The 144179-nt window shown below is 37.5% G+C and overlaps 2 protein-coding genes and 1 long non-coding RNA gene across 4 annotated transcripts; 1 reads left to right on the top strand and 2 right to left on the bottom strand.

Annotated features, from left to right (window-relative positions):
• Positions 1-26623: 26623 nt before the first annotated feature.
• On the top strand, positions 26624-78001 carry LOC101171026 (VPS10 domain-containing receptor SorCS3). The gene is made up of 27 exons (XM_004077342.4): positions 26624-27499; positions 43871-43938; positions 46730-46829; positions 46984-47142; positions 47289-47362; positions 48211-48275; positions 50121-50239; positions 53053-53142; positions 53368-53547; positions 54000-54146; positions 56369-56471; positions 57543-57619; positions 57713-57804; positions 58574-58681; positions 59485-59602; positions 59757-59890; positions 60374-60487; positions 63956-64127; positions 64809-64995; positions 65270-65403; positions 65744-65867; positions 66182-66294; positions 66565-66702; positions 68117-68216; positions 71124-71229; positions 71319-71479; positions 75323-78001. Exons 1-27 carry the CDS (start codon positions 26822-26824, stop codon positions 75385-75387), a joined length of 3726 nt encoding a protein of 1241 aa, XP_004077390.2. The 5' UTR covers positions 26624-26821; the 3' UTR covers positions 75388-78001.
• Positions 78002-79589: 1588 nt separating this feature from the next.
• Positions 79590-143717, bottom strand: LOC101170785 (VPS10 domain-containing receptor SorCS1). The gene is made up of 27 exons (XM_023963117.1): positions 142888-143717; positions 116439-116506; positions 114649-114748; positions 114295-114453; positions 112864-112937; positions 105148-105212; positions 104041-104159; positions 103615-103704; positions 103132-103311; positions 101463-101609; positions 100340-100442; positions 100013-100089; positions 99119-99210; positions 98895-99002; positions 98623-98740; positions 97443-97576; positions 96554-96667; positions 95882-96053; positions 93494-93680; positions 92888-93021; positions 92691-92814; positions 89229-89341; positions 87517-87651; positions 85151-85250; positions 84907-85015; positions 83840-83994; positions 79590-81462 (listed from the first exon to the last, which is right to left on the bottom strand). The coding sequence occupies exons 1-27, from the start codon at positions 143572-143574 to the stop codon at positions 81404-81406; spliced, it is 3723 nt and encodes a 1240-aa protein (XP_023818885.1). The 5' UTR covers positions 143575-143717; the 3' UTR covers positions 79590-81403.
• LOC111948743 lies at positions 130077-132727 on the bottom strand. 2 transcript variants are annotated; one of them, XR_002874698.1, is made up of 3 exons: positions 132132-132727; positions 130948-131458; positions 130077-130627 (listed from the first exon to the last, which is right to left on the bottom strand). It is a non-coding gene; the product is annotated as an uncharacterized LOC111948743 (long non-coding RNA). The 2 variants fall into 2 exon arrangements; XR_002874697.1 differs by lacking the exon at positions 132132-132727 and having other exon boundaries at positions 130948-131964.
• Positions 143718-144179: the final 462 nt, after the last annotated feature.

The following is a 144179-nucleotide window of genomic DNA, read 5'->3' as shown; positions in this document are numbered from 1 at the left end:
GACGGAAAAGAAAACAAGGGAAGAAGCGAGAGGGATGTTAGAAAAATTAGCTTTTTTTGATGGAAACTACGCTGTGCGGGCCTCAAGCTCCGTTCTTCAAGATCTCAGTTATGAGGAGGGGAATGGGGGATGGGTTTGCTCTGCACCAACTGCACCAACCACCACTCAGAGGCAAATTTCTGATGAACTCTGCAGAAACTATGTCTTATGTTTCTGATTTTTGCTAAAATTCAGAGTTAAAATACAACACTTTTAAAATACTTCCATAGATAGTCGAAGTGGGGCTTTAAACTTTTCAGTATTGATTAAGATGAAGTAAAGGCTTTAGCCAAGAAATGTAAGTTTGGCAAATGCATACACTTTATTGGAAAATGCATATTTTTCAGAAAAATTAAACAATAACATAAAAATGAATCATAAACTCTCTTTGATTTTGAAATCCTCTTTTCAGCAATAAAACAGGTGCTCATTTTTGCTCATACATTATACTCACATGTTTTTAGTGCTGGCTTCTTTTTCCATCATAATCTTTTTTATTTTTCTCAAAATAGAAATAAAAAAGTACGCTGTTGTCATAATTAAACTGTCACCTTACCCATTATTTTTCAACACAAAGAAATGATCTGGTCTCTAATTAGACTTTAGCTCATCATTTATTGGAATACCTTGTTGAGAACATTTAAAAAAGGTAGTTGATGCTTTTGAGCTGTCAAAAAAATATCTATGAATTTTTGTTTAAAGAAATCTCATATTACCATGTAGATGCTGTTGGAAACACTACAGGTGCTAAAGCATAGTCATTCCGGCATTATATCAATAACTGTCGTCATATTTTGAATTTTAAATTCGTTGTCGGTGCAGAAAACACAAAACTTCCTTTTTCCATCTGTATATCACCCACGTCAACAAAAGAATCTTTCAAGTTACTCTTCAGCAAAATAACCTTGTAATGCAAGCCGGGAATTGAATTTAGTTTTTCTGATGCTCTTCCACAACAGGCAGCTGTCTCTGCAAGACTGTGATTCAAAGCCTCTCTCCCAAAACTATTAGTTTTATATTTTAAACATAAAATCCATCTTGAATGTATAAGATGTTTACATTTTATGAAGACTACCTACCTAAAAATATGGAGTCTTTAGTGGAAAAGCTGCATGTTTCTGTCTTTAGAATTACTCTTAAGTAGAACTCTGCAGCCCGTGATAGTGTAGGACAGCTATTTTAATTTGCTTATGTATATGGAGTTCCTCTGCAGCTGTGCAGGGCTTGATGAAGGTGCTATCATCCTCAATGAAAGGTATAATTATCACTACAACATATACATAAGGCTTCTATTAGATTAAGACTCAGTTTAATAGTCCTCCTGGAAGAGTAGGAGGGGGGGCTTAATGTAATTGGAAACAAGATGACATGTGGAGGGTCCGAGAAAACGCAACAGATTTACACCGGTGAGTCTTGCTTCATTTTTTTTTCTCTTCCCTTCCTGTTGAAGCTTTATTTGACCAGCCTAATCGCTCTTGTCCTGTGATCTTGTGAGTGTGTCCCATAAATGGGGTGGTGTTTTCTTTTTATTTGTCCCATCCATAATACATGGGGTATCTCAATCCTGCTAGCGTGTGCAAGAAACTGGCGGGAGAGGGAGATATAAAGGGGAGAGGTAGGTAGATTCCTAATGGTGTGATGCATAAAAGCTAAGAACAAAGTGGCAGAAACACCATACACATAAGCCAAGAAGAGACAGAGGGGCCAAGCACTGCGGTCTCCTGGTTGAGAAATAGTGATCTGAGAGCTCGGAGCCTAGAAAGGCTTTAGGCAGAGTTCAGTCTGCCCTTGTTCAAAAAGTATTTAGACTCATCTGCCAAAGTATTGCCTCATACTCACCTGACTGCAAGGTCACGCAAAACTACATTATAATTCAGTTCTCAGGAGGGCCCAAATTGCTCTCCACTGTAACCTTTATCTTTCTTTATTCGACAACAGGGTCCTCTGCCCGGCGGAATTCAGAACATACCACCAGTATTTCCATACATTCAATCACTCTCACTGCACATCCTTGAGGTGGGGGTCATTAAAAAGCCTGGTACAATGTGTCTGATGAAAATATACTGCAAGAAGAATACGTTGTACCACAATCAGCCACCTCAGCCCTTGGCATCTGTATTTAACTGGGATTTATAGATTGCACTCTTTGAATGTAATAAGTGGTGTGGCTCATAAATCAGGGTTGCAAATGTGCACCAAGGCTTGCCCATGTTTATACATCTATTAAAGTACAAGAGGCTAAATCAAAAAGTACATTCATTCATGTAGGAATTTTCACATTTTGTCCAAAGGTAGTGTACATTAAATTCTTTATCATTATTATTTCTTTCTTGAAACTTATTTTGTCAATGAAGATTCTCATCTAATTTGGAAAAATTGTGGAAGTCACTGCAGTAAAATTGCTTAAAAATAGTCGACTTTGGCCTGTAATTTTTTGCATGATGCTCATCATATACATATATAAAATTTTATGTACAACACCCCACCGACACAAATGTTTATGTGAAGGCGAAAAAAAAAAATGCAATGGAAATGACTAATATTTATTCGTAGCACATTGTCAGTTTAGCAGTGTGTGCACTGTTAGTTGTCAAGTCAAACTTCTCAGTCAAGAGTTTCCAGATTATTAAAAACAAATCCATTCAGGGTCCCTGAGGCTGCCTGAGTAAGTGCCCTGCGGTCGACTGTTTAGCTGCCTGCTTTTTTGCTCATCTGCACTCATATATATGCAATACCACATTAATATTTCAGCCTTTAACCCACAGCTAGACAGTATTAGTGGAACATGAATGTCGTCTGTTTCAGAGAGATTATTAAAGGAAATAAAAATTTCCCTTCAAATGACTCACAGCAAATAGACAAAATCCCATACTAATGTTTTCGAGGCTTTCCCCCTCTGAGGATTTAAATTTTTATTTTAGATGTGTGTCTTGCAGAAAGGGCTTTACATACAGGCTGCTGCCCAGAAAGCATGTCTCTGTCTGGTATCCTTCTGGTGAAATGAAGCATAGCCAAGACGAACAGGTGCCTGTTTCGAGATTATTTTGTATAATAAAACTATTAAGCAATAAACCAAAAACAAGTTTCAGCAGTTTACTTAAAGACCTACTCCAATGAAAATCATAGTTTTTTTGTTTTTAACATGCAATTGTTTTTATTACAGAGAACATGTATGAAGAAAATTAAGCTTTTAAATCATTTCTAAGAATTTATTTTTTTCAAATCATTGTGAATCAGGAGCAGACAAAAAATGCCGTTCGAAAAAGCTTGTAGGTGTGACGTAGGACCTACAACAGCAAGCCACAAAGTTCGTGCTCCACTCCATTCTGATTCATCCACTTGCAGACAATTAGATTCACATACATTTTCATTCCCTCGTCTGAGTTGGCATCTGGCTCCAAACGGTAATGTTAGGGTTTGAGGGTCTGTAAGCCAGTGAAAGAGAGTGTAAATAAAGGGAAGATTGGAAATGACGGCCAAATGTCTATTGAACTCCTGTTGCTCTGCAGAAACTATGTCCTAAAAAATGACATGGGTTTTTTGATTAGGGCTAAACATGGCATTATAATGATAAAAGGCCATTTGGAACACTTTGAAAATTGATCAAAAGGGACTTTGAAGTAAAGTGTGTACATTTTTAGAAACTATGAATATTTATAAGAATTCTCAATAAAGGGTACTTTTTTGGCTATTTTGTTTCCATCAAATTTTGGATTTATCAAAATGTTGAGTATATCTTTTTAACTTTTATGAAAGGATTGCTGGAGGAAGTTAAAAAAGGTTTTTTCTAATGTTTGTCTTTAAGAAATATAAGGATTCCTGATCAGGTTTTTTTCAGGTGAATCAGCAATTACAGATGCCACGTGTTATTTGAAAAGTTTTCCAGCAGTTTTTCAGTCGCCATAAACTTAATCTCTAGACTTCCTGAATGACAGCATTGCAAAAACTGTGGAAAAAGGAAAAATGAGAGTGACTGAACTGGAATAGAAGTGTCGTGGAGAGAAGATGAATTCCTGTGCTCTCAGTGGAAAGCTGTCATAACAGTCCTCAGCAGCTGTTCCGGGAGCATCTAGGAGTTGCTGGAAATGTGTCACACACACACACCTCCAATCCGCTGTACAGGCCCAGGCAGGAGTCCCACCTAACTGTGCCACATTTCCATCTTATTCTGGTGAAAGCCACCCAACAGAGAGGTAGAGAAGCAGCGACGAGCCAGGGCACAGGAGGAAGATCCTATAATTTAGTCTCAGAAGAAAGGTTTAAGCTTCCATCCGACAAGGAACGGAGAGCCCAGCATGAAGCGCTGCAGCTTCGTGTTACTCTCTCTCATCGCTCACTTCTATCAGACTAAATCCATCAGGTCTGCTTTGATGAATGAACACTTAAAATGTATGAATGTACTGTACACCCTGCTCGCCTCCATTCTCGCCATGTAAATCCCATGTGGTGTAACTGGTTTTACTCTCAGTATAGTAAAGAAATACATAACATCACTTAACAACAAGGAGCAGTTGGGGATTGAGAAAGAAAAAAATCATGTCATACTTGATAAAACACAGTCTTTGAGTCAGCAGGGGGGAGAACAAACTTTATGCATTATGAGCGGCCGGCAAACTCCAAGACTGGGTCCTGGATCCCCATCTAAATGGCTTAGCATTACCTTTTTTTTCCTCTTCTTTGTGATTAACAAAAATGCTCTTTGTTGCAAGAAAGAAGAATATTTGGCATCTTTGGGTTTTTGAGGACAGATCCACTCCAATGAAAATTATGTTTTAGGTGTTTTAAACACATCCTTGTGGCATTTTTCTCATGATGAAGTACGTGTATAAAGAAAATTAAGCTTAAAATGCCGATGATGATTGGAGTTGGACTTTCAGGACAAAGATGCGGTCACAAAGCTCATGAGGACAAGAGACGTAACCAAAAGTGTTGAAGTCCAGCTTCTATGGTCCAGTCTATTAGAGTATGTAAATGCACATGAATTTTTAATTATTTTGGGCCTCAAAGGAGGATTAGCAATATTAAAGCATGACATACTAGAGGTCGGGACTATCATAGGTCATAATGTTTCAACAACCATGTTGGGTGAACACAGTGAATGGCCCCAAAAGACAAGTCTGAGATCTAATAACCACCAATCCGAGCACTCATGGATGAGTTCACTGTAACCACAGGGTCTGATTGAGGCAGATGGAAGCTGAAGCTGGAAAATTGATGGTGGAAGAGGTTTGGATTGGTGCTGCTAAAGTATTAATTCAACCCCTCTATGTCTTTGACAAGACCTGGGTAAAAGAAACAGTAGAATCTAGTGCACGTAAAATGCTGCTGGGGTAAAAAGCAACTTTACATTGTTATAGACTACAAATTAAGCTGATTTCCGAGCATATTCCTTTTGCCATTTGAAGATACAAAATCTTTTGAGGTCAGTAAACAGACTGTACCTTGATTTGGGCATTTTTAGCACCATCAAAATAGAACAAGAGAAATAACAAAAATGAAAAATAAGAGGTGAATTTGCTGCTCACCTGTTGCAGCTGAAAGCAGACATGGGGAAGCAGCTAATGTTTCTCATTATAACGATCAGACCACGTAACATCCTTGAAATGAAGAAATAAACATAAATCATCACCCTGTCCCCTTTGTGCCATAACAGACATGTAAAACATAAAGCACAGACCAGAAACCAAGCTGTCACCTAATGTGTTTAAAACTAGAGGTATACGGACTCCCCGCAGGATATCTCACTCTTCTGGGTATACACAGCACTGCCCGTAGGGAACAAAAAAACATGAGCTGCAGGGAAGCTTCCAATAATTTAATAAGTTTTTGTCCACCTGTCTCTTCTTCTGCATTTAGATTATACTGAAATCTCAATTTTGAACCCATTTACACTTGCGCTTTAGCTGGTTGGATTCTTTCCACAATTGTAGCTTTTAAACTTTGTACGCAATTAATGTAATTCCAGTGGATTCTGTCCCAGAGAAAAGCAGCTGATTCACACTGATCGCGTAAACAGTCGAGGAGTTCCGATGTGGTAAAGAGCTCTGACAACATCTCCAGTGTTGAAGGGTTAAACTTAAAACAGCATATCAAATTCGTCATTTAGATTTAGCCAATTATATATAAAAAGATGTTAATGGTAAATCTCTGTTTTGTAAAAATATGTCAAATATTTCTATTTTCATTGCCAAAATAATTGTGTAACTTTTAAGGATACATTAATTTTCAACAAGCTAAAAAACAGCATGAAATTGTGTTTATCTTAGCTTTAAGTCCAGCTTTGAGGTTAAGAAAACTCTTTTTGTTTGCATAAAAACATCTGTTGCAGAATGGACAAACACTATCAGATTTTGTTACAGCCATGTCTATGTTCAGATTTAAACTAACTAACTGTCTAGGTGACATCCAGAAATTCAGCCACATGTTGATTGTCAACACAGTTTTGTTTCAGGTCGTGGTCTGGATTTTGGCCCTTGCTGAAAACATCTGAGTAAATATAGCACTAAAATATACTTTTGAAGAACGGGTACACATCTATTGCTATACGTGAAAAAATAAAATTCCACAAGGTTGCTGTCTGAGAAATTTCTATCAAGTCTGTGTTAAACTGAGTGTAGTGAATGGAACTTTATTTATGAGGCTTTATTGTTATGACCAGTCACCATAGTGATTTGAGAGATTTAAAAAAAAAAAAGGACTTTGATGAGTGAAACTTAGGCTTTTTATACAGTCTTAAGAATTTGTATTCCCTGGAAGAATACTCGATTGTAACCTGAATTTACGTTTAAACTATGGTCCTGTTTTGGTGAATTTGCAAAATGATGGCAATATTTCAACGGTATATTTCAAATTTTTACAGAAGACATAAATGGTATATCAGGCAAAAACCCACATCAGTTTTTGATGGTGGATGTGTTTGACTTCTGCCCCAAAAGCAGGATTGTGGGACTCATTCTACTTGAAGTTGAGGGCAATAAAGTTGGAAAAAAATAGCTGTTTTTACAATATCCATTTTTGTTATCACCTTAAAAGGGTGATAATGGATTGTTTTTGATGTTAAAGTGATGCTGGGCAGTCAGGGTAGCTTAGGCAACCAAGAGAACTGTTTTGCTCCAGGCATATGAAAGGTGGTGTTTCTTTATTATCACATAAATACAGACCAGAGATGTTTTTGACCACGTAAAAACCCAGGATAAAAACTGGGAATAAGAAACTCTTCAATCTGTTTAAAAATGATCCTTTCAAGAACCTTGGAAGGGAGTTATAACCGCACAAAAATAGTACTTTCAAATCTAAACACGGATACAACGTTTTCTCATGAGTACACTAAAAGGATCATTTGGTTTGCTAGGAATTTTTAATTCATTTGTGGATTTTTTGGGTTATGCCGACATAAGCCAGGGGGTTAAACTCTACGAAAAAATGTTAAATCTATCACATACAGACAAGGTTTTGATTGCTTTTTGCTTCTTGGAATTACGAATACTATTAATATACAGATTTAACTCAGAAAAGAATACAATGAAACAGGGTTTTCGACAAGAGAATTTACATTTATGAATGTGAAATTTGGCCAAAATGAGCAAGAGATTTAAAAGTAAACCAGAGTCCTTTTGTTTATTTTTTTGATATCAGACATCTTTGATACAAGACATCTTTCCAGAATTAAACAAAACAAGAATCCATTTTAAATGGAAAAATGAATGAATTAATTGAAATGAGATCCTTAATGAAATCACACATCTTCTGCCAAAACACTTTAACTTTAGGACAATACCAGAAGAGATGGATGACTGTTTCAGGGGAATTGGAGCAAAAACTACAGAGTGTATCAATGTTTAATCTAAATCTATTTTGAATAAACATTTTAGCTGGGTAAATTCTGTAAGCACTTAATAAATGGCTTGTGTAACATCACCCCCTATTTGGTCACGCTTTAGATTGGGCGCTGCAAAACACTCAATAAACTGTTCATAAGAACACTGTTAATATATTTATTAATCTCATAAAAGCAATTTATAAATAGCTTGTGAATAGGATTAACAAATTCTAATAAATGTCTTTATAAGCAGCTTAATACCACATTACCCATGCTTGTTAATGTCCTATAAGTAGTTAATTAAGGAATATGTTAATGTATTTGTAAACATCTTAATTAAACTGGTAAGTCAGTTACAAATGCTAATTAATGTACTTATAAGCAGCTTACTAAAACATTACTAGTGCTTGTTAATGTCTTACAAGTAGTTTATTAAGGACTCTTATTACAAAGTGTTACCAATGTGCTTAGCAATATGTGGTGTGGATTTATGGAATGGGTTGGATGAGAGTTTAAAACAAAGCAAAAGCTTACATGTATTAAACAAAACTTACAAGATTTTACTGCTGGAACTTGGTTGGATATGAACAATGAGCACAAATGAGCAAATGTCTCTTTTTCATAGGTGTTGGGCCACACAGAGTGTAAATGGAAGGCTTTGAGAATGAATCACTATAAATGGATATATGTACAATATAAGGTGTTGTAAAAAGAGGTGGAAAGATACAAGATTTTTCTTCTACACACTCCTTTTTGAGCACATTAATGTTTTTATTTTTCTATCTATAACTCTTGTTTTTTTTTTTTTTTGTTCATTTGTATTTGGAAAAAAAAGACACATTCACTTTACTAGGCTTTTGGCTTTAGAAAATGTATAAACCTGGTTGGGCCATACATATTTTTTCAGTCAATATTTCTTACAGAAAACACTTTTTTTCCATTCTTAAAGGGACTAAACCCCAAAGTGGTATTTTGATCTATTCACGCATTTTCTTCCAAAAACTTGCGCTCAGAGCACCGCCTCTCCCAACCCACGTAAGCGAGCGGCTTCTCACGAGCTGAGGTAGACAAGCGGTAACAGCTACTCCAGGAAGAGTCTGTGTTGCCATCACCGCTCCTAGGCTGACACACACACCCACTTTTTCCACAAAGCTAGCGATGATCAGCAAAAACGCTGTCCTTTTATATGCACAATATGCATATCCATCTTTGCAAAAGTTTGTTTGTTTTCATGGGCGAGACGCAGACACACTACACACTACTGAGGCCGGCTCTAGGTTGAGTCATGAAAAGGAGCGAAAGCCGGGGCCTCTGTGATCGAGTCGTCTCATTTCCTGGTATAAAAATAAGTTGAGAAAATAACTACTTTAATAAAAAGTTTCTTCTTTTTTGTGCCAAAGGTAATACGTTATCATATAAGTGGACATTGTTTCTGAACAATAGCATGATATAGGCCCTTTAAAAACTCTTCAAACATGACATTGATTGTCATTTAGCTGAAAAAACAATTTTAAAATGTGAAACCTGGAACTGCCAGCTAAATCTAAGAAATATTTATGTGGTTTGCCAGATTGTTCCCTTTCACTGCAACACTTAAATTGAATCGATTTCTAATATTCTCTCTTCAGTGTCCTCATGCCTGTGGTTGACTGTTGCATTTTGGATACTTATTTCATCATGCAATATGTCTTTAACTCAAAATGTGGTTAAATATCAAATAAACCACTAGTGAATTAAAATCTGACTTTGACTTTTCAGCTCGACATCCACCAACAAAGCTTTGTGCTTTGTGGTCCAGATCCATCCTCCATGCATTTCCTTTTTCATAACATAAATGACAGCAAAAATGATAAAACATTTTTTTTTATATCAGCAAAAGCAAATAGTAAATAACACAATTCTTTTTGCCTGCTATAAATTCCAGAAACAATTAGCATATTTCAACAGCATCCGCCAGCTCTCTGGAAAGACTTTCATGAGACTTTGGACTCTGGCCTAAGGGATCAGTGCTTTCTGTATTTAATCAAGTGCAGTATGAGAGTGGTATGGCAGAGCTGCTGGATGATGAAATTTGATGCCAGTCAGTGAGCCAGTTCACCTTAAGGGTGATGAATGGGGTCAAGGCCAAGGTATGCTAGTGGCAAGTCAAGTTCTTCCATATCCAACTTCCTCACTTCAGGCTTGGCGTCAGGCTAGGTAGCTCTGGAAACTAAAGTATAATGCACACTAAACTTTCTTTCATTGCAGGCTTTTGCTCTGTTGCGCCATTAAAAGGAACACAGTGCAGTTGGTCTAAATTGCTCCAGAAGAAACAAAATATGTATCCACCAAACATTTATCCATGCACTTTTATCAGGAAAATGAAACAATGAAAGCCATACTTTGGAACTCCAACATTTTTATTCCCTAATATCTGCCATATTGATGCATATCAATGCACAACGCAGGGTCAGTCTTTGTTTAAAAGGACTTTACCCTTGGAAAAAACAAAACAAACCTTTTGTTGCAAATGTTTTTGGAATTTTCCAATGGAGCCTAAGCTTTTAGGGCTCTTAACTTTGTCCAATAAATCCTGTTGCCTGTTTTGATGCAAAAGGATTCTCAACTTTCATGTAATGAATCTTAATGCAACCTTCAGACTTTGACAGAGACTTTTTAGAGGGACCGATGGTGGTCGTTGTTAACCGGGGGCCACAACAATCGAGTATGAAAGTTCTGTTCGTGACACAATTTGACTTTAGCTTCTCAAATGCCTTTCCTGAAACAATCTTTTTTGTTTACCTGGATATGAAACCACTGGATTGTGAACCATTTTGTTTGGATTTTATAGACATGTGCAAGTTCATGGTGAAAACAGCTAATAAAAATAATAATAAATGAGACAATAAAGTAGTGAGTTAATTGCACATAAAGAATGGTTTTAAGCAATTTTATAATAAGACCGGATTCAAAAACACAATGCATGCTAAAGACCTGTGGGCTGTACATTTAGCATTAATTAATGTTTATGAGCTTTTATCTACAATCGATGTTGAAGAACGCAAGAGATCCAGTACTGAGTTTGGCTACCATGCTGTCATTTGTTGCCTAATAAAGGTCAAAAGAGGAAAAAAAAAAACAAAGCTCTTTTTAAACTTGTTTTCTTTGTTAAAGTGGCAACAGATTTTTTTAAACCTACAGTTCAGTTAATCATTCAAAGTGATGGTGAAGAATTATTTGATTGTATGCTCAAAAATGTATTTTAAATTTATGAAAACTATTTTTTAGCACTCTATTTTCACGCAGTGTGTTGATTTTGATAGCTCCATGTATCTATATTGTTAGGAAATGAAAACCGGTAAATAAATAAAAAATGCGGTTGCTCGTTTTTTAAACAGGTTTGCACTGTTGTGTTACAATGATAATAACAAGCTGGACCAGGTCAAAGTGAACACACTGACTTAAACATGAATATTTTGGGTCTATTTCTTTTTTCTTATTTTATTTTCATTTTTTCTGCCTTGCATATTTTACCAGCTGTTTTTGAACGTATATCTAGTTCTCTCTCTTTGCACAATGTAGGCCAGAACATGTTACCCAAAGTGGCTTTCACAGATCGAAACCAAAATAATTTTTCACATCACGCCATAGCGAGCAGAGTAGGTTTCTGATTAACAGCTGTGATCGAACTCAGGCCCCTCTTTCTAAGCCATTTCCCCTTGGCTGTCCAAAAATAAAAAATAAAAAACAACCACATTGGATTTCGTGCTGTCTCAGACATCAAAAGCGGTGAGATGGGAAAGAAACGAGTGAGAGGAAGTGCAAGTGGAGACACATAGACAGAGAGACAGGATGGGGTGTGAGGTATGGAGGCTAAGATTTGAAAGAAAGACACCAAAACAGACAGATAGACAAAAAGCAGTAATGTGTGCACGATTGTGTGCTTGTAGGAAAAGGGGCTGTTGGTGGTAAGCAATTGCCAGCCAATAGATCCCTGAAAATGTATAGAGGCAGGGAGCGCATCACCTTTGGCTGAGTTCAGAAGTGCTAATTTAAAAAATTTTGAAAAGTTGCAGAAGGGTTTAAGAGCTATCGACTTTCTTTTTCAGCCTTTGAGGGAAGCCTAAAGGAAAGCCACTGAAGGTCCGAGCTTGACCGGCTCATGTGTAAATGTGGGACAAAATCCATAATGGGGAAGACACTTCTTTTCCCTGCCTTTTCCCTCTTGTCAGCATGAAATATAATAGGACAGTAAACTGATACAGCCATTACTTGTTTATGATACTGGAGATGGAAAGATGCGAAAAGAGCCTTTCATTTCTGTCTTTCATTTTTTTAAGCATTTCTTTATTCCAAACACGTACTGGACCCTTTTAATTTGTGATGTTGCATCGCTATAAATCTACCTCAACATCTTGCTAGTTCTAACAAGAAAGGGAGAAGGGGGATTTGAATGAATTTAAAATGGATTTTTTTTCGCTAGTCTCTAATCTAATCTGCTTCTGTTTTCTCGTTTGTCATTCAATCATGCTAGAATAAAGCTCACTTGGAAACCTCTCTATTCTATGGAGGTACATTTAACTTCCACAGTATAGCTTAAAATCTTGAGAATTTATAAGGACAAATATCTATCTGTAACAGGCTTAGGCAACCTTTTAATCCAAAAATTTGATTTGTCTGAATATTTAATGCTCCACACCTCTGCTGCAGCGTTCACACTAAGACAGAGCATCCCTATTCTCTAAGAAATTTGTATCTAATGAGCACAGTTCCTGCTCACTGAATTCTTCTCACTTTCACTTTTCGACATCTTGTGATGCAATTAATCTTCTGCAATTAAGCTTCAGTTTGAATAAAAGCCTTTATTAAAAAAACGCAGATATGCATTTGCTGGAAAGAGCTGGTTTCTAGCATTCAAAATGTTTTCCACATGAACATCTTTTAATCTATTTTAGGTCTAAACGTTCATCCATGCAAGTCTAATTGGTGATGTGAATCGTATTGCTGGTATTTTCTTTCTACAAAAGCAGATCAGATACTTTCAAAGTGGGTCAAGTAATTTTTGTTGATAGCAGATGGTGTTTGCTCTCCAGTGGCAATAAACAAACGTGTTCGGTGGGAACGAACAGACCGGCTAATTGGGTGATTATATTTGTGTGTGATCATTTCTGTTGGTGTAAGGTGACATAGTCTAGTGGAAAAAAAGTGTAACAATCATACCTTTGCACACTGAAGGTCATTCAATGGTAGTTACAATGGAATTTATCGCTTCTTAGAAATAAATTTGTTCTTTTTCAGTATGTTTTTTTTTTTCCAAACAGTGTCTTATATCGCTGAAATATAATGTCCGGTCAACATTATCCAGTATACATATTGAACTAATAATGATATCAAGTCCTCATCCTCTGGCTTCTTAATCAGGACCACTGGGAGGCTCTGATTGCCACACCTTTGTCCAGCGCCAATTGAATGTCTCCAGTTAAACCCAATCACAAAGTCACATTGGTGCCTTAAAGTATTCATCTCCCAGAGATGTGTGAGAACAGGCTATGAGCTACCTGTTTGCTTAAGTCTGATGCATCCACTTGTAGACAACTATGCATTTTTGTCTTTGTTTTTCCTCATCTGAGCTAGGATCTCGCTCAAAACCATGCAGCTGGATGGTTCCAATATTGCTTGCCCGTTTTGTTGCACCGGTAATTCAATTCATTCAATTTTATTTGTATAGCCCAAAATCACAACAACAATCATCTCGATGGGCTTCGAAAATGTTCGTAATGTTAGATTGGGGTTGTGAGGGGCAGTACGCAGAGAGTATAAACAAAGAGCTAATAGGAAATGGGTGCAGGCTTACTCAATGCCAACAGTCAAACTATGCAGAAATAGATTCATAGAAAAAGACACAGGTTTTTTGATTTTGCCTAAAAATAGCATAATCATAATTACAAGTCTTTTGATATGAAAATATATCAAGATGTGATTGGAGTGGGACTTTAAGTCAAAAAGAGGACATTTTGTTGCAAATTTCCCTTTTTGAGAAGAGCTGGAGCATTAAAATCATGGTGTAGAATCAGAACACCAGAATAGGTAAATAAAAATGACTAGGTAAATAAAAATGACTAGGTAAATAAAAATGACGTGAATCAAAACAACTCTTCACACCTTTCTCCATTTTCTAAGTAGCACTCGAGCTGCCAGTTCATTGAACCCATTGAAAGGTGGAAGTAGATCCCTGGCAGCTTAGTTGTCCTTGATGCTTTTCAACTTGATGAAATATATAAATAGGGCACACTTGTTCCAATAACTGACAACAGCTAATGACCTGAATTCAGTTGTGAATCCTCCACATATTGGCCTTTGGCTGGTCGAGAGAGACATCATCCAAGCTCATGGGTGGTTATGATCGGGTCAGAAACTCGCCATAATGAAGCCAGACGGATAAACAATCTAGCACAAAACTGCATAGTGTAAGGTGCTGGCAGGGAAAGCATACATGGAGCGCCACAACCAAATGGCTTGTCCCAAATTGAACACCCTGAGACTGTACGCTAGCTGCAAGAAAGGAAGCCGAAGACTAGTGAGTTCGAGGATGAAACATCCAATATCTATGAATACATCTAGCACAAGCCCCCAACCAATAATGTACTCAGTAAATGCCTTAAGGCCCGTACACACCGGGACGAATATTCGCCAGGCGTTATTCGCCAGCGTTTTTCGTCACGTTTTTTGTGTTCACACCCAGGCGATTTTCGCTGACGATGAGTGGAGTGAACATGCAATTTCATTCCCTGACATTAGATGGCGCTTAATGTAAAACAGAAATACTCCTGTACACAAGGTGGCGCTGCGCAACTTTACGCTTCTTAAAGTCGCTTTTCACTCAGAAGAAGAGAGCAAGTATTTACGCGCTTGTCAGAATCAAACAAAGAAAACATGAATATTTCAAGCACCAGTTGCTCCAACTGGTGCTTGGTTCGGGGATATTTTAGAATGTCCGTCATTATTGCTTCGCGGCAGTGTAGACGCTACTTGGCGTCTATCTTCTTCGCTGGTATGTGTGCTCAGCAAGGCAGTTTTGTGTTTGAGCGCCCCCAAGTTGTGTTTTACTGTAACTTCAGAAGCTCCAGACACGTGAGCAAAAGCGCCGTTCTCATTGGTCGAGTAGATTTCGACGCGACGCGTCGAAAAAAAAAAACGAACCCGAGGCGTTTTTTTTTTTCGACGCTTTAACGCCTGGCGTTTTTTCGCGTCGGTGTGCACACTCTCATTGGTGCCCTTTGTTTAGTCACGAGGCGTTAAACGTCGGCGAAAATCGCCGGCGAAATTCGTCCCGGTGTGAACAGGCCTTAAGGCAATCAAGAGATGGTGCTGGAGAAGAGATCATCATGAAAGGCCCTGAATGGGTTGAGCCACTGAACCAAAACTGAAGTGGCTGATATCAAAAGTCGTATCAATAACTAGAAAGAGCAACTGAAATGGTTGAAATGAAAAAGATTCTATTAATCATTATCAAGGGCTGGCCTACAGGACAGCACAGAACAGGGGTGGGCAATTCCAGGCCTCGAGGGCCGGTGTGTCTGCATGATTTCCAGATAGTCTTGCCCTACTCATGGCTGATTACCTGGTTCAGGTGTGTCCAGCCAATAATCTTGCCCTACTCATGGCTGATTACCTGGTTCAGGTGTGTCCAGCCAATTAGAACATGCCAGAGCAGGGTATGCTGGAAAACATGCAGGAATGCGGCCCTCAGTGCCCACCTCTGGCACAGAATCATTCATCCTGGCAGTATAAGACCAGGCCAAGAACATCAGAGCAATTGGGGTTCAGATCTACCACTCCAGAAAAGACCCAAGGTGTAGACTTTGCAAAGAGATACCTGAGAAAGCTGCAGAGTGTGAGATCCTGGCAGGGAAAGCATACATGGAGCACCACAATCAAGTGGCTGACTGAGTATACAGGAAAACTTGTGGAATATGGACTGGAAACCCCCAGGTTAAAGTGGGAAATTACTCCCAATCATGGTAAAAGATGAGAGGGCAAAGATCCTGTAGGACATTAAGAGATAAACTGACAGAATGCTAAAGACAAACTTACCAGATATTGCAGTGGTGGAAAAAGAACAGAGAAAGGCTGTTGTGTTGGATGTGTCACTACCATGTAATGGCAACATCAGGAGGAAGGAATGGAAGAAATTAAAGAAATGCCAGGGACTAAGGGAAGAACTGGAGAAGACTTGGAAAGTGAAGGGGAGAGTGGTCCACATGGCAATCAGAGCATTCAGAGCAAAAACCCCAAACTGGAAAGGTGGCTGCAGCAGATCTGTGGAAAAAAACCTTTGACAATCTCACAGTAGAAAAGTGCAGTGTTATGAACAGCAAAGATACTGCACAGGAACCCCAAACTCCATGGCATCTGGATGAAGAATCAAGCTTGGAAAATGGGCGAAAAACCACCAGTGGATAACAAGAGGAGATACATACCGACATCCTCTCATGTTTAATGCTTTCACTCAGAGGCCACTTTATTAGGCACACCTGTCCAACTGCTTGTTAACGGCAAGTTAAATCTATACCACCAAAGATTAAGGCAGTTATGAAGGCAAATAAGGGTCCAACCCGGTACTAGCAAGTTGGATCTAACCAAGCGGCCAGTGTATATAAAGAAAGAGCATTTGACTTAATCATACTTTTAATACATTCCCTCAAATTGTCTATAATGCCAGTCATAATTTACAACAATTTAAAAAGTTCACAAGTTTCATAAACATTTTTATGAACGTTAAATAGTGAACGATAAAATTATAAGTCTGTTTGTTCATCCATGTGCATGCCTGTGTGATCAAGCACATCAAAGACATGAGTCAGTCTGATCAAGTTTTAGAGTGTTTGCAATTTTTCTTTCAAAACAAGCCCTGATTTATGAATGTGTGCTCAGGTCTGTTCAGCAGCAGCTTTTCCTTCTGAAATAATCTAGCCACATCATCTCAGAGAGGATGAAGAAATGTGTCTCTGAAGTATTCAGTAAATATAAACTACACATTCGCAGCTTAGCTGTGTGTTGTTTTGTCTCTTTTTCCCCTCTATAGCATTGAAGTGACATACAAGTCTGTTCAAGGACAAATAATTCAGATATTAATTGACTACTTTTTGGGAGTATTTTTTATTTTTTATTTCAGTAATAGCAATCACTTGAACCTTTTATTAAAGAGAAATAACAAAATTACATAAAAAAATGTTGTCCCTGTCAGGTAGTACAGAAGTACCACCTAGAAGTTTATCATACGGCTTACCTAAACCTGTTTTCCTTTTTTTATTTGGGACTGAAACTTACCCTTTGAGTTTAAACGCAATGAATTATGAAAAAGTCTTTTAACTGAAAAACAGTATAAAAGTAGTTTGAATAGTAAAAAAAAGAAATGAACAGGTAGATCACATGTGTCAAACTCAAGGCCCGCGGGCAAAATGTGGCCCGCCATGTTATTTTTTGTGGCCCGCGAGTAGGGCTGTGACGATGACCTCATCACCGCATCACGCACTTTTTTATTTTATTTTAAGTTCAGCATATGATGCGTGATTGGAACTATAATAAACACATTAAACGCATTCATCTTTGCTGATAATTTACTTTTTCTGCTAGTCCTGTGTTCAGACTTTCCTTCTTTCTTTCAGACTGTTCTCTCCTTCTCTCCCACCGCGCCTGTCACTGTCTGTTGTAGGCGCGCGCTCTCACTGTCTCTGCTGCACTGGCACGCGGCTCCCTTTACACACACAGGCGTGCGTTTTCAGAAGCACACATCTTCATTCTACAACAGAAGTCTCCTTCTCGCGAGGAAATACAACAAATTTACTGCATTCTAATTATTCATTTCAATTACAAGCTGCGTGCATTCTTAAGTGTGTGACACGGCTCTGGTGGACATTCCTGCTATCAGCATGCCAATTGCACGCTCCCTAAAAACTTGTGACATCTGTGTCATTGTGCTGTGTGATACAACTGAAGATTTCCGAGTGGCCTTTTCTTGTGGCCAGTCAAAGGCATACCTGTACAATATGTATGCTGTCTAATCAGCATCTTGATATGGCACACCTGCAAGGTGGGATGGATTGTCTTGGCAAAGAAGAAGTGCTCAATCTATCACAGATTTAGAAAGATTTGTGAGCAACATTTCAGAGAACTGGTTATTTTGTGTATATGGAAAATGTTTCACATCTTTGAGTTCATACCATGAAAAATGGGAGCAGTAACAAAAGTGTTGCGTTTATATTTTTGGTCAGTGTACTTTAGTCAATTTTTAAATAAACTGAAATGTCTACTCCTGTATTTCTGAAAACATTATAATTTGGCTTGAAACTGATTTTTCACTGCAGTTTTTTTTTGTCTTGTGCTGATGATGACAAAAGAATCGTTGCCATAGTTTTTAGACCTATTTTGCTTTCTCTATTTATAGTAATGACAGCCAGTGTCTCCACCGAGCTCTTTTTGTTTTCAGAGCTAACAAGACAACTATGTATAAGTCTGCATCAAGCTAAAACCCTAATTTAGCATATAAAAGTGGGGTTTATCAGGACCACTGATTGTTTATTTTGATCCATAACATGCCTTTCATTCTTGATGTTAGTTCGCCGCACTCATGTTAGCTGACCAATTCTACCAGGAGGGATGAGGATGATTGACTCACTTTCTTCTTCAGAAATCTCTTTTATTTCCATTTCAACCTTAGACTTGGATGTTTGTTTTTGTTTTTTCAGCTGCCTTTAGAATGAATGAAATATAATGAACAGATTTATGTTGTGGGGTGGACAATGTCAAACTTTATTGTGTTGAGTTCCAGGCTTCCCTGGCCAAACATGGCTCAATTACTAACACAGTCATCATCATGCAGAAATTTAATCCATTTTTTTTTAGGGGGCACAGAAATTATTTTAGCTCCAACTCCGCTCCTCCCCAAAAACAGACCCAATGATCCATTGATACCTTATAACACAGTCATCCAGTTGGATTTCTTTGTGATTTTTATAAAAAAAGAAAAGCAATAGCTTTCCATTGTTTAACTGCCTCATAAAGTCTCCAGCTGTTATTATTACTGTGGATGAAGACAGTATCTCCAGCTGTGTTCCCTCACCACACTAACGTGGGCTCATGGGGTTTTGGGGGTGAAAAAAAAAATTCCTCCATCATAAACAAGTTTCTGTCACAGATACCTTCCAACGCTGTAAACCCCTCCAGACCAATAATTTAATTGTTCCCTGTTCCTGTGTCTGCCTTGAGGACTACATGTAATAAGTTACCCGTGTCAGCATTTAAAGTAAGGGATGGGGGAAAAATATTGATGCAGCGATATATTGTTTCTTTTACCTTGAGAAGAGTATTGAGATACAGCCACTAAATATCTATGTTTTGCAACAAAGACAAAGTGGTTAAGCCATATTTTTCTGCTCCAAGACCCATTGCAGCATGCTTTTGGCTTGGGTGATGAAAGCATCCATGATACAGAAAGTTACTGATTCAGATTTAAGTCCAAACTCTAAAATAGTTTTGTTCGTGTGTTTATTTTCTTCTCATTATCTTTGAATTATTTATGTTTTTTTGAAAGCAATACATTGTGAAAATTAGGCCGTTGTTGCAATGTTATATTGCAACAATATTGGTCTTATGGTTCAGGCATCCCATATCGTGTAGATGAGATTCAACTTCTGGTACAAGGACTTTATTCCCAGAGAAATGAAAATAAGCTTGACAATGAAGTAAACATTTGGCAATAAACTTTAAACAATATCATTTACACAAAGTAGTCATAAAGGTCATAAAATTCAATAGGTAATGGCTAAACAACACTACACTAAACTAAACTAAACAGATGTAATTAAACCGGGCATCTCTGCCCTTAGACCCTCCTTTTCGCTAAGGAAAAACTCCTACAAAAACAGATTCTGGAAAAAAGAGAAGAAACCTCAGGGATGTCCACATGAAAGCCGGATCCTCTCCAAGTACAGACAGACGCTTAGAGAAGAATTTGCTAATCTAACCCTACAACTACATGTTTAAAAAGTGCTGCAGATGAGCTTCATCCAGATGGAGTTGAGGGACTGCTGGGGGCGCGAGGCGAGACAGAGACAAGGTCCACTGCTAAGGCATGGACAAGCCAACTGGAATCCTGTCCAAAAAGGAATGTTTTAAGCCTAACTTTGAACGTAGAAACTGTGTCTACCTCTCTTACATGAGCTGGGAGCTTCTTCCATAAAACAGGGGCTTGGTGACTAAAGGCTCTACCTCCAACTGTACTTTTACAAATTCTAGGAACTACAAGCAGTCCTGCATTTTGTGAGTGAAGTGTTCTGTTTGGTTGGTAAGGCACTATAAGGTATTTAATATAGGATGGGTTCATACCATTTAAGGCCTTATAGGTTAGCAGGAGAATTTTTAACTTGATTTTAGATTCAACTGGGAACCATTGAAGTGAAGCTAACACAGGAGTAATGTGTTCGGCTCTGCTAGATCCTGCTGCATTTTGAACAAGCTTAAGACTTTTTATGGAACTTTTATGGCACGCTGCTAGCAAAGAGTTACAGTAATCCAGCCTGGATGTGACAAATACATGGATGAGTTTTTCAGCATCACTTTTAGATGAGATATCTCGGATCTTAGCTATATTGTGCAGGTGACAAAATGCATATTATAAGCCTGTGATTTCAGCATAGGATTATATTTTGTCTTTTAATTCTGAAACTTTTTCTTGTAGCTTCTTAGTCTATATGTTTAAAAATGCATTTTTGCAGATGAGTGTAAGGTTCTATGAAACATAAACTGAAACTGACCCAGTGCGTTTGGAACTTTTTGGGAGGGAACAACACCTGTATGGGAAGTAGAGGAAAATACGTGTTTCCATACTTACACCCTACCTCCTCTGTTCATCCCAAAGAAAGACGAAAAGAGAAAATAAATCACAAATGAGGAAAATCACATTTTCAATGACAGGGTCAGTATGTTAGGATGGCAAACTGCTTCAAACTAGTCTTCCCACTGTGATTTTAAAATGCTTTCTTTTCATCTGGACGACACAGGTACAAAATAAGTGTTTTGCCATCTGCAATATAAGAAAATCTCTCCTTTTAATGGCTTTGGCATGGCCCAGTTGGGAGTGTACCTTGCTGTTCATCTCTGTGCAAGTGCGAGCTGTCTGGTTGATGGCCATAATGGTTCCTCTTGCTGCATGTGCGTCCGCTCCACCGGGATCACTGAAGTGTTGGAACTAACAAGCCAGGAATGCAGACAGCGGATGCACAAATGGGATTTCGTCCTGAAAGCTTTAGAGTTTGCTCTCTGTCCTTGGTGGAAGCAGGGAAGAGGGCAATGCACTTTGCAGAGTCTGTCTGAGTTATGAGCCATCAGAAACGAGATGATTACATCTGATAATCTTGCTAATGATCTACACTGGGGAAGAGGGCACATAAAATTGAATGAGCTACACCAGTGTACATGGTTTCCAGGCTTGTCCTCTCATTTTTCTTTTTCCTTTATTCACCTCAACCAGAGCTCATTTCTGCTGAATTTAAGATGTTTTCTGTCCAGGAGAATTGGCAATTTTCTCTGATATGGCTTAAGCATACACAAGCCTCCCTCCTCAGCTACTTCTTCATTTAAACCCAAATGCGCAATTTCTCCTTTTTTCTCCTAAAAAACGGACACACACACTTTGAGATGTAAACAACAAAGTGGCACAGAGCTCCTAGCCCAAGGTTAGCACAGATTAAAAGATGTGTCATTGATGTAAAAGGCTCCACCTTCCTCCTCAGTCTGTCAAACACATTTGGGAACAACCCACTTCATTTTAGCAGCATAATGGATAAACAGTGTGATGAGTCCAATTACCTCCTCATTGCAGAGGCATTCTGGCGGGAGTGAGAGTTAGCTGTCTGGCACGCTGCAGAGCCGCAACAGTAGCACCTGCTACCCAGAGCCCTCACTTGTAAGAAACTCAATTTGTTTGTACAACCATGCTGGAAAAACAGTGGCTATAAAGCAGGGTTTCTAGGGAGGACAACACTGCTGCCTTCCTCTGATTGCTGTTTTTACTTTACTTTTTTGTGATTATCAGCAAGACCAAAAGGTGCCTGTCTCAGCAACAAACTCAGTGACAGTAACTCTGGTGGGATGTGTTTTGGAAAAAACGTGAATTATCTCATTCCCCTACCACAGTGCTAAGCTTTACAAGTTGGGAGTTTACACACAAGAAAATATGTGAGATCTGAGTCTTTAAAATATATTTAGATAGGTTTAGTTCATTTTGGTTTAGGGTACTTAAGGTTTTATTCAGTTTGATTTTCTTTAATTATTCTGACTGCCAGAATGACCTTTTTGTTTAATATGCGTCTGTGTTTTGATTCATTTTAGGTAACATTTAATTCTACTGAGTTCCTACCCACCAGCTTCTTAGTTTCATTAATAAAAAAACACATGAAAAATAAGTAGTTTTACATGCATCAGAGAATTTATTCAATTGTCTGACAAACAAGAAGGAAATACCACAGGTCTGTCAAATGGCAAAGCACTTTGAAGTTGTCCAGATTAAATTGTAGGTCATAAGACAAACTGATTGAACGTAGACAGCTTTTCCTTCTTAATTTTATTTTTATTTCGTGATAGTGTAAAAGCAAAAGTGTTTTTTGAAAAAAGGGCTTCATTTTATTGCTCACTCTGCAGCTGTGAGCACAGGTCCTAAATTTAAGTTAAAAAATAGCTTTGATGAAACATGTCACTACATATACATTAAACAAATCTTAGATGTTACATTTTGGTCAATTCGTATGATCTAGTTTTTTGTGCTTGATCCAGAGCACAGAATTTACTTCTATTTCAGGCAATCGTGGTTCAGAGGTAGAAGGGTCAACCTCTGATTGGAAGATCCCAGGTTTGTTCTCCGCCCTCATGCAGAAGTGTTCCTGGACAGGACACTGAACCACATATTGCTCCTTATGACTATAGGTTGCTGCTAGTGTTCAGCAGTGGAGCCGTCAGTGTGTAGCGTGAAAGAGGTCAAATTCGATGAGGAATTTGACTTTGTCTCACATGGGCACCATAAAAATATGTAGCGTGAAAGGGATGAATATGACAATTCTATTCCAAACTTGGTTGAAAATTAAAACAGAAAATGTAATAAAATTGTCGCTCGGCGACCTTCATAATAAAATAAGAAATATTAATCATCAATTATCAGCTTTTACCTATAATCAAAAAAGTAATTATCAATTTATCAGTCTCTTTAAACCTTGACTTGTGTGCCAAGTCTTAAACCTCAAGGGAGAAACAGGTTCAAGCAATCCATCATGAGTTGGGGTCCTTTTACGACCAGGTGTGGTTCCAATGTTTTATTGAATCTGGACATGCAAATATCAGGGGCGGAATATGTCCTGCCTCTGAGTGTGCCTCTTGATTACTGGATTAAAGAAGGTAGTAGTTTTCCTATAAAATAAAGTTTTAATCAAACCTGTGTGTGTCTGTTACAAAATCTATATGAGACAAAAATAAAATGATTCATACTTCACATAATAGAACATCAAATTCTACAAGTGTTAATAGTTAAAACAGGAATATTTCATTGGTTTTGTTCTCAAAGGAGACGAGACACTTTCTTCTGTGAAGACAAAAATTGGTTACACACAATTCAAGTTTACACCTAGCCATTTGCTCTTGAAGCTGTGAAGAGATGTTTTGCATGTTAGATAAACGTAAACAAAAATTCTGTGTCTTCTAAATGTAATAGGTTACTTAACGCTCACAAAAAGTGCTTGCAGCCTTCTGTCGTAAATTCCGGCAGACACTTGCCGATCTGCTTGGCCAAAAAGGAAGGGTTGCTTTGAAGGTGTCATGCAGAGATGAACCAGAATTGGAAATGCGTATTAGCACAAATTCTTGTCCAGGGTGGCCAAAAGTTTAGAATTTTAAATCCAGTTTGGAGTAGTAATTTTCGCAGTTATATTGTCACATGGTGCCTGTATTTCTGGAGAGGAACTCCGTTATCTTTGGATGGGGTATTCCACAGAGAGATGAATCAACCCAGAAGGTCAACTTAGGTCACCAAAGCCTACCAAGAGGCCTTCATGCTGCAATTGTGTGAATATGTGTGTGCGTGGGTGAATGGGACTCTGGCTGCAAAGCGCCATACAAATTTATTGTCCTATTAAGAGAAGATTGGTGGAGAATTATTAGGCAGTTTTACCTACTAACCTAAGCTTGGAAAGAAGGGGCTTAAGAATATATTCAGAGGTTGGTGTTAAAAGTGCCACTCCATTCATCTTTTAAACTACTGTAAAAGCGTTCCCAGTTACTTATGATTTTGCTGTTTTTAGCCAAAACCCAAAAAACCTGTTGTTTTCCAGGACATAGTTTCTGCAGAGCAGCAGTAGTTCATCAGAAAATTGCCTCCAAGCCCACTTCACTTGCTGCATCACAAATCATCATGAGAGAAATGCTATAAAAACACATTGAAAACAAAGTGTTTTTAACATCAAGAAGAGTCAGGACACATTATTTGGCTACACCAAATGAACTGAACTAAGAAATTGTTAAAGCCTTATTGATTCTTAAGGTACTAATTATCATTAATATTTTAGTCTCAGATGAAAAAATTGACTGTATTTGAGAACTGGACTGAGTGTGACATCACTCATAGAAAGTGCCTTGATTCTGATTTCAAAGAAATGAAGTCAATTTAGTTGCTTTTTTTTGCAATACAGACATTACTCTGTTGGAACCAGAAGTCGTCAGTAAGCAATGATTGGTCCAAGTTGGTCTGAGCCAACATTCCTATGGTCACCACTCTCACCAATCAGGAGTGAGCTTTTTGGAAATCCACACCCCTACCACTTGAATTCTGGTTCAGGAGAATCAATGAAATATTTCAAAAATTCCACGTTAGACTGCATACTTTTAGTGAGGCATCTGATTGATCAGTTTATAACTTAAAAATCTTTCAGCACGAGATAAATGTATAATGAGAAAAAATAGGATTGTTAAGAACCTAAGGACAAAAATAGGTAGCAGAGCAAGTACGGTTATTCTGACAAAAACAACAACCGAGTAATAGCTTTTTATTTCTCAATGGAAGTTTATGGGTCACTCGGTCCAGTTCTCATTTACAGTCAACGGGTGAAACTCAATTACCGGTAGTTCTCTCAGATAGTTCCAGAACTTTGAGTTGATGTCAAATAAAGGGTTTCCCTTTTTTTACAGTCTAGGGTTGGTCATTGGGAAATAGAAACCATCATCTAGTGGTGCTTTGAGGTATCTTTTGCATCTTTTGTTACTTCAGTGTTGGGTTTAAATTTGGGAACAGATTGTGATGGCTTGGATATATTGTGAATTTAAGTCAGTTTTTTAATTCCATCATGGTTTCCATCCTCGTCAGGTATCTTCTTTCCCTTTCGGCTTATTCCCATCAGGGGTCGCCACAGCGAATCAACCACTCTTTCGAGGATGAGTTGCATGGTTAACTTGGCAATATTTCACGCTGGATGCCCTTCCTAACGCAACCCTCTCAAGTACTCATCAGGTATAATGTCCACAAATGGGCTGATAGGTGTAAAAAAAAAAAATTTCAAACAAACGAACATCCCAAAGAATGTGTTTATCGTTTTAAGTGACCAAAACGCAAACCTATTCTATTTTTGACCAAGGCGAGTGTGACTGTGTGCGCACACCAGTGAGTGTATTCTTGTATGTGTCTCTGAGTGTAAATTAGGCCATGATATGTATACATAATGAATGCTATGCTTTAATATACCTGCACAAAGAACATGAGGATCTAGATTAAAAAATAATTTCATTCTGTATTGTGTGTCTAATTGTACTTAGTGTCTCAATGATTAAAACAACATGCCATTAAAAATGTAATATAAAAAACTATGCAGAAAAATAACTAAGATTAAGAGGGTGGAGTTATTTGTATGCAGGGGAGTTGATGTGTCCCTACCCACCTCACCCCTGTCAACCACTGTTGATTTATTCCTATTTGCTCAGTTTGAAGCCAAATTTGCAAAACTGAGCACTAAACCAAAATGGTCAAATAAATTAATAAAGATAATCATTTTAATCGAATTAAGTTTTATATTATCAATATTTTATGTGGAACTTAAATACATTCATCCATGGCAACCACCAAACAGTAAAATATGATCATACACGTCCATGCTTAATCTATGGCTGTAATATTACCACAAACCACAATAATATCTATTATTATTATTATTATTATTATTATTATTATTATTATTATCATAAGGGAGAACAATCTGAAAAACAAGTAAAAGGATGACTTAGAAAATAATGTTCTTTTTTCTTCTTCTTTCGTCTGGTTTGTCCAGCCTGCAGGTGCGCTGTGACCTAAAAGAACATTCAGCAGATCATGCACATCTGCAGAACCGCACCTTTACAGGCGCAGTCTTGAACGTGAGTCTTTTTCAAGAGCCAAATTGAAATTATAGGGAAAAAAGCAGATCTGCTCTTGTGTTTTCCTTTTGTCTTTTAAAATGTAAAATGTCTTGGATGTTGTCATCATGACAACATTTGCATGACAGTCAAAGCTTGAAAAACACTTTAAATTACTTCAGTAATGCTCTGATCTGTTTTCAACTTTAACAGGTTTGCGCAAAGAGATACATTTGTTACAAAGTAGAAACTTCCCTTCTGCTGCAGAGGAATCATCTCGATTATGGTGTAATGTTGAGGTGATTTCAGAGCTTTAATGCGCTCCTCCCTTCTTTCAGACTATCTCGTGAGGTCTAACAGTTTCTGCAGTTGCTCCTCGCTGGCGCGCTCGCCTGATGCGCAGCGCCTCCCCAACTTGCCCTCACTTTGACGAAATCATCTTTAGAGGTCTGCTGGATGCCTTCTTGCTCGTAAAGATGAGCATTTGAATATTTCAGAAGTTGAACAGCTCTACGTGTGCTTTATTTTCCCTCCGTGTGTGGACTGTCAGATTAGCGCACAATGGTTTTTGGGTCCTTGTGGAGCTTTTTGCTTTTGTCTTGCATGTTTCTCTTTCACCCGAAGATCGGAGCTCAAGGGGAGATAAGTTCTACTAAGTCGCTCGACCGATTTTATCGTTTGGAGGTAACGCCGGGGGACGCACCTGTGACCAAAAACCCAGCTGGGATCAAAGTGAAACAAAAAGTCGATGAAAGGTCTGAAGTTTTCAGCAGTTTGGAAGCGGAACCAGCCGCTGTCTCTAAAAGCAATGAAAATCAGGTGGAGAATAAAACACTGAGTGGAAATATCACTCAATATCGCAGCTCGCCAAATTATGAAAGCGCCCCAACAATACCTCTGGAAAAGTATTCCAACATTTCTATGGATCCACCGGCGGCTAATAAAACGACCCAACACACATTTTCCGATAAAGAAAGGAAGATTAAAAGGAGTGTTGGTGCGTCATACACCGAAAACATGGACAGGAGTGTATGTGGAGGAGCGCAGAGAAGAGAGGGGTTCTTGGAAACGGTCCAAGGTGCGTCCAACTCCAGAGCCGAGTGCGGTCGCACTAGGCAGGAAGCCAGAGGGTTAAACCCGAGGCAAAGTGAGCCCTACTTGGACACTTCTACTTTTGTTTTGTCGGGGGACGCGGCACACAACCAAGCGATGGTGCACTGGTCCGGACACAACAGCAGCGTGAGTTTGTTTCTTAAAACAAAACACACTTTATCAAAAGGTTATAAAAGACAAATGATTCTCACACATTTTAACTTAGTCCCAAGTATTGAACTTTTTATAAATAATCTGTTGAAGTTTTAACGCGTTTTTCCAAACATCCATCTTTTTACGCACGGCTTCAGAGCGCAGGGAAAAAATTACGTCCTGCAAAAAATGACCCTAAAGACTTCTCACAAATAATACCCTTTTAACCAAACAAATAATTTGCTTCCTTGCACGTGTTTCATGTGAATGCATGCACGGCAAAGGCTGAGCACCTATGCGTATTTGGCACCTGTTTATGATGGAATGATGATTGTGCGCCACCAGAGGCTTTCAATAAGCTATTTGTCACATAAACTTTCAAATCACAGACTATCTCGCGGGTAATTCTAATAAGACATGGAGCAGTTGGGGGTGGGGGGTATTTGGGGGTATGGAGGGTTCAGGCATTTTACCAGCAATCACAACACATTAATTATTTATGAAATCATCAAACAAGGTCTCCCTGGAATGTGTAGTCACTAAAATAAAAATAAAAAAAGACTTCTAAAAGGTTTCTAATCATCACTGATGAAAGCTTGTCTTTTAAAACTTACCTGTCTAAATATCTGGGTGAATAGCACCCTGTTGCTCAGTGTTTGATGTTAAATTGATTTTAAGCTGTGCACTTCAAGAGCTACTCTCCAAAAAATAGCACAACTTTAAGAAAAGGTTGATAAAACACAGTAACCGTACACACAAATGTAGACAGCACGGCTGCTCATTGTGAATGCACACCGGTTTACCATCACAAAGAGAATTCCAAGGAGAGTTTATCTTTCCCTATGCAGTATGCCGTCTGTTTGCAAAGACAAGTATTTATCGGACACAAAGATCTTCAAACTACAAACAGCCTTGTACAAAAGAAATGATCTGCTCTGCATTTTTTTACTTCAGGTGATTTGCTTCACCTTAATTTGCTGAGCAGAGATAGAAACAATCACTTGGGACTACATCTAAAGATGTTTTCCCCCAGTAAAACTGCAAGTATAGATAGACTGAGATTCAAAATGTTAGAGGTGCCACTGAGATTCTGTCATCTTGATGGGTCATTGAAGACAGGCCAGATATGCCCCTCATAAAATGTGATTTGTGGGATGCACAGTGAAATATGTGGTCGCTTTATTATGTTTTCACCATTGATGGTCTTTTTCTATTGCAGGACGTTGCTCACCGTTCATCTATGACGGGCTTGTCACTGCAGCTAGTCAGGATTTGAGATTTATGCAGTCGGAACTTGGTTCTGTGGTCTTGAAAGTGCGAGAGAAACTGCAGAGTTTAAATTAATAGGATTTTATGACTGAATGTTAGAGCTCAGGCCATATTAGATGTAAATGACTGATAATAAATTCAATCTTAAAGGGACATTTGAAGGAAAATGACTTCATTCCTGTGCTCTAAGGTAGTTCTATCAAATTTTCACTTCAATACTTTCTCTGTGATTTGGCCGAGATGTCAAATCCCTCAGGGAATAAAATGAGAAAGATGTCTAAGGTGGTGGTGAGAGCTGCAGCGGTGGATCTTCAGAAGTTTAGATTTGATCAAGAATTTCAGTGTACGAATCCCCAAATCTGTCCACAAGTCTATCTTGCGGTTTCTGGGATTGTCTCAGAACATCAAAGCCTGGAGTCAGAGCCCCCCACACTCCCTGACTTTAGGAGAAGCATCATTGATTGGATCGACCACGGGAATAAAACATATACCTCGCAAATTCCTTTTTAAATTCATACTCCTTAACTGCAAGTAGTATTGATTAGCTGTGCATACTTCTTGCTGCTTAAATCTGTCCTGAATTTAAATGGGGATGGAGATATGATTTGTAAAGATGCACGATTCAAATCTGCTGGGGGAAAAAAAAGTAAAACTGATTAAAAATATCTATAAGAGAGAGTGGTCACACAAGTGCTTGATGATATGATGATAATCTTTGTAAAAACCCAAAGCAGTGCATCCTACCCTCGTGGGATTCCCATCCCCCTTGAAGGCAGGAATCTTCGTCTGCATGCCAGCTGGTGATTAGGGAGTTATTGGCAGCCAAATGATTTGGTGCTCCTCATTGACCATTTTTGCAAGCTTCTCTCAGACAGCTAACCAAACCAGGGCACTGTTGTGAAGCCAAATGAGTGTCTGTACTGACTGCATGCATGCGGCATGCCTTGTGCTTCGGCTATACATTGATGTAAATAATTTTCTTGTTCCAGAAAAGGCAGAATCTCAGAACAAAGACTGTCAGAAAACTGCAGCCAGGCATTTAAGAATCCAGCTGTTCACTTTATGTCCTGAATATATTTTTATTATTGTGACTGGTTGAGAGTCAGACGGGCCTCCTGGGTCGTGTTGTAGACACACTTAGTCGGAATGAGGCTGTTACTGTTACACATAATCTCATTGGCATAAATAGACAATAAAAAAGAGGAAATGACCTGGCCCTGGGGGACACCTGTTTTCAAACTGCTTCATTAGATAGACAACCATTCCATTTAACATGCTAGAGCCAGTTGCAAGGAAAAGTCTTGAACTGTAAAATCAGATAGAAGATTTCCAAATCAAAAAGGTTTCTGACCACTTTTTAATCTGCTATAGGAAGAAATTTCCTTTAAAAAAAAAATCAGAACAGCACACCATTTGATCCTTTTTTTAAATGTTGCCATTGAAATTCACAGTAAGATCTCTCAAATTAAAAAGTTTCAATATTTTTAGACAGGCTTGTGCATTTTATTCATGAACCTTTTGATTTCCAGCCCCCCTGCTTGAAAGATAAAAGGGTTTTGATGCATGCTATGCTAGTCGATTATCAGAAAAGTTAATGCTCTCACAAAAGAGTAAAAATTATCCCCCCTCTGTGACACATTTTGCATTCACTGAAGCCACTGAGATTTCCTTTAAAAAAAAGAAATTTATGTTTTTTTTTAAGGTTTCTGATTATGTCTTATTTCTTCCCCCACCAAAACTAAATAAGAATTCTGAAGTTTCAGCAGTGGAGCAAAACCAAATCAAAAGCCTTTTCTCTCCCAGCCTCTTTCGCCCTCAACCTGTTTGTCCCTGGGGGTGTCAGCACTACACACCTGTTCATTAATCCTGCCTGCCTCCAGCCATCAGAGCTGCACTGTCCGCTGATGCGATTGTGGGATGCTGATGTAAATTGTAGGTCTGCGTTTCGTACGACCCTCAGGAGCCTCAGTCACTCTTTGTGACCGCAGCTCAGGCTGATGTGTCTTTTGCTGAGCTTAGAACCATTTTGTAGCTGGAGCTGTTATGATGGGTATTGTCTAAGCAGTTATGCTCCAAACTTGGGCAGCATTGCTGGCACAGGATGTTTTGGTTCACTGAAATGTGCTATTGTCTCGTATATTTAGTGCAAGCATCATCTGTCTGGTAAAGAGTAAGAATTCATAAAGTTGTTTTTTTACACACTTGCACTTATAAACTTAATCAACAGGAATAAAACAAGGTGTCGTAGAAAGCAATAGTTTGGTCCTACATCCACTTTCACCTGAAAGAATACAGCTTGACTCCACCAGTGAAGTCTTTCTGATTTCTTCATCCCTTTACCTTATAATTTCTTTCCTCCCGTGGCACCCAGGATGGAAGCTTCAACCTCTCTCTAGAAATAATTCAGTGAAATTCCAGTTTTTACTCCTCAGATGACATGCATGTGTGGCTTTTTTTCCATGAATCATTTGTGCTTGGGGACCATAATGCATCACATCAACATATGCTCTCAGCACTTCCTCTGTACTCAGAATTTATCTTAGCAGCACAAAGTGCATTTTAAGCAGCAAATAGAGGGCTGCCATGAGTCTCTCATTCAAACACATTGACATCACAGGAATTTATTCCTTTTTAATTGATCTTTGTTTTTTATAGTTAGATTTCTTTTTACACTTTTGAGTAATCAAAACACAAAAAAGCCTCAGAATAATGATTGACAGTTTTGCATGTGATTAATTAGTTTTATTACCTGTCGCTGGGAGGTAGATGCAGCATCCCTGCGATTGTCTTTTGGAAACAAATTTATGCAGTTTTTTTTATTTGATTGGAAATAAATCAAGTATTTAAATTCTCTTTGAGAGATTTCTTAATTAATCATCATAAAGTTTCACTTTAAAGACCCACTCAGATGAATATTATGTTTTTGGTGTTTTTAACATGTTCTTATGGCATTTTTCTGGTTCTAGAGGGCATATATAAAGAAAATTGAGCTTAAAATGGTATTTCTGAATTTTTTATTTCATTTTATTTAAATCATTGTGAATCAGGAGCAGACAAATTAAAAAACAAATTAAAAGTTTAAATAACAATGGCAAGCTACAGCTCCTTTCTCCGCTTCTTTCTTTTTTAGATGCATCCACTTGTAGACAAATGGATCCGTGCGTCTTCATATTCTTCGTACTCCAATATTACTCGCTGTTTTTGTTGCACTGCTATTATTTGTTTGGGGCTGTGAGGGGCTGTAAGCTAGAAGGAGAGCATGTAAACAGATTGATGATGGGAAATGGAGGTAGGGTTACACTGCACCATTGGTCCTGCCCAAAACTCAGAGGCTAATTTCTAATGACCTACTGCCTCTCTGCCAAAACTTTGTTCTAGAAAAGAACCCTTTTTTTTTCTTCTAAAATGCTATAATGATAATTAAAAGACCAAATGTGAATGCTTTAACAATGGATCGAAATTATTATTGATTTTTTTTCTTTTCCCCAATCAGGTCATCGTGCGACCCCTTTTTTGGTAATATCATGTGTTGTGAACCACTGGACCTTGAAGCAGCGTAATGCCTGAAGCAATACAGCAGGTTCTGTCATGTTTAAAGATGACAGGATTTCTCAGGTGGCAGTCAGCTTAAATAATTGTTTGACTTGGCACTTTATGGTGACAGGAATGTATTAGTTGCAGGGGGAAAATTGCTTTTCCTATCTTGTGAGTTACAAAAGACCCAACCCGTAGCACCACACGCTCTATGCAATCAATGGAGATGATGGAAAACGTCCAAACACAGAATGGCACATTTAGAAAACAGAGTACTCAGTCACTGGGCATTCTGGAACAAATTCTTTCAAATGACTGGTTGCTTTCTCATTGAGTAATCATTTATTGTTAAAACCAGGGGCAATGTGAATTAGAAAACAAGGGGGGAGTGAATTTTTTGGAAGAGGTTGTGACAAAATCCAGTTCTCCAAACATTTTTTATATGCCGCCTTTATCCTGTTCAAGGTTGTGGACGGGGGACTGGGGACACATTTCCATCTGTCTTTCGATGTGGGGGGGGGGGGGGGGGGCAGTGTCTATTTGTCAGTCGATCACACAAAAAAGAAAAAAAAAACACTTTATGATCAATCACCACACAAAAGTAAAACATGTTTTTGGAGAACATGTAGAACTGAATAGCTTCAGATTTTCCAAACATCTGCAAAGCCGTTGCAGACACAAACCACAAAGGTACAATATTTTTGTTTTAATGATTAAATTGAAACACAAAGTGCCAATCTGAAGAATGGCAGAAATGCTTTTCCACACATTCATAGAGCAGTGGCAAAAAGCCTTTCAATTCAGATTTAATGCTTCTGTTTTCTGCTTAACACTTTGGTCTACTGGCTTCTCCTGTTATGTTGGGATTTACACACAAGTTTGGGTCCTCGAGGAAATTTCCACTTTCAATCTTATTAACTTCATTTTTCCAAGATTGTAGTTGAATGCAAAGAGTTTTTTTCCAAATCAACCCAAAATGTGTGAAATAGTCACTTTTATACACTTTTTGTTAAACAGGTTTATCTTTTACATTTGACTATAAACTGACTTGTAAACTGACTCCTTTATCAACATATATGCACATTTTTCTGAAACTTATAACATTGAAAAAGTCAGTTTCCTGCCCCCAGGTGTTCTAGTTAATGCCGGAATTTTACTTAAAGCCAAACCAATTACATTTGATTTTCTTTCAAAAAAGCATATAACATAATGATTGTATTGTTACATTTTGTTTAAATGTCCAAAAAAGGTTTAGAATCAAAATAGAAACCAATAAACACATTTGTGTCTGTTACTTAGATACAGAGTACAGGTAATAAGTGGCATTAAGCATTTCTTTAGAACAGAGAGTGAAAATATTTAATGGACAGTCCATGATTCCACTTTAGGTCTCTGTATGAGCTTATTTGACTGTTTATTTGTGCTTAATTATGTTGCCACAGGATTTAGTGCTGGCATGAGCTCATAATTCATATTCTTTTGGAACAAACAAAAAGCCGGTGGCCCTGTTTTGGAGATTATTGCTTCTATGAATAACCTAACACTCATTTTCAAAATAAGCTTCTCTTCCTTTTTTTCTCCAAATTAAAAAAAAAGTGTTTTTTTAATACATCGCTCTTTTAAAAAAAAAAAAAGATGAAATTATAAATAGTATTGAACTACATTTATATTTCTATTGTCCCCCCCCATACATGGTAATTAACAGCTTTTCTTTCTTTATGCAAGTGGAGCGTAGCGTAAAGAGTGATTCTCTTCTGTGGCTGTTGAACAAATGGCCCAGTGAGTAAAATAACAACTGTAGATGATGTGAATATTTTAGTTGAAAAATAAAAGTAAACCAAAGGTGTTTTTATTTTAAAAGAAACTTGTTGACACAATGATTTAGTTTACTTAGTGTTGAATTTTTGTCTTTATGGCAACTTTTCAAGGTTCAAATAAGTCTCAGTTAAAGAAAAAAAACATTGAGTTAGATTTATCGTAAAATAATCAGATATAAGATTTCATAAACAACATTTGGGGTCAATGTCATAAAATATAAATGTTTTTTTTTTTTTGGTTTCCTATCAATCTTGATTAACAAATTTGTCGAGACGACAAAATACATTTTATTGTAAATGTGTGCAGTAAATCATGAGCATTTTTTGTTTGGTTTTAGCACGACATGGATTGAATTTCAAGCTCTATTTTTGGACTGAAGTTCAATATGAAACAAGACAAATCAAATGTTGCCATCACTGCGCTTATACTCACAAGCTTTATATAATGATCCAAACTGAAACTAGAATCCTGAAAACCTGTATTTGAAAAAGTCTGTTAGAGTGAGTATCAATGTTTATCACAAACGTACAGACAAAAATTATAAAATAAAAGGGAAACTAAATTTTAAACAAACTAAGCTGCAATCCAACTTGTCCTTTTCCTGCCTTTTAAATTGTAAACCTCACTTTGTTGTTCCCTCACAGCACTGGATCACATAAAAAAGCACTTTAAATTTCTGTGGTCGGTCCATTAAACTTTTTAGTTTTTATTTATTTATTTTTGTACTTTTTAGCCAAATCCTTCTTTCAAAGGGAAGCAGACTAATCACAGTTTTTTTTTTTTTCCACTAAGGGCAAACAGCAATTTATTATCTATTGTTGGAAGGAAAGAAAAAAGCTCGACATGCTCACAAAATCTCCCAACAATTGAGCGGCATTTGGAGTGAAACCCTTTTATATTCAACCCATTTCATAAATTTCCCTCCGATAATGGACTCAATTGATTGGTGAAGCTTCTCAGGCTTGAAGCGTTTGAGCTATACGAACAAAGCTTAGGAGTTGGGTGGATGAGCAAACATACGGACAGCAGACTAATGCACAAGGGGCATCTTGCTGGGATTAACTTGATGAAAGCAGCAGCCCTCGGAGTATGTTTTCACCAACAAAAGTACAAACAATCAATTTAGTCCGTGGATAAGATGAGGACAGAGCAAATCCTGTCTGCGATCGTGGCATTTCTCTTAAAAGACATTTGTTTCTCTGTTAAGTGCTCTGCCTTGGACACGTCCTCGCTCTGCAGCAATCAAGATGTGCTTTTCCCTCCTCCACCCACCTGCAGAGTCTCTGAATTTTGCTTCCAAGACTCAAAGAAATGCAGACAAATTTGAAAATGATATGTTTTTCATTTCTTTGCAGCCATTTAAATGATGTTGTTTCATCAAAGTCTTTACGTACGGAGAAACTCGAGCGAGGGGAAAAAAAGATAATCGAATCAACTCAGATTGTTAGAATTTAATCCTGTTCAATTTAGGAAGAAATGTTTTAAATGCATTTGAAAACTGTCTATGGAAAAAAAAAGAAAATTGCACTGAGAAGATGCACATACAATCACATACAGCCAAAGAGACTTCCTGCAGAAGCAGGCTCAGTGAGGGCAGCTATCTACTGCGACCAGTTGTTGTCAGGGAAGAGTAGAAAGAGATGACAGAAAACACATTCATCCACACACACTTGTACAGCATCTCTCTATCGAGCCGTGTATTGACATCGATTGATTTGGTACAATCTAACCTAACCTTGACCTACCCTAACTCTTACCTTAACCAGCAGTCAAGAAAATGCATTTTGCCAACTAGATCTATCGGTCCTCGGAAGAACAGCAGTTATGCCGAAGCTTCGTTCACACCGCCCTTTGCGGACATTCAAGTGGCTCCCAATCACTCACTCCCACTCCCAATCAAAAGTATATATGAGCTTCCTCATTCAAGACTCTGGTATTCACACGTCGCAACTCAATTTTCTATCACGTTTTTAAGCTCTGCCTTAAAAAACACGTGACCCTTGAAGTTGGAGATGAACCCTTTTTACCCCAGAGATGTCGCCGATGACACTTAAATAACACTTACATTTTGACAAATGCCTCAACTGTTCACGCAATCAATGTGAATCAGCTGATTCTGATGCAACGAAAAGCGGCTTTACGCCGTTATGCAACACATTACAACGTAAAGAGTTGCATATCGACGCAAAGCCACTTTTCTCCACGACTCAATCAGCTGATTTACGTCAATTGCGTAAACACTTCACTACTTTAAAGTGTTGCATTTCCATGCAGGGCTGCTTTTCTCCGCTACATAATCCACTGATTTTAAATTAAATTGTGTTGTTAAAAGTTTAAAGCTATTTGATGAGATAGTTTGATCAGATCAACACTGTACTTTTGAATTATAAGGGGGGGTTTTGAGACGTATTACCAATTACTAAAGGCTATGCTTGTTTTTTTTTAATTTTATTTTATTTTTATTTTTTTTTCAGAAATCTGAAAAAAAATTAGAATTTTTGCAACACTTTAGATCAGTTACAGATTTCTTAGACAGCTTTAAAGCAAGGAATCCAGGCTTATACGGATTTCTCGTTATTCTCTCAAAGAAGATGCTCCTAAATTAGAGATGATAGCACAAACAGTGTTGTTAACTTGATCTGTCTGCTTCATGTTAAAGGTCAATTTAGGCTGCCTTTTGGGGTTTGTGGTAAAAGAGGCAAATTAGGTTAGTCCACAAGTGCTGAGCTGTCCTTTCACTTAATGCAGAGCAATCAAAGTAGGAGTTGTGCCTAAGAGATGCTATTTTTTTTTTCAATCTCACACAAAACTTTTCAATTATGAAGCTGCTCAATCACAAACATGGGACTCTTCAATTCAAAATTAACATTTCTTACTTATTTTTTTAAATCAAAATTTCCATTTTTTTTGTTGGAGTAGGATGTATTTGATTGGCAATTAAATCCTGCACTGCAGAGCACAAGATGAAAAAATCAATAAAATATGCAACATCAGCTAATATATTAAGCATTTTTCTGCAGACAGTTTTATGCCTATTATCGTTATTCCTATAGAATGGACTTTCTGCAAGTTCATTATAGAATTTGATTAACTTGACGAGATTGAACAAGTCCATTGTGATAAATTATGGGTTTTGTGGGTTTACCTTTTTAAAAACGTAAAATTATTAAGCAAAAAAATGAACATAAAATCCCAGCTGGGAGCCTTTGGCAATCACTGGATCCAAAGACTCCTCATAGGGATTTGGTGATTGGTGACATTTGCATAATTATGAACCTCTGTATCTGTATCTACAAAAAAATGTGAAACATTTATCAACCAGCTTTTGGTACCTGCAATCGTTCTCTACATAATAGCATTATTGGAAAGACTTGGCTTATCACTTTATGGTCCTTTACATTTTTACATCAACTATTTACTTCTTACTTGAAGGACACATCGCTTTTAAATGACCTTCCAGCTCAATGTGACTCCATTTTATCAATGACTTAAAACATGTCATTGGCTTGAGTTACCAGAATCATTACAACCACTCCTGTATCAGCCATTAACTAAGACATTTGTTTAGAGCAAAAAATTTGCAGTACAGAAAGTAATCTGAGGGCAATTATTTAGACATAAAAGTTGATAGATGAGAATAACCTGGCTGTTTTTCCTGATCAAAGCTTCTTTCTGGCAATATCCTGACTGAGTCCACAGTGCTATTAGTGTGAATGAAACCTTAATATGTCTACAGTAGCAGTTTCTTCTCTTAACAAATTCATCCACCAGCATTCACCACTTGGTTAGTTAGTTAGTAGGTTAGTTTACTTGTCCTGTTCAGCAGCTTTACAAAATGAGCTGAGGGTCTATTGTGTTGGACAGACTGTTAACAATAGGGGATTGTGTAGCTTCGGGCACACTACGTGTATATTTGTATAAACTCCTTTTGTATTTAAGGCTACATTTAAATTTTACTCTATTTGTGTGTATAATTTTTTTGAATGGATAGAAGACAGGGAGAGTGGGATGTTAAAGATGGAGGGTAATGGTACAAGAAAGGAAAAAGGGGGTAAATTAGTTGAAACAAATAAGATGGTGTAGATTTGCAAACAAAAAGAGGCAACAAGTTGCTAGAGGTTTATCATTTTTGCTTTCACAGATTGTACCCTTTTTTGTCAGCATAAAGCTCTACGATTGACATTATACAAATTAAAAATGCCACATAAATACCATTTCTTTCACATAAATCCTAAGCTTTGTTCTATAAATTGGTCTAATTATATTACTATTATCATTATTTTTCTGGCTCTGTTACACTGTGTTTCAAAAAACTATTGACCCTAGAAAAGGATGAAATTAAAGGGTTTTTAGCATTTGTTTGTTGCCATTGTTGCTCCTATGTGACCATCAAGACACGGCAATGTCAAAAAACTTTACACAGGAAGCATTCAAAGTTTGTTTAAAAGGGAGATTTCATACAGTTGTCTGATTTAAATGTCTGGGGATTGTCAGAGTTCATTCGAAAAATTGTTTCACGTCATTCATAATTAATCAACAATTAATCAGAGCAGTGCAGCATTAAACCATGCATTACTGACAACCATCATAAGAATGGTTGGGCGGTGGCAGTTTAGCTCAGGCGGTAGAGCAGGTCATCCAACAACCAAAGGGTCTGTAGATCAACCCCCAGCCAGCCCCCAACCCCCAAGTGCCGCCAGCCCGCAGCCCACCTCACCCCCCAGGGGATGGGCCAAAACGTGGAGAAGAATTTCTCCATTGTGGGATAAATAAAGTATCTATTATCTATTTAAGAAACTAATACCCAAAAGTTACATTGTTTGAAAAAATGAGCATCAGGCGGTATTATTATTACAAGACGACTCACATCATTCACACTGACACCAACATGGGTGGTCCCTTGGAAATTAATTTAGCTGCTACAGTTGTCGCCTTTAGTTATGTTCAAAAACAACTCTGGATCTACATAAAAAGTGGCCGCACTTGTCACGTTTTTATTGTTTTTGCTTGATGTTTTTTAACGTTGGAACAGGAACAGAGCGGAAATATAATGTTTAAATGTAGATTCCCTTTTGTTGTCTCAACTACCTAATTAGACAGAAACAATATTTGGGGGTTGCCATTTTAATGATGGTTCACTGAGGGATGAGTAAGCAACAGGTTTTATTTGAAGCTTGCTTGGAAAAAGCCCCATATTGCTGTGCTGATGTGCAGAAAGATCTGTTTCCTTTGATTAATGGCCGTAATGCAGCACACTGCAGAGATGATACGTGGCTGAATCGCAAGCTTTGTTAAAAGTCTTGTGCCAACTGATGCGGTGAAGCACTATAGCAGTTTTATATTTGAGTACTTATCTTTTCTATGAATTGATTGATGTAGAATTAGGAAATGCATGATTTAGTTCAACAGCCAGGCTGCAAACGCCGCATGCCTCATGGGACCACTGTGTGCAACTCTGAGTGCACAAGAGACATTTGCTTTGAGCTGAAACAGTATATCACAGTGATGTTATGGCGGTAACACCTTCGTTGCCATGGAGGTTGTCCTGTCAGCTATCTGAGAAAGTCAAACCCTTGGCATGCCCAAACAGCACCGGCTGCTGTAACCGTTTTAAGGTCTTAAAGAAATCTCTGTAACAGACAAAGACAGCCTCTGCTTAAGTGGAAGAAAAAAAGCAAAAGAGAGATTGAAAGAATGAACGAATGACCAACAAGAGGAAAAAAAGAAAGCAAAGAAACTGAATGTTGAAATAAAAGGATGACTAAACCCAAGTCCTAAGAGGGTGAGAACCAATCTGAAAAATGATTGGTTGACTTTCCTGAGGCAAAGCTCTCTTTGCTCACATCAATAAAACATAAACATGAATAAATGCACTGCTTTTGCCCTTGCAGAGTTCTAACTTAATTTCATGTATGCAAGTGAGTGATGATATGCATGGAGAATTGTGTTTACCTTGAAGGCTCAAAATAATTCTGGAAGCCATTTTGTGTTTGTTTGTTGGGAGAATTTACATAAAAGCAATCCTGAAACATAAACTCTTAGAATTTTGTGGTAAATGCAGCTTTGTTTGCTGGGTCTGTGTTAAAGAAGTCACAGCAAACCGTGCTCAGGTCCTGTGCGGAGCAAGTTTGCACAGTTTCTATGTTGACCTGTCACAGGTGCAGAACGTATCAAGGATGCATCAATCTTTAGAGATGCACTTTTGATAATTACACTTTTAAACCTATTTTGATCCTTGAGGTGGATCATCTCTGACTCAATTTGGTGGGTCAGCTTTGTTGATGAGCCAAATTTGGAACTTGTTGACAGCAGTTGCCTTGTTGTTGACGATTGCCCCCTCTGGTGGGGGAAGCCTGAAAGCTAATTATCAGAATTGTTACATCTATACGGTCTTGTTGAAAGATATTGGTGAATGATTAAATAGGATATGGGAATTCCAAAAAGAAAGATTAGGTTTGCACTGCCTCCCATGGAGTAAAAAGATGAGTGTTTTCTTAAAATTACATCTTTATTGAGTATTAACAAACATTTCATATATTAGTGGAAAATTATATGATGTAAAACTGAGCCCGATTCACTTTGTTAGGGTTTTATTATAAAAGATTCCAGGCAACCTTTTGTATGTTTGGTCTAACTTGTTATTAAGGAAAAGGTTTAATTTCTTTTTTTAAACTTTATTTTTTTGACCTAAATTCTACCAAAAGTGTCAAAACCATCACAGTGCTGCTAATCTGTACAGTTTATTCCATGTAATCCATGCTGCCTGTTTGCCAGCACTTCATTTTTTTTAATTTTTCCGGCAGTTCAATGGCTCCATTTTTAAGAATTACAGGTCTACCAGGCAATCAGTGGTGAAAAGAGAAGAAACAGAACAGTTGATAGGGATCAAACAGGTTAACCTTTATTTGCTGAACAGAGCTTTAAACATTTCTTCCTGTTTATTACTGCAGAAGTCAGCAGAGAGCATGTTTACTGCCGTTTGATGACACTGAACAATCAAGGAGGATCCACTGCAGACTTTTCATCTGTTTTTTGTTTAATATTTGACCTTATATTAATGGGAAATATACATTGTCACAACAAAACATCACAGCTAAAACAGCTGCTTTGTCGGCTGTCCTGGATGTAGCCCTGTAGAAAGTTTTCATTCAATACATTGCTTTGATAGCAAACAACATAATAGCCTGTTGGTTGAGGCAATTTTGGACATTTTGAGATGCTTGTTGGGATTGTCACAAGAGCAGGCAGACTGCTGGTTCCAACTGCAGCAGTTTTATTAGTTTAGCTAAAAGTCCACAGAGCTAAATCAGAGTCAGGCAGGCAGGGGTCAATAACAGGCATGAGATCATCAGAGGAGAGACGGGGTAGTCAAGATCCAGGAAAGAGTCGGGGCAGGCAAACAGATTTAGAAACAGGGTAAAAAAACACAAGCTCAGATTCAAATACAACACTAAGTAATAAAGGGAGAGTGTCACAAATGTTGCGTGGTTACACAAAAAAATTGGTGCAGTGCTTAAGTAGACTGTTATTGATTGAGTGAATGAGAGTCAGGTGTGTGACATCCAGGAAGTGCACACTGAGGTTGCTGGGAGATGAAGTGCATTCAGTACTCTGGAGATGGCTCCCACTGGGTGACCAGAGAGGGAGACAGATGAGTTCTGACTTCTGACAGGCATGTTTGGGCTTTTAGTGGTGTGTTTACAGGTTTTCACGAGTTTGCAGCCACCTCCACCAACACTTCTGGAATATTTTAAATACTCTTTTGACCATAGCTAAGTTTTAGTTCTACAGCAGTGTTTCAAGTATATTCAGAATCTGTGGAGTTTTATCTTTCAAATTGTTTCTTATCTCAGGGTTAATTTGTGCAAAGAAGCTCTGAATATTAATATGAATGCATGTATTATTTCAACATGTATGTTTAGGTATTGGAAGGATTGCTTGGGGTTTAACTGATATTACATGTGGCCAGCAGGGGTTTTTACAGCCTGTTAGCTGAGTTTGTCCCTGTCATTTTAGAACGTTGGATTGTAGGATTGGTCCCTAAAAAGCCAGTATTATACTCTCCAAAAGTAATTATGTCAAAAAAATGCCCCATTGGTGGAGTCATCATGAAGAAAAGATTGAGAGAACACTTTGTAGTAGTTAAAGCTGAAGCACAAATTGGATTTTTTTCTCATCTGGTATTAAGTAAAAGTGTGGTATACATAAGAAAAAAAAAACATAAAAATGTTAAGGCTAAGCAATTTACTAAAATTCTGCTTTCTTCTCTCTGTCATTTTGATGAAGAGGATGTTAGAAACATTAAAATATTTGTTTTAATAGGTTTGATTAAAAAAAATGTAGGCAACGAGAAGGCTTTAAAATGACTATTTGTATTTTTTGCCACTATTATGCCTCTATTTTATTTTTCTTTGATGTTTATTAGATTATTGTAATGGCGCTCAATTTTATTAAGAGTTTCTGACGTGATTAAATCTAACTTAATATGCAGTCTAAAAGCTGAGCATCTGTTTATTTCACACAGTGATTAAGTCAAAACTGCTTTAGATCTTATTCCAGTAGCTATGAAAAAACAGCTTTTTGTTTCAATCTATTTTTGATTTATTTGACCTTTTGGTATTTATAATAATCCATGACATGGAGCTGTTGTTGTTTGCAAAAAGAGAATTGAGAAGACAAATAATCAACACCTTTGACAGGACTTGTTTTTTACTTGCATTTATTTTTCAAAGCAAGCAATTAGGCCCAACATCACAGCCATTTAAGTAAGTCTGTACTCCAAATTGATTCAGACTCCAGCGTTGGACCTTGCAGACATGGTGCATTTAGTTATGCAAATGCTTATCTCTCTGTTTGATTGGTTAATTAACCTGTAATGCAGATTGTCCCAGCCATGCAGTGGCCGTGTGATGGCTAAATTGTGGGTCAATTGGGTTTTTAACATTTTCAAAGCAGACTCTGTGGCTTGTCTGTGTTCCGCTCAGTGTTTTGTGGGTTTAACACGGTTTAATAAGTCTTTCCATGGGTCCCGTAAGGTTAATGCGTTTAAACTCACTGTAATTGAGCTTTCGGCCTATCTTTCAGGGTTTTATTCAAAAGAGAGAGAGAAAAAATCATCATATTATGTCATGTTTTAGTCCCTGGATCATTATTATCCATCATCAGTTCTCTTCCCTTCACACTATGTCCCAAAGTCTCTAACCCATCATTCCTTCTATCCTGAATTATGAGAATTCCTATGGGAAGTCATTTATATTGCCATTGGAGTGGCAATAATGCGTTTGCACACCATTTCACTCCGCACTCCTTGCTTTGGCGTGCTTTTATAGGCCACTTTTTCTCAGCTTCCGCAGAAACCAATGGCAAAGGATTCAGCAGAGGGCATTCCAAAAATGTTTTTCAGAGGACAAATCAGACCAGAATGAAAAAAAAATATTATATAAGCATATATATATATAAGCAGCAATCAACTTTATAGCTTTTGTTCTTGTTCATTGATCAGAGAAGTCCAGATTTAGCTGTCATGTAAGTGTCAAATCCAAATAGAAAAGATGACAATTTTTCTACCTTTATACTGACATATTCTGAAAACTTTAAGATGACTTGTCCTTGTTAATTACGGAAGAAACAGCAACTGGGAAGCATTTGACCCACATTATTAGGTGTACACAGAAAATATGAACTGTTGAGCTGTTAGCCTAAAAAGTCCTCTAATTTAATCAGGTGTATCTGTTGCCTCCGCAGGTAATTCTGATCTTGACTAAGCTATACAACTTCAACTTTGGGGCTGTTACTGAGAGCTCACTCTGGAGGTAAGTTACCTGCCTCAATCTTTGCTATTTTTCCTTTTCAATCTTAATATAAAGGTTAGGGCATCAGGCTTAAAAAACAACAATAATATATTCATTGCAGCGCTGTATACTGTAAGTGTGATTTATGGTGTTCTCTCCTGTTGGGATATGAACAATCAAGTTTCAGCACAAGCCACTATGAAGTATGTTTTAATAAAGGATATGGAAGTAGCACAGATTGAAGCATCCTCCTTTTTGCTTCCTGCAGCTCCATAAATAACACAAGTAACACTGTAGCTACCTTTTTAAAAAGGCTCTACGTACTGTCCATCATCACCAAAGAAACTTTTTGAAAGGCTGCCTCTAAAAGATGAGCCGGATGTCTGATCTGTGCACCGTTTTTTTGTGGGCCTGCTGTACTTCTCTTCTGACCTAGAACGTTTCTGATGGAGTCCCTGATTGATTGTCATCTGTAACCTTTTGATTCAGGAGCAATTGACATGCTATCGTGACAATATTGCCAAAGTAATTTTATGCTGTATGTACTGAGGGTTGAGCTACAGTGCTTTGTCAGGTCATAAATAAAAAACGGAATTCATTAAGGATTATACCACAGAGCCCAATCCAGAGTCTATCATACCTACTCTCACCTTACCAAAAGCCTGCAGAGAACTCATTTCGTTTTGAAATACATGTAAAAAAAGAGACCATCAGTCCACCAAGCATAGAATTTCGAATTAATATCTGTTTCTCCAGAGGCACCTCCAGGATTTACACCTGACTTGACTCACTTTAAAATTCAATATTGTGTACAGGAGATATTCCATCATCATGGTGTCTCCTTAACAATAGCCTACAAGTAAATTAGAGTACCACAAAGACTTACGTTGGGTATTAGAAAAACAGTGAGCCCAATGTTATGAATGGAAAGGCAGGTAAAGGATTTTGTGATAAGATGATGAATGTATACAATTGCTAGCTTTTGTTGTGGAAAAATGCGGAGAACAGATCAGTTGGTGATGAAGACATAACATCTAAACTCTCCGTGTTTTGTGATGAAGCTTCACTCTGTAATGGCATCAATTAAAGAGGCCGTCTTCCACCTGCGCCGCCCAAGACAGTTATGCCATTTGAGAGGAGCACTTAAGCTCAAATACTGATGTGTTTAGGGGTAAGTCTGTGAAAAACAATGTCAACGGCAAAAAGGGACAATTCAAATTAATGCGCAGACAATGATAGCAGACTGTGAATCCAATTAGGCTGTGAAATTACATTTGGCAGAACTGTGAGCGCCGATTGGCTGTCTGTCCCAAGAAGCAACACCAAGACTAGAATGACAAACTCATCGGTCCTCGTCAGGTAAAGCAAAAATAAAAAATAGAGGGACATTAAATTCTTCATCATTCTAAATACTATTATTATTTTTTACACACTTATGTCTATTTTTAAGACTCTCCAACAGCTGTTGTTTTCTATCAAAGTTTCTTAAATTTGATTTAGAAAAAACAAAAACTGAGAACAAAATCATGTAAAAACTGTAAAGACTGATTTTATTTTTAAGATTAGTAAAGTTAAAATTCACTTTTTTTTAAATTATGCCCAACTTTATGAAACACATTTTAAACAACATTTTTTAGCAGGAGTAAGTTGAACAAGGATTCCATTTATATCATAATTTGTGGTTGTTGAAACGATTCAAAGTCAATATTGGTTTATTTTGAATGATCCGATTCCCTTACCTAAAATGGATCCAAGACATCTTTAGCCTAAACTTCAACCAGTGTGACTTGGAGATAAATACCTTGTAACTTTACCATACAGGTAAAGTTGGCCAGATTCCTTGTTTTTCTCCCAAGATAATCAAGTGTAAATTAAACATGTGTACATACATATTTAATATGTACACATGTACATATTAATACATGTGTACAAGTATTAATATGTCCTTTTTTGATGTTATATTAAATAGATTATTTCTGAATGTCATTTTTGCTTCCACAGATAAATGAAATTTCCCCATTGTGGGATTAATAAAGTCATCTATCCATCTATCTATCTACAAACAAACCAGTAAACGAGAATTAATGGCAACTCCATTCACGTTTTTAGTTTCATAAAGTTCAACCCACCGTTGTTTTTCCTCATAAAAATAATCAGAGCATTATTCAAACATTCTACTACACCGTATGGTCACATGTCTTTGTTCTAAGTGTTTCTACATATGAAACTGTAATGTTGGCTTGATCCTTTTTTTGCTGCCATCATATGTGTTGTCTGCTATGATGGGACTTGGTCAAGTATACATTATAGTAAAATGTCTCAATCCAAGTAGTATTGATTTAATCGATTTATTTCATTTTAAAATGATTTTACAATGATATAGGTCAATTTGATAAACAACTTGCCTCAGATAAATTGATCTGATTAGCTTGTAAGAATTTAAATTAATATATCAATTAAATCGATTAATCGTTACACCCCTATTATTTGGCAAAACTGAACGAGAACATGTTCACAGTTTGTGTGCTGTGTCAAAGTATAAAACTGAAGACTAATAATTAGAGTGTAAGCCTCTTATGTTCAGGCTTTACCTGTTTCCTGCAACAAAATGTTCATATGAAAGTGGCCATGCTTTCCTAAGCTAATACATTTTTTAAAGGGTTTCTTTAAATCTTCCTTGTAAAAAAAAAGCTAAAAATGCATATACGTTTCTTAATATTCATACAGTTTTTGTCTTATCTCTTAAGACAAAAGCTGGAAGGCAATTACAAAACCTCTTTTGACATGAGTTATGTTGTTTGTTTGTGTTCAGGTCTACTGATTATGGCAGCACCTACACCAAACTCAATGACAAAGTGGTTTCAAGAACAGTATTAAGCTACCTGTACGTGTGCCCTACCAACAAAAGGAAGGTCAGCTTCTCCCTGCAGCTTTTATCTCTCGTCTGCTCTCCTTCAAGCTCAGTCCTGCCATCAAATTACTGTTTTTAAAATTGCCACACAAGCATACGTCTTTACTCTCCTCTCTCTTTTTTCTCTAATGCTGCATCTCCTCTCTGTACTTTAGATAATGATGCTTAGCGACCCAGAGGTAGAGAGCGCTGTTCTCATCAGTTCAGATGAAGGGGCTAGCTTTGAGAAGTATCCCATTAACTTCCACATCCTGAGCCTCCTCTTCCACCCCACAAATGAGAACTGGATACTGGCTTACAGTCATGAAAACAAGGTAGCTTCCACAGTCAACCTTTGCATGGAAACAATGGGATAAATTATGCCAAACTCATTTGCATTTTCTTTATTTTGTTTTCACCCCAGTTCCTTAATAACATCTCCTCCCTTAAAACCTGCCTTGCCTTTAATTTTCTCCTCCAGCTCTACAGTTCCATGGATTTTGGGAGGAAATGGCAGCTCGTTCACGACAACGTGATGCCCGGCAGATTCTACTGGTATAACAAAGTGGACCTTGCTCGTGAACTATTTTGTTCGATAATTGACAGTAATTTGCATAATGATGATGTTCATAAATTCAGTAACCTCTTGTCAAAAGGAGATCTCCCCTATGGCATTCAGGCGCAAAACCCATTACACCCACCTCACGTAGACCGGGAACAACATTGTGTTTCTTCTTCTGCAACACAACATGCTGTTATTGTTTGTCACTCTCATTTAGTAATCTCAACTACACGGACGCGAGGCAATGCATATTGATGTGGGCCCAGTTACCTTGCTTCTTTGTATGATCCATGTCCAGCAAAGAGTTTTTGTTTTTGTTTTTGTTTTTTTAAGCTAGAGTAGAAAGGACATCGGTTTGGAGGACGTCCCCTCCACATGTGTGAACAGTCAGATGTTTCAGAAATTAGAGGAGCTCAGCAGGCACAGCAGCACCGGAAACAATGCATTATTTCTGTTCTTGAGAACCTCCTCATGCTTGTTAAATATCAGAAAGTCATTTTTTCAAAATACCTCTGCAGATGCCTACCATTTCATAACAAACACGCATTTGCTACGGTAGGTATTTATGGGAACATAAGATGTTTCTTTCACCTCCCCTCCCTTGTTGTTGCCTTTGTTGATACCTTGGTGAATTGGGATTAATTGCCGCTGGTGGCAGAGATTCTACACTGATAAAAAGCACATTGTTATGGGTTTCTAAGAATAAGGGTGTCCCTCTACACCTGCTATACTCAGATTAGCCTTCCCCTTCTTTTCTTCTAATTCTCATTTATCCTTTTCTTATCCACTGACCCTGTTTCTCCCCCGCTCTATCTTCTTCCTCTCCTCTCATTCTTTTAAGGGCGGTAATGGGGCTGGACAGAGAATCAGATGTGGTCCACATTGAGGCGCTCATCGAAAAAGGCCGTGAGTGCTGAACTCCCGTTGTCTGCTGAAGCAAGACCCACAGGACCCCCGTGCCTCTCATCTAGAGCGAGGTCACGGGCAAGATTACAGCTGTTCTGCTGCTCAAACCGCTCCCCAAAGTCAAGTAAAGCTGAATAGGTGTCTCCTGGCAAAAACTGAGAGCTTTAGTGGGCTGATGGATGTTTTTTCTTCTTAATCTATCCCCTGTGCTCTATAGGCAAACCTCAGCTAGCCCATTTTAAACGGTGTCAGAAATTCTGTCAAACCAATTACGGGAGCTTCTTGCATGTGGAAAAAAAAAAGAATACTTGTCTTGAGGGGAGAAGAATAGATCAGAATTAGCTTACAAACACTTGTCATCTAATAACATTGCCAGCATTTTGTTATTTATATCTTACTTGAAGAAACTGAACTGCACATGTGACAGCAGGTATTTTGACACCTGTAATTTTCATGTACATGTCTTCTAGTGTTTTCAGAAGTAATTACAACTTACAGACTTTTGTGCCATAAATTAAATTAACTGACTTTCCTAAAGAAGTCTACACACATGCTAAAATTCTTAACTAAAAGCTAAATCCTTCCCACCATGAGATTTGTGAAAGGAAGAAAATAAATATCTGAATCTACAAAATGGTGTCACGGCTAATAAAAGTTAAGTTTATGTTGACAAAATCAACTTGACAAAATTCACTATCAATGAATTGTTGCATAACATACCTGAAGGCATGCAGGTGTTTCAAAAACTTCCAAACTTATCAAAGATTGCCAAATAAAACTTTTGGAAGCTTTTACATTGAGATACTAATTTTTGGGGGGAAAATTTTCATAATAGTTACACATCTAATGTGCTTAGTGCGTACTTGTTTTACCTAATCAAGCTAATTTAAAAAAAAGTAACACTAACATCTTTTTTTGTTTACATAGTAACTTTAAAAAACCCAGAATAAAGCTTTTTATTTAATTTATTAAACCAAACGATGTCTTTTTGGGACAAGAAAAACTGATTTAATAATGAGCTGTATAAAGAAGACAGATTTATTTCCCATTAAGTAAAAAAAAAAAAAAAAAAACTACTATAGCTCCAATAAGAGAACACTAACCAATCACAGGTGACTTTCCATGCTGCCACCAGGACTGCTGTTATGTTTGTTTATTCTTTTTTTCTTTAAGGCGTTTAGCTGGAGCTCTGGTAAACAGGCAGTTTTGTTCTGCCCTTTTTTTCCCCAGCAGTTCTTGCAATAGATTTAGAACCAATTACCGCTGACCTTGATGAGCTTCACTACCTGGAAACATCCTCAGCATTTTATGATAATCAAACCGTGTTCTTTGTAGACTTCAAATATTCCATTTTTAATAAAAGCACTTTTGTTTAAACCTCTTGCCTTTAAGCATTAAGGTTTTTTTCTTAAGAGGTAAAGTCAACTAAACCAACAAAAGGTATGATGAATTAGTCTCTAATTGGTTTCATACTGTATGGTTTTACTTTCTGTTTTAAAATCATCTTTGTTTTGTATTTGACATGTAAATTGTGCACACAGCACTGACTGGGGGTTCGTTTAGTTTCATAGGTATTTAATAACAATCTTTTAACATCAGGTCTGTCCGTGATTTTTCCAGAAGATCGTGTGTTGTATCTTAAAGATACATATTTTCCACTATGAGTTTGCTGGCAACTTTGACTGTGTATGAGAACTGAACTGAGTGACCCCTAAGCATTTGCACAAGTCTTAAAATCAAATTGGAATCCATCATTTTGACTGAACTTTAAATGTTGAAGTGCACAGCAGCTCTAATTTGGTCAAAATGTTAATGTCTAAAATTTGTTGCTTCTTTTCTTTGCAGGCGCTCAGTACGTCAAATGCAGAGCCCAGAGATGCTCAGAGGGCAGTAGACAGTATCTCTTCCCTGGATATGTAGACACCAACTCACTAGTCGTACAGGACGAATACGTTTTTACACAGGTTTGCACAAAAGCAGATTACTTTTATTGATGAAAGTTACCAGTTGCCCTTGTCTTTTTTTATTTAAAGGCTGCCGTCTGAACTTTGATATTATTATTGTCATTTCTTTATTTATTTTGGCTTATTTATATGTTGCTCTCATGTGCACCCAGTTTGTGCTTTTCCATCAAAGCAACATAATGGCTTTTCCCAAAGCACCTGTTCCCCCGCCGCTCAACGTATGTTTTGATTATGTTTTGTCTCGTTCACGTCAAGGCAAGCTCAGTGTTTGAGTTTTCACACCTGACAACTGTGTTTGTTAGCTGTGAGCACGTGGAACTCGGAATAGACAGCTCGGTGTCCTTATTCCAATTCACCCTGACTTTGACTTAAATTAGACAGCCGCACTCAGGGTCATCATTAGAGATTTAATTTTAAAATGTTCTCCACTGTCATTGATTTCTGTCCACTGCTGTGTTGTTTTCTGTCTTTTAGTCGGCATTTCATCATCCTCATTCAATTCCAGCTAAGTTTTGAAGAATTCATGATGGTTTTTTTCTTGGCGGCTGCACCTTTTTATTTTCAAACCCCCCCAGATGTTTCCTTTTCATTTTTAATCTGCTCATTCGCTGTTCTATTTTTTTTTCCTTTTTAAAGTGTGCAAAATATTTCTTTCAACAATGCAATTATGACCCACTTTATCTTTCAACACATGTAATCTAGTTTTATTGCAATGGTTATTATTTAAGAGTAAAGAATGTGCAAGGAAATGGAAAAAAAAATCTCCACAGCTGAAGTTGTGATTCAATAAAGCTTTCAAACTGCATTTAGCTGCAATTTATTCATCTCACTCGAGATTGAATGTCAAGGCGGAGGCAGACATGAGAAAGATGGTGGTGAATATAACTGGACACAGAGAGGGCGTCTACTGCTACAGCTGCGGTGGCACAGATGACTTTCTTGTGACTTTCATTGCTGGGGGCAGTTGGATTTAACTTGACAAAGAGTAATGAGGTTATCGATTGGGCTACAACGAAATAAGCAGTCTTCAACACCTCCAAAGTCTCATGGGAGAGAAAGAACAGCCAAGTGCAACATCCTCAAAAATGTGGCCTGGGAAAATGCAGCTCATTGATTTTCGATAGATTATTCCATTAGAGCCCTAATGTAGTGTGTTGGGGGACAAACACCATCTTTCTAGTTGATTAGAAAATAAGTAATCAAGTACTGTTGCCCCGCCTGTAAGTGGAGAGGATAGTTGTAGTGCATTAAGATCTTCAGCATGCACTATGGATAAATCCAGCATCATTTTCAATGCCTCTTAGCCTTCTGAATAATTGAGGTAATATTAATATCTGTAGTGCCTCCGATTCTATTCGGCCTTCAACACTGTGGGAAGAAAAGTGCAATTACAGGCCTTTTATCAAGTCAACCACACATTGTTTATTAATTTCCCCTTCTTCGGGAGATGTTTAAGCTACATGAACTCATTTGATAACAGACTCCTATTTGAGATGAAAGCTGTTTCTCATCCATTCTTGTTCAAATATTTAAAATCTTCAACACATTTCAGAAAAGGTCCAACATTTCAGACAATTATTGCTGCCAAGTAATATTCTCAAATTTGCATCGCAGTGTGTAATCTACCCTCTGACATATAGCCAGAGATATTAAAATTGCAACCTATAGTAGCTGGGAAATGAGATGGTTCTGTGAGCTTATTTGATACAAATTTGCAAATTAAGTACACTGTGACGGTTAAAAAATAAAAAAATAAAGTATACAAGCAATTTTTGGGCATTCCTACGGAAAAATGATTTTGAGAAATTGGGTTTGCTGCAAGAAACAAACTCCAGTCGGAATCAAACTGGAATAATTGCGATAGGAGCATGCAGTGCACCCAGTTAAATTAACCACCGGAAGGAGATATGCACTCACAGTAATATCGTGCAGGTCCATCTCTGTTGAGGAACTGATTGTGTTTCCGTGCAGTTGTACGAGTATCCTTCAAACTGTTTGGTTTGCAACTGGGTGTTTGAGCTGAAAGTTTTCCAGACAAATCTGTGGTGCAAAACAAGCTAAGTTTTCTGTTCAACCAAAAACCCAGACAACAAAGTGACAGCAATTCAATGAAATCGATATATTTCTCTAAGATGGGCTTTTGTAAAAATACTTTTGAGTAGTTAATGTCTTGCCAGCCAAAGGAAGCTTTTCATCTCATTTGTTTTGCAAAATGACACAGGGTTTTTAAATTGACCAGACCAATTAAGAATTCAGCAGGAGGAGCTTTATTTTCTGTTGGGCCTTCCTAATGACTGTTTACTGTCCATTTCAACTTTTCTATGAAGAGGGCAGAAAGAAACCTGATGTGTCCACCACAGACACAGTGGGTTTGTGAATAGTGATAGGAGCAAGTTCACTGCTACTGTACCTCCGCAGTTTTAGACTGTTCTGACCTCACATCTCTATGCAGACTACTACTGGTCTGTTGTTTCATCTGCAAACCTACATTGCTCTCCAAAATTATGCATACCCCTGGGGTTGGAATAATTTCAGGTCAGGAGTTTGACTGATCAGTTACTTGAGATGCCATCGTTAACACAAAAAGAGAATAGAAGTGGGGATGGCAGTAATTGTATTGATTTGGAGAAAAACCTTTTGAAGAGCCAAAAAAAACATTAAACTACAATCTTTAGACACTGTTAGACATTTAAAATTAAGTTTAAGTCAGAAACTCAAAGTGACTAATATTTAGACATGTGCTGAAAGTCTGTGCATTTATATGTAATTATTAGGAGAGTGATATTTGTTAAATTTACATGTTCTTTACAAAGGTGACCAAGTCTGGACGGCCCAGATACTTTGCTTCCTTCATGAGGGAATCCTTCAAGGAGATGAAATTACCAAAATATTGCCTTCCAAAGGTAAGCGACAAAGTCATAAATGTGTATTATCTTATAAAGTAGATTTTTGCTTTTATTTGGAGCCACTTTTAATGTTAGAGAGGACAGTGCGCACCACTCATCTGTGCAGAAATGTTTGATGCACACACAATAACAAGGCCTTTCTCTTATGTTCTTGTGTTTGCCTCTTTTGCACCTGTCACTTTGTCTAAGTTTTTTTTTTTTTTATTTTCCTCACAACCACAGGACATGCATATCATCAGCACAGATGAGAAGCAGGTATTTGCAGCTGTCCAGGAGTGGAATCAGAACAACACCTACAGCCTGTATATCTCAGACTCCCCTGGGGTCTACTTTATCCTTTCATTAGAGAATCTGAGAACCAACAGAGGACCTGCCGGTAACCTACTGGTCGACTTTTATAAGGTTTGTTGTCAGTTTTTCTCAAGGACTTTGTTATCTATGCCCCACTTAGACATTGTGTGTGATTACAACAACAGGGGGTCTATTTGAGCAGCAGCAATCCAATTTTTTTACATGTATTTTTTTCTGTTAAGACAATTAAATGCATTCTGTTTTTACCTTATGTGAGTTTAAATCAGTTTTCGTTTCCAGGAGCAATTGACATTTAAAACAATCTTTTTCAATTTAAGTTGCTAATTTTTGCTATTTAAAATTATGTCTCATTTGGGAATAGGGTTGACATTTCTTGTGTAAAATTAGGAATATATATATATATATATATATATATATATATATATATATATATATATATATATATATATATATATATATATATATATATATATATGATTAATCTTTTTTGTATTGTTGCCTGACTTGGTCAAATTTATTTCTGTCACTGTCGTCCTTTGTAGATTGAGGGGATAAATGGCATGTATCTTGCCAACAAATTGGTGGATAATCACATCAAAACCTTTATCACATACAACAAGGGACAAACCTGGGCGCTGCTGCCAGCTCCTGCCACCGACATAGCTGGAAATAACCTTCGCTGCTTTCTGGTAAGGTTTAGTATTTCTTAGAACTTTGCTGCTTTTCAAAATAAAGTATAAGTTAATTGTTAAAAATATTTTTAAAAAATTGTCATTTAGTAAATTAAATAAATCCTATTAACCTCAGCTCGAGCAAGGTTCATGTTACATTAAGCCATATACTGTGTGAACAGTTCCTTAATAAAAAAGAACATGTAAAGTAGTTAAGTACACCTTATTTTTCAGGAACTTGGTTAATGATTTGTTGCAAGAAACTATAATACTTATTTGTTTTGCGTGATTGTTTTGAGGTTTTCTTGAGTGGAAAACTTTAATTGTAACTACGCAGTTGCAACTCATTTGTGTTTGCATAAATGTTATACGGTTGACCTACTTATTTAAAACCAACTCAGCAAGTAACCACAAAGTATGTGCCATGGAAGTGAAATATTGTTTAAATTTATGACAGAAAATTTCAAGAATGCATTATTTTTTTTTTCATTTTATTCAATGCTTGATTTCAAAAGTTAGATAGCTAGCCAATATTGGCACAAGGTTTAGTTTTTGATTCCTCAATTTTGCATAAAGTAAATGAGTTATATTTTTCTAATTACAGCAACTAATCAGTTAACACATTTGTTTCTTTGTTTTTTATTTGCACATTAATTGTGTAAAACAACCTAAACTAATCAACTAATCACAGAAATCAACATAAACAGACAGTATTTAAACACACTTTAATCATGGTTACTATAAAATAAATCATCTAAGTAATAGATTAGCCAGATGCGTATATTTTAGTCTGTAATTCTATGCCCTACACAAAAATCTGAATACATATGTTATCTATTCAGTGAGAAAAGTGTAAACCCAGATACTCAGCTTGAATTAATTTCTAAGAATAAACATTTCAAAATAACAGCACACTAACTCTCACATTGAGTTTGCAGTTGCTGAGTTCTTGAAGACTTCAACAGTTTTGTACCTCGGCATAAATAAACTTTTCTCCCTGGAAACATGACAACAGGTCTAATGGTCTGATATCTAGTCATGTTGGTGTCTGAACTTGGACAGCTTGCAGCCATGCTGTTGTAAATTTGCCTGTATGTTTGGGGTCATTGTGCTGCATTACTCAGTTGCTGTCAAGCTATCGCTGTTAGTCAGACAGTTTTAAATCCGACTTGCCAGTACTTACATGGAGTTCATGGCTGTTTTTATGCCTGCAGTGTGCACAAGTTTCCCAAAGTAAGGCCCAAAATGTCATCACTCCATCCTAACAGCACTTACTCTATGGTGTTTATGTTAATACATTTACATGTAATTATTTAAATCCACAAAGTAGGACAAGAATGAATAATTAGAGAAAATTGTGTTGCAAAAAATATGATTGCAAATTATACTGCTAAAATAATATTATTGCTTCATGATTGTGTGTAGTTCAAAGGTTTTTCCTTAATTTTTATCTGCTTCATTTGCACCATGACACCTTCACCATTATTGACTATCAGTAATTCTGCCTTGTTAGCCACCTAAGTGACTGAAGAGATGCCTAACGGGACACTAATGTTATCAGCATAAGGCACAGAGTATCATCACGTAGAGTTTGCGGGGTCCTGACTTTCTATTAACCTCTGTGATTTCAATTTACTACCTGTAGTCACGCTGCACTAATGAATGTTAGATTATTGTGAATTATATTATCTGGCTAAGTTTTTATTTGGCGGAACGACAGAACATAAGTCAGTCCTTTTGTCCTTCACTGCCACCAAATGTTAATTCTTCAGTTAATAGTAGGTTATGTCTTTCAGCTTGTTGACCACTTTGCTCTTGTGTGCTTCTTAACGCCCCTTTCCCCTCTGACTAGAGCCCAACCTCTGTTATTTGAAAAGCTGTATTGATATTTTCAGTTGGCTTCGGTCAGAAAGATGAGTGAAACGATTTGAATCAATTTTGCCCAGTTTTATCAGTGCATCTTGGGGAATTTTAATTACATGCCTTGTTTTCTTTGGAATTTAAACAATGAAAATGCCCTCCAATGTCCTCTCACTCATTTTCCTCCTTTCTCTTTTTTCCAAAAGAGGAAGACGAGGGGAGCTGGATATCTTTGTTTTATAAAACGTTCTCGGAACATGTTGGCTGCACTTTTTTTTCTATTTCTTTGAATGGAACGCTAATTGCAATCGCAGCTGTTAAGATCTCAAGATAGTGCCTGTTGTTTCAATCTCTGGTGTGCTGTATTGTGCTGTTCGCAGCCGTTCTGTTCGCTGCATCTTCATCTGGAGATGTCAGAGAATCCCTACACATCTGGACCCATTACCAGCAAAAAGTCGGTACCAGGAATTATTATTGCCACAGGTACGATAACTGTAAAGGTTTGGATTGGAGTGAGTTACACTAGATCAGGGGTCTGTAACTTGAGGCTCCAGAGCCCAGTGTGGCTCTTGGCCCCTCCTTTGGGGCTCTCTGGTTGAAGAAAAATAAGATTTTTTGTATTCTAAAAGGTGAAATATTTTTTCGACCTTTTTTGGCACATCGAATGAAACAAAACAGTCAAATAAGTCAAAAGTATTGAACCTATTCACAAACAGTTGTGGCACGTATCACTCTGCCAGGAGCCTGACTACAGTACCCATAATACTCCAACAATCTGTCAAGCCATCCAGTTTAGTAGTTTACCAAAGTCAAACATTTTGACAGATTTTTGAGTGCCGTGTACCACACATCAAATTGAGGTCAGTAAGCACATCCAAAATCCATACTTATGGCGTGCCGGACTATAGGGCAGTCTAACTGTCTTTTTTACTAACCTACATACTTTAAGTGTGCCAAGAGGTCAAAAAATGCAGTAAAGGTCGAAAAGGATAAAAAAATATCACAGCTTACATCACACTACCTTCTACTACATTTGCTGCATTGAGACAATCCAATGTGGTGCAGTTTTTTTTATTTTGAAAGGAAATCATTTGAACCTCTTTCAAAGTTATAAACTATTTCGTATTAAACAACAATTATCTTTATGATTATGCTTTATTTATGCAAAAAACAAAAAAAGTTTATATTTATTATAATAATAACAAAGACAGAAATACAAAATCTGTCTCGTATTTTTCTATAGGGTGAAGTTATAGTACGTAAGAAATTGACCTGAAAGGCTCTTTAAGTATTGAATGTTGCAGACCCCTGCACTAGATCTTCAGGCTTACTTTTTGAACACAAAATAAACTGCTTTCTTCCTTTAACACACAATGACATGAAATCATTGATGGTTAATGATTAGGTTCCAATACGGATGACATTTCTCTACAGGCAAAAAATGGGATCACCAATAAAATCTCATCAGCTGATAGCGCTTGTGCAGGTGTTTTTCTGTAGGTCTATGATGTGTAAACGTGCAATGACCATATTTATTCACAATTTTGCATTTAGGGAATATTGGAACAGAACTCTCCTCCACCAACCTTGGGATGTTTATAACATCTGATGCAGGAAATAGCTGGAGACAGGTGAAAGCTGTCTACTCCCGGTGCATTTTAAACAGAAGATTCCAAACATTTTTCTTTAATCAGACAAGTCCCCATGATTTTTTTTCCGTGCAGATTTTTGATGAAGAGTACAATGTTTGGTTTCTTGACAATGGAGGGGCTTTGCTGGCAGTGCTACATGCTGCGACGCCGATTCGCCACGTTTGGTGAGTACAGTTCGTCATCAAAAGAGAGCACGCTGGAGACAGAAACTGTAGGAGTTGTAGTGGAAAATTACCTGGGTTTAATTTCGTTCTGGGTGTGGGAAATGCTAGGTGGTGCTGAATATGATTACATTTAATGTTTTGAAATGTAGATGGACCAAGTTTGTGTGACTATTGTATCGGCAGCACCACTTCAGAACTGTCATTTCCAACAGGACTGAGTGTGTTACAGCTTTGTACTCTGAGTTGGATATGAAGGTTTGAGTGCTTTTATGGAAATGAGAAGTCGAGCAGGATGGAAATATTAGACACAGAATGCCCTCATAAGTCCCCTTATATTGTGGGAGCTTTGTAACACTATCTGCTTTGATGTCCCAGCATTCTACACCCCTGTCAAAAGTGATTAAGCTCTATATAAGGTAATTTGAAACCCCCCAGATCTAATTCTAATGTTGGAACCTGCTACATTCCTCTTTTTTTGATGTTTTGTCACCTTCAAAAAAAATGTTACTGGACCGAGGTGCATTTATTTTAAAGTTCATCGTGGTGTCAGGAGCATTTTTCTGTAAAGAAAATATTTCAACTTGCTTCATTTTTTAAACACCACCACAGTTAAATAACTTGAAATTTTTTATCAGATGGGTTTTTTAACCTTTTTGCCTTTGCTTCAGCTGTGTGTTACAATGTTCAAGGTTTTGTGACCTCTAAAAACAATAATGTATTAAAAACAGGCAGTTAGTAGATAACTGCAGCTGTTGTCCTTCTTCTACAGGATCAGTCTAGATGAAGGTAAAAAATGGGATCGCCACAGTTTCTCTTTGGCACCTCTGTATGTGGACGGAGTTTTAATGGAGCCGGAGTCTGGCAATCATATTATAACGTAAGTAGACGCACATGGGGACAGTCAAAGTGGATATCAGGCTTCTGGAATAGGCATTTCTGTGGACGTAACCACAGACATCCAACATTTCTTGTCCCCGCTGACAAGAAATGCTATCCTTTGTCTCAAAATAAACTGATCAGCGTCAATATGAAAGCTTTTCTAATATTGAGTTGATACTTGATATGATGAATGATGAATTGTTGCTGCATTAGAATTCTGGAGACATCCTGCACTATGCTACGTTCAGACTGGGCATGTGTCACGCAACAAGCAGGGAGAGGCTTCTTCCTTTTCTACTGTTTACTAGCGCATGTTCACCACCTACAGTGGGAAGAGGCTTAAAATGTTGAAGTGCCGCAACATCCTGCTCCAGGATTTGTCTTTCACAGCTCTATTTCAATATATGAAAGACTTGGTGCCACATAATTCTGGCCAGGCAAAAACCACAATTATTAATTTCTCCTCTTCAATCAATTTTCAAAAGGTTGTCACTTCCGAGAAATGAAAAGGGGTGCTATAAGTGCTTTTGCGTAGAGCCAGAAACAGTCACAGAAACTTGCATAGCAACACATAAACCTGAAAGTTCTTAACGCAGAAGCCCATCATGAGAGCTAAGAGAAAGCCTAACGTCTTAGATTATTGATGTTCTTTTAACATATGCAATTGTATTTATTTTTATGAAATTACAATTACCACACCGCTGCCCTTTTATTAAAAAGAACAAACAAACACTAAATGTAATAAAAACTTAATGATTGAAATTAGGTAAAAAAAACTTTTATTTGGGTATTTTCTTTCAGATTCTTTGGACACTTTGGCCAGCACTCAGAGTGGCAGCTCATCAAGATAGACTATAAAGGCCTCTTTAATAGGAAATGCATGGATGGAGATTATCAGACTTGGTACCTGCACAACAAGGTAATAGAATCTGAAACACAACAGATGTGTTAGCAGATTCAAAATTCCAAACTTATTGCTTGTAGTACATACAGATATGATTAATGTTGCTTATTTCCAAATTGTCTGGCAAGAATTTGAGGAAAAAAAAGTGAACTATTATTTTTCTCCACAGGACGAGCTGTGCGTGATGGGCGAGAAGCAGATTTACATGAAGCGCCGGCCGGGGAACCGCTGCATGCTGACCCAAGACTATTCCAGGATCTATTCCTCCGAGCCGTGTCTCTGCACAGCCTTTGATTTTGAATGGTAATGTCTTCTTTTCTCATTGTTCACAGCTGGGACAATCATGTAACTCAGACTTTCATCTCCAGATTTGTGCATAATTGAAGCAGCTCGTCTGCATTCATAATGAAAAACTGAAGTATCAGTTTGCAAAAGTTTTGTACATGTTAATATAGATTGTAGGCTGGATATTTACTGCAGTGCAACGGCAATTAAAATCTCTAAACCCTGGCTGGGAGTTTCATCATGCTACTGTGATTTGCATAAAATCAAGTGACTTATTAGAATTCAATTAATAATGAATTGTTAAATGGGTTTTAAATATCTTTTATACATCAATCTTGAATTCTCTTTCATCCTGATTGTCTGACAATCAAGTTTCCATTATGGTGTTGAAACATTCCATGAAGCTCCAACAGCAGAGCCTTGCTGCACTACAAAAGATTATCTGGAGTAGCAGTGTTTATCATTTCATGAAGTGCTTCTTTTTTTTTTGTCTTTCCTAAGTGATTACGGCTGGGAACGTCAGGCCGATGGGAAGTGCTCTCCTGCTTTTTGGTTTAATCCGAAAGGTGCGGCTAAAAGCTGCAGCACCAGCCAAACCTTCCTTAACAGCACTGGGTAAGTGGGCCCCAATGTTCAGTCCATTATACAACAGTATTATCCCAGTCCGCTTTTTTTCTGATGTGCTTTTTTACATAAAAACAAAATAAATTGTTGACTTATTTTGGTTCAAACTAAAAGATAGAAACCCACAACCATTGGTTATTTGCAATTCCTTTTAAAATGGATGGAAAGATAATTTGCAAAACATTTGCCATGTAAGTTGACTTTCATGCCTAAAGACAGATTCTGTTAGTTAAAAGTATATTTTATTTCACCAAAATCTGATGACTTTAACCACTTAAGAGCTGAGCTAATATTTAAGATAATTCTCTACACACGCCCCACGCCCCAGTTCAAGTCCCACTCCAATCATTTTTTATTTACTTTAAAAATGTTTCCAGTGTTCTTTTAATAAGGATTATGTTGTTTTTGGGCAAAATAAATTTTAAAAAACTGTCATTTTCTATGACATAGTATCTGCAGAGGGGCAGTAGTTCATTAAAACATTTGTCTCCGATTGTGGTCGGGATTCTTTGCGCGAAGTAAATCTCCTCTCATTTGCCATGGTCGCTTTGTTGACACTCTCCCGGTGCAACAAAAATAGTGAGCAATATGAGCTATCCAGCCGTACAGTTTTGAGCTATATACCAGCTCAGATGAAGACATTCATGGATTTAGTACTCCACAAGAGGACGCATCGGAATGGAGCGAAGCAAAGAGATTGTGGCCCACCAACTGTAGCACCATCGGCATTGCTATAAGCTTTTTACAACAGCATCTTTTTCGACTGCTTCTGATTCACAATGATTTAATGAAGAAATACTCAAAAATGTTATTTTAGGCTCAATTTTCTATTGATTTCTTTATGTATGTCCTCCATGTCTCCTCCGTGAACCGCCAGCTTAACGTGGTGAAGGGGTTTGAGAGCTTGAGTGATCTCAGGAGCTAAGCTGTCTGGGGCTCTTGCCCCTAGGGTCTACCATGGTAGACAGGTTCTGAGTGACAAGCCAGATAACAAGCAGTTCAGAACCCCCTTTCTGAGAGTTACATCTAAAGATTCTGCAACGTCGCCCAGATTGGTGTCACTGGGGCCCCACTCTGGAGCCAGGCCAGGGGTTAGGGCTCACAGGCGAGTGCCTGGTGACCGGGGCTCCTCCCACAGGCCGCGGCCGCTCCGGCCCGAAGAAACGGCGTGGGACTGTGGGCCCAAACCCCTGGAACTTGGCTTTTGGGACATGGAATGTCACCTCATTGGGAGGGAGGAGCCTGGGCTTGTGCAAGAGGTTGAGAGGTACCGGCTAAATATAGTTGGGCTCACCGCCACGCACAGTCTGCACTCATAATTTCCCCTCGTGAGAGGTTGGACTTTACCATTCTGGAGTTGCTCATGGTGAGTGGCGGCGGGCTGGTGTGGGCTCACCCGTGAGGCCTGAGTTCGGCCACCAAGTGCCCAGGGGAAGACCCAGGAAATGCTGGAGAGACTACTATCTCTCGGATGGATGGATGGATGGATGGATGGATGGATGGATGGATGGATGGATGGATGGATGGATGGATGGATGGATGGATGGATGGATAGGCGGATGTTAAAACACCAAAAACACAATTTTCATTGGAATGAGTCTTTAAGCAGAATTAACTACTGTAGTTCAATAAGACAAAATGTCATGTGGAGACATGTGGACACCAGGGGCCTCATTTATAAACGTTGCGTACGCACAAAAGAAGGCGTACGCCACTCTCTACGCAATAGTTGAGATTTATAAAAAGCAAACTTGACGGGAAAATGTGCGGTCCTTCACGCAAGCTCTGACCCAGGCGTACGCACAAAAACGGGTGAAATGAGAAACGGCGACACCGTCGGCAGATGGAAGAAACACGTGAAAGTGAAAATGACAATACTGCCTCTCAGAAATAACATGAAGACTTCACAAAGCAAGTCTTACAATTAACAGCTACACGAACACCCGTTGGACCGATCAGCAGTGAAAAACAAAAAAAATCAAACGAAAATTGCAACAGAAATTCAAATGAACACTTATTTGCAAAAAGAAAAGTGAAATATGTTCTGCAATATTGGCATGTTGTGCAATTTATCCTCATAAATAATATAGTTAACAGAACGAAATAATGCACATGTCCGTCTGGCGGAGCAGATATAGGTGCAGACAGACAGATGGATAGATAGAGAGAGATGCATTAATTGTCCACTGGGGAAAGTTGTTTCATAGTAAAACATTTCTTCATAACGTACGGAATTATGGTATTCATGCATATGCCTTTGGTTTGTTTTATTTTTGATAAAACAATGTATGGCGTATGTCTCGACCATTCAGAAAGCAACAAGAAATGACATTTGCCCTGAACAATTTCCCATTTCCACGTCGATTATTCCCGACATCTGTAGCTTGTCAGATGCAATTAAATAGATGGAAATAAAATGCCCCATCACAATGCGTAATGACGCACAAAGGCTGATCTTGCGCTCTTAGAAGATGTGGCAAATGGAAGAATTCGGAGAGAACGCATCTTTAGACAGCAAGGAGACTTGTTGGCAAACGAGGACGAGTGGCTTATGAGCCGGTTCCGACTTCCTCTGCGGGCTTTTGGGGGTGTGTCACCCGGTGCATCTGGCGAGTCGGTGTCCCCCTGCGCCTCAGTCACCACTCCACTTAAAAGGGATTCCCCAATTATTGCCGCCAGTCTCTCATCAGGAGGGGTCAGCTCCGGTGTCCCCCCCCCCCCCACACACACCCGTGGCAGACACGGGTGTTTGTGTGTGTGTGTGGGGGGGGGGGGGGGGGGGGGGGGGGGGTTCAGCGCTAGACGTTTTTTTGCCTTGACTTTGATGTCCGACATTTTCTTTTTTATTTCGGCCACAGTCCGGGGTTGTGAGGCTGCAGCATTTTCGGCGTCTGCCACCGTTTGCCATCACGTGCCTTTTTGGCATTAGTAATGCCCACACTGTGCCCTCCAAACAACACTTTTCTCCTCTTTTCCACCTCGCCAACGATAACTTCTACTTCACATTGAGTGAAGTTACGTTTTTCTGATTTTCTCTCCGTGTTTGCCATGGTTTCGCAATCAATGAATATTCATTTGTGGGCGTTTCACGGACTATTTATGGGCAACTATGGGCGTGTCATGAGGCCGCAAAAGCTGCGCAGCATTTAGAATTGGTTGTGATTTATTAAGGGAAAGATGCGTAGGATGTGCGTGCGCACGGTTTTATAACTCCGAATATTTCTGTGCGTACGCACGTCCTATGTTTCATCCGTACGCCACTTCTGACGCAAATCCTACGCAAAGTTTTATAAATGAGGCCCCAGGTCTTCAGAGATTTAAGCATTTTTCTAACACTAGAAAAATGATAAACACATGAAAAATAATGACACAGCCGGACAACTCTCTCAAAATGTTTTTACATGGATTACATCCCAGAAACACAACAAACTCAATGGTTTTTTTCCTTAATGCTAACAGGTATCGAAAGGTTTTATCCAACAACTGTAAGGAGGTCGAAAGGAACGTGTACTCCCCCAAAAGGGAGGCTTGTCATCCCAGAGCCCCTCGAGGCCTTCGCCTGACCACCAGTCACGGAGAGCTGAGCGCCACCGCCGGAAGCAATGTTACTTATATGATCAGCTTGGACGAAGTGAGTAAACATTCACTTCAGAAGAGACATGATGGGAATCCTCAACAGAATAATTTATAATTAAAAATTTCTTTTTGATGTTTTTACATAGTTACATTGCAACAGCTCCCCAAAAAGAGCTGAAGAAAATGCAATTATGCTATATGGTATGAGTAGTTTATTAGAGAAAAAGCTAAGTGCTCAACAGCTGTATTTCTATGCTGCATATGTTTTTCATGTTTAACAGATGCTGCCATTTTGCTACAATGTAGCTAAAGAAACACACACTACAGATAAATTACTTTGTCTAGTGTAATGATATTTTAATTTTATTATCCAGCCTCAGATGTATAATAGCTTCTGCATAGAAACCAAACATATTTTTGAAAGTTTTTGTCCCCAGAGTTATTTAATTCTCAAAGTTTTTGTTCAACCTCTAGATGGTTTATGAACTACTTTTTCTAAAATTTGAACATCTGACGATCTTTCCAATCTCTGTGGTGCTTTTCTTTTTTTCTTTGTTTTATATCTGTCGTCTTCCATCCATATTGACCTGTAGAACAATTGTGGCACAGCTTCAGGGAGGCCTCAGCTCAGGCACTTAGGCGGGCGACTGGGCTGCATCCAGCTGAATGTGGCCTAAATGATACGTGCTGATCAAAGCAGTGATGACAGATGCCGTGTCATTCCATCTGTCCGCAGGGAGAGTCGCTGAGCACCAGCATCCAGCTCGACTTCGGAGACGGCATCAAGATCACATACTCTAACCTGAGCAGGACCAGTGATGGCATCAAGCACATCTACAGAACGACTGGGATTTACCGAGTGACAGCTTCGGCAGAAAACAGCCAGGGATCTGACAGCAGCGTGCTGTTTTTGCACATCACCAGTATGTGAATAAGTAACATCATTACTCATTCCTGCGGCAATGCATAGAGCATGAGGCTCCTCTTTTTCATGGATAGTCATGTCTCCTTTCGCTGTTGACTTTTATGTCAGTCGTGGTTGCATCATTTTGAAGCATTTCAGCCTTGGAAAATGCAAAAGCACGCACCTGGAGCTACAGTACTTGTACACTAGCTGTAAAACACAATAATGCCTTCCTGCATGCATTAATTTGATGTACAAATGGATATGTGTTGGTGTTTGTGTTACTGCCTCAGGTCCAGTGGAGCGTATATATCTCTCCGCTCCTATTGTGACCATCAGGGGGAAGGCAGCTAATCTCACTGCAGTGGCTTGGCCAAGCCACTCCAGAACTCTGACCTTCTTCTGGTGGTTCGACAACAGCTCCGAGGTGAGAAGTTTATCCCCCGCCTGCCACAGTTTCACACATTTTCCATCCGGTCCAGTTTTATTTCCCACTCTCCCAGTTCACTCCCGATGCTGCTGATTACATTGTAAGAGTTAACTTTGCAGATTTTTCTCAAATCATGCAAAATCTGATTGCACATGGATGCCCTTTATCTTACTGGCAGATCCAGCTGGGATGGTTTGTGAAATTTATCATGTTAATTGTCTTCTCTGCAGTAAGTCTCCTCATTATACAGTGAGTCAGGGACTGACTGTATGTAGTATTCAATATTATGCAGCTTTTTGTGTGCAGTTCCTTTGTTTTTTTTCCTTTTGAAATCCAGCCCATTATAACCTTGGAGGGAAGCATCTCGCACACGTTTCACAGAGTGGGAAAAAACAAGGTCACTCTCCAGGTTGCTTGTGGAAGCACAGTAATGCAAGACTCGAAAGTCATAACTGTTAGAGGTGAGTTGTGGGAGGAAGCTTCAAAGTATTTTATAAAAAGATACACAAATGTGCAATATGGTATCTGAAGAAAATGCTTGGGGCGTTTTGGTCGGCGCTGTAACCAGTGTCTTGTTAACGTAGATCCTGCTTAATGAATAAAACGTCACGGTTTCCCGAACATGAAACCTGGTGCACCAATTAACTTCAAGGCGCATGAAGCCAAATGAAAAAGGACAAAACTGCACATCAGATTAATCAACAACTAAACCAGAAGTAGCATTCATATTTAACAGACATCACTTCAGATTTTCTCTTCTTGTTTTGTTTTGCAGAGTTCTTCAGGTCCCTGCTGTTGTCGTTTTCTCCAACTCTTGACGAGCACAACCCTGACATATCTGAGTGGAGGGAGGACATAGGCCGTGTGGTGCGGACAGCTCTGTCACAGGTACAGCAAATCCCAAAAGCCAAACCAAGACTAGACTTTGCTTTTAGGTTCGTTACTATTTTATATCTGTATACGGTAATAAAGCAGTGATGATCCTTCATCCTCCTTATGTATTTGTAGAGACAGTCACTGTGGATTTCAAATTAAGTTGATGTCAAAACGGTTAGCTTTGGGACCGCATTTCACTTTGTGAACTGGGAGTTGATTTGACAAAACTTGAACCTCAATAATGAACTTACATCTGCTTGTTGTCTGCTTGTTTGGTCACAGCAAGTGTCTGGAGTGCCCGAAGATCAGCTGCTGGTGTCATTGTACCCAGGGCTTCCAACAACTGCAGAGCTCTTTATTCTGCCATATGAGCACACGTACAGTGAGCACAAGAGAAGCAGCGAGGAAGACCTGCAGACAGTAAGAGCCACAGAATGCAACTTTTGACTTATTCAAAAACCGTTTTAGGGCCACCAAAGTTGGACTACATTTAAAATGTTTACATCTTAAAAGAACAAAGCCCTGTACATGAAATTCACAAAAAAAAGATCCCCCAAATATCAGTAATTTATGTCCACATATTAGTATTTTATTAGCATTTTGTGGGAACAAGTTAGTATTTTCTGCACACAATATTAGTAGACTACCTTGTGTGCACACATAACCATTTTGTGACCATGATTAATAATTTTGTGCACAGAAATAAGTATATCATGGTCACAGCCTACATGTGGGAAACTTTCTCAAATTTCTTTGCAAATAGAATATATTTAAAGCAGTTCATCACTTTCTAAGAAACTTCAAATTACAATGACTACCGGTAGTAAGAATTTTTTGGTTACTTTTAGCCATGGACTGACGTGACAGTTTTAAAAGGTTCAGCCAACACCTATACAGACAAGATTTCTGCACAGTGAGAAGGATAGTTGCCGGGGGGGGGGGGGGGGGTCAATCCAGCAGTGATGAACTGTGGGAGCTATGCATTCATTAATTACAGCTGTCTTCAGTGAAAATTTGCAAAAAACTACCCTTTGAAAAATTAGGTGGGTATTTGGAGTAAACCTCAGTCTTCCATCATTTTGGGTTCACCTCAGATCTCCTTACTCCTCGGCTGTCTTGGCAGGCATTAAACCTCTGCTGCAAAATTTAGCTACTGGAGTTTTTAGTTTGTAGTAACTAAGATAGTTCAAGCTTGTAAACATAGCCTGATCTGTAAATTATAAAAGTTTGATCCAAAGTTCAGCTCATTCATCTTTGAAATTTTTTGTAAATAAAACCGAGACTAAAGCAGAGCAGTTAGTTGGCTGTATGTTCGAGACAAAGCCAAATGGCATAGGTGGCTCATCTGAAACTGAAGTCATCACAGTAGGTGTATAGTGTATGGTGTTATAGGTGGAGGTTTACTCCAGTGTCACCTTAATTTCACTGGAAATTCTTCTAAATGCTTTGTCAGACCTTGAACCTAGGATCAACCCATAATAGTCCTTTTTGACATGTTTCAGGTGCCTTGATGTCACTCTGATTAATGTTAAACTTTCTTTAGCTGGTAGCATAAGGCAACAATGGTTTCACCATCTAATATGACTTTGTTTAATCTATTTTCTTTTTATTTAGTGCAGATAAAATTGATTGTTTTCATTTTTTTAGCCTATTTTAATTTCATGTATCATGCAAAAGATTGGAATTTGCTTTAATTCTACTTAAAAAAAGGACAAAGCATAAACAAGGTTATATCAGTTAAATAAATATATTTTTTCTTCTCCTTTTTTCCCTTTTGTTGGCATTTTCCACATAAATATATTGTAAATATTCTCTTTATTTCCATCCTAAACAGATATCAGATATTTTTGTTTCTGCTTTGAACCAAGGCCTGGTCCAGTTTGAGCTGAAACCTGATGTTCACATTATTATTTACATGACTCAGCAAACCCTGGGTAAGTTTTTTCGGGCCTTTTAAGTCCCTTTTTCTGTGCATGAAATCCTACATTTGTAACACTTTTGAAGGTGCATAAATCACAACAGACCCAAGGTTCAATTTATGCCAATTTATTATGGTGTAGATGCATTTTTGCAGTATTTTCGGCTTGCAAGGGCAGAAAGAATCAGTCTCACATAAATTCTTTTGACACAAAGTATTAACCAGTGCTGAAAAAGAAGAAAGAAAGTACAGTAAATCCCAGGGATTAAATATTGTTCACAGCGTGCCAATATTATACCTGAGGGGACAGTAGCTCTGTTTGAAATCAGCCGATCAATGATGTGATTGACAAAGAATGCATTTGGTATGCACAGGAAATTGGCAGGGTCACTCGGTCATTAGCATATCGCAAAAACGTGTCGATCAAGCCTGCGTGCCTTTACCCTTTTCATCCACCAATGAATCTGTCTTCATTTGTGTCTGCATACAAAGGTCTGGGTTGCTTTTAAAATGATCTAGAAAGGTCATACACTTCATGGGCTTCTGTCTGAAGGAGAGAAAGATGGGTGGCAAGGGGAAGTACTTTGAATATTGCATCTCAGCATTTGAAAAGCCAGGCCTATGCATAAGCTGCTACCTTATGACAGACCCCAGGGGGAAACAGTAGGCCTCCTAAAGGTTCTCTTTAATGCCCTGAGGGGATAACTTGCAAAGAGGTGCACTTTAGCCTGCAGCTGCAGTTGATGCCTGACATGGTATAATAATGGTAATCTCTTTGTAAAAAAACAGCAAACTGTCATATAAAAAAGAAAATGCTACTTACTTTTCTTTAACTTTTTATCAAATCAAAATTTTTTTTAAATCAAATTTGATTACACTTGTTAACTCTTACAGTTAAGGAAACAAAAAAAATTGCTTTGTGGATGTCAAATTGAAAAATCAACTAGTTAATTGAATGGTCAACGTTTAAAAGTGTTCATTTTTTCAAAATAATAATAATGATAATAATTGCTCAGTTATTTCACAGTCCTTACAATTTGAAATTAATGTGAAATTTTTTTACATAAGTCATAAACCATAAACTGTATAAACCATTAAAAAAACAAAAAACATTTTGATTATTATCAGCTGAGTGGCCTTAGAGTACTGGCCGTCCGCCCTGAGACTGGACGGTCATGCGTTCAAATCCTGGGCCAAGTCATACCAAAGACTCTAAAATGGGACCCAATGTCTCCCTCCACGACACTCAGCATTAAGGGGTTGGATTTGGGGGTTAAACTACCACAAGCGAGCTGTGTCTGCAGCACACCTCTCCCCCAGGGAATGGGTCAAATATGGAGAGCAAATTTCACAAACCTAGGAGCGTGACAACTAATGTAATAATTGACAGCCCATTTTAGGTAACCTTGTATTATTTCAACTGTTGACTTTAATCAAAGTTAGTGAACAGCCAGAAACCAGCAGCAACACATGTTAAATCAATGTGCTTAACCCTTAGAACCGGAGAAGTTGCCAGCAACGCTGAGATGACACACGCTCTTTGACATAGCATAACTCCTCAACTGTTTATGCGATCAGCGTGAATCAGAGGATTCAGGCGTGGAGAACATCAGCTTTGCACCAATATGCAACGCATAAATGCAACATATTACTGATGAAAATTGTTTTGAAATTCAGCTGCCAGTCTTATTTTTAATCAGTCAAAAGAAAATGACACTCCACCTATCAGATCTCTGCAGTGGCTTCCTGCAGCTGTCCAAACAGATGTAAAGCCCTGACGCTGGCCTTCAGACAGGCCTTTCCCACCACTGAAGAGCTACTGATGGGTCAGTGCAGCTGTCAGTCAAATTGCTTAACTGGTTCAGCTCCAGGGCTTCTAGAGAACCTGTGTGTGTTCGGACATGTGCAGAGCCAATTTTGATAACTTCCAACTGTGTGTATGAAAAAAATGTATATGCATATAAAATCCTTTGACTAGGTAGCCTGTCAGTCTTATACACATGCAGTGGTTCTTCACTCTATAGCACAGCAAGAATTTGAGGTGTGTATAGGTACCAGGATTGAGAAACCTTAAGGCGGTGAAAGAAAAAAGCTCAGTGCTTAGAAAAACTGGATAAGCACCAAAGCCAGATCTGTCAAAGAAGCCAAGAGTGGTCAACTCAACAACTTAATCCACAGCCCTTATCCACAGCTACCCTTCCAGCCCCTAGCACTCCGACAAGGAAAGACGACTGGTGGTGCCTGCAGTGAGAGAGGAGATTCTGTAAATGATTACATGTAAAATCTCCATTGCATGATTACTGACACAATACTTAATGATTATTAGCACATACTTGTCCATCTTAGCAATCATTTGTATACTTTTACATTCATAAATCGTTTCTTTCTAAAAAGAAAACTACTTGCCTAATGAGACACAAAGTTTTTACTAATCTGTTTCTTATTGCCTTGGCAACTTTTTATGTGCAACAACTTTCTGAAGCAGCATTAGTTTTATAAAGAAGTTCTCCTTTACAAAGTTGGAAATAATAAAGAAAGCATTAGAACTTGCAACCGACCAATTTACAGATGACTGCTAACTCCCTAAGGTGTTTCATACGAGTTTGATTGATCTAATAACCGTTACTGATGAATCGTTGTCTAAAGAAACTCTTGAATAACTGGCCCCTCTTGCTACACCTTTTGTGCACCTTGTTGTGAAACGTTACAAAGGAAACCTATTGTTTGGGTGCAATAGGTGCATATTAGTCATCAACCACCCTGTTTTAAAAACCATCACTGTTCATAGAAAAATGACACACACACAAAAAAAACAGAAAAAACAGAAAAAATCTCCCAAATTGAAAAATATTAGTTGTCCTAGTTGGAAGAAAACTGTACAGCAAATGGCTCACACATTAATCAAAATGTCCTTGTGTTTCAGCACCTCTTGTGCATTCAAACTCCATCCACAGTGGGTCGGCCATGTTGATGTTGCTCACTGTGGTGTTTGTCGGTTTAGCTGCATTTTTTATCTACAAGTTTAAAAGGTTTGTCCACTCAGATAAGAAAGAAAATTATACATAGCTCACCTGTGAATAAAGACATTTATCATCCCGACTTGTGCTGCCCTGTTCAGGAAAATCCCTTGGATCCATGTACAGACTGAGGACACCCATGAGAAGGAGCCAGAGGTCATAAGCACAGTGGGCCAGAGTGACGCCAAGTCCAAGGTCAAGCTCAGTGAGTTCCCCTCTCAGAAGGAGCTAATGGAGAAAGAGCTGGAGAGCAGGAGCAGAGGTAAACACCTATAGATCACCACAATTAGCACCACTCAAGTCTTACTGTAACAGAGAAAAATATGTAGGCAGCTTCCGGTGTCTGAAAGAGCATTTTAAGGACTAAAAGAAAACATTTTTGCTGTTTTAAAAAAATAAAAAATAAAGATTATAAGGTTTTTTTATGATTTTTGTTTCTTATTCCAGGTAGATTTAAAAAGCTGATCTGCAATTTATGAAATGTTTTTTTTTTTTACTTTCAAAGAAAAACATATAGAATGCATAAGACAAAAAATTTAAACCACAACACAATTAACGTGTTTATTCTTATGAAAATGTTTTAGGATCTCAAAAACCTCACTCAGAAAATGTGTAATAACAGAATTTTGCTTTCTTCTGAACACACTCTATTAATACCTATGAACTCTGATCCGTTTATCCATTAAAACAGGATTTATAGGATGACTGTCACTGAAAGAGACTGATACAGATTAAAATTTAATTGCTCTAAAAATACATCACTTAGTGTGTGAGTACATACTTATTGCATTTGCTGCACGCGGAGGCAGTAGGCTTGCTTCAGCTTTGCATAAATGGTTGATACGAGAGTATTGTACTCCGTGTTGAAGTGCAGCGCACGTCCGCGGAGCTAAAAAGTATTTATCACTGCAGCGCGTCCTGTTGCCCACCAAGAGCCCCACTGCCGCATCTGCATACAACTTAGATATCTTCATGACAAGTTAATGTGTTGATGTTTCTGCTGACATCCACCGTGATGCCTTCGAAATGAGAGCTGTTCCGTCTCGGCTCCCAGAGTGGACCATTTGACAAAAGTAGCATTGCAGTGCTTCTGACATAGACTTGTGGGCTGCAGGCCTTTTTTCTGGTCACTCAGCACTTTGGCTGTTCTTCATTTCTCAGCTGTTTCTACCTTTCCAAGTCCTTGCTGATCTGAAACAAATTAACTGCCTTTTGGTTTCTTTAGAAAGTGTTTATTTATTAAAGAGCAGAGCTGCTTGAGACCTTTTGATCTTCGGTTCACTCAGTTAATTTCCAACTTTCGGCTTGGTTTTGTTTTCATATGGCTTTGCTACGTGGCTATATCTATTTAAAACCATTGCAGTGTTTATGCATGTAATTGAATGTTTGGAAATTTGCTTTAATCTTTATGTGCAGTTGTCCAAATCAAAACACATCAGTTCAAGTAAAGCGGAATTGGACAAAGATGAAAAATGAGGTCCACGTGTAGTTACAGATCTGTCTCTTGATTAATGTTGAAGCCAAATGGTTAAAGGCGCATTTGAAAAACTGAGATTTAACATGTATTTCTCAGTTTAGTGGAGATTCCAAAGTGTGGGTGATGCATCAAACCTGGACACAAAATTTCAACATGTGTTGCCCAATCCATAGACTGTAGAAAACGTAGTTAATCTGTAGATTCACCCTTTCTATGAAAAAGATATATCTATTTAATCTCCATCATGTGCTTTGAATTCATTTTAAAAATCTTAGAAAGATCATATATCCTGAATGTTTAAGGAATGAGAATTAGTTTTAATGTTCAATTATTACATTATTACATGTCAGATTATATTGCATACTTTCTCCACGATTGACTATTGCCATTAAAAATATTTTTGGGTTTTACACTCACAGGATGGTTTGTCTAGGGTTTTAGGGGACAGTAACATAAGACATGCCAATGCACTGGTTTTAAAGGGCTTTTATTACCAAAGGAAATGAAAAATGACAAAAATGTGTTTATAAAAATATACAATGGGTGATTCTGACCAATAGTGCATCCTACATAAATTAATTGATTGGCATCTATAGGGTACCCTGTTAAAAACCTCCCACCCACAGGTCTCAAAGACATTAACACAACTAATGCCTTAGTCATATAAAGGGGGAAACCCGTGTTGCTGGTTTTTGGGTTGTCCAGCCCGTGAAGGGTCGCAGATCTCGCTGAAAGAGAGCATATGTAGGTTTAGCAGTTCGCTCCAGGCTCTGCGGCCACCTCAAGGGACGTCATGAAAATGGAACCAACCATCACCACACATGTGGTAACTGTTTCGTTAAGTATTTGAAAGGATATGATAATGTAAGATACGACACATAGGATGTACATGTGATGCTGTGGTATGGTCCCCTAGCTCCATACTCCAGTCAATAGTGAGGTGGGCTCACTGGCTCCTTACTGACTTTGTGTAAATGCTGCATGGGGTTTGGCAGGTGATGCGCAAGTGCCATAGAGTGCCCGTATGCCCACACAAACTGCACTTTCTAATTTCCTCATTTCTTATATTCAGGCTGCAAGCAAAGAGTGTACTTATAACTTGAGCAGCACTAACAAGCCCCTTGTGCAGAGTGCAGGTTTCAGGGGGGTGAAAAAATGAAAAATAAAGTGTATGAGACGTTCCTGCGTCTCACCTACTTCACCCTTACGTGTTGTTTAGGTGTTCACTACAACCAGTCGCCAACAGCATGCCCATAGGAAAAATGTGCATAAATATTTGTGTACTACGGGCCTACTGAACAGTTAATGAACTTCTGCATGCCCAGAGGCACCAGAATTGGCAGATTTGCTAACTCTTCACCCGCAGACAGCCCGTATCCACCCGTAATAGCAGTTGTGAGTAAGGCATTAAGAGGATCATGAGGACAAACACTCAGTGTCTCTCCAGGAGTGTTATAGATCTCCTGTTGATAGGCTGTGAAGTCTGATTGGTCAATTTGCAGGGCCTCAGCAGGTGTCCTTACCTCTAAAAAAATATGCAGATGGGAAACAAACACAAAAAACAAAACAAATATGGATGTGACTTGGACATTTTCATAATTATTTAACAAACTACTCCAAAGAGTCTATGTTTCTCTAATCAGGATCTTTAAAACTGCCATAATGAAATGTAAACATTGGATAGTGCTGCTCTGTGAGTAGAAACTACAACCAGAAAGGGTTGAAGAAAATGCAAACACAAAATGCAAAAATGAGCTGCAATTATCCTGTGTGGCGAAACAACAGTCTAATTTATCATAATTAAATGTGTTGGGTAACAGGAGACTGTAAAATTAAACAGACAAAAAGCAACAAACCCAAATGAAAAGACTTCAAACTATGTGCAGAGTAAATGAGGCACAACAGAATAATGTTCCATTGGGCTAGACCCACTTAGATTATTGTTAATAGTATTCCAACTTTGATGACACATCATCTTTGTTATACAGTTTCCAAAATGCGCATGAAATAAAAACAGAAACTCATTTTACTCCTACTCATCTTACAAAGTTTGTGAGGGGAGTCAAGGTGAAGGACTTTTCTGTTTTGCAGCTTTTGAATTCTGTCTGTTAGAAAATCAGGGTCTGAAGAGTTTTGGAAGTTATTCATTTGTCATGTTTTGAATCTTAGTTTTTTTAAATCTATTGATTAATTTACATTCTTTACAAACCATAATTTGTGTAATGGCTCACACGGTCCACGTGATGTATATGGTGATGTGGGAAATGCAATTTCAATCTCATAAATTATTACCTCCAGAGTAAATCTCAGCTGACAACTGGAGCTTGACCTTAATTAATTTACTCCTTCGTTATATCTCACACAGGTCAAATTTGAATTGTGCTGTATTATGAAAATGATTGAATTTGAGTTAAAGGCCTAGACCCAGGAAAGATATGTTCATTAATAATGGCTTCCTTCTTATGCTTAGACCTGCTTGGATATTGTCCTTTTGGTTCGGACAGATATCTTCTCAGACAATGGTCACATGTGCATGACCAATAAGTGTTTGTCCAATGTACATGTATGTCAAAACAGCTGAATGGTTCTTGCAGTACTGCATTTTATCATTTGTTTTCATAATTTCAGGGGGATTTGGAAGAAATATGGAGAGAATTGTCACCAGAGAATTCCCAAACTGTACTAACGTGTAACACAAATGGATTCTGGAGGAAAAGTACAACTTGTTGTCTTTCACTTGTGATGTCATCATTTACTTTGGCTTTATTTATTTATTTGTATGTTTTATGCAAACTGATGTTCTTGTTAAACGTAAAGAGTTCCGCTCACAGGTGGCAGAGTGGGCAGTGTGACAGCATCTGGGATTAACAATCCTCCACTTCGATGCGGGGTCACACATGGTTATAAATACTTTCATAGTTTGTACATTTTTTCTAACATTTTGATTATTTACACATCAGTGTAACACAGAAAGTATGGAAATTTGTGTCTGGTAGATCATTTCTTTGCTGTGTCAATGCTTCTTTGCAATTAATCTTTTGCTTTTGTGGAACCTGGTTATAAGATTAAATGGTCCCATATTTGAGTAGAACATGCAGATTAGCAGCAGATTAATTAAAATGCACCCAATTAAATGTTTAAAATCAGATCCCACAAGTGTTCATTGGGGATTCAAGATTGCTGTTACATCTTTTCTTCTTGTCAAATCCCAAATTCTGGAGGTAGTCTCTGAGAAGATATCCTCTGTGGTGTGGTATTTGTCATCCAAATAATAGGTTCATGCCAAAAGAGATTCTGGGGTCAAATTTGCAACCCGCTGCCACTCTTGACGCGCGTAAAAATTTGCTGCTTGACACTAAAATGTGTTCATGAAATTGAAGCTCCTAAAGTGTGTGGGAGGAGCTACTGAGAAGGAGATTTTAGCCATACATACACAATACATGGAAGATACTGAGAGATCAAGCGGATTTATTTTGGAGAGCTCTACAAAAGGATCGGCAAACACGTCCCCGTGTCTGGTTTCCTGGGATCATTCAGAGACGCTCACGGTACGGTGAGCTTCACTGCGTTTGAATTTCATCGATACTTCTGCCTCTCTGTGACCCAATTTCACGACTTGCTTGCTTAAGTTCGAGCCTGGAAAAAATATATTTTTATTAATGTCTCGTTGCGAACAAGAAAAATATAAAGTTCAGGTGGAGTCCAAAAGCCACATGGAGGAGAATCTGATTGTTCTCCTCCATGTGGCTTTTGGACTCCACCCGCTGATCGCGTCATCAACCCATTACGGGTCAAAGCTTAGTCCTTAGGGGTTGACGCAACATGAATTCTTCACCGAAGTTTAGATATTTGAGTCTAGAAACATTCGAAACGCGCTGCTGCTAGACCGGCGCCCTGCACCTGATGCTCAAAAACGCCCTGCAGGACCTCTGATCACATCTGTACATTGACTTCACATTGAAGCTGGACACCCCTGATGCACAAATTCAAGTTGGTGCGAGTTAGTTTTAGAAAATAGAGTTCAGTCGCACACGGTAGCAATATGGGAATGTCGCTGGTTGAAGAACCTCATCCAGATTTCTTTCTACCTTTAATGATGACAAAGTCTCACTTTTTGAATGAGTGAGCGCCACACCACACCATCATACTGCTTCAATCCATGCATTGTACTTTGTTGTTGCAGCAATCAGATTAGCATTCTTTGCTTCTTTTTCACATTTTGACCTTATATTAAGACTACCATTGGCAGATTCTTAACTTGTCGCTGAACAATAATAGTCTAAATAGTGGAGGACAGTCATGGCAGGCCTCCTTGAGAATTGAGAATGGATTCCAGTTTGTCCTATATTGTGTTGGCATTTTTTTTCTCGGCCCCGACTGTAATTTTGGCACCTGACTGGCAGCACCTGGAGGTACAAGAAACTCACAACAGGAGTCAATAGCATTAGGAAAATAAGATGTTTTGCATATGCAGAAAAGATTTGGCAAATTATTCATGGACGCAACCCACATCTCCAGCTGCTCATCTCACAAATGTGTGTTCCTTACACGTGTCACCCTGTGAAAAAAAAAAAAAAAAGCCTTTCTAACAGAGATTTATTGACATAATGCTTTGCAACAACAAAAGAAAATAATCTACCAATCACACATTTTCCTGTTTTTGAGCTAAATGTATGCATTACTATGTCACAATAAAAGTACAGCAAACTGTACTTTAAAAATGAATGACTGTATGTTTGAATGTCAGTTAATGTAATATGAAAAAATAACACAAATGATCTTAGATTATTTAATACTTAAAATGAGTAGACCTGATTCTAGTTGGTTTAAAGTTCCAATAATTGATTATAACGACTTTCCACTGTACATGACATGTTGAGAATGGTTCTCCTGTTTTCATGTCCTGTCATCGTACGAGTTAAGGCCGTGAAGTCTCTCAAATACTTTTGTTTCATTCGTTGGTTTTTTTAACTGCCCTTTTTTTTAAATTTACATTTGAACAGATGTGAAAAAGAAGACCCATCCAGGCCTGCCTCCATGACAGGACACAATTGTAGATTTTTTGTCCCATTACCTTGAATATTTTTACTGCTTCAATAAAATAAGGTTTTTATGTTGTAAATATAGAATACATGTGTACAAATGTTAGAATCTGACAGCTGTGAATGCTTGAAGACACACACAGTATATATATCATATTGTGGTTTAAATGTCTGGAGGTTTTCATAGCTCTTTCTTAAACAACAAAAGTCTGGCCTTATTGGCAATAATGTTGCCAAATTGTAAATAAAATACGATACAACTGTTCCATTTGCCTCCATTATAAAGTCTGGCGGTTGTGTATTTTCATGACTCAAAAGTTGTATGTCAAATTTGTGCACCAATCTTTTTCTTTATTTTGAATTTATTTCACAAAGCATGCCCAAATTACTTGTGGTCGAAAACTATATTGCGGTGGCTGACTTTGGTATATGTACATATAAATAAACAATTCTATATATATTATGGTGGTTCAAAAGTTACACATACATTACTAAACACCATGTCTAATGGTCTACTTGTGCAGATTTGTGCATGATATGATCAACAATGTTGTTCGTTTGGTCAGTTATATAAAACAAATAATAGGATCATCTTGTTTAAAATCACATTTCTTACTGTAACCAATTCCCATATTGGAATTGTTCCAAATAAATGTATTTTTTTATATAATTATGTTTTTTGTTCTCTCTCTCTGTGATGTTTGGGGGGAATGTGAGAATATGTGGCCTGAAATTTACTGGCTTTGGGTTCGAGACGCTGTATTCTTCTAGCAATCTTATCTGATCAGTCTTTACCTTGTGGGAGCCAGTATATCAGCCTCAGCGTGTCACTGTTAATGATCTCACAGAGGCACTGAAGTCAGCTTTAATGGTCAAAGGTGAAATAACAGCAACGTGAGGATTCCCATCTGGCATTCAAACTGAGCTTGATTTTAGCTGCTGAGGCTCCACCGCAAAGATGATTTCTCTTTAATGGGAACAATTACTGATGTTTTGAATGACTGTTGAGAACTACGGCTATTTTTTGACTTTTTTTTCTCGTCTTATTGACTATGAATTGGCCATTTAAGTTGACAAAATCTGAAAGCAGGGGAGGGAAAACAATAGCAGGTTTTCTGCTTTGCATTTTGTTTCCAACCTTTGTATCATTCTCCAGTCTCCATCAATCCAGCAACTATTACCGCCCTGAGAGTCTTGTTCCTGCTCCTGCTCCAGCTCTCAGTCTGAATTAACACCAAGGTCTTTCTGCAGCCGCCCTGGGATGTTCGGCGTCACACAATCAAATTGAACGGTGACAATCACTAATGGATGATTCTCTGCAGCCAGACAGTGTAATGCAGCACTCAATGAAAGGAAACATACTCATCAATTTCACACTGTGGCTAACACAATATTGCTGTGGGTTATTGTTGTGGGACAATTTTTCATTCAAGGTGCTACCCAGACCGGGAAAATCTTCTTTGTTGATTGTGTGTGTGTGTGTGTGTTTGCGTTGATTTCCTGGAGAGGGGATAATTAATTTGTTGCGCAGTGGGAAAGCTGAGGAACCGGTCCATTAGAATCACTCCAGGCGACTGTGTGCTTTTCTTGGTCCTCCCTGCTCAGTCCTATTGTATCAGACAAATGGATGGAGTAAAACTTTGAGCATGCTAAGCAGCACTTATGAAAAGGCAAATCACCCAAAAAAAGTGCATTTTAGTTCAAAACAACCACTTCAACGGATGCAAAGTCACTTGAAGTGAAGTGTGCTAATTGAGCATAATTAGAGCTCAATTGCATGGTTTAAGATAAAAAAAAAAATCTGTCCATGCTCCTAGGACTCAATTTAAAAACCAGCTACAATGAATAACTGCTGTTTTTTTTTTCTTTATTCTGCAACCATGGTAACTTCAGCAAGATCGAATGAAAAACACAGAAACAATTCACCGGATAATCACGTCACTTGATATGAAAAAGTTGGTCAGCTTCTCAAGAAACAAAAAAAATTACTCCACATTTTTTAACACTTTTTTTTTCCCCTTCGGAAACAAGTTTCAAGGAGCTCGAAAGAGAAAATGAAACCCCATGCAACTTTGAATATAACTGTATTAACAGGAAAATTAATGGAACCTAAAGATATGGAACCAGCACAAAATAACATAAGTGAAAGAAAAGAAAAAATTCTTATGTTGAGAGTTCATCCTAGTTTATTTATGCTTCTGGCTCAATCAGAAGATTGCGAGGAAGAAGTATGGAGAAGCCTGTAGCCGATTTGTCTTACTGACATATGATGCTGCCAACACTTAAAAAGAAAAGTCTGATGAAGAAGAACCTCAGTACTTATTCCGAAGAGACAGCAGCTGACCGAAGCTGTGTGCGTAGGCTGAGCTGTGCTGACAGGAGATACGTCTTCTCTATCTCAGTGTCCCTCGCAGCGGAGGAGATGAACAAATCTGCAGCCTTTTGTCCGCTGAGTCCTTAGGGGCAAACCTCGAACAGACCGAGTGCTCCTCTGCATCTGTGGAAGCTTGGGAAACTGCTTTTTAAGGTTGGTGTCGTGTTGGTGGGTAAACAATGTGGTATAAACCGAGACAAAAAGAAACTTAGTTTAAAGGCTCCAAAACTTTCAGAGATCAAAGACAGGGGGAAATAGTTTATGAAATTGTGTCAAGGAGTCTTTTTGTATAAACAAACCTTGACTCAACTAATTAAAACTCCACATTTGGCACTGCACACCGTTTTTGCATTATGATAAACATCTCCTGTGCTGCAGGATTTACTTGAAATTATTCAGTAAATTAAAATTTTGTCTTTGCTGAAATCAAAGTATGGACACAATTGGCAACAGGCATTAGTTTGCCACCAAAAAAAAAAGCAAATAACATTCACATATAGGAGTCTTGTTGCAATAATAAACTATATGAATGATTTAGATCAGCCAGAGCCAGATTTCTGTTTCTTCACTTTTCCTAAACTGACTTATTTGTGTCTCCTATACAAGAGGGACAGCTCAGATTCTCATCTTCTGTGCATACCTATCTGTAATAATCTTCTGTTATTTTTTTTTTTTTGCGTTGACACATAACATTTCGAGCTGCAGAGACAAGCTTGATGGAATACACAGATCTGGGACAGGGAGTCCTCCATCATCTCCTGGATATTGCGAGCCTTCATCTGATGAGAATTTGGTGATAAGATGTACTGATTGCAAAGAGCTTAATGAATTTGCTTCTCTCACTGTCTTACGCCGATAAGCTAGCTTTGCACAGTTGTGGAAAGTAAACTTCACAAACACAAGTCAAAAATGGGAATTTGTTTTTTCCATACATTATGACACGTCCCTCGCCTCCTCGCGCATGATGTGTTCCTGTTTGAGCAAACGTAGCTGTAACCAGCTGAGACAAATAACTTTACTTCTTCCATTATGGATGTACATTATTTACATAAAAAGATCAATGTCCTTGCAAAAATACAAGTATTTCAGTCAAAAAGTGTTCCTTTTCAAGAGGCAAGTATAAATCTGTACAGTCTCCTTGGAGGGATTTAGGCAGCACAGTGTGAACTGGTCCATCCATGCATGGGTAGCAAAACACTTGAGACCATTCATTGTGACCGCGCTCTCGTAGCTTACTGGAAGTAACTGCCAAAGAAGATGTATTGCTTTCGAGTCGGTCATAGACTCCCAACATTAAAACACATGGGGCGCCTCGTCAGAGAGCTTGATGTCTGTGTGAGATGGCAGGTAGCCTGTCGAGGGAGAAGGGAGGATAGGGAAGAGACAGAGAAGGAATTTTATGTATCTGAATTAGGGGGATTTTTTTTTTTTTTTTTTTGGCTGGCAAACACATTTATCTTGGATGGGTTGATTGTTTACTGTAGGTATGAGGAGAGATAAATCAACTGCAGCTACGTAGATGAAAATGCTTTCACCGCTCTGTTGCTTTCCTGGGGCACTAATTATTTTATTGGATCAAATATTTCACCTGGACGCTCTCATCCCTTTAGCTGGCACTTGTGCTTCGTTTACCTGTGTACTCTAATATCATGCAATGACAAAGTAAAGATAGTGCCTTCATAAATATATGCCAGAATAATAATAACTGCTTCTTGGCATCTTTGTATGGAGAAGGCAGGGAAAAAAAGAAGAAGCATTAGCAATTAACAAGATGTGGATATCTCCTCTTTGTCACAGAGCTTTTACTTTGAAATGCAGTTTGTCACGGTAGTGACAGCTTATAATTTACTGAAATATTGCTTACGAAAATCATACTGCAGTACTGGGTGGAAAATCTCAGTTTCATGTGAGACTGAGGTTTTAAGATGAGTGTTTTTTTATTTTGATCAGTTAGAATTGGACTGTCTTTATCCCGGTTTTTATTTTTGTTGAACATAGATAGGACTTTTACCTTTTACTTTAACCCAACCAAACCTGAAAATAAGGTTCTATGTTTTTTTTCTTCTTCGGCTTAAATTTGAGCAGTGACTCCAGCATAATAAACCTTTACTGTTAGGAAGGAAAACCTTTGAAGAGTCTAGATTTTTATTTTTTTTTGTAAACCTTTTTGCACACTTTTTCACTCTTATTTTCTCATGACAAATGTAAAAAAAAAAGTATACAGTAGCATAATTCTGCAGTCAGTCAATCTATAAAACAAGAAAACAAGACCATGATTATGCCAATGTTGAGAACACAGAAAAGTAGTCGCGATTTATTTACAATAGTCAACAGTCATGGTGAAAAAAAGAAATACTAGATAAACTTTTTGCCTGCTATTAATTTTTCAAATGAAAAGTGAAATAGGTTGTTTGGTCAAAAAAGCTAAATTGTAACTACATTTATTTGTGTCTACATTTTGATGTGACAAAAGCTGAAATTTAAAATAATAATTTTTTAACAAAAAATATTTTACAAAATAAACAAATTATCATGCTCTCTGTGGCACTTTCCTGTCCAAAAGATTGACTTAACAAAAAGATCCTGTATGATCACATCGATTTTTTCTTAACTATCATTTAGAAATGTCTGAGAGATCAAAAATCTTTTTCTAACTGCAATAATACTTCAAACCTTATGACTAAATGTTTTGTTTAACCAAAAAAATAGTTTAAAAGGTTCACAACATGCAGCATGTCGGATTGCAATATGCTGTGTTAAAAAGGACAGCTAAATTAACATGGGTTGTGCAAGGTGAGCATTTACTCCAAGGTACCCAGAACAAAGTAATTTAAGTACTTTGAACCGTGTTTTGGATTTCTTTTAATACATTTTGTCTGAATAATAAACTAAAAAATCAAAGCTTTTTGGGGTTTCTGCTTTAACCCCTATTACTTGTGAATGAAAGTAATTCAGCATCTATATATATGTGTATATATATATATATATATAATTGTTTTTTTTTTTGTTTTTCCATCCCAGCATGACTGTGACTGAGTGCAGACTGTAAGGAGGTATTTATACAAAGGTCAGTCTAATGCTGAATTTGGGGAAATACTGTGTAATCAAAACATTTTATAAGAATATTTGATTTCAAGTTTGTGATTTTTCTATTGGTTTAATCCAGAATGATAGATTTTTAATACAAACCTCCTGAAACGGGTTAATTTCTTGAAATGCAGAAAAGAGAAGAGATTCTTTTTCAAAATCTAGTTATTTTATCATTTTAAAATCCACTCAGGAGCATTGAGGTTTGCTTAAAGTACACCATCACTATGACTGCCTTGGGAAGAGTGGTAGAATAAACCACTGAGAGATGATCTTCACTGACCTACATGAGCTGATTGATCAAGAATCTGTTTGGCTCTCACCTTCATAGCAGAGCTAGCAGATGCACTTTAACATCGGTTTTGCAGCCTTGACAGCTTTGTTACAGAACTAAGTGTAAATTGGTGTAAGTTCCCTCCATGTTTGCTTTGCTTTTATTGACTTGTTCACTTGACCTTAAGAAAAAGCCTGCACATGACATAAATTCATCCTGCATCACACTTAGCCTTAAGATCAAAGCTAAGTTTTATGGAAGGAAGGATTTTTTTGTGGGGTGACTCGCATTTTGCCCAATTTTCTACAATCTATCAACCTTCTCTCCAATCCAGAAATGGGTCTGAGGAGAAAGTGACCCTTCCATACCTCTGCTTTTAGAGTCCAGCTGTACATCCACATGAACCAGGGAGGTCATTTTGTCCTCCTCGGGGTCTGGAACTGCTAAAGAGGTCACTGCAGGGATCACCTCTTGCTCTTTATCCGGCTGCTCTGTGGCGTATGTGTTCATGCCTGGAAACTTCCTGCAGGTAAGGTAGAGTAGGGTTTTAAAAAACATAGAAAAAGGCAATAGATAATGGAAATCTGCCTTCAGGTTTAAGAACTAATGCTTCCATAAAACATGTGTCACCCACCAACTGTTGGAGATGGGGGAGGATTGCCTAAAAGCTGGAAACTAGGGCATTTTGCAGTCTACTGGGCAAGGCTCTCTCCCTTTCATATTGTTCACCTCACTTTTCATTAAATTTTTCATCTCCTCAAATGCACCCCAATTCTGCTTAACTTTTCACATTTCTAATTTCAGAGCTTCCCCCCTGTGAGTTGGAGTTGCAGCTGGTGTGTTGGGGGGGGGGGCTTAAACTCAAAGTTGATTTTTCACATTTAGCAATTATGATCCCAAGGGATGGAGTTAACTTTTTACATTATAAGCATTATAACCAAATCGGCCCCCCTCACCATGATTGGCATGGGATTACCTGCGGTAGGGGGGTTGCTATTTACTGTATGTCCCTCACTGTATAATGTATGTTGTCTCAGGACTTATCTCCTCAACCTTTGCTGCCATTCTGCAGAGTATGGCTCACCTTGAATGGCTTTGTTTAGCATTTGTGAAAGGTCAACCTCTCACATTGTCAGATGGATGAATATTGATAACTGCAGGAGTCTGACACACATTCAGAGCTCTGGGAGAATTGATTAGACTGTCATTCCCTGTAATATTCTGCAGATTGAGACAGAGGAAGCGTCTCATCCCCTCGGCTGTTGTTGTGGATCAGACATCTGTAACTTTGGAGTAAGGGATTTTGGAAACTTTCAGGGATTGCAGCAGCAAAAGCGTCCAATTACGAAGCTTAAGCAGGGAAGTGGAAACAACTGACTGCAGACAGTACACACAGAATCATAGATGATCAAAGACACCTGCAATATGGACTTACCTTTTAAATTTATATACCAAAAAGACTGCCAGGATTGCCAGAACCACCGACACTAGCATGATGACTGCAATACCACTGTGCAGACTGTCACCACTGTCCACAAGAGGAGCTTCAAAAGAGGAAAAAAATGCAAAACAACATCTATTTATCAGATTATCATTTGCATAATTCATTTCATGTTTACTGGCAAAAGTTTCAACTTCTAAAACTAGAAGTGAACGGCCTCATCAGCAGCTGGACTCACCTGGAGACAGCCAGGTGGCATAGACATTAACTTGCACCCCCGGTTTGAGCGTGAACTGGATCAGGTCTTGGTTCAAAGCACTCAGCAGAACCTGAGAAAGCTAAAAGTGGGGGTGACACAGCAGAGACGGCTCTGTAATGCTGCAGCTGTACAGCCAGGTTCCACTATCATCAATATTTCACCCGCAGTCATTTTATCCAACGGACTGAATTATGGATCAGAATTTGTCCCTCCTTCTAAAGAGGGGCAAATGTTGATATGACACTTGAAAAAGCTGCACCTGCAGCAGAGAAACCCCGCAGGCTTTGGTGGAAACACGTTCAGGTAAAAGGGCGTTCCGCTTGTAAGGCTGCTGTGACATTTAAGGAAAGAATAATCCTTTTCTCTGACGCACACTGGGAATTTTGCCTCTATATTCCACCAGTACACGTATTCTAAAGAGGAAAACCAATTACCCGTTTAAAAAGTTCAATGAGGCAACATTATAGGAAATCAAAGTATGTTTTAATATCATAAAGTTGCTGTTTTAATTTTTTCCCCCCCAAAGCCCTTAAAGTTGCTCAGCCTCTCACACCTTGATGAAGCAGTCATTTAACAAGGGACCAAAATGCCTTCCCGGTGCCCATTTGAGTCCTTAGCCATGCCTCACTAATTCCATCTCGCTCTTTCTAAAATCTTTCCACTGGTTAAAATTAGACTGCTCTACACAGCATGAATAATTACTTTTTGTTCTAGTGGCATATCAGGGTCAGTAAATCTATTACACATTTTAATAAGCCGCTGCACACATACACTCAGCACGCATCCACATGTGTACGTGTGGGTACACGCTCACTTAATGCTTCCGCACTGCAAGTCATTCACTGGAGATGAGAACAGTGAACTGAAGATTTATTACCCTATTGTCTGTGAGGTTCTGCCAGGTAATCAGACAGGCTTTAGATAAATACATCGCTTTAATTCCCAATCCCAGCAGCCTGCCCCAGTTTGTCTCCCTTCTCGATGGAACCAATTATATGATGCATCAATGTAATTAAATACCTATTAACTTAGTTCAAGGCTGACTGTGAGCCAGCAAAATCATCTTTACTTGCAATGAATTGGAGATATTGTTTTGGTTGTAAAAAATAAATAAATTATAAATAATTAAAAATTATTTTCAGCTACAATTGATCATTTTGATATATTTAACTGATGATAAATCCAGAATTTTCATATGGTGGGGTTTATTTTTGGTGATAAAACGAAATGTGGCTGAGGCTGTAATTATTTAAAATTAAGTTATTATTTATTATTGAAAAAGTTAATGTTCATCTAATTTCTATAAAGCAGCTGAAAGTTTATTGACCTCTCAAGACACTTTGGTTGCAGTACAATTCATTAAATAGTGCGACATTGCCCCCTAGTGACTCTAAGGGGTATTTTTTCATTGATTAAAAATTTATTTGTCTTTAGCTGAGAAGGACATTTTATGATGAAAATGTATATTTAGCACTTTATCTTTATTTTAATAAGTTAGATCAAAGTTAATCTGGGAAAAAGTGTACATTTTGATTAATAAAGCTATGTATAAGAAAAAAATGGGTTTCAACATTTATATATCGCTGTGTGATTGGATCATTCAAAAAATAGGAATGAGGTGCAGATTCTTAAAGAAACTGCAGGTCTTTGGAGGTAATTAGAAATATAAGTTAACAACAGAATTCTGTTTGAAATATGATGCAAAATCCTCCCAAAAAACCCCCACCTTTCTCCATTTCTCTGTGTGATTGCCTAACGGACCACAACAGTGTCTGCATGTATTACCCCAATTACCTCTAAAGAACACAGTTCTCATTAAGGCTGACCTTTTCTGAGGCATAACAGTGTCTTTCTTGCCCACAATCCAAAATTATGTATATTTTTTTTCCTCCTCTCTGCAATAAAAACACAAATGGAGACTAGAAACTTAGCTGCCTTCAGTGATCCATCACAATGAGCACCACGTCCATATTTAGTTTAGACAAAGCTAACTTCCCTGTTTTTGGTCACATATTCTCTACATCAAGCTGCACACAAAATGAGTTAGAATAATAATATAACTGTCAAGCATTTTATTGTGATCAATTACCTAACTGAAACGTGTTTATATTCACTTGAGACAAATAATGAATTATGGTTTTATGATAGAAGAAATAAAATAAAACAAAAAACAAGTATTGACTTATTTGCTAAATAAATAAGCCATGTGAATCATATTTTATTAGTTTCTCTGGTCTACTGAATTAATTTGGCAAAAATAAAGGTTAAAAACTAGTCTGGGATACTTTGGTATTGGGTTTGACTCGTTCAGTCACACTGTGAATCAACCAAAAAAGTGACAGTACCTGACTCAGGTGCACCCACTTTTCATTCAGCTGCCTCTCGGCTGACGCCCTCTCAGACACGATGAAAATCTCCGCTGTGGTTGGTACGCCTGGAAGGACTGCGACCAAGAGTTGTTTCTCACTGATTCCTGTGACCTTTGATAATAAAATTTCATTAGAAAAGTGTATTTCATATGTCTCAATTAGAGGTGGTAGTCTGGAGTTGTCTGTACAAATGAGTAAATATCCTCTGCTCTCTGCTTCATATATCATTTGCTTAAATACCAGTCACTGTCCAGACCTAATGCTCAAATCACATGGAAATTGCAAGTTCTATCTGACAGTCTTTGGAAAAGGCCAGGGCTTTTAGTGCATTTATGCCATAACCAGAGGTCTGCTGTCAGATTTCTGGTGTAAACCGTAGTAAAATCTGACAAGACAGAAGGTCAGTGAGAATGTTTCATACTCAAGGCTAGATGCAGCAGATTTCCCAGGTATTTTACATAACTTGCTTAACATCAAGCACTGTTAGACTTGCAGCTTTGCTGTTCTTTAACATACATTTCATGTAAAACACACACATCGTCTCCTATTTTTAGTTATGATAACCTAATTTCTATTTGTATTTCAGTCAATATTAATCTTTTACAAGCTTAAAGACTCACTCCAATGAAAATGGTGTGAAAATTGGTGTTAATATGTTCTTGTAATATTTTTCTCATGATGAAGGACATGCATATATAAAGACCTTCAAGATTAAAATGGAATTTCTGAGTATTTTTGTAGCATTGGTAATGTTAGGTTGGGGTTGTGATGGGCTGTGAGCTAGTGGGAGAAAGTGTAAATGTGATGCATGATGGGAAATGGGGATGGACTTACTCCACACAAACTTTGTTTTTATCCAAAAATCAAAAACTGTGTTGTTTTTTAGGACAATTTAATCATAGTTAAAAGACCACTGGGAACGCTTTTACAATAGATCAAAGCATGATTGCAGTGGGACTTTAACGATGTTACCCAGAGTCTTACGTTTTAATATTTCTGCCATCAAAAGTCTGTCTGGCATCACAACTAGCTCCAGTGCTCCAGTACTGTATTGGTGGGAATAAAAATGTAAAGTTTAGCATGCAATCAAAGGCCTCTCTATAAAACAGTAGATCTCCTGCCTCTGCTATGCTAAGCTATGGCTGGTGCTAAGGTTGAAGTAATTCAGTCTGACATATTAGATTCAGGGAGCAATTCTCAAGTAGAGGTGGCTAAATTACTGTTTACAAGGTGGCGGGCCGGTGGAAGAATCGGGATGGAAATCTAGTCGCTTGCTATCACTTTCTGCGATATTAGAAATGTGACAGCAATATAAAACATGAGCCTTTAGATGGGACATAAAAGCCTAAAGAATCAAATTTCATGCAATCACACCCATAAACTGAATGTCAGGTCTGCCTTCTTCACAGAAAGAACACAACACATCAACAAGGTTCTCTGGGTAACATGAGCTATTGGCTTTTCTTAGCATGTCCCATGTTTTTGTTTCATATATTTATCACAGCACATGGAGCAAAACCTGCAAATTCTCAGGTCTTGTGCAATTATATAATTCCACTATTATACATCATTAATTTATATTACTATTTTAGCTTGAATACACTGTGTGTGTGTGAAAATACATCATGAGTTAACCTTTAATTGCATTATAGTGGCGTTTCTTTAACAACAGCGGTTATCACGCTGACCTGGACCATGCGGCTCTTCACAACCCTGCTGACATCCTCCCTCCACTCGGACACCCCCGGGTTCAGATCATCCAGATTAGAAGAAAAGGCCAAAACGTGTGATTGGAAATAATCTGAAGAAGTACAAGCAGAATTAGAAATAAGTGTTACATTCCTAGTCTTTCTTCAAGGCCAGCGACAAAAAGAAATAAATAAAGCATTTCATCAAAAGGGTTGTGTGTTTTTTTGTCCTTTCAACTTCATGTTTTGCAAGTCTATACTTTCCCAGATATCAAAAAAAAAATTATCAAGCGAAAACCCCTGGAAGAAAAACTAAAACTGTTGCTTATAAGTGATCTGTTATACTATATGTGCACTCTCAAAGAGAATCTCAAATGTGTTTCTAGTGGTTACAAAGAAAACCCATAATCTTCATCTCAATGTCTCTTCAATATGACTTCACTTTTCTGGAATTTTCTTTTGCATGTGCTTTGAAACTGATTAGTGTGATTGCTATTTTGATGAATGAAGGTATTTAATTTGGACATTTTAAAAGAAGGGGAAAATAAATCCTCGGACCATTGCATTTAATTTTTTTGCAACATAAAAAAGCTTCAATCCTGAAGCTTTTAAAAGTTGGAAAGTGAGTGAAATGGTAAAAAAAATATGCATTTATTTCTCCTTTATGTGAAATGGGTTACATAAAAACAATATGGAAACATTTCAGAATACACCCCACGTTTTACCCTGTAAATACTGCATACGCAGTATTACAATGTACTTATGTGAACAAACTTGTAGGTAATGTGCAACCAGAGTATAGGTTACTTAGATGAAAATAGGCTATTTTGTTTTTAACATATTTTAGTGACATTTTTCTGAACATGGAGATGTATAAAGAAAATTCATCTTAAATTTGTGTTTGAGTATGTCTTTATTCAAATTGTTGTGAATCAGACAAAAAAAAGGGAAAACTCATTTACTTTGTGTTTCCACGGTTAACGGTGTAGTACTGGTTTATTGTCTTCATCAGGTTAATGTGTTTACCCTGTGAAGGTGTACTGGTCGACTCCAGTAAGGAGGTCAGTTTCCTATATTGAACTTAGCCTATTAATTCTTTAAATTGTGACATCTACCTGCTGCACTTGGATCACTCCCCAGAACAAAAGGCAGGACGGACGTTCAAGGATGGAGATGGTAAGTGTGTGGGCTATCATAAGGAGAAGCACTGACTTTTGGTTAAACAGAACAGTCTCAACATGTCAATGTGGCGGTGGGAGGTGTGGTTTCAGCTTTCTGACGACAGAAAGACTTGAATTTGATTAACATGATTGGTGCTCCTATAGAGGACATAACACCTCATTCTATAGTGGCTGTATATATGTATATATCCATGGTTCCACAAATTCTTCTATTGTTCTTCTCTTTTATTCCATATATATATATATATGTGTGTGTGTGTGTGTGTATTACTTTATTTATATTATCCAAACGGCGAGAGCACCAGGATTTTCATTGTCACAAGCTTCTTGTGTTACAATGACAATAAAGGATTTCTGATATCTGATTCTATTGTGGAAACAAAAACAAAAAAATACAGCTTTTATTTTTAAAGTATTGTACTTTAAAAAGTATTTATAATCTAGATACTCATCATGAACCCTGTTAACCTTTGTTATCGACCAATAACATTTATACAAAATGTAATTGCATTATGCATTTTGAAAAATGAACAACAATTTTTGATAGACAGTGGAAACTTGAATATTTTAATGACGTAAAAGAGATTTGTTTAGAACTATAATGCCTAAACACCTAAATTGCTTTGTACTCACAGAGTCCGTTGTTGGTAATTTTGTTGGGCTTTAAGTCATTTTCAGAAAGTAAAACCATCATAAGATACCAATAAATAAAAGCAACAAATAAAATTAATTCTAACTAAAATATTGAATCTGTTTTATTTATTGGCAGTGCATAAAGCTTCAAATAACAGTTGAAATGTGTTAAAGAAAAATAAATCTAAATCTCTGATGCATGAAACTAAAGGCTCTGGCTGCCTCCTGTTACCACCAGCAGATGGCTACTGCAGCATGCAGCCAGATATCTAGACATGTTCTTGGTAATGATCTAATTTTTCTGTTACTTTACTAAAGGATCCTCTTGAGCAAAAATTATTACCCACATTTCCAAATTTGTTCTGTTTATATTGCTTAAAAAATTCTGTAGAAGTTGATATTAACTATATTGGTCTATAGTGGGTGTAATACATTTATTTTTCAACTTCACAAACAGAAGCTACATTTAAAGGTAGGTGGTTTAGTATTGTTTTGTAAGAACATTATTGCTAATTATGTTAGAAAATATGTAAGGACCTGCTAAATGAGTTAAATTATTTAGGTTTGATCTTTCACCAAGCTTTTCTGCTGTTTCTATTCAGATAATTTCACCATGTAAAAATAAATAAATAAATAACTTGCTGTCCAATAAAGTTGCTCCCATCTTTGTTATTCCCTGTATGTCTATTGATGCAAAAATGCATCAATTAAACCACTTTGGCTCCGAAATTACCTTAATTTAGCATCTGCTTTTTCACAGCTGGAAATAAATTCAGGTGTCAAGGGGTTAATATTTGATCTAAGCAGGATTTCCCGATCGAGTTAGGAAGTGGAAAGAGCTCAGGTCCTGTGGCCGCAAAGCAAGCTCAGAGCATCATCCCTCCACCACCGTGCTTCACTGATGTTTTTTGGTTTTTTAAATAAAAAAATGATGCTGAGGTTTAAGAAAAAAAATATATTCTGGTCTCATCTGTTACTGCCCAATTTCAATTATCTTGCTGTAAAGCTCAATTTTTTATTTTGGTTGTTCTTGATTGGAGCCTTTGGGTCTTTTGCGTTAAAAGTTTCACAGCCTGACCTTGAGCCAAATTTGAAATGCTCCCAGAAAGGATACCCACGAGTGTTTTCACTATAAAATTTGGGTTTTCGTTCTTAAGAACAGTATCAAGGTCCTTGGATGATTCATGTGCTGCTAAAACGTTAATGCTGATAAAAAATCCATTTAAAAAAAGCTTAAGACTAATTGCATATTTTAGGAACAATTTACCTTTGACTCAAACTTCAATGTAAAACAACACAGTATGTTATGGTGTAAATTCCGTTATCTGTATTCTTCCTTAATCTTAAGACATTTTCTAACTAGTTTCTAATTGCAAAGATTATTTCTTCTTAATGCAATTGTACATTTTTTGACCAGCATTGTTAACTGATAACAATGCTGCCAGCAGGCTGATGCCCAGTTTACAGACAACATGCAGGCGAGGGGTATTTTTGTAAATCTTCTGCTCATTACTTATTCAGAAGCTGGAGTGTCAACATCCATTAATTCAAGAAAAATCCTAAAATAAATACGTGTGTTGTGAACAAATAAATACAAGATATATTCAATTAATACAAACAATTCTGTGTTTAATAAAATAATTAATACCATAAACTGCTACCATCCTTTGGTCCTGATGGACAGCATTTCCAGCTAGAGCCTGAACGGTTACACTGTGATAGCCTTCTTTGGAGAAAGCAAAGGAAACGGCTCCATCGAGGGTCACAATTGGCTGAAATGCAGACAGACACCATTGTTTTTATAATGTCCCGTAGAGGATGAATGGCGTTGAACTGTGTACCTACCTCAGTTTTGTTGTCAAACCACCAGAAATACGTGATCGTTCCCACGTTAGCGGGATGCAACACTGTCGTGAAATTTACTGCTCTGTTCTTGACCACCACCAAAGGAGCCATGAGCTCCACCTGCTCCAGCTGACCTTAAGAGTAAAAACAAAACCAGCAAAGTCATTCCTTTTATTACACACCATGTTTAAGACTTAAGCTTGGGCTTTGTTCGTATTCGTATTTTTTGGCCCAACAAGCAGCTTTTAGAACACAGTGTGCACCCGGACAGAGGCTATTTGCTCTGCCGCAGTGCTTTGACAAGAGTCTGTTGATGCTTTCACGACCTAGACATAAAATTTTTATCAATGGAATCCATTATAATGCCTTGTATTTGAGTTGAGTCATGGTGCACTCTTCTAAGGTAATATAAGACCACAAACATTTATATTTTATTTACGCCTAGGATGAGTAGAAATACATTTTGCATTTCTTTTTTATACAATGAATATTTGCATATAGTGGAGTAATTTTAAGCATTTACTTGGTCAAAACACACAGTTCTGAATGGTTATAAATAGCTTTTTTTAAGGGAAAGGAATTCCTGCACAGCCCTGCAGTACTTACAGGACACATGGAGGTAGAGGATGACTCTATCTGAACCCAGGTTATTGCTCGCTGTAGCTGAAACTTGGTAAATCCCCACTTTACTGTAGATATGCTTGACTCCATCATCGATGGAGCTTATATTAACGTAGGATATTGCCGTTCCGTCACCAAAGTCCACTGTTACACTTGTCATGGAGCCAAGACCCTTTGAAGAAGAAAACAAAACTGTCATTCACAAAGTAACCACAGTTGTTTCTCAGTGTCTTTGCTGACTCACAGCAAAATGCACTTTTCATAATAGCTACAAGAAGCAGGTCCTGCCGTAAATCTTGTCAGCGCAGATTTTTTTGATTTACCAGACCTCAAGCCTCCCCGCTTAGTTACTGACAGCACCTTGATATACAGTGCATTAAAGAAAAACATGCAATGTACAAATATCTGGCTATAAAGCATGCTGGCGTACGGAGGATGGAGGACAGTTCACTGTGAAGGCATAGGTTAAAGCCACTAAAAGGCACCCTGTGGAGATTTTCCTTAAAAATTGGCTTTTTGGATCAATGATGGTGCTTGTTAAAGATCTAATAGCCCTTTTTTTTTCTTTTCAGTTTGCCTAAGTGTGTTTCCCCTAAATCTTTCTGATTTAGAGGAAACATGACAACCTTTTTTTCAGATTTAGGCAAATCTCAAATGATTTATTCTTTTTTATTTTGTTGCAGTAGCACATCTTGAAATGCTGTGATACTAACAGGATGCTGTAATCCTGGGAAAAAATATAATGTAATCTGCAGTAGATCTAGACTGTAACTTTGAAGCTACAAACACACTGGGAATCTGACTTAGGTTCAAGAACGTGCTAAACGCAGGTTCTTGAATGTGCATTTGGCCCAAGGTGTTCACACTGGACCATAGACACAAGCTGGAAGGGTTTCTTCTTCTACTATTTACTAGCGCATGTCTGTCACAGTTGGTAGAGGCTTGGTGCGAAATGTTGAAGCAGTGCAAATCTTGTGAATCTTGCTCCAGGCTTTCCCTGTCATAGATCTATTCCAAAACATGAAAGACATAATAATTCTGGCCGGGCACAAACCATAATTATTAAATTTACCTCCATAATTTGACACTTCCAAGAATAAAAAGAGACGCCATTTATGCATCACAAAGTCCAGCTAAGGACAAATGCTGCAAACTAGCCAAGGCTGAAAGCATTATTATCTGCTGTTCGTATATGTCTATATTTTTATATCTGTCCTTATTCAATAGATAAATTTAAATTAAAATTCACTACCAAATCCGAGTCCCTGATTAGTTCAAATTCAACTGATTTAACTATTGACGCATGTTCAATGGCCACTCATTTTGGACGTAGAGTCCGAAAACGATTAAACACAATTTTTATGTTGAAACTACCATGAGCCTGCAACGTGTATTTACATAGACGTTTCATTGAAAGTGGTCGTACCAAGGGCAGTGTAAACCTAGCTTAAGTGTCGTCCAACAGGACTTTATTTAGAAAGTGGTTTTTACTCTTGGATTTATTTCAGAATATGTAAATTCACCTTTTTATTTAAACTCAATAACATCGATCAAGTTTCATGTTTAAAAATCTTATTTGGGCACAGTCAGTGAGTCAAATACTTGTGGAAAAGCCAAAAAGGTTGTTTTTTTTGTTTGTAGAAAAGTACTTTTCTACAAAGCAACGTACTTTGATCAAAAGTCAAATCTACAATGGCACAAATCATGAAGAAAGCAGCCAACAACATCACGACCACACAAGACTACAAAGGGGGACAATTATTAAAAGATGCGCTTGACAAAATTCTAAATTAATAGTATTCAAATACAATATAAAAAAGGCAGATTTGGTGTTTTAAATTGCCGGGAAAGACTGTGAAACACTATGGGGGAGGATTTCAAACAATGTCTAATTTTTCAGCACTTTAAACCAAAATTTCAAACAGTTCCTTTTCAAAAAATATAAAAATGAAACATAATTCAACCTGGTGCTTTAATTAAAATCATTGTCAATGTGTTTTGGCTTTATTATGTGACTGAAAAGCATTTGGTTGTTTCGATCACTGACCGGGGGTTGATGGAGAAAATAAAATAAAATAAAATATTAACACTAAATAATAAGTATGTGTAGTATTTATTTAAATGAATTGATTTCATTGAGAACTTGGAAGGTGGATAATTTAAAAAAAGCCTCTTACCATTTGCCGTTTTAAATATTTCAAAAAACCTCCAACTGTTTGTAATTGTAATCTTTTATAATTCTTTTCCAACATTAATGCTTCAAATGAACAATTGTTTTATTAATTGCGCACATATTTGTGCTTTTTTTTGTCTCAGCCCTATTGGGCAATTTTCTTTTTTTTAATTTCAATTTATGTCTGAAGACATGATTACCTCTTCTAGAAAGACTAAGAAGGTCACGTTGCTCCCCAGAGTTGCTACAAGTGTTCCTTCGCTGGTGAAGAGCTGCAGACCTTTGGGGGCCTGACTGGGACACTTCTCCTGCCTGGGGCTGTACTTTGAAAGACTTGCTCCGGTGCACTTGTTGGAAAGAGCTTTTCGGTATCTGGGAATAAATTGGCAAGAGGCGCGAGAGGATAATTACTCTGCATGGAGCACACGCACTTTCACAGAAAAGGGAAAGATGAACTAAATTTCTTTCTAAACAGTTTTGCTTCAAATGATACACAACTCGAGCAACACAAATATGATCATCAGCGCTGCTCTGAAACACCTGTAATCACAAAAAAAAGCAATTTTTTTCCCCACCCATTTCTATAAAACACTGATTACTGTAACTTGTTCTTTTCTTCACATAGTTCTTCCTCACTAAGCTGCATCTGTTATTAGGATATTCTCTTTTTGTTCCCCCAATTCCCACTTTCAAATTCAAGCTGTGAGCTTTTTTTACTTGAAATTAGCAGAGCTTACGCCACTTTCTTTTATTTCTCTACATTGAGCAGTTTTGAAGGTTCCCCTAGGTGAGACAAATGCAAAGTTTCCCTTTCAAATATATTGTTTTGGCTTTTTTTTTTTGTTTCTGCACAAAGGAAAAATCAGGCATACCCCGTCGTATTGAGGAAGGTGTCCCCTGTTGTGCAGTCAGGAGATGTTGCTGAAGGAACAAACCAGAAAGCCGGAGCACAGCTTCCATCGACCTGCCTCTCAAACCCATAGTCACTTTTAGAGATAGGGAAAGAAAAAGAAAAAAAGACAACTAAGAGCATAGGTTAGGCAGCCATTCACTATGGCTTAAAGCTAAAATATCACGTTCAGATGGCATTATTACATAAAGAAACCGACAGAAGAAAATTCTCACACAAAAGCCTTGTAAATTTGGGTTTTGATGTTTTATGTATCAGATGTTTTAAGTATTGATTGATTGTGTTTACCAAAAAAAGCATAATTATACCCTGGAAAAGCCCAAACGATCAATCATATTTCTTTCATTGAGACAGGGAAGCACAACCTCAGGAGCTAGAAGACTTGCAGGGAAAAAAAAAAAGTTAGTAATAATCTTAAAATCATATTTGGAATTCAGTTAAACTGGGAATTTCAAGCAACGCTCAGTAAACACAGAATCTCTTTAACTTTTTAAAAAAGTTAAAAAAAATAGATTCAAGAAATTATTTCAGCTGTAATCTTCAGTCAGTTCACCTTTTTAAAAAATATATGTACATATTTTCTTGGGGTCCAGCAGCTTTACAAAAGCTCCCTTTTCCATAACACTGATGAATAAAACACAAGTCTTTAGTAAAAAAAGGGTCTCTTGAGTCTTTAATAGGGTTAAACCTTTCAGAATTTCTAACTTTAATGAAATAAAACTAATGTTTTTCCCAACCGTAACTTCTTTAATTTTAGCCCGTTTTTGATTCAGCTCTAGGCCCCCACCTTTACTAACTGATTTAGATTTAATGAGGAGAAACAAGAACAACAACAGAAAGAGGAAACTTACCACTCAAAGTCCGCTTCTGTGCACAGGCAGGAGTCGGACATCTGGGAAATAAATTGATCTCCGGCCTTGACACATTGAACGTTCGCTCTCAGTTTTTGAAAGAATCTCTTCATTCCCATGATGCACACTTCCCCCTGTGATAAATAATGCAATATTAACCTTGAGCTTCTTTATATTTTTGTTATACTTCTGAATATTTATTTTTTCCATAATACAATGCAGTAGAAACAAAAGACAGTTTGACCAAATCTGTTTATTTGACAAAGATATCATTGTTTTTGTGGGGGCTTTAAATTCTAGGTGGTTCAGATGTAAACCAAATTCATAATTATTATAACACGTCACACTGTAAAACTTAGATTTACTAAAGTACCGAACACTGAAATGAATACTGTTGTAACTTTTATGAAAGCTGTAAAGTAACGACAAAGTATTCCAAATCAAATAAACTAGATAAATCAATTTTCAGTAAGGATAAGCAGCAATAAAATTAAAGTTTTAATATTATTGTGTTCAAAAAATATTAAAAAAACAGCAGCTAGAAATTGCACTTAAATTATTTACCAAAGATACAGTTTTGGAAATCTGTTATTTTTCCAAACACCCACAATGAAATTAAGACCTTGTTATAAATCAGGTTTTCATTTTTCCTCTTGAGAAATGCAACACAGTCAGAAAGTTGAGGCTTGAAGATACAGAAAAGGTCGCTTTAATGACCTTTTAAATGCAACAGTCTATGTTTGTACTTTGGAGTTTTCAAAAGAATGGCAGGCAAAGCCCTCAGCTGTCAGGCTCCTCTCATGTGGAACCAGCTTCCAGCCTGGGTTCAGCAAACAGACCACCTCTCTGCCTTTAAGATGAGACGTAAACCTTTTTCACGTAAACCGAACTGAGCATCAACTGCATTTTGCATGCACCAGGCCGCAATTAATTGGATTAAGATGCATCAGCAATAAAGAAAAAAAATGTTCATTAACTTCAAAGTGAGCTCATGAATTCAGGATGCAAACAAACGATTTGATCTCTTGTGACCACACCATCTCTGCTATGTTTCATTGACTTAACATTAAAATGTCATTTCACAAAGTTCTTTTTTTGTATCCATTGAGGGAGATAAAAAAATAGAGTGTTATATCAATAGATTTCACCTAATTACTTAGGTAAGCAATATAATAACTACCTGGTTGTGTAACTGCCATGTGACATAGTCTTCGGATCCACACCGACGTTGGAAAATGGAGCGAAAGTCGATTTTGACAAGCTGCCACTCAGCCCTGTGACTGAAATGACCAAATATTCTGCAAAAAACATGTCAAAAAAACAAGGTCAGGTATTGAGTATGTGGAGCAGACACTTCAAAGTCTCCATAACAGTAACCTATAATTAGTCAGCCTAGTAATTAACAACCTGTAAACATGTCCTGTTTGTTTTTAGACCCCCCTGATGTCTTACGTCATAATGAGGATGTCTTCTCCAGGCTCTCCAAGCACTCCATCGACATACAGGGGAGAGGAGGTGAAGCTATACTTGTCCCAGTTTCCGCCCTCGTCAAAACTCAGCCTGAGGAGGGGGGGGGGCATCACAAATAAAACTCAAGATCAGTGAGGAGAGCCTTTGCAAGATGACAGCTTTACTTTGTTTCTTTTGAGAGACTGGATTCCTGCAGAAACACTCACCAAATATGTCTAATTGGCAGAGGGGTGTGTCTGATGGCCACCAGGGCCCCCCCTTGATTCAGGAAAAACACACTGTACTCTTCCTGAAAAACCTGGAGACACATTCAGCTTTGCTTTACATTACAGATTCCACAGAATACAAACACTGGAGACAACATTTGGACTGTGTAATAATGAAAATTTATCTGTCACATTGAATTCTGCAATCTTTTGACTTTGAGAGTTAAGGATTAGAAATGCACAACAATGCCTGTCAAACCTAAACTCTTTATTGCTTCAAACGTGACTCAAACGTTGGCTGCAGCAACAAAGGCGGAGACTGGAGTGGTTTGAGGATCTGTGTCTTTGGGTTGTTTCTTCTAGATTCATTCTGAAGGTTAGTTTATATTAATTACTGTGTTTTTCTGATTTTAAGTTCTTTTCTTCAGTTATTGAGGTTCTGTTCCTGCTCCCACCTCCCTCCCCAACACATGATTATAGATTTTAATTACCACAACTGCAACTGGTTTGTAATTAAACCCACAGTAGCACATGTTTAAGTTTGTTGGTTTACTTAAAGAATTCTGTTTCCAGGCATGTTTTCTTCTACCTTATATAGAAGAAGAAAAAACTATTTGAGATAATCCATTTTCCTATATGGCCACAAAAGAAATATGATCTTTATATTCTGGGGGGGTTTCCAACCCTCCTCCAAGCCATCTCCTCCCACTTGGTCTCTTTGAGAAAAATTGAAAATCCGTCCTTTTTTGGGAGAGGTTACTGCTTTATGACCATGTATGCAATTATTACAGAGACAGGGGACCATTCTCATAAAACGAATGCATTCTAAAAGGGCATTTTCAGAAGAGTAGGAAAGAAGTATTAGAATATGAACTTGCAGTTTTCAAACAGTACCTCTTTCCAGGTGTTTCCAGCATCAGATGTAATGAAAATGCTGACATTGGTATTGATCAGCTCAGGTCCAACCACACCTGAACACAAATAAAAGACAAATATCTACATTTTTTGTTTTAATTAAGCCACATAGACACTACCAAGCATATAATATGTTCTGGATGTGCAGAAATGCCATGACTGTCTTAGCTAAGTAAAGGATGGCGCTGGAAAAAGGAGCACAGAAGCCAATCTCAGAGCACCGAGGGATACGATCAAAGACCAATAACAAGACAAAGACTCAACACAAGCATGAATATGTAAATTACCATGCAGATCAAATCTCACCTGACGCTATTATAACTCCTGGAGCTGAATCTTTACTGACAATATTTCCCGAGGCGTAAGGGTTTTCCGAAACATGAAGGTGCAGATGCAGCGAACAGTAGGGCTGGCAAACAAAGGAAAGATTAGCCAGGATTCAAAAAAGGAAGACGTAAATACAGACCTGATCAGAAAATAAATACATTACAAAAGATGTCAATGAAAAGTTCAAGAATTGAATATTGGCAACAAGTTTGCACAGTTTTAAAGATTTGCAATTACTAGTGAGAAAAGAAAACCAAGAAGTGAATATCACATATGATTTTAATGTACAATTTGAGTTATATATTGTTTTGCCGGTTTAAAGCCATCACTTAACCAAATATAGGTGCAATATATGTATTTTGACACTTAATATATATATGTATATATATATATATAAATATATTTTTTTAATTTAAGTATCTCATATACAAACATCAATCATAATAAAGTGGAACAAAGCAGGTTATATTTTGTTACTTTACACAGCTGTTCTTAAAAGCTCTGGATTTAACATACAAGGTGAAAGCTGTGTGAAAGCTTCTTTTTAGAAAATGTGAAAAAAGCTGCTAAATTATTTTTTATGACACTTTCCCGTTTGCAGGCTTAGATTAAATGCTTTTTGAAATTTCAACCATCAATGACTGCCTGCGTAAGAACATGTAAATGTATTTTATTTAAAACCAATTTTTTTAATTGGTTGTATTGGTCAGATAAAGCCATATGCAGCAACATACGAACATTTTCCATTTGAATGCATAAAAAGTTCATAAGCAGAAAGCGTAACGTATAGTGATGGACCTAAATGGGAAAATGAAAAAAATAAATAAAAAGGAAATGAAAACAGAAAAAGGAATGCTCTATATCTGCAGTATTTTTAAACATAAAAGCCTTTAAACTGTGTAGATTTGGTTTGGAAAACCAGACAGAAAGCATCCTAAATAGCATGAAAGTATGGACACATTCAGAACTGCGTTGCTATGATACAGATTTATTCACTCTCTTTGACCATGGTACAGTATGTCAAGACTCAGTGCAGTACTTTTGAGAGCAGATAATGGAAATCCAAATAACCACATGTATCTCTTGTCAGTGGCCCACTTACTTGTTCACAATAGACCTTGTTTCCTTGGAGATCGGTTGCTGGAGCCTGAAGAAGACGCCAGTCTCTTCCCTTGTTGTATGTGATATAAGTTTTCACTTGGTTCTCAACAAGTTTATTTGACAGGAACACCCCTTTAATCCCGGCAACCTGCAAACATGAGAGGCAGGGAGCAGTGAAAAGAAAAATAACAACAACAACAAAAAAAAAGAAAAATGGGAGAGTGGGGTGTGGGGAGAACTGAATTATTCAAACTTAAATAAAGCTGAAGGGTGAGATCGGAGAAGGAAGAGGAGATGTCTGAGAGTGATAACTTTTCTGACATGAAGCACTATTTTGGACCATCTGTAGGACTGTAGAATCAAAACAACATATGGCACAGCCCTGAGATATTTCTTCCTTTTTATACTTGTGTGCAGAGATGCAAACCCAAAAGCAGCGATCGCTCGAATTTATTTTTCTCCTCCAACTCTACAAATTTTGGTCAAAAATAAAACAGACAAAAGACCATTTAAAAAGCATGAGCATGGACAGAGGTCATTCCTACCCCTGCTGGTAGCAATCCAAGGTGTGTGTGTGTGTCTAACAACGTGATCTTTCACTGCTGGCTGAAGATGAGGTTAACACAGAGTGATGCATATGTGTACAGTCACTGCATCCACATAGCAGATCTGTCAGCACACATAGATGCTCAGCTAAGGCTGAAATGCTTGCAGTGTTACTGTGGTTTTTAAGTCAAGGTTTTTTTCCCCCAAAAAAACTGAACTTCCCTTACATTTTCCTCTGCTGCTCTGCTGCTGCATTAAAATCCAAATACAAGCAACCTTAAAGAGAATGTGAGAATAACAAGGCAGAATAAATCCTGTGTGTCTGCTCTGTTCAATTCAATACAGCTGATGGCACAAGTAGAAAGACATTGAAGGAGAAAACTATCAGGGAAGTTGTGGTATTTTCTTTGCCCTGGATCCCACTCAAAACTGTCATTTTTGTTCATCTAAATCAAATGTATTACCAACATCCAGCATTCAATTAAAAAGCAGTTTTCAGTAAACGGATAAAATCGTAAACTTTAAAAGATTTTTCAAATCCCATTTTGCACTGCAGTGACCCTTTTTCACCCTCAATATGACCTTTTGGGTTGCACCACTACAAGTTTCAATTCCTTTAGAAGTTTTTTGATAACTTAGTCTTACTACATTCCAGGGTTTCATATTGTTCCAAAAGCCATTTTTGACACAAACTGACCAAGTTAATTAAACCACAGCAACAATAAACTTCACAACAATTAGAATCGTTTTTGTTTTTTGTTTTTTTTAATCATAATAATATAGTCTAAGTTTGAATTTGCTTTAGCATCAAGACAAATTAGGAACAGTAACCCGCTGGGATCAGAAGGATAAAACGGGCAATGCTCAAAAATAAATAAGCACGAGGTGTAAAATAGTTGTCAAAATTACAAATTATTTTTTGTTTTTATGGCCAGCTGACAAACTAAAAGTTAATTAACTGTAAAACAGTGGATAAAACTCAAAGGTTCAAACCAATTACTCGATCTTCAACAAGAATCTGATGACAAACATTGGAAGTTGTGGACATTTTCAAATGAGCAATGACAGACGGTCCAGTTTGGTTTTCCTGATTTATGTCAAACATGAGTGCCGTTCCTGCCTACCTCATAGAGGTCTATCATGACGTTGTCCTCGGGTCCTCCACTGCTCACTACGTCCTCCAGCATCAGCATGAAGAACAGCCCTCTGGACTCAGACATGTACAGGTTATAGGAATCGTTCTGATGCCAGTCCTGAATCGCCGCCACCACTTGGTTATCGTCCGTGCTGATTATCTGCAGATCCTGAACACATGCTTCTCATGAGTTTGAAGTTCGTTGGGGACAAAGTAGCTGAACTGATGATTCATTTAAAAAATGTTTAAAAAATAAATAAATACCCATGAATTGAAAAAGTATGAATTCTTTGTTAAAAGGTTGCTACACTGAATAAATGAAGAGAAACTCTACATATAGCTAAGTCTATGTCTAAAAACAATTTTTAGGATGAATATGAAACATTTCTTTTCATTCAGGATCTACTAATGATTACTTTGAAAAAAAAAAAAAAAAGAAAAAAAAATGCAACACTGAAAAACAAACTTTTACCTTGGGAAGAGCGTATTTAGGGAGCTTCATTGGGTAGAAAGCATTTCTTTTATATGACACATAATGGACAGACTGACCACCTACTGATACCTACAAATAAAAAAAAGAGGTTTTGTTGCACAGAAGATCTAAGACAAATATTTTCAAACAATCCTGCATGGAATGATTGACAGAAGCATGAACTCGAACAGTTTAAAGCACAAAAAAAGGGGAAAAAAACAATACTAAATGGGATGTGTGTTGCAGGAGAATGTAGCTGTTGTAATAAAGCAGTGATTTCATTTTGAGCCCATCCTTTTCCAGCATAATGACCCCTTTTAGTTAATGAAAAGCACAACACTGCATTAAGATTCAGCCAAACGCGTCAACTTTACAGCTTTTAATTGTCTCTTAATGAAGCCAGATCCACAAGCAATAAAAACCCACCTGGATGAAAACGTATTCATCCTGAACTACGAGGGAGTTCGGGATGATAAATCCAGGGAAAGGCTTGCCCTTGTTTCCGTCAGAGCAGTTCTGGAGTTTGCAAGTTACATACTGTGACCCTGCAGGAAAGAAAGGAGATGAGAGCTTTAAAACGACTAGCACAATGCCGGCTAGTCTGCAATCAAGGCTTTTCACAGCTTCTATGCTCATAGCAAAACCTGGAACACGAGAGGAAGATTGTGAAGGTCAATCTTTATTCTAACTAATAGACAAAGTAGAGAAAGCTGCCCTTGTGCATTAATGTCAGCCAAGTAAAGAAGTTAATGCCTTCTCTCTGAAAGGGATACTGCATCAACACACAAGAGATTAAAAAAAGCTTTAACTATAAAAGTGAAAAAACAAGAGTTGAACTATGTGTCGTGATTTAATCAGATTTGTATAATTCCAAGTAACCCATTATTGATACACACATTTCTGAAACCTCTAACTCTTTAGCAACATCCATTCTTTTTCTTGTTTTTATTCTTGTATTTTTACCCTGTAGTTCATCATTATTCCACTAGAGGCAGTAGAAGGGCTTTTCCTGCTCATTTCAAAAGAGTGCCTCCATAAAATCTCAAAAAGTCTTTTGGTGGGAAAAGTTTACCTACTTTTAAAAACTTTATGGAGAGAATAACTCAAGTTATTCTTTTTTTTTTCCAGTGACAATCGCTGTATTGAATTAAAAAGAAACGCTAATGAATTATTTATAATAGAGTTACACCATGTCTAAAAAGTGTGTATCAATTTTAGACAGTGGGTAAAAAAGGTGTGAGGGGAGGGTTCCTGAACACTCGTGTAAATATTACCCAACATATCATTAGTGATAATATATATATATATATATATATATATATATATATATATATATAAAATCACTTAAAAAATGTATTGCAAAAAAAATGATGTGGTTCCGAAGGGTTTATTAAAGCATCTTAAATCCAAAACTGTTGAATTTTCTGTCAATTCTTGTAGCAAATGTAGTTCGCTTTAAATGGTTATTTTTAATAGGGACCTTATTCTATGTTTCCAGTGTGCAAAGGTAGAAGACATGCCATTCTGACTCACGTCCATCAGAAACTTGGATCTCCAGGTGAATCAGTCCTTGCTCTTTGTCCAAACCTAGCCTGGACCTGAAACATGACACATCCAAGAAAAATGTTCCACTTAGGACAACAGTTTGTTTTCTCTTAGGAATTAATCAATATTGAATGTATAAAACCCTGTTATGGCTTTGTCTTCACTACTGACACAGATTTCACTTTTGATGAAAACCATTGCTAGGACTTTATGTCAACTAAATCATGTGACCGACTCTAAACTGCCTATATAGAATAGAAGCTTGCTGATCTTTACTTCAGCCATCCATCATCAAGTGTACATATTAAACTGCACATCACACTTTAAAACAAAACAAAAAACGTTCTCCAAAGGGATAGAGAGTACATGCATTAGCTGTGATGGTTAGATTTAGTTCAACCATGGTCAACCTTGTTTACAAGTGTGATAAGGACTGTAATTGTTTTGTTCACAGGTAATGTTTTTATTAATGGTTTATTAATTTATTAATTAAAAGGCAGTAGTAGAAAGTAAGAGCATATATGTTGATGTTTATACTCATGAGATCCTTAATTCACATTAAAAATTGCAGGATTTCTTCTCCCCCTTTATTGCGTTCCTTCATGTCTCTACTTAGGAGGGGATTAGGGCGGCCGTGGTGCAGCGGTAGGGCGGTCGACCCATAATCGTAAGATTGCAGGTTCGATTCCCGCTTTGCACGCCCATGAGTTGAAGTGTCCTTGGGCAAGACACTGAACCCCACCTTGCCTCTGGTGGTAGGCGGGCGCCCGTGTTTGGCAGCGGAGCGGCCACCAGTGTGTGAATGTGTGTGTGACTGTAAAGCGCTTTGTCCTTGTAGGAAGAAAGGCGCTATATAAGTATACGCCATTTACCATTGAAGAACTGTTTTTCCTGATTTGTTTATGGAATTCTGCTGTTTTTGTTAAGTATTTTTTATAATATTAAGATTAAAAATCACTTCATCATAGATCAATCGATTAATACAATCAATTATGATTTTATTATTAATATTATTTTTAATACAGAAGCTGAACCTTAACGATTTTCCCTTACCGATTAATTGTTTGGCCTAGCGACCTGTTGTAAGGAAAGAAAGAGGAGTTTGGGACCATCTATTCCCCCCCGATCGTGCTTTGATTATGGTTAGAGCCTACCAGCAGTAATGTTTTGGCCAACTGGACCACATACAAAATAATGTTGATCAATCGGTTTTTAAAAAAAAAAGAAAAGAAAAACGGTATAAAAAAATCAAATTTTCTGTCTTTTATGGTGGCAAATTTGTCCCAAACTAACTTGGTAAGTTAAAGTTAGGTGTTAGTTAGATGCTTACATACGTGGAAAAAAAATGGTCTCTTTAACTCGTGAATAAACAGCCCCCTGGTGTGACTGTTTTCCTCCATTAAATATTTAAGTAAAAAAGAAAATACTCTCCTCCAGTGGAGTTCCTCGATGTGTGAATGCCCTTGTAAAGACAGAGAGCTTCACAATTTCATATTAATTAAACTCCAAAACATGAGGGCCAAGTCATTTTCATTGGGAAGCAAGAGATTTTTTTGTGGCTTTTTCCTTCTAATGAATTTTTTGCAAATGCTTTTTATTATATTTTTTGTTTTAAATTTTTTAGTGAATATGAACTTAAAAAGTTACCATTCTGTAGTAGGTCAGTGTTAAGAGTTTCTGCAATTTCTCAGAGCTCGTGACAGTCTGAGTTGGCGCCCAACCTTACATTCTGACACTTTACCTCCTTTCATGACTACCAGTTATCTTCAGCTTTTTCTTTTGAACTTCAAAGTAATCATGGATTCAATATTAGTAATCATACTGCTCCCAGATTTAATGATCACACCTGCTACTATGACATTTTTTACGTGAAACTTTATCAGGACACCAGCAGGCCGAAAAAACCTGCATACAGATGCTTTCATTTGCCAGTTATCGATGAATCAGACAGGCAGTCTTGAAGAATCTTGCTTTTATCTTTAAAAACACATGTTGATCTACATTTGAACTTGTTTCAGCTCAACTCAATTTACCACAAAAAGGTAAGATACTAATCAATATTCAAATGTTACTACCAAAAACAACCTTGGTTAAAAAAAAAAAAAAAAAAAAATCATATAACTAGTCACTCAAACTGAACAAAAATTTTACTTTTCATAAAATAAATGATCAATTCTTACAATAAACCTAACAGAAAAAGCCTAAAATAAAAAAAATAAACTCAAGAAATGACTGAAAACTGATCCACAGATAAATAGCATTTTGTTAGTGATAGTAATTTGATTTTTAGATTCTTTTCAGCACAGGATGTTTAAGTCAACACTTTAAAGCCTTTAAAAACAAAGCATTGACCTTCTTTTTCAAGTGATTTCACAATAAAAGACAATTTTTACAGAAACTGAGTTTATGATGCTAACACACGGGGAAGGATTCATCACCGTGGTAACTAAACAAAGTGTAAGGAAAGCTACTGTAGTTGTTTTCTGTTGTGCTGCATATTGCCTCAGGCTAGAACTTTGTATTATGTACCTGTTCTAATCTACATCAACATAAAAAAAAACTTGAGGCTTAAAGGCTTCTATATCATTGTGTAAAAGAAAAGGTCAGAGCATCACTACAGAACAACTAGATGTTAAACAGTAAAAAAAAATGTGAGTCCTGAAGAATGAAAGAATGCATTACATGTTATTTTCCAAAAGCAATTAGCCTGCATTAATGTTCCATACATCCAAAACTACATGCTTTTGCTTAAAACAAAAACCTTCAAAATCTTAATTCCAAAATGTTAATTAATCTCCACTATGCTTCCTTTTTCCCCTCTATTTTTTTTAAATAAAGCTACAGATAAGCATAAAATGTTAATTTTCTACAACCTACAATGAGCTTTTTCCTGTGCTGTACCTTTAGGGGTAACATTACAACCTGATCCATAGACAATGGCCTGAACAACGTTTGACCTGCGCTCTGCACTGTACATGTAGCAATTTCATTATCCTGAACTACAGATTCCTCATGGCAGCTGTTAAGTGCTAAGTCGATTCCAGTCACCACTTGTATTCATTTCAGCTGTTTTGACAGAAGATGGGTTTCTTCTCAATTTCCGTACAGTGTATCTTCTATAATGTAAAAAGCCTCATCCCGCTTCCCTCAGCATTCTGTAATTGCCTCATAGCTCCATCTTTTTTAATGGGCTTTCTGTCAAATACTTCATCCAATTCTATCTAGCAGGAGCTCATGCTCTTAAATAAGGCCTCCCAATGTTACAGTGCGTTTTTTTTTCTTAACTAACGCACTCCGGCAGAGTATGTGGAAAGACGATAGCCCCGTCTTTTTTCCAAGACAATCTCAGCAATGCAGACTTTGAAGAATTTATTTAATTACCTCTGATTTTGTGGCATGAAGAGCCAGTTCATTTTTTTGTCTTTTTCTAGAAAAGAAAAAAACATTTTTTTTAAAAAGATAGAGAACCCCAAGGTTGATTTTAGCTTTTTTAAATTTATCTATTTTTTTTTTAAAGTGCAACCAGAAAGAACTTGTAATAAAGAAAAAGGAAAATAATCGACAAAGCGTTCAGACTAGAAGAGATGACAAGAACGGACGTAAACAAAGTCCAACAGAGTTGTGTGCACAAATAGCATTGGAAAAGTCTATTTCTTTCCTACTGGCTGCTTTAAAGTACACAAGCCATTTAAAAATAAATTTCCAAAATTGGAAAAAGAAAAGACTGTTCACAACTTGTCTTGTGCAGATTTTTTTTTGTTTCATGTCATTTAAATTCAGTCTACATACATTTTGCTAATCAAGAAGTAATTTTTGCATACTTAGTATGAAAAACAAGCCTGGTCTGTGTGTGTGTTTGGTTAGGATGCCTGAATCTGAATGGATAATGAAAAATTATTGCAACAATGTTCCGTGCTCCTCAACATGATGATTCACTTACTCTAATGTTACTTAAGATTTGATATGGTTGATGTTGGCGCTCCATACAAACAATTTCCTGAGTTATCTGAATGTCTCCGAAAGTGAAGCAATGCAGAACAAAGGCAGCACTGCCGCTTGAAGCTTTTAATATTTAGCTGGAGTCTTTTTAGTTTGTATCAGTGCTTTCCATTTGACACTAAAATGATAACCAGATTATTTTTAGACACAATAACAGTGGTAGAAAAGGTAATATGTTATTTGTAACATAAATTTAGACTCCAAATTCTTCATTTAGCTCATCGACATGAGTAAGGTTTTGATATAAATACACTGCCTCAGATTCCTCTTCCTATATTAAAATCAAACAATAAAAAAAAGATATACAATTATCTCTATTTTAGACATACAATGAGGTAAAAAAAAATGTTTAGTAGGCCACTGATTGTGCAAGTTCTTCCCCTTTAGAGTAGTGTAGCAAACTTTATAACACAGGGACTAATAACAGGGATTCAAATCCTGCAGTACCAGACGTATGCCCCTGCTAAACCCAGTACATGTGCAGGCCCGTCTAAAGTTTGCTGGAGAGCATTTGGATGATCCAGAAGAGGATTAGGAGAATGTCCTGTGGTCAGATGAAGCCAAAATATAACTTTTTGGTACGGACTCTCCTTGTCATTTTTGGAGAAGAAAGAATGTTGAGTTGCACCCAAACACCATACCTACTAAAGCATGGGGGTGGAAACATCATGCAGGCTGTTTTTCAGCAAGGGACCAAGACGACTAATCAGTGTATAGGAAAGAATAAATGGGGCCATGTATCGTCAGATTTTGAGTGAAAACTTTCTTCCATCAGCAACAGCATTGAAGATGAAACATAGCTAGGTCTTTCAGCATGACAACGATCCCAAACACACTGCCCGGGTAATGAAGGAGTGACTTCATAAGAAGCATTTTAAGGTCCTGGAGTGGCCTAGCTCTACATACAAAATGCGCATCCATCGAACATGCTTTGAAAGTTAAACCAGCTCAAATTTTGACCAGAGACTCTGATTTTGTAGTGATGAATAGTTAGTAGTGTCCTTTCCAATTCACAGAATTGCCAACCCTTTGAAAATTGATCATAGAGGAGAAATTGATAATTGTGGTTTGTGTCCGACCCTAATTAGCCTATACACCACCAGGTCTTTCATGTAATAAAGCTGTGACAAAAATGGCTCGGAGCAACATTCTTGAGATCTTCCACCTATAAGTACATGTGCTAGTATCGGGTAGTTACAGTCCAGTGTGAACATCAGATGCTAAATTGTTTTTTTTCCAAATGACTATAAAACTGTATTTTTTGTGTGTGTTTTCATGTCATTTAATGTTTTAAGACACATGGAGAAACACCATGTCATGAAGAAACCCTGTGATGATTTTGTGGATTTTTTTCTATATCCCTGTTATGCAGATCTAAATTGAACGCTGGCAATTTCTAATTTTTACACATATGAAAAAAGGGTTGGTCAACAAATAAAACTGTAATCCACGGCTTGTTAATGGCTTCGCTTTTTTCTTCCATTATTTTATTCTCTAGGGTTAAAACAGCACCAATAAATGAGGGTGTTAAAAAAATAATGTGTGTTGTGTGTTGAATAAACAAAGAGGGAGAGAAAACTTGCACACCCATTGACTGAACTGCATCTGTGTTTCCACAAAGCCCATCTGGACACCAACAAATAGACAGAATAGTAATTGTAGTATATATAGTATAAACAAGCTGTGAAGATAACTGGCATCATTTTTACTATGAGAAATTAGCACTTGCATGATGTGTTTATGAGATAGAATGATTTTTTTTTTAAAGGAATAGAGTTTTTCACTCTGCTTTCAGGAGAATAGGCTGTGACATACCAGTCCTGGAGGACATTTACAAGTCTAGACTTAAAAAGAGCCTTCAGATCCATACTGTGACAGGGATGTTTGACTTTCTGTCCTAAGGGAAACAATGCCACGCATTATATCTGGTCAAGCTAGAAGTGACGCTCAAAAACCTGCATGACTTTGATTAATGCTTTTTGAAAAACTTGTGCATCTTATTTTATTTTGGTTAACTCTTTTCTTTTTATACATTTTAAGATTGTGTCCATGTTGCATCTGTAGGCTTCCATCCATCTTCAGAACTCACCATCTAGCTTTAGGGTTCGAGGGGTTGCTGGAGCCAACCCAGCAACTGTTAGGCAAAAGTGTGGTATACTCTGAACAGGTCGCCCAGTCTGTTGCAGATCTCTAGGCTTATGCTTTGTATATTTTCATCTATCCATCCATCTTCCAAATCTTCCCTTTTGGGGTCACATGGCTGTTGGAGGCTATCCCAGCTACTGTTGGACAGGTTGCCAGACTGTTGGAGGTTGTTTTATATTTAGGGGTGTGACGATAACCTCATCACAGCACGTTTTTTTGAAATATTTTTTGGAACTTTTTTTAATTTTATTTTTGAAAGTTCTGCATGTATAAATAAAGGCGGAGCCTCCTGCCCCGCGTTCTTCATGGCTACCGGGAAGGTAGCAAAGTGTCTGCAGTAATTTTATTACTGGGCAATATATAATATTCTGAGAAGATGTCTATTCCAGAGAGCACAGGTGAAGCCTCGCTTGCAGCTCGAGAACGGTCCGCTGCAGAAGAATCAACACGCACCCTCTACAGACTTGTGCGCCCTTCTTCCTCCTACACACGCAGCGCGCTGACACACATACACAGTCATTCTACAACACCTATATAGTTAGTTCATTAGTTGTTACTGTTATTTGTTATTGAAGAATACTGCATGGCAACGCGGCCGCCAGGGTATTTTGCGCCCCTTAGTACCAACTACCAACTTCATCACCGCGGTGATCAAAAATCCCACACCATCACAGCTCTATTTTATATACACTGTTTTTAGTGCACCATAGCTCTTTGCAACTGTGCTTCCAATATGGTTTTTATACTAGAAATGGCAAATAAATGAACTGAATTATTCCAATCAATGCTAAATCTTTTAGATTTCCATTTAATTTTCCATACACATCACCAAGATTCCTTGATTGTCCATGGTAGAATTGTAGTTCAGTCAGTATGCCAGAATTCATATTTTTTTCTAGAAAGCATTATAAAACCAAAAAGAAAAAAAAAAGTGTACAATGTGTAGGTAAAAACATTAGCACTAAACATCTAAACTAAACATCTGACAACAAAAGGAACAAATTATAAATCTAGTGCCACATCCTTACTGGCATTCCTTTTTTAAATAGGCATTTAAAAAAAAAGACAATTTGCAAAGATGTTGTTTAGATAGTACTATGACAACACTGTTAATATTTTAGTAGGAGAGTGCATTAACTCAAATATTAATTTACCTTAGACACCCACTTAGCTTTGTAGTTTAACAAATGAAACAAATTATTTATGTGAATATGATATTCTTTCTCCTAGTCATGTCTCCTATAATAAACGCAAAGTCTGACTAATATTTAACCTTTGTTTAGAATGACATCTAGAAACAGTTTTGGAAATATCACGACATTTCCTAAAAGTACACTGGCAGCTCTGTGTGTCAGTGCTGTTTCAAATTAGACTCTGTAACATTTCTGCTTTTCTCCTGTAATTGAGCTGCGCGCTGATCTTTTCCCCTCGGCACTGCCATAGTGAGCAGAATGTCAAAATTACACACATAATTAAATTCACAGACTTCGTACAAAAATATTGCACCTTTTCTTTTTTTCTTCTTTTCTTTTGGTCAAGTGACCAGTATGTTGGTCTTACCAGTAGAATCTGTTGGGGACGACGTTATCGTGCACAAACTGCCATCTCCTCCCAAACTCAACAGACACATAGAGCTGAAAAACAAGAGTGCGCTCATCAGATTAGAAAGTGGATACATTAAAGACACAATAACTAGATTAAAGCCAGTGACATCAATGTGATTGCAAAAATGTATCCATAAAGGAAAAAAAAAATCCAGTGTGAATTGTTGCCTTAATTTCCTGTTCTTAGCTGACAGGAATGGCACCCGATGTGGTCTTCTGCTGCTGTAGCCCATGTGCCTCAAGGTTGGAAGTGTTGTGGGTTCAGAGATGGTCTTCTGCAGACCTCGGTTGTAACCAGTGGTTACTTGAGTTACTATTGCCTTTCTATTAAAATCCAAGTAGATCCGCAGTTTCTGAAATCCTCGAACCAGCTCATCTGGCACCAACAATCATGCCACGTTCAAAGTCACTTCAATCAACTTTCTTTCTCATTCTGATGCTCGGTTTGAACTGCAGCAGATTGTCTTGACCATGTCTACATGCCTACATGCACTGAGCGTCTGCTATGTGATTGTCTGATAAAAATGTGCGTTAACAGTCAGTTGGACAGGTGTACCTAAAAAAAAAAGAGACCAGCGAGTGTCGTTTAGTTACTGTACATTAATTTGCCAATAAAAAAAAAAACATATTTAATGTTATCTATGTTTTTCTAGGGCGCTGGGATGTTTTAGTTGTGAAGTTTCTCATCTCCCTTCAGTGATTGAGCAGAAACATTTAAGCTCTTGATTGTTACGATGGCGAGCATCACTCTGACTCATCTCAGTGCAAAAGAAAGAAACAACACTGGTTTATAGAAAAACAAACGACTTGAAAGCAAACTTGTCTGCAAAAACTTCTGCATTTTCAACAACACTTTGTGGTCATCAGCTAATCTACAGCACTGCAATCCTAACTCCACAATTTGTAGTTTTTAACTCCCTAAAAGAAATTATTTTCTCAAGTGCAAGCTAGGAAATCCTGAGTCTGGTGTCTGTTCTGCTGAGTGAAGCAGACAGTGCTCAGTAATAAAGAGTATGTGTTTGTGCTCAGTTATCTGTGTGCAGGGGGGGGGGGCATCTCCTTGTTTGCCTTCTCTTAACCCTGTCTAGAACTAATCCATTCAAGGTTGTCTGGAGCAGGACCTCACAGCTCATTCATGGATGCAGCAGTCCTGCTCCTGCGATGGAAGCTGCTGCCAAAATGCAACTCTGTATTCATTTTGTGAAAGTAGCTTCTCTATCAAAATGAACACTTTTGACTATGATGATAACACATTTTATATTCATGACTACAATCAGGCAGAAAATGAGAAAACCCATGCAGATCCACTGTTGCAATGTCAAAAAGATGCTTTTTTTAATGCTTTGAATACATTTTAATCTGGCACCATAACACACCCACACATTACCTTTTGGTCGTGGCTGTAAGCCAAGATCCAATCCTCCTGCTCGGGATGAAAAAGCAGGCTGAGGATATCAAAGGTTAAGCCGTGTTTCTGATAGGTCGCCCCCTCGTCGAGGCTAATGAGCAGGCTGCTCTCTACCTCTGGGTCAGTCAGTAACATTATCTTAGACAAGAAAAAGAAAGGGAATCAGCAGCCCACCATGACAACATCCATTCAACAGGGCTTAAGTGTGTGCTTATTCAATCTGCAGCTTGGAATAGATGCTGGCTCCAGCAAGACTGCTTTTTGGTGAACATGGAAATCTGCTGACAGATGTATTCAGGGCCTGCGGAATTCTTCAGAAAACGCTCGACTTACCTTCCTTTTGTTGTTTGGACTCACATACAAGTAGCTCAGTATGGTTTTGCTACCAACTTTCTCATTAAGGTTTTCATATGTGGTCCCATAATCCGTTGATCTATAATTCAATTGTTAAAAGGAAGAAAAGAACACAAGAAAACCTTGATAGTTCAGATGCTAATGGCATTTTTAAGCATGTCAGGCAAGCAGAAAATTGCAACAACACAAAGTCTTAAAGCAATTTGATAGATGAATGGACATGTTTTCAATTATCAAAGAGATCTTGTATATTACTTCACTGATTAGTCCAACTGTTGTGCACATCTAACTGTCTCACTAATACACATTAAAAGTAACCCAGGAGTTGAAATGTTTACTATTTAATATATTGTTATCATATTTGTTCAGAGCATTCTTGCCTGTAATAGATGTCAGAGAGTATTCTGACAAATGGATATTTGGCTGATTATAATTATATTATTTCCAATTCAGGTGTCAAATAACATTTTGTGGATGTTAACTTTTAATGGCTGAATCCAAATTGCTCCCTACCCCTCTGGCTCCTCCCTATTGCTCCAATTGTAGGGCATTTGAAGCTGTAGTGGTGTCAAAAAAGTTTTTTTTTTCTTTTTTCTTTTTTTAGGGAGCTGTAGCTACTTTGGGCTGGCTGTTCCACTGCCGGTAGGATATAGAGGAGAAGCTAATTTCTTAACATAGGTATGCTCTAAAGCACAGAAATTTACATTTACTTTTTGTGTTAGAATGACTTTTAACGTTATAAAACCAATGTTATGTATTTTCCAATCTAACATGGCTCATTGGTGACTATTGATGGCATCATCAAGTGGTGGCAAGGTCTTAATTTAAAGACACAGGCTATGTCCAAATTCCTTCCATACTACCCAACTACTAAAAAACTATATAGTTTGGGACATCTAGTGCCCTGGATTTTTAAAGTAATTCAAACCCAATCCTCACAAATTTTTTTTTTTTGGGCAAATATGATGTCACTCAGTAAAAACCTAATAAATACCAACAATTTACAAAGAACGTTTATGAAACCACTGTTTTGATGATGAAAAACGTTGGCTTATTTAAAAAAAAAATATATGCATATTTTTAAACAGGTTTTTTGCAAAAATTGTTCAAACGCAGTGAATTGTGATCTTTATTCCCCAATCTAGTGAGCATTGATGCACACTTTTTTTGCAGAGACTTCTAGGAAGTGTTTAGGGCACTCTTATCGAATTGAAGATTCAGAACTACAAAATGGAGAATGCAATGTTGCACTATGAGTGAGAAGTGGTGAAAGAATTTGGACATAGCCAATATTTTTTCTATATCTCTCAGTTTTAAGGGATAAATGCTTGGATGGAGAGAAGCCGTAGGTGTAGAAAAGAAATTAGAAATTTGGATTCGGCCAATGTCAAATTTCAGTGTTGCTGCTTTACTAATTTACTGCAGAGGCATTTTTTAGACTTGCGTTTGATTCATAATTTTATGTTTGTTGTATCTTTTTAACCTCTGACACGCTATATATTTAGTTATAAAGGCAATGCCAAATGCATTTATGAAAAAAAAATGTATGCATTATCTTGTTTTGTTGAACTCCACTTCAAGAAAACTGCCAAAACCCTTTTTATGAGCAAACAAAAATAGCAATGTACGTTACAGGAGCCACAACTTTTAAAGTAAAGTGCCACTTATGTGTCCATTAAGAATCATTTAAATCAGGGAAGGTTAAGAAGAAGCCATTAGTTTTTTTTGCTGCACAGATTTGAACAAAAAGACAGAACAGGATATCTTACCTCCACAAAGAGCTCTCTGTCACTCTGCCAGAGTTGAAGTCAAAGTATTTTGTCAACATGAGAATCACCTACAAAACAGATCAAACAGATTACCGACTTCAGGGGAGTGAATTGTGTACGCTGAGCAGCAATAAGGCGTCACAGTGAGACAGAAGCCGTGCACGTGCAGATTATTTTACCTTTCTGACAGACGCTGCTTTATTTTATTAAAAATAGTGATAGGATGTCACTCCAGAGCCACAACTCAAGGAGGCATTCATGAAAAAGCTTCTCATCTATGTAGGTTGGTGAGCTCTAAAAGACTGACTGATGAGCAGGATGTGGCATCCCCGACCGCACAGCGTTAGTGTCAAATATGTTACAGCTGTCACTCAAAACTGTTATAGCAAAACTTGATGAATAATCTGCCCATACTGTTTGGGGAATTGATTGTTCTTATATCATGTTTATGCTTTTTTATGTTCTGTGTTATTGTGTTTATTCTGTTTTTTGCAAAAGAAAAAAAAAATATTGCAAACGCAAAGCCCTGCCTGCACTCTGCAGAAATGGAGCCGGAACAACACTCTACTCTCTTGGGAAGCTTTTCCAGGCATCTTTTCTAGGCCTCTCGTTTGAGATGCCTCCTAATTATCAAGTGTTAGAAGCATTTGGGGTGGCCGTCCCCCACAAACAAGAAAGACTTCCATCGTGTAAACAAGATATCTGCATCAAGTATCTCTCATTAAATACCACAAACAAAACAGGACACTTTTTTAAAGCAAACAAGCAAATGTCGACAGCTTATTTTAATGTCTATAATCTAATGTATAGCAAAAGAAAAAAAAAAAAAAAACAGTTAGCCACCGTTCAAACTCAAAAGTTTAATGTAGATCAAAACCAAATGAGACAAAGAATCCAAAAATGTACTTTAAATTCTTAATCTTTTCTTGGTACTTACTCTAGTCAATCTTACCTTTATGGTCTGCATGCTTTGTTTTCATATAGTTATAATAGGATTATTGGGAAACAGGATGGATCAAAGTTGAGCTACAAACCTGCTGTTAAAGTCTGCTGAATGTAAAGGAATTCTCTTTATTCTAGGCCTGTTTTACTTCTAATGTGTCCAGTTTGTTACAACTTTGGTACACAGCGTCCAGACAGAGCTGCTGGAGATTTATGATCTGGCAGTAAAAATTGCCTTTATCCCCTCCCAAAGTCAAACCATCACAGCCACAGTCATTTACCATAAAACAGCTTGCAGCAGTTTGAAAATTATGACAAATTACACCCTCACTCCTTCTTCTGTTTGGAAATCAAAGTTTATGCATTTAAATGGGATCCGTCCAAGACTGAAGTATGATGTAATGCATCTACAGCCTCCTTGTTGACTGGGAAAGTTTCCTGTGCTGTGAAAGATGCCTGGATGCAGCCAACACATCAATACAGTGATAGAAAATTCACTTTGTAGCCGTGTCAGAAAGGTGTTTGAAGCTCAGCATGTCCTGTAAGACATTCAATTCTTGGCTGCTTGAAGAACCTTCCCTTAATGATTAGACAGCAGGCCTTATAATGGAAACTTCTCCAACCAATTTAAAACAGAAGTGACTGTATATTAAGCATATATTTCCTTTTATTTATTTTTTTAAGGGTTGTGTGGAAAACAGGACATGGCAGAAGCATCAGCACATGCATAAACTATAGTACCTGACGTCCGAGAGCAAGCAAATTGATTTTTTTCTGATTTAATCCTCTGCAAACATTAAACCTTGGCAGAGAATGAACCGGGATTTATTTGATGATTGTGTCCAAATGCGTGAAGGCAGCTTGCAGGGCTTTGGTTGAGCATAACAACTGTTTTGAGATCAGTGTTTTGCATTTAACAGCAACATATTTGAAAATACAAATTATGGTTCTGAAGAAGGAAGCACACGAGTGCACACTATAATTGATTCCCATTCTCACTAACCCGACGATCGACCTTCATCCGCCGTTGGCATTAAGTTCCCTCATCAATACATATGTCATTGCATTAGCAACAACAATTAAACAGAGGAATGATTCCATAATTGCAACAGTTACAGGATTTACTGAGTTGAATAGTAATGTAAAAAAGGCAAATACTGCAGACAAAAATTAGATCATGAGGGAAAATAAATATAAAAAGCTTTGAATCTCATTTTCTTATATGAAAAGAGGCGAGCAATCAGGAGCAACACAAAGCAAGCATGTACCTGCAAGATATAAAATAAATCTAATGGAGATGTTGAAAAAATATCCGCAGATGCCAGGCTAGGATGTAAAAAAAAAAGTTCAAGTCCTCTCAGGGGCTGGAGTATGACATTTCACTGTATAAACTCCCCACATTAAACAGCATCATTTAACACCTTTATAACGAAAGAACTGTCTGTTTCTATTTTATGGCTTATGGCCCCTGCATGTCACACAACAGCAGCTCCACGCTGCAGGAGAGCGCTCTGCCATACTTCAATACCACCTGAGCGGGACGCATAATGTTCTCTGGCTTTTGTCTGTCAGAACAATTCATATCACTTTATTAACAAAGGCAACATTTCCTCTTGGACCAGATGTTGCACTGAAGCCAGATTGTTTGAAGTTGGAGCTTTTGTCTCTCTGATGGATAGCAGGTCGAAGCATTCATGATTAATAGAGTAACTTTGCCCAACATAAACTTAATCACAGTTTTCATAAATAGTTTGAAATATTCTGGGGCATCTGGGTAATTTCTCAGATGTGACAACATCCATGGCTCTTTAAAAAGACAAGGTGCAGGTGCACCTCGCCACAGCTGTGGCTGGCAAGCAAAAGCACCGAGAGCTCTGCTTTATTGGACTTTTCAAACTGAGACGAGGGCTGTGTGTTGAAGTGGGAGCTCAGTTGATAGACCAACTGAAACGACTTGCAGCTTCTTATGGCTGGGACTCTCGCATCGTTTGTTTTTTCTTTATTTTTTCGTGCCATAATTGAAAGCGCATGCCAGTTCAGCAGCTCGGTCACAACGGCCTGCTGAGCTTGGAAGTTTGTGTGTGCAGGGGGGGGGGGGAGTTGAATCAATGCAGGCAAGATTAGGCAGCAAGTGGGTAGGATCTCTCAACCCAGACAAAGAGCAGAGCCTGCTGGGTAGAAAATGTTTCTTTTTTTTTTTTACTTTTCACCACTGTTAGAAATGTGGAAGCATTAAAGAATGATGGGTTACATGAGGAAAAAGTACAAAAGAAACAAGTTTTTGATATAAACTTAAAGGGATTCGAATTTTTTTTTGAAAGGGGACATTTCTTTTATTCACCAAAAGTTTTTAGGAATTTCAATGTGAGGTGTTCTTTTTTTTGTTTTTTTACATCAGTTAGATGGTTTAAGCCATTTACATGGGTAAACTAGGACCTCTGTTATTAAGAAAACACACAATGGTGAGTGAAATTACCTAAAACGAACGTAATATTAATTCAAAAAGCATCTACTAAATATTCATAATTGTGTTTACATAACTGTTCAGTAGAATCATTTAATGAACTAATGAAGCAAAAGTGATGGTAGCATTAAAGACCCACTCAGATCATCTTCTAATCCATCTTTTTTTTTTTTTTTTTTTTTAAATCATGATTGTTTTTGTTTTCTTAGTCTAAAAGGAAAATTGTTTTTTTGGACATCGTTTCCCCCGCCCCACCCACCAATAACTGAGAGCTCTGTTCACTGCTCTCCCGCTACCTTGCAGCCCCTCACAACCCCAACCTAACAATACTGGGGCAACAAAAATGGTGAGCAATATCAGATCCAATCAGCCGTACAGTTTTGAGCTAGATGCCAGCTCGGACCTGGAAGCAGATGCATCAGAATGAAATGGAGCAGAAAGCTTGTGGCCCACCCAGCATATTTTATACACAACAAGTATAATCCTTTTAAACTGCATTTTTGTCAGCTCCTGATTCAGAATGCGACAAGATGATATTGAAACACAATTTTCATTGGAGTAGGTCTTAAATACTTTGTTGCGCCCTATCCTGTTGGAAAATTATAGACCATATAGTCTTGACATTTCATCCAAGACAAACAGTGGCAGATGCTCCAGACCATAGTCAAACCTCCACATTCTCTTCCTGATGTGATGCATTTTTGCATTTACAAACAGAGCTGATGTTTCCGAGAAAGGTCAAGTTTGTTTTATCTTTCCAAAAGGCATTTTCCCAGAAGCTTTGCATATCTTTTCATTTGGCCAAATCCAGCCTTGCTTTTGTGTTTTACCTTCAGTATTGTAATGTTGTTTACTTTGGTCATGTCTCTAGTCCAATTTGGCTTCACCTTCAACTTTGATTTCTTGCTCTCAACTTTTTTGCAGCCCATGTTCAGCGGCTCACAGTTCTGTTAAACGACTTTTCAAAAGCAATGTCTGATTTTTGAAAGGTTATGTCTCCTTTTAGTTTTAAATGAGGGCTTTTGAAGGGTACGTCCAAGTGAGAAGACAAATGCTATGTCCCAATTCTCTCTCTACTCCATTACTTAAAAAAAAAAAGGAGCACTATAGATTTTCAAAGATATTCGGACACCATTCTCACTACTTTTTTTTTTTTTTTTTTAATGGCAAGTTTGACAGATCTGATATCCCGAAGTAAAAAGCTAATAAATATGATCATTTTACAAAAGACTATTTGGGAATCCACTGGAAACCTTGGATGGCTTTTGAATAACAAGCTGAAATGTATTTTTTTACATAAAAAAGTTAAACAATGCGATATGGTCTATTTTTTGCAAATTTAACGAGTATTGATGCACAATGGTTTTTCCATTGAGACCCTGTGAATAGTAGGATAGTAGATTTGGACAGCTCTACTAAATGGCGAACACACTATAGAGCACTAAGCAGTTGTGAAGGACTTCAGACACAACCACAGACTGAAGGCAACAACTGTAGACCATAGAAAAGTTTTCTCAAGCACAGAATGAGACAGAAATTTTCAGCAGGAGACACTGAGGAAGACTGGAATTGCTTTGATTCATTGATCAAAGGTTGAGGCCCCAATTCAATTGAGGGCTATAAATACGTTTCAGACAGAGTTCTGACATTTCACCATCATTTCTGCAGACCGTCTTTCTACAAACAAACAAGTAGATGCCTTGGTTCCCAACAGCTACTCGTAGAATAACAGTGACTGAAGAAGCATAAGGAAAAGGTCCGTCTGAAGTCCCACCTCAAAGAGCTGTGTGACTAAAATACTGAAAAAAACAACATATAAATTGAATAAAAAAAGGGTTGAGATCTCATTTCACAGTTGCTGTTCCGCAAATTGATGTTTTCCTGTTGAAGAACAAACTTTTACATTTTCTGACTGATTTCAGTGAAGAAAAACTGTGGGGGGAGCACAGCTTGACAATGAAAAATAGATTCAGTGAGATTTCAAGATGGGAGAAAAGCTCGCCACAGGAGTGCTTGGTGTTTTAACAGAGCTGCCCTCCGCAATGTTGAGTTTTAACAAGTTCTCCTAGTTGTCCATGTAGCAAAGAAAATGTCACAGATGAAAAGGAAAAAAAAAAAGACTTCACTCATCAGGAAATAGAAACACAAACTTGGTTTGTGTGATCACCTTTTACCCTTCTTCATTTAAAGTCACTCATTGGGGATTAACCCAATCAGTTTTCAATTATTTACTTGGTGAAATGAAAAAAAACGAACGTTGTCACTGGTTACTGAACAACAACTGCTCACCATCTGGAGATTATTTGAAAGCCATTTCAAAAAGATTTCTGTTCTAGCTTTCTACTTTAAGAAAGACGACTCAAGATTTTGAAAGATTCGATTTGCAATCAGCTGACTAGGTGGGCATCACTTCCCAGCAAAGTTGAACCCTATAACGCTCAGAATTCCTGACAGAACGAAAGGCCATGCACATCTCATTATCTCAACAACTAATTCCAGAGCAGAAGGAACACAGTTTGACTGAAAAGACTGCTGGGACATTTTTCCTCTTGAAGAGGAGCATAGTGGCAGAGTTTAGTCCTAAAAACTGAATCAGTACAAACAAAAGCATGTTGTGATGTTTGCTCCCAGCTTTATGAAGCATTTCTGTAACTTAATTTACCAATGAAGTTTGTTATATTAGAACCATCTCCTACATTAAGTTTTTAGACAAATGAAAGCTTTATAGGGGCCTTATTTTTAGTCAAGAATTTAAAGGCTATCCTGAATATACAAAAAAAGAAATCATAAGGGATTAGAGGGCAAATATTTAATGTTTCTTCAGACTAGTTTGTGTTAAATTTGTAGAAAGTGATATTTAATGTCTTACTAGGTTGTTCAACATGTTTTTTTTTCCCCCATTTATGAATAAAACCATAGAGTTTAAGCGGAACCTGTCTCCTTTATCATATAGTTCTATGTTTGTAGTGCTCACCCCCCCCCCCCCCCCTCCTCCGCACCAGCCAGCTCAAATTGTCCATCACAGTCTCCCAAGGGAGAAGACAGACAGTTCAGGTCCACTTTTAAAGCAGCAGACATAGGATTTTCTAAGGATGTGAATTCTTCTTATGAAGGAGATGTGACCCGCTAAGGGGATGTTTGTGTTGATATGCTGAAGAGGCAGAATGAAGAAAAAAAGCAATAAAAAGAAGAGTCCTCATCGAATGCTTACTCATTTCTAAAGGTTTTCAAAAAAAAGAGAATGGGAGGCAGAGCAGCTCAGGCAGCTCTCATAAAACCAGTCCAGCAGGCTAACACCCTCTTTAGCTCAAAGCTAAAGAAGACCTTCAGTTATGCTGCCGTTGGGTTACACTTTCATGTCTGGATATCTTTACTCATTCTATAAAAAAATTAAAATAAATAAATAAAAATCTATGTTTAGCTGTATTACTTACCGTATATGTGTACATGCAGGTATAATTTGTTTATTTGTGTTTTTAAAAAAGGTCTTTTTTAATGGATCCAACTGTCAGTTGGATTGTTCTCAGAGGAAACTTTGGTTAACACCAAAATTCAAGCTTAAATTAGTATTGAGTGTATATTATCCCAAACAATTTTGATATTTCATGGGCGATTTGCTTAGGCAGAAAAAGAGGAGGATAGGTTGCCAAAATACCTTTAAGAATTTTCTAAAAAAAAAAAAAAAACATTTAAAAAAAATCTAGTTTGAAATTTGGCTCTCATTTTCTTTTATTCAAATTTAATTGGAATATTTAAGTTCATCAGTAAGTCATGGCTGAAACTTTTTTTATTTGCCAATTAAGACTTGGTTTATTTTGTTTATTTCAGAAATACCTACAGTTTATTTTTTTCCTAAAAATAAAAGACTTACTTTCAATTTTATTTAGTAAACCTATTGGAATGAATTAAATGGTACCAACTACAGGCCCTTGTGTTTAAAAAGTGAAAAGGAGAAGATAAAAGAAAATCTAATACTGAAAACTTTAGACTTCAAACATTAAAAAGGGAACAGAGTCTGGAAAAAAAAATGGAAAAAAAACAAAAAAAAAGAAATCAATGAATGTAAAAAATTCCTTGAAGATGGTTCACTGATCATGTTTTTTCAGACATCCACCGGCAGGTCAGTGTTCTGGAATGTCTTTTTTCCTTTAAGTCGAAATGTTTGTCTTCTGTGTGCATTTAACCTGACCATAGAGATAATAAAATCCAAGTCATTCTCACAAGTAATCAATACACCTTGTGCCTTTTGGTATCTAAGCAAAGATTTAGTTATTTTCCAAATCCCCCTGCTATTGATTCTCATTCCCCTCCCAACTTCTTGATCTGGTGAGCATACATTTATTTCTCAGTTATTGGACTCCAATTTTATGCTTAAATCGAATTTATCACATCAGGTAGTGATGGAGAACACCACATGCAGGAGACTTGTAAACATGACAAAACTTTCACTGGAGAAACTTAAACATGAGCAACTAACAAATAAAAGCTGTGCACTTAAACCTTGCAACCCAGTTTAAATGCCAAAAACAATCATGTGGCATAGCAGAGCTGGCAACTGAAACTGGGCTTAAATACACAGAGGACTAATTAACTCAAGCAGAAACATCTGAGGTGATTAGAAACTGAAAACAGGTGTGATTCCCATGCAGAGAAACCGAAACATACAAAATACTGTAAACACACATAAAACAAACACAAAAACCAACAAACAAATTCAATCACAGCTGCAGATTTAGACAGAACGACATTAACTTGACTTTTTAATCTGCCTGACTAGAGTCTCTGAGAATCTTTAGGATCAAAACAAAAAAGATATTTTTTCTTAAAGTGACCTAATAAAGCGTATAGATAGATAGATAGAATTTATTCTAGACTCATGGGCCAATCACTAAAAAGGGAGTACACAGACCCACTACATTAAAAATACACAGTGTAAAGAATACTCAAGTTGAGGTACAGTATTAGTTAATAAAAAATAAATAAATTAAATATATATAATTGTAAGAATCACAGTTTGATCTGTAAATCCTTGCTATTGATTTGTGATATATTTATATATATATATATATATGTATATATATAAAGTGTGTGTGTGTGTGTGGGTGTGTGTGCGTGTGTGTGTGTGTGTGTGTGTGTGTGTGTGTGCGTGTGTGTGTGTGTGTGTGTTTGTGTGTGTTCACAGTTCAAGCTTTGATTCTTACAATTTGATCTAGATATGTGTAGATATGTTTAAATAGAAAACCACAAACATTTTCAAAGAAAGAAATTATATTTATTACATTAGGCAATGTCACACTTAAAAGTTTTTTTTGTCAACTTCCTGGTTGGTTGGGTATAACTCTAGCAGTAAACAAAACATAAAACAGCACTTATACTTTGGATCGTTTTACGTGAAATGTTGTCCACAGCTTTTCCATCAAAGTTTTGCTGTATACAGTTGCAGTAGATAGATGACAAGAAGACAGTAAATAAAAAAAAGACACATCAACACCTTAATAAAAATGAATCTGTAACAACTAGAAAACACTTAGTTCTAAACTGACAACAGTGTTTCCAACAGACATGTTTTAAAAAATAACCTTTGTTTTTCATTTTAGAGGAAATAAAATGTTCCACCCTTTACTAGAACATTTTACACACACGTTCCAGTGTGGCTTCTCTACCATGCTTTCAGACACTAATATGACATCACATTATTGATCACAAGTCTGTTTTTTATTCTTCCTAAGTCATATTCATTATATTTCTAAATTAAATTGTTGATTATATTTGAAGGATAAAATATATGGCTACTTCAAGGATATCATGAAGATGGAGCATACGATTGTCGTAAATCTGGTAAATGTATCATGAAGGGTTCAGAAGGCTAATGACAGTAGCATGTTATTGTGGCGTATGGGTGATGCTGTCATACGGTTTTCGCCCTGATGCCAAACTTTAGTCATTAGTACGGTGCAAGTATCTGCCACCCGTGTGCCCTGCACAGGTTTGTTCATTTTTTGCCCGTATACAACTTACAATTTATGACTAAGGCTTAAACCCATTTTTCAACATAAAACCTATACATATACACATATGTTCTCACAAATTACAAGTACAGTCCTGACTGTAAGATTACTAGGTGCCTCACTTTTAAAACCACCTTTGTTTCAGTTTTGAACAGACAGTGTACAACTTATCTCAGCATGCCGCACACGCTTTTACACACCTGCAGTCAGCTGTGCCTCATTATATGTATGGTATTCTTATTTTAAATAAAAAGACTCATTATGGCTGACAAACAACCATCTCTGCTATGGAATTAGACATCAAACTTGGTGCCACTGTGGCCACCCGCCAAACTTTGGGAACTATCTGTATCACACTGAAACAATATTAATTAATTGCAAGAATCTTCATAATCTTAAGGATTATTAATACTGATAATATTTAATTAATAACCAGTCTACATTTAAATTTACATCTAATTCAAGAGTATTGTGTTTGGCATAGTTTTTTTTTGTCTTCTAATTTTTACTACAATTAGAAGTTCTGTAAAAAAATCATGTAAAGTAACCAACTTCCTCTTTGTTTAGATATATTTTGACTAACGTAATAAAAATACCAGTTACAAAAAGGAAAGTAAATCTGTCTTAACGTGTTTGCTTTAGGCATACAAATGTTGCTTGGTTTCCTCTCTTAAAACTTTAATAAGGGTGTATCCACACGTTGCTGTTTTTCTAAACAGCATCTAGTTTGAATGCAAAGACTTTGATGTTTGGTGTTGACAGAGTCCTATGTTCTCGTTCTTCGTATTTTTTCACTGGCTTTGTGCTCTGATGTTCAGTAGAGAATAGCTCTGCGTTTGGAACCTGTCCAGTTCAATATTGTAATAAGCTTTTCAATATCAGCACATAAACATTTGCAGAGTAGGAACTTACTGATTCTTTTACCTAACAGTAAGAATTTGTCAGATTCTCTCTAAAAATTAAATTGGTAGACTGTAACCTTTTAGAGGCTTTGAAATTTAACCGAGCTCCCACCTTCGACTCATGGATTTTCCGAAACCTGTAACTACCAAATATTGCAGTTCCTTGACCCTTAACACAAAAGGTTTAGTTGTAGTGTGAACGTTCTTTAAATTACCATAACTCTCCAATCGTACACGCAAGTAAAGCAATGAAGCTTTGGCGCAATTTCAATAAGGAAGATCTACCTCGCTTGCAGGTAAGCTGGGTTCTTGGGTCACTCACTCTACACGCCACTCATCAATTAAACTTTCACTCTAAACCAAGAGCTAGATTCCCTCACAAATCACGAATCTTCCTCAAATTGTGCAGCTCTAATATACAGTATAGACCAAAAGTTTGGACGCACCTTCTCATTCAAATAAATGGGAAGTGTCCAAACTTTTGGTCTATACTGTGTGTATATTTAAATGTGGGCAACCCTTGGCTAGAACAACACAGCATGTTAGCACCCGTGTTAGGAACATTATAATTATTTACTATTCGATCCAAAAAGTGGTCGAGCTAGTGACTGGACTACTCTTTAAAAATAGTAACTACTAGGAAAATAATTTTTTTATGTTAATATTTGGATTTTTCTGATAGGTTTTTACAAGTCGAATAAAATAAGTCAACTAAACATGTACCGTACTAGTATATAACTTCTAATATGTAATATACATAGTAGGCTAATTGGTATTTTTTACTAAATCAAAATGATTTTCTTCAACTGGAAAATGACTTGCCGTTTCTGCATGTTCTTCCATCTGTTAGGTGTTTGTTTGCATTTGTGGGACAAAACAACCTTGGCTGTATTGGCATTCATGAAACCTCACTCTCTCCACTATCGTTACACCCCTAAGCACTATACTGTGCTTAGGGGTGTAACGATATGCTAAAATCTCAATTCGGTTCGGTATTTTGTAGGGCTCGGTTCAGTAAATTTCGGTTCGATACTGGTGTTTAACAAATCTGCCTGATATGAACTGCTATTTTATAAACTTTTATTTTATTGTTATTTATTGTGTGTGTTCGTGTGTGTTTTGCTGTCGGACACCTGAATTTCTCCCATGGGGGATCAATAAAGTTTTTATCTATCTATCTATTTTCTGTATTTTTTCGGTACAAAAAAATAAGGCAGAAAAAATTACTTACAAAAAGCATTTATTGGTATTACATAATAAATAAAATAGACCTATGTAGGTGATTTGTTTCAAAAATAAGAAAAACCATTGACTGCCAGGAACCAAAAACTTTGGATGCTGAAAAAAAAATATTTTAACTTGCACATTTTTTTTTTGTAGACCTGATTGTTACAGTTGGGTGATGCCGTTTTAAGTTTGTTAACAGATGTGTTATCTGTGGCATTACGCTATCTTTGTGTAACAATGTCAACACACAGCTTTAGACTTATCAATTGTTTTTCCCTTCATAGATGCTGACAACAAAGCCGTAGTGTTCCCACACAGGAGAGCGTAAGGAGATGGGGGGGTCCACATCTCTGGCCTCGCGTCTGTATTAGCCATATGTTGACATGCTTACTGTCCGTCACCTTATAGCGTCTCGGAGGAAACTCACGGCTAACATCAGTTCCGCATCGGCGCTAAGTCAATACAGTGGCGACCTGGGGGTTAGCCCTGCCTATAGCCACTAAGACTCATGGGAAGTGTTCATTCTTGTGTGTTGAATTCTTCACCATCACTGAGAGAGTTATGAAGGGAAGTGAGGTTTATGTTGTTACGCTGTTTGAGTCTGTACATAAGAAATGGGTTTTAATGCCGGAAAGGAGATGGAGCAATCTATTTCTCAGTCTACCCTCTCTCTGAGACTGTTCGAGGGCGTGTGGAGTATGGAGCAAGGACAGTCAACGCAGCTAGCTGATTGGTAGCTTGGCTCTCGTTTCCCCGCTATGACTGACAAAGCCGCTGGGTTGTTTTAATGCATACGCAGGGAAAAAAAGAAAAAACGTACCGAAACGGTGCAGAAGTGAACGGAACCAAAACTGCCGTACCAAAACGGTTCGGTTCAACTGCGTGTATCATTACACCCCTAGTACTTTAAACATCCAGTTTCCCCTTCTGACAGAAAGACACTTAGTTACAAATGTAAGTACTAATTTGCGTACTTTATAAACGTAAAATGGTGCATAACGCCGGAAAGCCAACATGAAAAGCCGTTTTTCTTCGCGTCAGAATCGTTTATTCATGTTGATCGCATAAACCATAGAAGATTTACAGTGTATCAAAGAGCGTGAGTTATTTAGGTTTCGCTGACAACATCTCCAGTGATAAAGGGTTAAACAGCATAATTACAGACACTGAGGGAAGCAGCTCAAACAATACCACCTGGTGCACATATGCTCATTCTGTGTAAGTTAGAAATATCAATAAATAATACTTCAACAACGTGTTACTTTATTGCCTTAGTAGCACACCTTTCTAAGTGAATCTAACCAACCTAACACCTTTATGAGTATAAATAATACCATACTGAAATACTGAAGCACCAATATTACACTGTCACACTAAAGGTGAAGGGCATTGAAGAAAATGTTATCACTAAAAATCCTTTTTACTTACAGAATACAGATCAAATTCAATGGCATTTGTGCAAAGTATATACGGTAACACTTTATAATAACTATCCGTTATAGCTAGTTAACAAATCATTAATAAAATCTTAGTTATTGAGCAATAAATGACTTGCTAAATAACTGTTAACAGTTAGTTAAGGATTTATAAATGTATCTTATAGATAGACAGCAGATAACTAACAAGCTTTTAGTTAGTGAGCTATAAATGACTTGTTACCCGTATATTCATGAGTTCTAACTGTACCTTATTAATTAGCCAGATGATGAAGAAACTGTTAATAAATTACTTACTAATGACTTATTAAGAATCAGTTAATACTTTAAACATGTTACTAGGACGTTATTATAAAGTTGCAGCTATTCCTCGTTTCTTCACTATTTGTAAATGAGGATCAATTCCAACTTTATAATAACGTCCAAATAACATTTACAAGCTAATAACTAACGCTTAACTGGTATATTAACTCACACTTTACAGGTCAGTTGTTAATAGTTTAACCATCTGCTAGTGAAGCTTTGTTGAAAAGCAAATGGGTGGGACAATTTCAAGGTACAAAAATATGTAATATTCAAAATATCAGATGCTTTATCTCATCCTTCTTTCACTAATAGCTTTTTCTGTTTACCGTACTTGACCAAAGAAACACCACAAGTTAAGTGTTGAACACTGTTTATTCCTTTTCCACACATACTGAGTCGTCACATGGCAGATCAGCAGAATAAAACGGAATTTTAGAACTTTTTGAGCAGAACAGAAAAAAACAAATGAATCTATAACAAGCCATTGGCACTTTTGCTGTAGAACAATTAGAACTCAATATATTTGGTCAACTGGACCTGAGCAACACTGAACTACTCTGTGACACCATCCCGCAGTGTTTCAATACCTAAGCTTTCCTGGACAGAGGAATCAGTTTTCCCTTCTTCTTTTGATGTTCAACATCCCTCAAAAGGTTTGGATCACTATTTATCACTTCCAGACATTTTTTTGAAAAGTCCTGAAGTCGTTGTTGTGGCGTGTGGGCACCCAGTAACCCCTTATATGTCTTTGGGGCCACCACAGCCAATTCACAGATCGGAGCATTGCTGACAATGGTGTTTCGGTCAACACCGACCTTCTGATATGCCAAACTCAGCTTTCTCCCTTTCTTGTAAGCCTTTAGGACTTTCTTGTATCTCTTGATGACCTCTTGAGGATGACGTGCTGAAACAGATAGAAATTTAAGTCCAACAAACATACAATAAGTGAATAAACACAGGGACACAAACACAGATACTATGCGGTTGCAAAAAGGGATGAAGACTACACAAACAAGGCAATTGGAGAGTTCACAATACTATACCCACCAGGACATACATTTAAAACATTTTTTCACACAAAAACAGAAAGAAAGCTAGACAGACATAGAAAAAGATAGATACAGACAAACAGAGACACAGAGAGACAGATGTGATGTCTCCATGCTCGACACCCTGACACACATGAGGGGAGTGGCCTTTTTGCTGTCCTGTCTTTACGCTTACCTCTTCGCCTGCTGTGTTCCCTTTTTGTCTTCTTTTTCTTTCTTTTGTCCTTTTTTTTTTGACTCCGGTGGCGGTGCATCTTTTTGTTCTTGCGTTTTTTCTTCAATTTCTGATCTGAAAAAGCAGTTGATGAGGTGCTGGATGAAGAGGAGCTGAATGAAGTGGAGCTGGATGAACTGGAGCTGGATGAACTGAAGGACGAAGAAAAAGAAGATGCACCAGGAGATGTGTTGGCCGAGGAGGATGAGTCAGTTGTCCCACTGTTATCTGTGTGAACAACATGATAGAAAACACAATTCAATTGTTAATTTGAAATTATTACCTATGATAATACAAGTCCACTCGCATACATTCTTTTAACATTTGCATTTCCCAAGACTTACTATTTAATTAATCAGCATCACTGTGGGTCATCAGTTGAACAGATGTGTTTGCTGTTAATCGATGCTACAAATAGGCTATTATCTTTTAGGAACTAACTGTGCAATAACACACTTGTGTTCCAATAGACCTGGCCAATAAATTAATTTGATCAATTAATTCAAATTTGTAGTTCAAGATTTTCCCATTTTTTTGGGAGAATCTGGCCTCTATTTACCCAGCACTCTGCTTTCTTGGAGTAAATCTGTCCTTGTTTTCTCTGCATGTTTTAGTTAGAGTTTCCAGTTGCATGACATTAAAAATGTCTTCATGCCATTTACAAATTACTTTTAGATCATTTCATTTTCTTAAAAAAGTTTTCATTCTCTTCATCTGGTTCAGACTACAGTTGACCTTGTGGGCGGAGCATGGGGGCCTTTTTAAGTGACATGTTTTGCTGCTGTGCTAAAGGAAACAAAAACAACTTATTTGTGATAGGAAATGAAACACATTATTGATGGTGGCTGGTGAGTCAAAAAATAAAATTTGGTCACTGTGGTGGTGACTTTAAACTTGGAGCATCAAATCACACGCAGCAAAATCCGTTTGAAGATCGTTAGCAGAAGAGGGAGTATGAGGACAACCTAGACAAAGTTTTTTTTTTTTGGCCATAGCGCCGAGCTCCATGCTTTGATGAGGGCCTTCTCACTGTTAAATATTGGCCTTTCTTTCCCTTAATATATATATTTTACAAAGCACCAAAGTATTATTGCCAGGTGTGCAGTCCTGTTTCAAACAACAAACAAAACTGTGGGCCCACTTACTTTGACCAACTTGTTGGCAGAGGGAGTCTCTCTCCTTAGTCAGGTCACTGATTTTTTTGGTGACTGTGTGCTGCTTCTTCTTCTTGGCCTCACGTTGTTTAAGCTCTTTCTTCTTAAAATGCAGAAATGCTGTTGGAGCTACAGTTTCCTCAGTATCTGAAATGATACCATAAAGAACAAATTCTAATTAGAAAAGCCAGGTTAGGGTAAATGTATAAAATATGACCTTTAAAAATAATGTTTTGATGTTCTGAAGGGTCAATATTATACAAATATCATACAAGAACGGCAGAAGAGCTTAGATAAAATCCACCAATAAGCAAATTAACAAGAAATGGCTAATGAAGAGCAAACCTTCATTAGCCAAATGTTGCTCTTAATTTTACTCCTCCATCGTCAAATTTGGTCATATTTGGCACCTAGTGAGTTTTAAATTTTGGACCCCGCCTGCATACTTTTATCCTTGGAGTGTTTTTCTTGTTTCTAAACTGGACGCTGATGTTTCTTTAGATCCTTTGTCCATTTTTCACAACCTGGTATAGACTTTTCTGTCTGTCAAATACCCAGAGTCATGATGAGTGAGATGATGGAAACAAATTCACTTTGATGCAGACTCGTCTTTTTCTCTGCTTCCACTTTTCATAAAATCCAGTAAACCCAATAAATTACATTAATTTATGGATAAAAACTATTTTTTTATTTAGAAAGCAGCTGCTGGTTTGTTGCGGGATCTGGAGTCATAAGCGGTATCTGAGCTCCTCCCCGGCTCTGTACCTGTTCAGATGTTCACGTCCTCTGCAGCCAAGTTGGTTTGCCCCGCGCGTTAACCCCCCCCACACACACACACACATACGCGCGCGCCGCGCACATGCGTACGGGCTGCTCCAGTGTTCTTCACAGAGTGCAAATACTGTAATTACAACAAGTACACACGACAGTAAGGGTGCCCTTGCGCACATTTCATTAACTTGGACGTGGAAATGAGCGGTTTTAGTCTAGAAAAACTGCGGGGGGGGGGGGTACATTTTTGGGGTGCTCGTGGCACGAGTCGTGCAGGAAGATTGTGCCCTAGCCAGTGGCTTCACTAATATGGTTGAATTGTGTAAAACTAATCAATGACTCCGATGTTTAATCAATCTCAATCAAGCTTCTTTTCATTGAAAGAAAAGATAACACGTTTGCTTACCGACACCGTCCATGTGCACATCCGGCTGGTCCACAGTTGAAGTTTCCCTCTCCTTCGAAATTCCCGCTGTTGACTTTTTCCTCTTTTTTCCGACAGTACCTGGATTTATCGCGGTAATTTGCGCATTCCCGCTGGGGTTGGACATTTTACCAGACCGTGTGTTCATCTCTATGCCTTGAAATCAATTTAAAGAACTTGCTACGTGACTCGTGAGTGAAGGATGGGCGCATCTGTCTAGGTTGTCGCCGGCTGCAACTAATCAAAATGGGCCTACAACGGTGATTGACAAGTTGATAACCAGCCGATATGATGGAGGAGGCCGCATGGCACCGCCCTCAGCCCATGAATACGAATATGATTGGCTTGGTTTATCCTCATCACACCGATTTTTATAGTTTGCAATTCAAACGTAATCTGGCGGGAGTTAGTCACTGAAGCTCAAGGAATAGTGTGGTGAGTGCGCGGAAAAACGGAGGATAAGAAAACTAAAATCATGCCTGCTTTAGCCACTGAGCTAAGACAGCTTATCGAAGGAGAAACTAAATCTACAAGGAGACACAAAGTCTTAATCAAATGGCTGCAGAAGAAAAGACTTCTAAGAAGACGGATGAGATGCAAAGAATGCAAACACAAGATGAAATTCAGGGAATCAGTCTGTGTGGATAACTATGCATGGTAAGTTTCTTTTTATTGAATAAAATGACAACACACATTGATAATTTGTTAAAGAATTTCTTGTGAAAATTAAATCTATTTATTGTGCTAATAAAAGGGCATCTTAACTCATGTTAAGATTAAGGGTAAACATGCTGACTATTGTCCTTCTTGCCAAATTTTTGAAAATCATAATACATTTTTTTAACTCCTCAATTTATAACCATCTGCCTTCTGCCCCTGAGGTAGTAAAGTTGAATTTCGGGATTCATCAGCTGAGTCATCAGTTGGGCAGCTACTGTCCCGATGACTCAGAGCTTCAGTTTCAATCAGTTTACTGATTTCAACATGGCGGCGCCTGTCTCAGGAACAGTGGTGCACCTCGTTTTGTCCATTGTTTTTACAGTTTATGAGTTAACGTCAGTGTCAATCACAGATCCAAACCATATCTCCCCAGCTCAGCCTACCTTCACCAGCCCCACTCCTTTTTTTTGTTTGTTTTGCATTTTTCAAATCATGGGCTGAGAGTGGAGTCAGCATCCAACTGCCCTGTTGGGTTACCCTTTAATTTCTAGATACACACTACTATAAACTAAACAATGTACATGATTACAATACGCTAAAAGGCTGTGCATATCTGCTATAAAAAATAACAACACCATTGAAATATATTAATGTATATGTTATTGGGGTTCCTTGCACTAAATATTTCTAGTTGGGCTTTATGGCCAAATACACATTACTTTGGGGGGTCCTTGACTTGAACACAGATTTAAAATCACTGCTTTGGCCACTACCTTGGCCTATGTCATAAGTATTTTTATTTGTATATTTTCAGGATTTGCAAACACCACAGCCACAAAGGAAGGAAACTGAAGAGGTCTGTTAGACACAAATCTATATTCAGCAAATCAAAGGTCTCCCTCTTCAACTGGATGCGGTTTCTCTACAGGTACACTATTGCATTGGTATATTATTTTAGAATGTCTGTCTTTGACATAAAGTGTTTATTTCTATAGAAATACAATATAACTATGCTGCCATAAACAATACTTGGAGACTGTACTTACTAAAATGTTGCTTTTCATCTTATGTAGTATCTCTAGTCATGAAGATAAGTGATTGGAGTTATTTCACTTCTGTGATTTATTTTGCTAAAAGTTGTAATTTACACCTTAAATTTTTGGATTTTTTGTCTATCAAACCAAAAAGAAGACAAGAACTGTGGTGTAATAATAATTTGCTCTTTCATTAGATTTGCACAAGGCCTGCGCCTACGTCAAGTGGACATGATAAGTGACGACATTTCTGGGAGCTCAGCAACACTGTCCAAGATGGCTCGAAAGCTGCGAGATGTTTGCACCACTGCAATGGACAGATTTCAGCAAGCAAGAGGCCAGTACATCGGGGGGCAGGAGCAGTTTGTCACAGTTGATGAGAGCCACTTTAGACATAAAAGAAAGGCAAGCAGCAATCACTATTATGTAATAATGCAAATATACAAATTATTGAATGACAGATATTTTTTTGGTTTGATGAAGAATAATTCCTAATATTTCATGTTTTCAACAGTATGGACGGGGACGAATGGCTGGTGGGTGGAAGAGGAAGAAGTGGGTGTTTGGGATGCTAGGTGTTGACCGGAGGGGGAGAAGACATGCAAAACCTATTCTTCGCTTGGTCGAGAGAAGAAGAAGGAGAGATCTGGTGCCGCTTATAGCTCACCATGTTAAAGTAGGCTCTACAATAATAAGTGACGAATGGCGGGCTTATCACAATGCTTTACCTGAGCTAGGTTACACTCATTTCACTGTCAATCACAGTGTGTCATATGTCGATGCCCAAACAGGTGCACATACTCAACACATAGAGAGGGCCTGGAGAACAGTTAAGGAAAATGTGTGGAGACTCAGGGGAAATCGTACAGAAGAGTTACTGTTAGACCATCTCAGAGTTATTGAATGGCATGAGTGGCTTGGCCGTCAACATCGCAAAGGGCCGCTAGGACGGGTAATCCATGACATTGCTGTGATGTATGGACATTAAAAGATCTGTTTGACCAGCGTTCTGCTCAAAAAGTTCTAAAATTCCGTTTTATTCTGCTGATCTGCCATGTGACGACTCAGTATGTGTGGAAAAGGAATAAACAGTGTTCAACACTTAACTTGTGGTGTTTCTTTGGTCAAGTACGGTAAACAGAAAAAGCTATTAGTGAAAGAAGGATGAGATAAAGCATCTGATATTTTGAATATTACATATTTTTGTACCTTGAAATTGTCCCACCCATTTGCTTTTCAACAAAGCTTCACTAGCAGATGGTTAAACTATTAACAACTGACCTGTAAAGTGTGAGTTAATATACCAGTTAAGCGTTAGTTATTAGCTTGTAAATGTTATTTGGACGTTATTATAAAGTTGGAATTGATCCTCATTTACAAATAGTGAAGAAACGAGGAATAGCTGCAACTTTATAATAACGTCCTAGTAACATGTTTAAAGTATTAACTGATTCTTAATAAGTCATTAGTAAGTAATTTATTAACAGTTTCTTCATCATCTGGCTAATTAATAAGGTACAGTTAGAACTCATGAATATACGGGTAACAAGTCATTTATAGCTCACTAACTAAAAGCTTGTTAGTTATCTGCTGTCTATCTATAAGATACATTTATAAATCCTTAACTAACTGTTAACAGTTATTTAGCAAGTCATCTATTGCTCAATAACTAAGAGTTTATTAATGATTTGTTAAGATTTTATTAATGATTTGTTAACCAGCTATAACGGATAGTTATTATAAAGTGTTACCGTATATACAAGTAATAGGGTTGGAATAGTCTGTGTCAGTTATTGTTGCTTCTTTTTCTTTGGTAAAAAAAAAAACAGACCATACCAAACAACATTGCTTCTGAGAAGCTGCATCAAGACTGTCTTGTCAAACAACAGGCGGATTAACCTTGGTGTCCGAGTTGAGAAAAAATGAGTCAATCAATGAGGCATATCCATGTCTTCAGACGCATTGTTACCAACAACATAGTGTTTCTTTTATTGTGGTGTTCATTGTTGTAAGGTGTTGATAGATTGTTATTGCAAAATGTGAAAATGGAAGGACTGCATAAAAACTGTTTTGCTAAAGGAAAAATTCTACTCATTAAAAAAGTTGTGAAGTTGTTTTACTTGTACAGTTTGATGACAGGTCATGTGGTTCGACAGGACTTGGTCATCCTTCCGTAACTCTTCAGTCAGTTTTGGCTAGTCATGTATTTTGTTCGGATTTAGATTTGTTTACAGAGCGAAGATCTATAAGAAATTTTAAAAAGGGAATATCAAATAACCTAAATGTAGTGCTCTGTGACTAGAAAGCAAATGTATTAACATATTTTTATTTTTCAATTTTACAGGGATTTGCAATACAAATTTAAAGAATTTAAGGTAATTTGGGGCAAAGATGGCCTTTATTATCCATTGTTCACCATGGTACAGAGTCAATATGAACCAAAGACTACCTGTTATTGATGCCATGCTTATATCAGGTAATGAGAGGGTCCTTCCATCCATCTTCAGAACCTGCTTATTCCCATTCAGAGTCATGGGGATATCAAAGTCAACCCAAGTTAGGCGATAGTGGGGTACACCATAACACATTGCCAGTCCTTAGCAGACCTATATGCTCACACACCTTGGGGATATTTACCTGTGAAGCATGCTTTTGGACTGTGGGTGCCTGGAAAAAACTCATACATGCACAAGTTGAACATGTAAACTCCACACTGAAAGGACCTAGCAGGACCTTCTCACTGTGGGGTCATTTCAATCATAGTTTCAAAATGTTAGTTTCTTCCTTCATTGCAAAGTAATAGATCCTATGCGCTTCAAGAGATTATAATAAGAACCATTCAGTATGCTGTAAACAAACAAAACAGGACTGATCTGTGATGGTCTGGAGATGTGTCAGTTTTCACCAAAGAGACCTTCCCTTGCAAATTGTATACAAAAAAGGACTTTCCAGAAATGTGGTACATTTTCGTAGAAAGTCCATGTTTTTTCTAGCAAGGCAATGGAAGCCCATCCTCAGAATTATTCAAAGAAATGGCTAAAAAAACAGCAATAACTCAAGTAAGGTCCCCATGTAAGATACAAATGCCAGAAAAATAAAAAGAGATACAAAATTCCACCTAAAAACCTTACTTCCTATCCAGCCATTTTATTAATATGTCATCTAAATAAAGTACATTCAACTAGTTTTATGGCAGCTGAGGTGCGTAGTGATTCATCAATTCAAAAAAGGGCTTTGACCTCAGGTGTTATGGAAATAAATGATTAAATATATTCATATAACGCACAGGTTCTCAGGACAACCAACGTCTATGGTAGCATTATGGCCAATGAGGTGTCCCTTTGTATTCCATACTTGAGCACAAAGCAAACATTCTGATATACATTTAATAGTTTACTATTCAACTCAAATCCTTGAAATATCTACAGTAATTGCTTCATTCAGGTGCAATGAGTAAGCATTTGCACTGAAATATTGCAAACAATGAATCAATGCACACGAATCAGTGAGGCAGCAGTGCATGGATACAGCAACGCCTGATGGTTTTTGTGGACTGCCAAGCTGATATGTTCTTGCAGCTTAACTTTCAAAGAAAAATAATTTGAAAGTCGGTAAAAGAAACCCGCAACATCCATCGTTCTGCAGCGTCTGTTGGGACAAAAAGCCAAAAAAGAAGAAAAGGACAACCTTCTAAAGAATTCGAGGTTTCACAAACATTAGGAGGTAACGGAGCGAGCCAAAAATATTTCAGATCTCTTTCCTGAAAATGGAAAGCCTACTCCATTTTAAAAAAGACCCAAGAAAAAGGTGCATCTTTTTATTTAAATGCATTTATAAAACCTTCTTTTTGTAGGTAATGGGTGTAATTTTGTACTGTCAACCCAAAAAATTATTCATACCCCAGATACATTCCTTTTGTTTAAAAGTAGATAAAAGCTGGAATTTTTTTATTCACAATGAAGCCTTTTGTAAACATTCTCATTACTTTCCGTGTCATTTCCAATCATAAAGATAGTTGGTTAAATAAAAGGAAGTTCAAGTCAAAATTTGCCAGAGGTATGAACAAACTGAATGCAGTAGATATAGAACGCTTAGTCCTCTAACCCCCTTTTTTATGTTTTCCCGTGGCTGGGGAAGCTTAGTGAAACCATAATTATTAAAATAAAAATCCTGAAACGATCTGTGCAAGTTTCCATGAATATTTCTAGCACAAATTACTTTAATAGAAATAAAAGAACCCGTTTGTGAAATCTGTTCTCAGCGCCTGGTGTGTATTTTCACCGAAACAGATGGAGCGGCACAAGGCACACATAATTTACATTTTAGTCTGACAAAAGAAGACTGTGTCATAAGTTGAAGCAGCAGGTGGCATGGGCTCTCTTAGGAAGCCAGATGCTGAAAAACTGATTTATTAAACCACAACCAACTGCACAACAAGAGGCAATGCTTAGCCAGGTAATGCAGAGCTAACTAAGCAAACACAGACAGACAAAAGCTCTAATTAACAAGACAGAAAACATTAAGGTGTAATCACTGACAAAAGAGCAGAGATTGTCAATAAACTGGCCAGCTTTACGAAAATCAAGACAACTCAACACTGCTGGGAGTGATTAGACAAATCCATGGAAAACCACTGAACCCAGTAGACAGGAACTATTGTTTTTAAAGTCAAAGTCTGACAAAATAAAAGACGGTATGCCTTAAACCAAATTAACTTTACAAAATAGATACAAAAAAACTCTATATTGAAGAAATACCATGAAAGTCTATGTTTTTTTAGCAGGTTTGGAGTGTAAAACGCACTGCAGTATCTAAACGCCTTGGTGAAATATTACACAAATAAGCAGAAAACAGTTAAAAATGGCAAGCACGGAGGTTTAGTAAACACAAAATTTTCCAAGATCAAATTTACCGAAATGAAATGAAACTGAAGATTCTCTTTTTCATCAATTTCAAAAGGTGACCTTTTAAAAAATTCTTTATTTATCGGTATTTATGCTCATTTTCTGTACTTGTGTTACTCTTATGTCTATAAAAGTAACTTTTCCTAAGGAGAAGCCTGCACACAACCCTGTGACAGGTTATTTAGTCAAGAGTTTGGATCGATAATTTCAAGTACTTGACTTTTATAACAATATTTTCAAAAATATGCGCGACTCGTCATGTGAATCTATAATTTTTTATTTACAGCCCGTTTTAACAGGTGAATCATGTATTTTAAGTTTTTTAATCAAACCCTGGTATTATGGGGTTTATTTTCATTTTTTCCAAAGTAAATTTCCTTTAAATCGCACTTCCTGTTGAGATGACGGCCTAATTCTCATGAATCATAAATGTATTTTAAGTTTTTTTTTGCCTGTATAATATTTTAAACAATAAATGGGGGAAAAGAATGTAACATAGAAGGTCTCCTGCTGCATTAATTGCACTAATATTGACTCACATCAAGTCGCTACATGTTAAAGACCAGACAGCACAATAGAAAACAATAATCATAGGAAATAGTTAAATAATAAAATGTTGGCCGGGGTGGGTATTAAAAAAATAAACAATTGTGAACATTTCAAGCTACTTTTTTTTGTAAGATTCCATTCAGAATGTAACTTTTTTTCTCAACTAATTCTTGACTTGTTTACATTATTTCAAATATCTTGCTCATATTTTTATAGAACTAGCTGCTAAAATTCAATTTCTTAGTATTTAATAACAGAAAGGATCATGGGCACACAAGCAAAAATATAGAAGAGGTGAACCTTTTCCACCATACTAATGTTTAATTTTTAAAATGATAAAACCGTTTTTTCATTGTGCTACCAATAGGAAAAAAATGGAAGTTGTAGGCTTGAGTCATCTGAGCAGTGCGATTTTGTTTGTTCCCATTTTATTTCTAATGAACGTTTCACACATTCTACTCTCTTTACAAAATTGCACACAATACTAAACCTTGAAGCTTTGTGTATCAGAATTATAAAACGTAAGTATTCCAATTGGCTCGGGTCCACAGACTAAAATACTTTTAATAGAAATAATGTCAGTTGAAGTTAAAGACACGAGAACAAAAGAAAAATAAACCCTAAGATGAAAAAGATTGAATATCATTGATTCATACAAAAACAGAGTTTCCATGCAAAACCAAGCTAAATCCTGCCCAATCTTTTTGAATGATTCCGTAACCATGCCTAACATATTTAACACTAGCATTTTTGAGAGCCCTGTCTTATTAGCATGAGAGAGAAAAAAATTACCTTTAAAGCCCACATTTGTAAATAACCATGTTTTCTGCCCTGTAGTTTCCACTATGGGCGGTTGAAGGGCTTCTCCTGGTCATTTCAAAATGGTTGCTTTTGTGTAATCAAAAAAAAATTAGCCACTTTTCAGAACTTTATGGTAGGAACAACTTATCTGTTGTTATTCATTTCTTTAAATAACTACTTGCTACATTGAAAGAATGCAACATTTGCTGATCATTATTTCCTAATAAAGTTAGACTATTTAAAAAATGTGTGCATATCCTTTTAAAACAGTGGGTAAATAAGGTTGTTTTTTTCCTGACTATTCATGTCATTATTTTTGCATCATAAACTGACACTGTTGTGAGGAAAAAACTTACCAAATCACCTAACATGTCAGAATTGACACTATCTATATCTAATAAGAAATAGTGATAATGCTAAATATTGCATTTAAAAACAATCTTAATTTAGAAAAATTTTAATTTCTATCAATTCTTTTATGTAATGGGCTTCACAGAGTGAAGATTCTTTGCTGTCCATGAGTCAATTCTGAAAAACAACTTTTTTTTTACCACCTTAGCCTAAATTGTTAGCTTTTTCCATCTTTCTTACAGCATATAGTTCCTGCCGTTCTGAACTATTCACATTTTCAGAAGGAAAACTTAAATCCATTAAATTGATGCAATCCAAACAACCTTGGGGTAAAATATTAAGAGTGTTGCAGGCTGGCTTTGTGGCTTCAACAAGTTCACATGAAAAAAAGATAAGAAATCTGCTGCAAAATTAATCCACAACATATTTCTTTGTGTTTGGTTGAGGAGTGCAATGTCTGTTTGTCAGGGGCCAATTTCAAGGAGAAAAAAAACGGAAGACGTTTGGTCATCTGGGAGCAAAAAGTTGCAGTAGCTTGTCCCCATTACTATCAAAGTGGTTCTAAAATCTTTATATGAAAAGGGGAAAATCGCTGACGAAAATGTTTCATAATGGTGTCATCAGAAAAGAGGAGACTGAGAACTCAGCTTGGCTATGAGAGACAGGGACAAACAATGGAGGAACAGTCTTAGGTGAGTTTTAGAGGCTTTATCCTTATTTTGAAATAAGCTTTCACTGCAGATAGATCATCTTGTTTCTCTTTCTGTTGTTCTACAGAAGGGAGTGTGAATTCTGATTATTCAGGCTGCTCAGATCAGAGTCAGAGGAGAAAGCCAGACTTCAATGACTGCACAAAGGACAGCAGGATATTGAAAGATGACAACCCAGCTTTCAGGGACGGTGTCCACAAAGCATTTGAAAACTCCCTCTGCATAATGTTTCCCTGTCACTGAAAGGGGAGGGAGGGTATGTCTTGTTTGTCTGTGTGGGTGGCGTGCGTGTGTGTGTGTGTGTGTGTGTGTGTGTGTGTGTATGTGACAGGGATATAGATGTATGTAAGAGTAAAAAAGACTCACAAGAGTGAGACCTTAAACTCTCAGTCATCAACAGCCTGCCATTTGTTTTTGTTTTTTGTTTTTTTAAGGAAAGCTCTAAATGACTCATGCCACACACGGTGCGTGAGTGAATGCTGACCACACTGCGTCAAAAGATGCACGCGCGTAAATCTGGCGCACAAAGTACTGACTACTTACGCTGCTGTTTTCCCCGGACCAGTGCACCATCGCCTGGTTGTGAGCTGTGTCTCCGCTAAGAGCAAATATTGAACTTGTGAGCTGAAACTCCTCCTGATCCAGAATTGGTGCGTCGTCCACGCCCTCAGCTCTGAATCCAGACCAAGTCTCCGCGCTCCTGGCGCGCCGCAATCGTCTCCATGTGGCCACATCTCTGTTTTCCATCATCGGGATATCCCCGTTTGGGGCATAAATGCCATGGAATGTGTCATCACTGTTGCTGCTGTCGTTTTTATTCTTAAAGGGGAGGTCAGGCTCGCGTAAAGCACTTCCAGAAAGCTGGGAAAGTTTTGGATGACCTTTTAAGTTGTCCCTCCGCATACTGTTTGTAAATGTTTCCTCAATTTGCAGCTGCACGTTGAATGAACTTTCTTCTTCAGCACTTAATTCCACCGCGTTGTGCCTTTCGTCCCCGCTGGCGTCGAGTGACCCCTCGCTAATTCCAACCAAATCTTCAGCAGCAGCAGCGCCAAAATCCGCCAAATCCAACTCATTTGGCTCCCAGTACGATGCCGAGTTTAGCGGCAGCTGACAGGAGGGAATGCACCTCACCTCCGCTTTTGTTCCACCCAGGAGGGAAGTTATGATCAAGAGCCAAATCCACCCAGGGAAAGGGGTAAACCCCCACTTACCAAGACGCGTCTCCATTCTAAACTGATGCAGGGTTGGGGTGTGTTAGAAAAATTTCATTCTGAGTGAGGAGCGCTCTCCCTGTCATCACCTGAGGAGTCCGTGGATGCACTGTGAGGAGGTGCAGCAGCGCGCGCGGACAAGTGTTCCCAACTACTGATGCGTCGGAGGAGGAGCTGGAGGCTGAATCCTGCTGGAGAGGAGAGCGCGCGGGGTGGGGGGTGGGGGGTCAACCTGGATTTTAACATATGTATCTGATATATATTGATTTATATGAAGATAATCTCATTCCTTTTTTGTGCCAGATAAAGAGACATGGCAGATGGATTCAGATCCTCTGGGAAATTGATAAAAACTCATTGCTTCTCATCTGTGAATGTGCGCAGAAAAGTAAGGGACAGGTGCTGCTGCTACAAGGAGGCTGATAGAACAATTTCTCTTTTCATTACCAAGGATCTGGGTAATCAATTAACAAGATTGCCTATGTTCACTGTCAATTATGCCAGGCAAGTAATGACTTTGTTGTGACCCACTTGGAAATTGTTTTCACCTGAAAGCTGCTCTCCTATATCATCCTTTCAGCACAGCTGAATGGAGAAAATTCATATTCCCCAAGTTTTTGG

This window comes from Oryzias latipes, chromosome 15 (genome assembly GCF_002234675.1).
Source record: "Oryzias latipes chromosome 15, ASM223467v1".
In the NCBI taxonomy this organism is placed as follows: domain Eukaryota; kingdom Metazoa; phylum Chordata; class Actinopteri; order Beloniformes; family Adrianichthyidae; genus Oryzias; species Oryzias latipes.
Note: the sequence above shows the minus strand (reverse complement) of the source record. Positions and strands in the feature narration are given on the sequence as shown.

Excerpts from the sequence above, each read along its gene's own strand:
- LOC101171026 (XM_004077342.4), top strand. The coding sequence starts at position 26,822 with ATGGTTTTTGGGTCCTTGTGGAGCTTTTTGCTTTTGTCTTGCATGTTT. Across the intron at positions 53,143-53,367 it reads CAAAATATTGCCTTCCAAAG|GACATGCATATCATCAGCAC; the intron begins GTAAGCGACAAA and ends TCACAACCACAG. Across the intron at positions 71,480-75,322 it reads GCTGGAGAGCAGGAGCAGAG|GGGGATTTGGAAGAAATATG; the intron begins GTAAACACCTAT and ends TCATAATTTCAG.
- LOC101170785 (XM_023963117.1), bottom strand. The coding sequence starts at position 143,574 with ATGGAGACGCGTCTTGGTAAGTGGGGGTTTACCCCTTTCCCTGGGTGG. Across the intron at positions 114,749-116,438 it reads ACAGAGAGCTCTTTGTGGAG|ATCAACGGATTATGGGACCA; the intron begins GTAAGATATCCT and ends ATTGAATTATAG. Across the intron at positions 103,705-104,040 it reads ATGAATACGTTTTCATCCAG|GTATCAGTAGGTGGTCAGTC; the intron begins GTGGGTTTTTAT and ends TTTTATTTGTAG.